The following is a 129,651-nucleotide window of genomic DNA, read 5'->3' on the forward strand; positions in this document are numbered from 1 at the left end:
AGGGAAGGAAATGAGTGCCTAGCATGTTGTTCAAGTTTTAGTTTTCTGAAAACTAACAATAGATATTCAGGCCCCACCTTATCTGATCCAAAGCTTGGCTGCTGGGAACAGGAAAGAGAATTCCCTCTCAAGTCCCTGTTTTCTGTAGAAGTATCTTCTCACTTGAGAAGTTTTGGATGCTCTGCTCACACTGAAGTAATAGAGTCTCTTACAGATTTCAAGTGTGTTAAATCCCCCTCAGCCAAGCAAAATAAGCCCTACTGCTTTGAAATAACAGTCACACAAATATTTTGATTACAGAGCTGTTGGTGTGTTAATCCAACCCTACATTTAGACCCCAGCATGTACATCCACAGAAGTAAGCTGTCTCAGACTGTAGAACCAGAGCTGTTAAAAACTGGATTCTAATGATCACATGTAGCATGTTTTAAATCCAAATTTTATTCTTGGAACAGTGAAAACTGTGTGATATTCAAGAAGTAGTACCTTTGTCCCTACAACCGCATATGCTCAACTAATAGAAATTCTGTCCCATAGTTGCATGTTTGAAAAATAACTGGCTGCTAATACATTAAGTTGGAGACAGTACAGTGTTAACAAAAGCATAAACTCTGATTGATTTTTCAGAATCACACTTAAAAATGGGAATAAAGTATGTGTGGATCCTGAGGTGCGTTGGGTAAAGAAAATACTGAAGGCACTTTTTGAAACGTAAGTTTCTTTCAATATGGTCCTATCTTGCAGTCTTGATTTTCATTAAGAATTCAGTGGCACCAGTTGCTTATCTAAGAACACCATATATGATTAAAGCTGGGGCTTTTTTCATTTAAACCATCACAGTTAAGAGAATTAATCTGATCTGGCTATGTGAAGCCCCACTATGTAAATTAGTGTTTACTCTTTCACGAGAACACAGGTTCTAGTTTGGGGTATATATCCCTTTTATTCTAACCCGCTATTTCACCATGTTCAGACTTTCCCAGAAGTCCAGTGGTCCATACCGCCTGGTTTCAGCCAGGAAAAGATTTTTCTAGAAAGTTTGAGCAAAATTCAGCTGCCCACTTTTGAATCATAGAAAATTCCCCACTTAACAGTAATGAAGTTGACTGTAGCCAACTGCTGGTGCTTCTCACACCGCTCAAGCAACTGAAATCCCAAAGGTCTGGTGTTCTGGTTGATTTCTCTTTAGGTATTTCCATGGTCCTCATCAACAAGGGATGTGTGGCACAAGAATATTAGCCAATTATCCTCACTAATCTCTGTAAGGCTATAAACAGACATTGTCCTTGGAGCAGGGTCATCTGTGCCAGGATGTGTCCTGACACAGCTGATCTGGTTCACTGAGTAACACCAATGTTATCTGTTGTGTTCCCGTGCCCAGATTCAGAACAATATGTGTACCCAGGAAACCCCCACCTAGGGGACTCCCCAGGCACACCTCTGTAAGCAGGGAAATCCAGGCAGTCACTCCCAAGCCTTCAGGGGCCAAATCTGGCAGGGAAATTCCCAGGACAAATGGGCAGGTGCTCCTAGTGCTTGAGGGGCCTAAGGCAGTTGGAGAGCTTGGGCAGCTCCTGACTACCTGCATTCTCCCACCATAAAGCAAACAGATGTCCACTTCAAAAAACGGTACATATTTTTATCACCTGCTATCATGGCCGCAATTTTGAGTATGCAACAAGGTGCACGGATGGCTGTTTGCTTGGGCTTTGTGCTTCCTTGAGAAAATTATGGCTGCAGAAAGGCAACATGTTTGGTGCCTCAATCTCACAAGTATATCCTTCTCTTACCAGATGGGTTAATAATATTCCCTTCCCTGAAGCTCCAAAGGAGGTACAGAGCACTCAGTTGTGCCACCTAGAGAATAAGACCCACCTACCCATTCCTGCTCCACATGTTTCCATCCACAAACCCCATTGAGGTGATGACGACACTCTTAGGTTGCCTCAAACTGCTGCTCTTGGGCACATGCCAGAAACCCAGGTCTTCAGCCTAGGTTTTGGGGCATACCTATGTTATCCTCAGCACTTTATTGGCACATTCAGAGTTGGAGTTGGTAGGTGGGGATTTGCTCCCTTGGCACCATGATCTCCATGCAGCAACTAAGACCATGTTTAACAAGGATGGATTCAGGCCCTAACCCGAAAAAACAACTTGAGCATGTTCTTTGTCAATTGACATAAGCAAGGAGGTAGCAGAACCAGGACCTGGGCCCAGATCTGTTGAATCCCAGATCATTGCATTAACCACAAAATCATTTTCTTTCTGCACAAAAGTCTGGGACTTCTTTACTTTATATGCTGAAAAGCTTGTTAACATGGGTGAAATCAGGACAGCTTGTCAAATGTGTACTAATTGTTCTTGGGTTGGTGATTTATATAAGCTTTTAAGCTCACTGATGTGGGATTTTTTGTCTTTCTAAAACCCTGGACTGTTTAGCTTTTTCCAGTAGCAGCAGTGTTATGCCAATCTGGGGGCTCCTGGAAACCCTGCTTTTTCAATGTAACTTTATATGAGGAGATTTTGCTTCCTGGCTTGCACCTTCAACCTGACACTGAATATCCTCTGCATATGTGGTTTCAAGAGCCATGACATGTAAAAAGATGCTGTGAGAACAGGGCTACAAACAGATATAACATTTCTCCTGGAATTAACTATTTTATCCTGGGGACTTCCATGTCTGTCATGCTGGGATACAGCCTAAAAAAGTTTCCTGGGTAAGAGAGAGTAACAGTTTGTCTTGGGATATTCCAAAGTGCATCTGATTGCATCATTAAACCAATGGCAGAAAAGTGCTACTGTATTCAGCCACTCACTAACTCCAGTTAGAAAGGTGGATGCCAATTGCAGGAAATTTTTGTTCTAGGACAAACACAGGCACAACTTACCCAAGGATAAAAGCAATATTTGTTCCTAGTCTAGGTCTCAATGTCTGACTCTTAAGCATTAAAAAAAGTACTATTCTGTTAATGTAATATACTATCACAGAGGCAAGCCACTAGAACTGTTTTTATAATTAAGATGGTCCTGTTTATTAGATAACATCCATCAAGCAAGATTCATGCTCTGTGGTAAATGTGAATATTAAACAAATTCCAGTCTGGACAGTTATATTCTCTGCTTATCATAGTTGCCAGGAGTCTATTTTCCAAAAATGTTACTCATTCCCACCTACCTGCCTTAGCTTTGTAGAAACATGTGGTTGAAACTTCAGGTTTGTCTCATTTCTTGCTTGTATAAAACTAGTGGATGTCTACAGACAAAGAGCACCATGTAATTAGTAATTACCGTTTATTTATATTACTTCTTGCATGTGCTTGAAGAAGAAGTGGGAATATCCTTATCCACTATTTTCCAGGTGGGGAAAAATGAAGTGCAAGGATTTAAATGAGTTTCACATGGTGAAGTAATGTAGTTGTACTTAGATACCCATTTTCTCTGCATTTACTTTTGCTTTTTTTTCCTCCTTTACAGGAAGGAAAAATGAAAGTCCTGTTAAATTAATAGAATAGCTAAAATCCTTTTTTGAAGAAAAGAGAAGAGATGTGGACAAGCCTGACAACCTGTTTTCAATTTTGCTTTTTTGCTTCTTCCTTGGTCGGGGGTACTGTATTTTTTCATATTTAACAGGTTCCCCAATCAAATAAAGACACATTTATAGGGATATAAATCTTAGGGTGCATATAGTTCATTAAGTGATATTTTAAATTCTTCTAAAAATGACCCATGTCTTCAATTTCAAATATGTGGTTTTTAAAAATGCATTTTGCCATCAAAGAAATAGTGAGCTGCAGTTCCTTGGCCTAGTCCACAGACTTAGGAGGTACTCCTTCCTTCTCACGTTTTTCAAAAAAGCTCTAGGTATATTTACATGAATCAAGTAGATTGAAGATCTAGCATTTTAACATGTTCCACATGCAGTATCAGTCATGAAAAAGTAATATATTTGATTTCCTTTGATAAAACTTGAACATTATTGAGAAACCATAGCCTCTAAGCATCTCCTGCAAGGAGAATATGTTGAAATAGGAACCATTATGCAACAATCATTCAGCTCAGTTTCTGCATGCCAGGCTGCCAACTCACAAGCCCCCAGGTCTCTGTACTACATATTTAGCCCTGAATAAGGAGCTGGATTTGGGTTGGGATTACAGGTAGAAATCCTTGTCAGATCACTCCAAAATACGCCTCCACCATTGGGAGACACTCCTGAAAAAGTCTGGGCATAGTCCTTCCCAACCTGAAGCCTGGTTTATGAGTGCCAGGCTGCCAACTGACCCACGAATTTATCCCCAAATAAGGAGCTGAGTTTGGGCAGGTATTACTAGGCAAAATGCTTTTTGGGTCACCCCAAAACACACATCTTCACCACTGGGGAACTCTACAGAAGATGTCTGGGCCAGGTGCTGGCTGATCTAAAGCTCATTTTTCATGTGCTAGACTAACAACTAACACCCCTCCACTCAGGCCAAGTACTCAAGATGCAGAAGAAATCAGACTTCGCATTGTGGTTGCATCAGAACTGACAGAGCCAGCTTTTCTGTATTCAGGGCTATACTGTGATCACAGGGAGGATTCCATACAGCAAGGGGAATCACCCACTTGTCTGTTTCAAAGGATTTCTCAAACTCTGTAAGTTTACAAGCATATTTATACTTAAGACAGAGAAAGAGGAAAAAAAATGACCTTGGACAGCAAATCACTGATCTAACACACACACAGACATACAGGCAGTTTACTTAAAGAAGAATGAAACATTGTGCTTATAGAAATAGTTATCAGCTTCTGGTTTCTCAGAGAGAAAAATAAACTTAACATCTGTACACAGGGTAATATATCAAGACAAAACAAGGCCTGCAGGATTCCTTATCTCAGAACATTTAACTGAAATAAGCAGTATCAGCACCTCTGGTCTCTCTCTGTTTTCCTAGTCAAGCAGGTCAGAAGCCCGACTAAATCCACTACCACAGGCCCAAATAAGCAGCTGAGTTTGGGTTGGGATTATCTGGCAAAATCCTTTTCAGATCACTCCAAAACAAATGTTTCCATCACCAGTGGACTGTCCTGAAGAAGTCTGGGCAGCATGTCACCCAACCCAAGGCATGGTTTACAAGTGCAAGCCTGCCAAACGATAGCCCCCCCAGCTTGTGTGCTAAATACATTGCCATGGATAAGGAACTGAGTTTGGGAAGGGTTTATTAGGCAAAACCCAGTTTGGATCACCCCCAAACCACATGTCTTCACCATCAGGGGACTCTCCTGGAGAAGTATGGGAAGAGCACTGCCTGATCTGAAACTCAGTTTTTGCGTACCAACCTGCCAACTAACACCTCTCCATCTAGGCCTATGTGCCATGTACATAGCCCTGAATAAGGAGCTGAGTTTGGGCCCAGGTTGTTGGGCAGAATCCTATTAAACTTGCACAAAAACACGGGTCTCCACCACTGGGGACCTGTCCTGAAGAAGTCTGAGCAGGCCACTCCCTGGGCAACCTGTGGATCAGCTTTCAAGTCCCAGTCTGCCAACTGACAGCACCCTAAACCCGTGTGCAAAACATTGGCCTGAATAAGGAACTGAGTTTGGGCTGGGATTATAAGGAAAAAAACATTTTAGGTCGCCCCAGGCCACACATCACTGGCACCAGAGGACTATCCTGAAGAAATATGAGCATTGTACTGCGTGACCTAAAGCTCGACTTTTGAGTGCCTACCTGCCAAGTGCCGGCCCCCAAGGCCTATGTGCTAAATATTGTCATGAATAAGGAGCTGCATTTAGGCTGGGATTATGTGGCAAAACCCACTTTAGATCACCACAAAACACATGTCTCTGCCCAGTCTTTTTAGGGAGAGTCTCCCAATGGCAGAGACCTGTCCAGTACATCGCCTTGAATAAGGATCTGGGTTTTGGATGGGATTATCAGGCAAAATCTTTTTGGGGTCACTCCAAAACATGTCACCACCTCCAGCAGACTCTTGTGAAGAAGCCTAGGCATGTGTTTCCTGACCCAAAACTTGTTTTTTACATGCCAGCCTGCCAAACGCCAGCCCTAAGACCTGTGTGCTATTTACATTGCTATAAATAAGCAGCTGCTTTTAGGCTGGGATTGAGACAAAAACTGAGCTTTGGGTCAGGCAGGGACTTGCCCAAACTTCTTCAGGAGAGTTCCTCAGCGTTGGTGATGTGCTTTGGGGTGATCCAAAGTAGGTTTTGAGTACCAGCCTACCAGTTGACACCCACCCTCTAAGGCCTGTACATAGCTGTTCTGCCAGGCACTGGATGGCAGGAAGAATGGCTGCATGCAAATATATAGGTTTTACATCAACTTTTCACATGTTCCAGAAATTTGGTAAAGTAAATTTGAACTGGGCGTTCTAATGTGGACAGACCTGCCCACTCGCAAGCAAATGTTAAGTTTAAACAGATTACAAAGCAAAAGGGGAGAAAGGGTATACCCTAAGCAAAACCTTAACTATTAATTTATAACCGTCACTCAAAATTGATCACAGTCGTAGTCGGTGGTAAACCACCTAGCCCAGTCACTTGGAAAGGGAGACTCACCCAGGGCTGCCATCCAGGTGCTGTGCCACTTTGCACCAGCTTAGCAGTAAGTGCTGGGTGGCCCACCCAGAGGCTCTGGTGCTTCCCTCTGCTGGGGATTGCTGCCTGTCTCCTGGATCTCTGCTACTTTGGCTGGCATCAGTGGTAAAGGCTGAAAAAGGAGGCCCACACAGGAGTTACCAGCACTCTGATGCTATAGAGTGGTGCTAGGGAGCACAGCTGTGGATGCTGTCGCCAGGGGTCTCTGCCACTCCTCCATGCTGTCAGAGGTTTCTACCACTTGCTCCACCATGCTGCTAGGAATATTTGTCACTCCTCCACACTGGGAGTCTTCATCACTCCTCCATCCTGCCAGTGGTATCTGCTGGTCCTCTCCAGGTTGCCATGGAGTCCCAGATCCTTCAGGTCCTGCTCTATATCAGTGCCAGGCTCTGGGATTTTTTCGGCTGTTTTTACTATAGTGAATCACCTGGATCCTCTATAGAGCACTGTGCTTAGAAGCACTGAATCTGGGGGTCAACTGAAAGATGCCCAGGGAGTGACTCCTGTCTAGAATCTCTCCCCTTTACCCACGCTTGTGTTTTGCACCAAAACTGAGGACCACACTACTGCAGACTATTGCATGGGTTACAGTGGAGCCAACCTTTTGGTCACCTTTGTATAACTTGGCATCAACAACAGACTTTGCAGATCTGAAAAGGAAGGCTAGGCAACAAAATCTCATCTGCCTTTTAACCTGCCTCTCACCTTACACTCTCTCACCTGCATTTTCCAGTTGTGCACTTTAACATCAAGCAGTATAACCCAAGACTACAAACAGGGGAAACAGGCTTGAGTAACCCTTCAAACCTGTGTACCTTCTGCATACTAATAAGGATACACTGATAAGGAATACACAAAGTCTTCTCTGTGGAACATAACCTTAGTCAAACATGCAGAACATAATCAGGGATACACTTGTATAGAAATATGATTTTTTAAAATATATGTCACTATGAGCATGGAATCTACTCAAATGTCCTGAGACATAATTGCATTATTTGACTTTTTGGTTCATGTTTAAACTTTATTATTAAACATGCAATAGTCTTCCCAAACAGAAATATAGGCCAATATGAGGATTTTTGGATAAGCCCCTGTCGTGTCTTTTCACTATGAATGCGTGAAATTATTCATTTGGAATTATTTTTTTCTATTTTGTCCTTGCTATTATTTTTTACTTACTTGTTATTTATTAAGGTAAAATAAAGCACATTTATTTAAATTGCTGCCTGACAGGAAATACCACATTATAAATTTTCTTTCTTTCATTTTTTCTCATGGCAACATGCAGTTTGTATATAAACCCACACTGATTTTTCCAAACTTAATTTAATTATTACTGTATTTACTTGAATCCAAGATGAGCTTTTTTCCCCCTTATTCAACATGGGGAAATACATGCCTCCTCTTGGTCCCAAGTACTGGCACTTGTCTCCAGCTAGTTCCCAATCAGACAGTAGTACAGGTCAGGGTTCAGGTAGGAAATGGGGCAGCAGCTTGCATGAGGATCAGGAAGCAGCACATGCTCATGACTGGGCAGGGGATCTGTAAGCAGCATGTGTTGGGTGACTGGACAATGACACAGATGGGGAGACTGGGAAGCAGCAGGGGTCACAGGTTGAAGGAGCAACATATGCAGGGAAGCTGGCTGGGGATCAAGCAGCAGGATACATTGGGATCCAAAGACGAAAGATGTTAAAGATTGGTCAGCAGCATGTGATGGGGATCAGGTAGCAGAGAGGGGTTAGGAATCGAGTAGGGGGGCAGGTGAATGGGGAACAGGGCTGTGGTGGGTTGTGGATCAGGGGACAGGTGGCAGGGGTGTAGGCAGGGGAGAAAGATGCAGGGGTCAGGCTGCCTGCCCCCCCCCCCCCACACCACACACACACACATACACACAGTTGAGGACAGATTTAAGAAAATCCTTCAATAATTAGATTCTACACACAGAAAATTATAACATATTATAATTCTATAATATGCTGTAATTTTCCATGCATGGAAAATTCGGCACGGTCATCTGACATTCAAAGCCATCTTGGATTCAGGTAAATATGGTATTAATTGTAAAAATAAATTATCTATATCGATGCACACTCTTCCACCCAATAACAGAACATAGAAGATAGACACTGGTACTACTCTGGTGCTAATACTATATCTTTCAAGTGAGGATTATGTTCAGTGAGCTGATGTCCTGGCGTGACAAATGAAAACAGGTGAGAACTGAAAATCAAAGTGAAGCTGGAGTGACCTCTCCAGGGTGCAAAAGCCTAGGCAATGTATATGGAAACATTGAGCTGCCCACACACCAGCATCCCCCTTTCAGCTTTGCTTTAATTTAAAGAAAAGGCAGGTGCCAGTATGTCTGAAACCGTCTTGGCCACAGGAACTGCTGGAACAAAGGTGACCCAAAAAGAATTTTGTCTAGAAATCCCAGCCCAACCTCAGCTCCTTATTTGGTGTTGATTACACAGCATATGAGCCTGAGGGGCTCTCAGTTAGCTGGCTGGCCTGTGAAAACCAAGCTTCAGGTTGATCACCATCCTGTCCAGACTTATTCAGGAGATCCCCTAGTCAGAGAGATATGTGGCTTGGCATGATTCAAAGGTGTTTTTCCCCCATAATCCCAGCCGCAAATAGGATCCTTATTTGGCACAATGTACTTGGCATCCAGGTAGGGCCATCCCTAGGGGGCGACAAATTGGGGCAACCGCCCTAGGCCCCATGCTTTGGGTGGCCCCGCAGAGCCAGGTAGGGCAGTGGCACCGCAGAGCTGGGCAGAACGGGGGCTGCGTGTCCAGCCACTTGCTACCAACGGCAGCTTCTTCAGGTCTGGGGCCCATGGGATCGGAGAGTGGGCAGGGCCCCACATGGGCTGATGTGCCCTGGACCCCGCACCCTGCTCAGGTCAGTTCTGCATCCGGGTATTAAGGGGTGGGTGACAGGTCGCAAACTGGCACTCAATAACCAGGCATCAGGTCAAGCAGGGACCTGTCCATACTTTTTCTAAAGAGTCCCTAGGTGATGGAGAGGTGTGTTTTGGGGTGATCCAAAAAGGATTTTGCCCCATTACCCCAACCCAAACTCAGCTCCTTATTCAGGACTAAGTACAGAGCACATAGACCTGGGGCCTGTCAGTTGTCAGGTTGGCATTCACAAACCATGTCAGGTTGAGCAGGACTCTGTCTAGGCTTCTTCAGGAGAGTCCTCCAGTGGCAGAGACATATATTTTAAGGTGATCTAAAAGAATTTCCAGCTGTAAAAATGAGTGCTGGGGACTAGGGAGCATCTGAACCCCAAGGGGCTTGTACGTAGGATGCCTGCCATGGATTTGGGGAGTATCCAAAGCCCAAGAGGGGTCTGGGAGGGTGGATACTTGTCTGGTGGTACAGCCACACACACAGACTTGAATGATTGAGCTTTGCTCAGTCAAAATTTGGAACCTGATTCTTGGGCTTTGCCCAACAGAATTCAGAACTGATTTGGCATTTGAAATGGAATTTAAAAAAAAAAAAAAGAGTGCTGGTGATGTACAAATCCCTTTAGCGGATCCAGTCTGAGCCTGTTACCTACCTTGTCCTAAGGGAGCTGAAATCCTTAGAGTGTTAGCAGGTGAGGTAGAAGCCTCTGTTTCCCAGATCTTGAAAGGCTGAGCCTAATCTAAGAAAACTGGGTTGCCTCTGCAAGTGGAAGGCAAGCAGTGCCCCCTCACCCAGCAACAGTGGGCAGCGCCGAGAAGTAGCACCCCAGAAGTGATGAGACAAGGGAAACCTTGGGCTAAGAGCTGCACTGACTGTTCTGACTACACTGTCCTTCTTGGGGGGATCTAAGCAGGAATACTGAACCTACTGTGCTGAGCTGTCAGTAATGGGATGGGGGGGCTCCTGATTGATTAAGAGGTTCTTAAATATATTTGTCAGCCCTTTCCCCCATGAATAAAACCCCATTAGAGTTGGATATTGCTTGTGAGTAGACAGGTTTGTTCACATTGGAACACCCAGGAAGAAATTATTTTCCCAGGTTTCTGGGTGGGGGCTCGAGGCACAGTAATGAATTTGTGTAAAACAGCTAGAGGTGAACTTGGCCTTCATTGCTGCCATCTGGTGCCTGGCTGAAGGGTTACATAAACATTACACCAATGGAGGCAAGCTCCAAATTAGGAGTTCTTAGGCCTCGAAATGCTGGAACCTATAAACGGAAAGGGGAAGAAGACAATTCACTGCATATATACAGGCCCTTCATCAGAGCAGTGAGGATCTGGAACAGCCTTCTAGTAGGAGTTGTGAGGGGAAAGACACCCAAGTAGCCTGATTAGTATATGAAAAGGGATTTGTCATGCAGTGCCTGGACTCTGATCCTGCAGGTCCCTTACCATACCATGTAGGATGACCACCTTTTTTTTAAATGTAAAGGCAGGACACATGCCGCTCCCACCACCAGCAGCATGGCCAGAGCAGAGTGCAGTGGAGTGGGGGTGGATACAGGCTGCCTGTTGTGGGCTTGGGGCTCCCTGCTCTGCTGCCCTTCCACCAGGAGCCCCGCACTGACCACATGCCCCCTGCCCACCCAGCAGCAATGGGGGGCACAACTTCACATTGCTGCTGCCCCCACTGCTGCCAGGAGGGCAGGGGGCACATTGCCATGGCAGCGTGGGGCTCCCAGGGGGACGGTAGCAGGGTGGGGAGTCCCAAGCCAGCAGTGGGCAGCCCACATCTGCCCCGCCCCACCCCACACACAAATCTGGGGGAGGGGGAACATGCCTCCCCCCAGGGGGTGTGCAGAGCAGTGGGGAGCTGCCAAGCTTTGTGGCTTACCAACTTGCTGTCTTCAACTGCACTTCTGTGGCTGTGTTGCCTCCACTTGGAAAAAAAAACCCTTGGAGGTGCTGCCTTCTCACTGAAACCTCAAGTGTAAGGGTGATACCTGGAGGACTGTGACAAGCAACAGCTGGATCCAGCCTAGCCCTTTTCTCTCCGTGGCCAGCAACATGTCTTTCCAGGTTGGTCAGAATGTATGGCCCTTCTCTAGTTATGACAGGCACGTTCTCTTTCCAATCTAAAAGCTCCTTTTGCAGGGCGATGAGTCGAGTAGTCAGTCTGTTACACTTACTCCCATCCATATACTGACAATCTTCACCAGCAGCCTCCCGCGCTTTGCCCTTCTTCATCCAGTTGTTAGCCTCCTTACCTGTAACAAATGAATCGCCCTCTGACAGGTATCCTCTGCACCTGGGCATGGACCCAGACAGCATACCATTTTAAGAGGCACAAGGTGTCTCAAGATTCAGAAAAAGACTCAGCTGTCACATCAGATTAATGGATAAAGCCAAATTAATCCCTTTTCCTCACAGGTCACTATATCCCTCCCTATGTTTCTCCTTAGCCTAACAGCTACCAGAGGTGTCTCTCTCTGCTTCCTTTCAGTTACTGACACGATCCACAAGATGGTGTTATGGGACAGACAGACTGCACTCAGAGCCTCTGGTACAGTGGTTCTTCTCAACCTTTTAGACCATTAAAAACAATAGAACAATTCATCTTCTGCAGAGAAGTCAGACAACAGGTCAGGATGTTTCTGACGCTATTTATTTACCACAATGTTCTCATTCATTTTCTGAGCAAAGCAGTCCAAATTGCTTAAATGTTATGAAACAACCTGGGATCTACCAACACAGGAGGAAATAATGGGCAGAATATTGTTACCCTGTTTCATAGATTTATAGATTTAATAGATTCTAGGGTCAGAAGTGACCTATTAGGAATCCATAGCTATGAATTGATGATCTATTTGAAATCTCTTGTGAATCGTGTACATGTTTGCATACCTACCAGTAGTAATATTCTGTGGCAGCCTTAAAAGGATTGTGTGACACCCAAGGGTGCCGCAGCACCTCAGCTGAGAATCTCCCCTCTCACATTACTGAGTCATTACCCGCAAGAATGTCTGTATAATTCTGGTTGTTCCTCCTATGACGGATGAGATCTGCCCCATCCTACCTATCACCTCTCATTTACTATTGCAGTGTCGGTTCTTACCTCCAGGCTGCCCAAGTGTCAGATTTCAAGCAAGTGCAGTTGTGTTTTCTTTCATGCTGCCTTTTACCCTTGGGAGTTTATTCACTGTTGCCTTTGCCTGCAGAAAACTTGGCAATGATTGATTAGACAAGTGGCATGCTTAAAACAGTGCCTGTCACGCTGAAAGATAGAGATTTCCCATCTGCCCATGTGTTCCAATCTGGTGTTTCCTGTTTAAGGTTTGAAGTCATTTTAGAGCAAGGACATTTTTCTTCTGCCTTTGCAGAGTGTCTTGCAAAATGGGGACATGATCTCCAACAGGCTCATAGGCACTACAGTAAAGCAAATGATAAATAAGATGGTCAACACTAATTTCTCAGGTGTGTGCTCTCCCTGGATGCTCTTGCTTGCTGAATTTGAATTTTGTTGGGTCTGATTAAACAATGAATTTTTATTTAATGCTGCAGACTAGTGAACTTCAGAATGGTAAGTATTACCTCTAGTGTTCTCAGGATGCACACAGTACTCAGTTTCCATTTTTCCTGAAAACCTGAAATCTAAGTACTTTACTTTATTCATCCAGTCAACTACTCTAATAATCATTCTTGAAACCTGAGCTCAACACCTCAAACAATACGCACAGTGAAGATCACACAAGTAATTACACTAAGCCTGTTTAGGTAAACCAGTGTTATCCCTTCAATCAAAATCTCTACAGTCATACATAGGAACATAAGACTAGAAGGGTCCCCCTGAGCTACCAAGTCCAGTCCTCTGTATTTACTGGTGACTGGTAAACAAATGAGCCTCCAAAATCATCATTTCAAACCCTCACCCACAACGGAAAGCCAACGCATCAAGAACAACTTATAAATATCCCACAAGTAAAAACAGGGGAGACAAGAACATCGCAAGTGACCTGTCACTGCAGTGACAGGGAAGATCCTAGGAAAAAAGACTATGCTCCATGGTACAGAGGAAGGCAAAATCCCTGAGTCTGTGACAGTCTGACCTGGAGAAACCTTCCTTCCTGATCTCAGATTTGGCAGTCGGTATAAGCCTAAGCAGGAGAGCGAGGCTCTACCCAGGGGTTCTAGTAAAGAACATCAATGCACCTCGCACAGCCTTGTTATGAATGAGTACTTTTCCAGGCCAGGATGGTTGATTGAAGGCAGTTGTACACTGGTACAGGTGCTTCACAACTGCCATTCAGCCCCCACCTAACCCCAGGTGTGCCTATGTTCCCAAGTCACCTGAATTCCCACCACTGGGTTCCTCTCAAGTGCCTAAATTTCTGCCACTGGGTACACATACAACCTCCCAGATCCTGACATAAACAACCAGCTTGGTACCCAAGTCCTGCCCATTCTTGCTTCTCCAAGACCCTTTATGGATCTATACTTCAGTGAATATTGGTGACCCTTTGGCATCTCCCAGGATCGCCCTTCCCCTTCCCCCTCCATGGTGCTTCTGTCCCATCTGCTTACTTTTGCTCCAGCCCTGGCAGGCTCTGCCCACGCTGCAATATGGGGCAGGGGGTGCAGAAGTGGCAGAGGGCAGGCACCAGCTGACTTCCCCCACCCCCACAACCTCATACTTGGTTCCAAGACACGAATCTGCCCCTTCCCTCATGTTAAGTGGGGGGAAAAAAACCTTGTCTTGGAATTAAGCAAATATCATACATTTCCCTTAGAGCTGTCTGTGGTTACCAAGGGGGAAATATAAAGGAACTCTTACACAGTAGAGAGGGGAATCGCCCAGAGGAAAGCCTGAAAGCTGGGGCTTCCTTATTTAAAGGTAATCTATTACTGAATTCTGAAAAGATGCAAATTCCACTCAGGTGTCCTGCAGTTACTTTCAACCTTTCCCTAGTGAAGCCTGGTGAGACTGTCAATGCCACAACATAGTGCTGTACCAAGGGGGAGGAGGGGTGAGCAACGTGACTGCCCTGGGCACCAAAGTGAAGGGGTGCCAACAAGTGCTGCCCAGCCAAGGCAAGGTGTGGGATGGAGCCAAGAGCGGCTCATTTTGGTGGGGGGGGGGGTAGAGATGGGGGGACAGCAGCTCCCTCTGTTGCATAGTCCCAAGCAAGCATGAGGGGGGCATGTGACCCCCGGATCTGTGCATGGGGTGAGGGTGGGCTGCTGCTGCAGGCTTTGCCCCAGGCATCAAACTTCCTTCCTATGGCACTGCTGCAGCAGGTTGGCCTGAGAGGAGAATCCTAGAGCAGTTTGACACATTCCTTCCCCTCTCTTCCTGGGCTGCTATGGTTATTTTTCAGAAGCAATGTCCATGGTCAGCCAGACAGGGGCTTAAGCACTTATTCCTTCTGCTTTACCTGTACAACCCTGCTCGTAGCAGAAGGCCGAGGACACTAATACGGTGATTCTCAGCCATGGTGTCCTGACGCCATGGGGGGCCTAGAGATCCTTTCAGGGTGCTGCAGGGTGCCACGCAATGTTCACACTGCAGGTATGAAAACATGGTTCCCAATATAAACTAAGAGATTTCAAATAGGAATCCAAAGTTTCAAAACCATTTTGACCTGTTGTGGGCTTTCTAAGTTCTCTGCAAGAGAAAAACTGCTTTTATTTTTTCTGTAGTTAAAAAAATGAGTGCTGGCATTCTCCAAGGGGTTCCTTGAATCTGTTGAGAAGCACTTTGAGTCTAAAAAGGTTGAGAATCACTGGATTAGTATTTCACTAGATAGCCATCAGGCATGTACTCTTTGCCACTTTGAGACGAAAGTGTGAACTGTCCCTCAGGCTAGCTCCTGGGCCTCATACGGAGGAACAGGTTAGTCCAGGATGGAACCGCTATGCCTTCATAACACCTTTCCTTTCTTTTTTCATATATTAGTGACACACTGAATTTGCAGATTTTGTTGGAACCAGACAGGTCTGTGCAGTGAGCACTTCTGCCACGGCCTCAAGCTTGCAGCCTCTCGGGCTGTCAACCATGATACTTGGTGCCACCCCAGCCCCTCCTCATACCATCAGTCCCTTCAAATTCTGTGTCTTTCACTCTGTACAGCTTCAGTACCCTCCCCCCCCACTCCAAAGTGACACGCTGTTGACAGATCTTTTAAGTCAGTACCTGGTTTACAGTACCTGAAAGAGTACCTGAAGAAGTAACTGTCTTTGCCAACACGGTGTTATCTACCAGCATTTCTCATAAGGCTTGGTATTTCAGGTGCCCTATCTTTCTGACCCTGCATTATCTTGGCTAAATTCTGTTTCCTGGAGTTTCCCATCTATCTGTCTTCTAACAGAGGTAGTTTTAATATAGCCATAGTATCATACCCCCTGTGCTGTGCCTGCTAAATTATATCATTCATCTTTTCTGCACTGGCCAGGCCTAACGTTTTGCCTTTGGGCCTCACTCTGTCACGCATTTCCCTGAAATCTTCCTTCCACCACTGACAGAAATATGTATTAGCTGTATGGGCTGCCCTGTGATAACATTGATGTTACACAAATGCTCTTTATAGCTTTGTTCAGCTGCTTCCTTCTTGGTTCTTTTTTTTTGCAATGAAATGGAAGGAGGAAGAACTGATTTCCTGACAAATATATATAAAAAGAGAAGTTTTATCCGCAGCGATGTTCATTGTTAAGCACAGCTGCTATTTTGTCTTTTATCCTCCTCCCCCTTCCCCACCCAGAGATTCCTGTTAGTAAAGCAGTAAAATGTACCTTATCAAAAGTGGTTTGTCTAGCTTCTCAGTGAAGGAGAGGAGTAGTCACATCACAGAATGCTGAGGGACAAATTCCCTTTCCATTACAAGGCCCAAAAACAGCCAGTGTGCTTTTGCTGCAACATCAGAAATAAGTTAGTAGGAAAGGAGCTAATCTGAGGTACAGGGAGGGAGGAGGTCATAGTATGTGTATTGTATGGCAAAATAAAAGCAGGCATCGAGCAGAGACCATGTCACGAATGCAACTGGGCACATTGTGTATCAAGAAAAACATAGATCCACAGATGTTGGGGTTGGAAGGGACCTCAGTAGGTCATGGAGTATGACCCCCTGCCCTGGGCAGGAAAGATCACTGGGGTCAGACAACCGCAGCTAGGTGCTTGTCCAGTCTCCTCTTGAAGACCCCCAAGGTAGGGGAGAGCACCACCTCCCTTGGAAGCCCATTCCAGATTCTGGCAACCCTTACTGTGAAGAAGTTCTTTCTAATGTCCAACCTAAATCTGCTCTCCATCAATATGTGGCCATTGTTTCTCCTTACTCCAGGGGGTACCCTAGTAAATAGAGCCTCTCCTACTCCCTGCTTTCCTATCCCTGTTGAATTTATAGGCAGCCACCTCTCAGCCTTCTCTTGCAAAGGCTGAAAAGATCTAGGTCCCTCAGTCTCTTCTCATGGGCCTTGCCTACAGGCCTCTGACCATACAGGGGGCCCTCCTCTGACCCTCTCAAGATTCTCCACATCCCTCTTGAAGTGCGACACCCATAACTGGATGCAGTACCCCAACTGAGGCCTGACCAGTGCCACATAGGGTGCATCCACACATGCAAGCACATGCACTTGCAGCAGCTCAAATAGAAGCGGTGCAAATTTGAGCCGGGGCTTTTTGCTTCAGCACACGTGCTCAGACATGCACTTGTTTTTGTTGAACTGCATCCTATTTCATTCTGCCCATTTTTCCAATTTGTCCAGATCCACCTGGATCTGTTCCCTACCTTCTGGTGAGTTCACTTTGCCCCATAATTTAGTATCATCTGTGTACTTAGACAGGGTGCTCTCCATGCCCTTTTTCAAGTCACTGATGAAGACATTTAATAGCACTGTCCAAGGACCAAACCATGCGGGACTCCACTGCCCACATCTTTCCGGGTTGATATCAACCTGTCCACCACCACTCTCTGCGTGCGGCACCTAAGCCAATTTGCCACCCACCTGACCCACGTAAATCATGTACATCACAGCCTGTCAGTTTGTTTATGAGAACAGAATGAAATACCATACTGAAGGCCTTCTTTCTTAAAGTCTAAGTAGATGACATCTACCTCAACTCCTGCGTCTAAGCATTTTGTGACCTGGTCATAAAAAGAAACAAAGTTAGTCAGCCAGGATCTACCTGCAATGAATCTGTGCTGATTTCCTTTCAGCATTATTTCCCTTTCTGGGCTCCCACAAATATGATCCTTAATGATTTTTTTCCAGAGTTTTCACAAGGATAGAGATGAGACTAACTGGCCTATAGTTTCCCAGTTCCTCCCTCCTCCCCTTCTTGAAAATAGGGACTACATTGGCCCTTTTCCAGTCCTCTGGGACCTGACTGGAACACCACAAGTGCTCAAACAACCACGCGAGTGGCTCTGCTGTAACACTGGCCAATTCCTTCAGCACCTTCAGATGAAGTTCATCCAGGCCTGCTGATCTGAACCCAGCCAACCCCTCCAAGTACCCCTTCACTAAGCCTGCACTAACAGTTGGTGGGCTGGTGTTCCTCCTCTGTCTATCTATGATCCAATTGGGAGATGTGTCTCAGTCTGTGTCTAGGAATACAAAGGCAAAGAAGTCATTGAAGAGCTCAGCTTTGTCCCCACTCTCTGTCACCAATTGCCCTAGTTTGTTTGTTCCCTGTATACCTGAACAAGGATATTTTGTTGTCCTTAATTTTTGGCGCCAGCCTAAGTTCTAATCCTACTTTGGCCTTCCTAACTGATTCCTGGCAAATGCGAGCCAGGGGAACTCCTCCTTGGTAGCTACCCCCTGTTTCCACAGCCTGTATACCTCTTTCTTTGCCCTTAGGCTTTTCTGGACTTCCCTGTTCAACCAAGAGGGCTTCTTGGCCCCTTTGCCCCTTTTATGCACAATGGGACTGTCTCCTTCTGTGCCCTCTTTGTACTTTTGCTTTACAGATTATAGCAAAAATATTCTCACCTATCTGGTTTTAATGAGCTCAGCATTTGCGTTCTGTTGCTTTCCACTGTATTATATAGCCTACGCAGTTTTATGCAGCCACATGCTTGCTTTGGTGATAGAGCTTCTATTAGTAAATTTAAGGAAAAGACTTTCCTGTTTATTCATTTCTAAGGGGAACAAAAAGAGTAAAAGAATGTCTACTGTCATTATCCTATTTAATAAGCTGTAGAAAATTCCACTTCATTGAAGGATCATGTAGATTCATAGGTAGACGTGTCTCTCCTGTTGAAGGATGGAAACAGCACATTTAATTGTGCCACAAGATTGCTGGCAGGGAATGAAATCCATTGCTACGGCAGGTATCACTGTAACCCACAATGTTGTAAGTGCATTTTCTTATCACAGGGGCAAATTTGGACTCTTGGGAAGACTTTCTACTCTTTCTGTTAGTTTTAGATTATGCAAAGTTTTAGGTACAACAGCTTCTGGAGTGAGGGAACTGCATGAACAGCTGGAGACAATACTGTTGATACTGAAGTTTGAGTAGGTAATTCTTAAAGTAGAATTTCTCCCTAAGAATGGAGCACTGAGGCTGAGTTGAGATGCTCAGAAGGCAACATTGTCCTGCATACTGTTTAACCATCTCACATCAGGACTTGGCTTAAGAAAGTGACTCCACTGGTAACTGACATGTAAGACCCAGGATATTTGCTGTAACTCAGAAGAAGGGAGACCGGTGTCACAAGCCCCTGGGACAGATACCCTTCAAACCAGAGCTTGTAGTAGTGAGTGTGGAATCAGGAGCTAAACTTTTGTTCCAAAATCAGAACAAAGACATACCATTTTTCACTGAAAGGAGCTTTGGTTTGACCTGCTTGTGCTTTCTGGCTTCAGTTGTGCTTAGAAGCAGAAGTAAACAAACACACTGAAATACTCCTTTCTTGTTACACAAGGGGCCTAGCAAAAGTCATACCTTCCTGGAAATCTACAAAGAAATCTTGACTTCAGACCAGGTGCCTGCAATAAGCCTCCAGGCTTGTAGGAGTTTATCCTACCAAAGATTCTCAATCAGGGCAACGCCAAATCTTTTGAAGGGTGTTGGCAATTGTCAGGACATAAGCAAAGTGTTAGGAGATGGGCAGATAAACTAAGTACATAAGCACAGGCTCAGGCTTGTCCCTGCCTGGATGATTTACCCCATTCCCACTGCCAGGCCCCTGTGTATATGCATGAGAATCACTGGGCTAAGCAGTTACTTGATCAATGGGCTTCTCTCAGCCCCACACATATCCTTAAACCATGTATTTGCAACTGTTATATGCAAGTCTTACTCTTTAAGATCAGTGGGGAAAATTTAAAAAGTTCCCTCTACTTACATTTAGCACCAAAATAGCAAAGGAAGAAAGCAAAGGGAAATACATTTTCCGTGTTCAAAATAGTCATTGCTTATTTGCATAAACTTGTGGGTTTAGTGTAAATGTATGGCTAATGATATGAAAAGTGTTTCCTAAATAATCTATTATATTATTGCAAAAAAGCTTCCTGTTACTCCTCCACCATATCATCTAACTGATACTCTCTAAACAAGTTAATCTCATCTACAAGATGTTACCATGGCCTGCCTTATTTGCTTAGAGTATGGAAACCGGAACTCCCCTATTGCAGCCCAAACAAACTACTTTCTGTAGTGCAATATTAAACGTGGAAAAACAGAGCTACCTTTTGCTTTAAAACAAAATGAGCAGATTTAACAAACCAGTGTGTTCCTTGCATATAGTTTGTATATTGCATCTTCCATTCATCAAGGATCTTTGCAAAAACACCTTAGAGTCCCTAACCTAGGTCCAGGGTAAGAGTTAACTCCATTGCACAGCGTAGGGGCCCATAGAGTAGAAAATTCATATTCTAACTCGCCCAGATCTAGTTAACTAGGGAGGAGGAAGCATCGGACTGCCAAACCAAGCATCATCCACAAGTACAGCCCAGCCTAGGCTGACGAGCAGAACATATACATAGGTAAGTGACAGGGGCCAGGTCAATGCTGAAAGTAGGGGGCCAGTGCACACATCCACAGGAGGCCTCAAATGCCTCTACACAATGCCTGTAGTATGGGAAACAAGCAAGAGGAACTTACCCTCCTGCTAGCTGACACCAACCCAGACATAGTGGGGATCACTGAAATGTGGTGGGACCCAACTCATGACTGGGTGGTGAATATCAAGGGCTATAGGCTGTACAGGAGGGATAGGACAGGGAGGAAAGTTGGGGGCATAGCATTCTACATTAAGGAAGAATACACATCCTTGTCAATTAGCAAAGAATCAGAGGATGGGCACTCTGAATTGCTCTGGGTTAGAATACAGGGTAGTCGAGGAGAAAGAGACTTAATGGTGGGGGTCTACTACAGACTACCCAACCAAGGAGAAGAGCTAGACCAGGAATTCTTAAGTCAGCTCACGGAGGTAGTTAGGTCAAAGGACGTGGTCAACATGGGTGACCTGAACTTTCCAGACATCTGCTGGGAAGAGCAGTCAGCCAGGTCTGACCGCTCATATAGGTTCCTAGCCAAAATGCAGGGCCTCCATCTAACCCAGGAGGTGCACAGCCCCACCAGGGGAGCCGCCTTGTTGGACCTGGTGCTGGCCACCGGTGACAACCTGGTGAGGGGGCTGAGGGTGCTCAACCACCTGGGTGACAGTGATCATCGCCTGCTGGAATTCACCATCCAGCGCAAGGTGGCAAAGGCCTGCAGCAAGGCAGCAGCCCTAGATTTCAGAAGGGAAAACTTCAGTGAGCTAAGGAGAATAGTCAGGGAAGCACTGAAGTCCCAAAGGGGAGGGGAGCCAGGTGTCCAAGAAGAGTGGTTGCTCCTTAAGGAGATGATCCTCCAAGCCCAAAAGGGAGGTAAGCCCAACACGGATGAAAGGGGGCAGGAGGGCACAAAAGCCCCCATGGCTTACCAAAAGCATCTGGGAATGTCTTCTAGCTAAAAGGGAGGCGCACACCCAATGGAAGGGAGGGGTCAGCACCAGGGAGGATTATACTGCGGTTGCTCAGGGATGCAGGGGGGCAGTCAGGAAGGCCAAGGCAGAGATGGAACTGGGACTAGCTTCCCAGATCAAGGACAACAAAAGGTCCTTTTTTAAATACATAGGGGGCAAAAAGAAGGTTCTGGGTAACGTGGGGCCCCTATAGGACACACTAGGAAATTTGGTCGTCACACCAGACGACAAAGCCAACATATTTAACAATTTCTTTGCCTCCATTTTCCTGAGCATGGACCGGAACAATCACCCCCTCTCTAGGCCCCCCTTAAACCCCAGGGGAGGCATACCTAGGCCAAGGGTTAGTGAGGAACTAGTTAGGGAACTTCTGGAGGGACTGGATGTATTCAAATCAACTGGTCCGGATGATCTCCACCCTAGAGTACTGAGGGAATTGGCTGAGGTCATTCTGGGACCCCTGGCACGGCTTTATGAGCACTTGTGGTGCTCTGGTGTGGTGCCAGAGGACTGGAAGAGGGCCAATGTGGTTCCCATCTTCAAGAAGGGGAGGAAGGAGGACCCGGGAAGCTATAGGCTGGGTCTTACCTCAACCCTGGGTAAGCTTTTTGAGAAATTTATTCTGGCGCATATCCACGAGGGGCCAGCAGGGGAGATTATACTTAGGGGCAATCAACATGGGTTCATTAGTGGCAGGTCCTGTCAGACCAACCTGGTGGCCTTCTATGACCAGATCACCCAATCCTTAGATGCAGGGGTAGCAGTGGACATAGTCTTCCTGGACTTTTGGAAGGCCTTTGACACTGTCTCTCACCCCATTCTCATTAAGAAACTGGGGGACTGTGGTGTCAATACCTACACAGTCAAATGGGTCGCCAACTGGCTGGAGGACCATACCCAGAGAGTGGTAGTGGATGGGTCATTTTTGACCTGGAGGGATATGGGCAGTGGGGTTCCTCAGGGCTCGGTCCTCGGGCCCACACTGTTCAACATCTTCATCAGTGATTTGGACGAGGGGGTAAAAAGCACCCTGTTCAAATTTGCTGATGACACTAAGACATGGGGGGATGTAGACATGCTAGAAGGCAGAAATAGGCTGCAATCAGACCTAGACAGGTTACAGGGGTGGGTGGATGAGAATAGGATGGGATTCAACACCGACAAGTGCAAATTGATGCACCTGGGGAGGAACAGCCAGCACCATACCTACAGGCTGGGGAACTGCCTTCTCATCAGTACAGAGGCAGAAAAGAATCTTGCAGTCATCATTGATGCCAAGATGAACATGGGCCAGCAGTGTGGGGATGCAGTCAGGAAGGCCAACCGTACCTTGTCATGCATCCACAGATGCATCTCAAGCAGGTCCAAGGAGGTCATCCTCCCCCTCTATGCAGCACTGGTCAGGCCGCAGCTGGAGTATTGCGTCCAGTTCTGGGCGCCACACTTCAAGGGGGATGTGGACAACATGGAGAGGGTCCAGAGGAAGGCGACTCACATGATCAGGGGGCAGCAGGGCAGACCCTACGAGGACCTGAACCTGTTCAGCCTTTACAAGAGAAAGCTGAGGGGGGATCTAGTGGCCTGTTACAAACTAGTCAGGGGGGACCAGCAGGCACTGGGGAAATCCCTGTTCCCCCAAGCACTACCAGGAGTGACCAGGAATAACGGTCACAAGCTGGCAGAGGGTAGATTTAGGCTAGATATCAGGAGATGCTACTTCATGGTCAAGGTGGCTAGGATCTGGAACCAACTTCCAAGAGAAGTGGTGCTGGCTCCTACTCTGGGGGTCTTTAAGAGCAGGCTGGAGGAACACCTTGTTGGGGTCATTTGACCCCAGTGGTCTTTCCTGCCATGGCAGGGGGTCGGACTTGATGACCTGCTCAGGTCCCTTCCGACCCTACCAACTCTGAAACTATGTCCTGTTTTCTAATTTCTAATTTCCTCTAATTATTTTTGTTGCTTTCATTTGGACGCTTTGCAATTTGTCCATGTCTTGCTTGGGTTCTTATAAACCTCACTTGCTTTGCTTTAGGGCAATGACCACTTGAATCATTTTAACACTCTCTAGTCTGGGTTCTTATCCATGAGTAAAATACTCTGTTATCCAGAGTAAGGAAGTTCCTTTGAGGCATTGGAAAATTAACTTGGAGCTACTCTCATGGCTAAGGCTCGATAGCAAAGATTAGATTGTGTGGAAACCTTCATTTCCTGTCTAATTTAGTGGAAATGTGTATTATAACTCCATTGATTAGGCTTGTCCACCTTTGGTTGAGTAACTGTTTCTGTAATTTAGAGTAGCGTACTTTTTTTCATACTGTGCTCCATGACACTTTTGATCTAGCCAATAGGGAGTTGCTGATATACTGAGTGATTTTTCCTTGTCCTGCCACAGAAGGTAAAATTCATTCTAATGGCCTGTTTTTGCAGCTTTCATTTAAAAAATGACACCTCTTCATAGTACTGTTAAGATCTGTTAGATAACGTAACACTGACACAGAGCTTTGCTATGTGTCAGCTGATCTAAGAGCTATGTGTTTGTGGGGCTTGCTCACCATTCACCATACATCTGGCCAAAGGAAATGTATAGTCCTTGAATGTGTACTGGTTGTGGTGAAGGAGTTGAAAATCTAGTGCTGTGAGCCTGAGCAAGGGGCAGAGTACTGTACTGTTCTGGGCAGGGGCTAGAAAGAATGAAGGGAATGGAAGGGGCATGTTGCAACTCTGGCCCATAAGCAGATTCACCTTTACTACAGTAAGAAAATCAGGGAGTGACTGCTGGATGGAAAAATAAAACTACCTGAGTCACTACTTGTTCCCCAAAGCTAAGAGTTTAATACAACAGAGACCTATAAAGTGAAAACAAGGGCTATTCTTCTATATGCCACTTCCAGTTGAATACTTGTATACTTAGTACATGATACAACCTTTGTACGTGAGTGGTGGGTTGGTGTTCCTGTAAGTGAGGCATGTTGACAGGCTGAGGGAGAAACAGGTGCTCTATGAGACCCCCCCTCCTCCATTGTCAGCCTGCAGCACTACTGGTCAACTCTGTATCTGTTTTTGCCATGGAGTGAAATTGGGGTCTGGGATTTGCTGCTTTACAACTTAAACAGATTCATTAAGGGCCAGAATATGCATAATAAACTCATCTTAATTTACAATCAATGCCAGGATTTGAATCCAAGGCCCTGGAAGTGAATGACTAGTGTTCTGGCTAGTTTCTTTATCTCCAGAGAGACAATATTTAGCAGTTTCATAGTTTCTAGGGTTGGAAGGGACCTGAGCAGATCGAGTCCGACCCCCTGCCATGGCAGAAAAGAGTACTGGGGTCAAATGACCCTGGCAAGGTGTTCATCCAGCCTCCTTTTAAAGACCCCCAGGATAGAAGCCAGCACCACTTCTCTTGGAAGTTGGTTCCAGATCCTAGCCACCTTGGCAGTGAAGTAGTGCCTCCTGATATCTAGTGTAATCTACTTTTTGCTAGCTGGTGACCACTATTTCTTGTCACTCCTGGTAGTGCTCAGGAGAACAGGGACTAGTTTATAAAAGGCCACTAGATCCTCCCTCAGCCTTCTCTTGTAAAGGCTGAACAGGTTCAGGTCCCTTAGCTTTTCCTCGTAGGGCCTGCCCTGCTGCCCGCTGATCATGCAAGTGGCCCTCCTCTGGACCCTCTCCATGCTGTCCACATCCCTCCTGAAGTGCGGCACCCAGAACTGGACACAGTACCCCAACTGCAGCCTGACCAACATCACATAGAGGGGGAGGATGACCTCCTTGGACCTGCTCAAGATGCATCTGTGGACACATGACAAGGTACGGTTGGCCTTCCTGTCCGCATCCCCACCTTGTTGGCCCATGTTCATTTTGGCATCAATAATGACTCCAAGATCCTTTTCTGCATCTGCACTGATGAGAGGGGAGTTCCCCAGCCTGTAGGTATGCTGTTGGTTCTTCCCCCCCCAAGGGGAAGCACCCTGCACTTGTCAGTGCTGAAACCCATCCTGTTCTCATCTGCCCACTGTCGGGGTAGGCCACTACCGCCTCCCCGTGTCAGGGCCGCGTACAGGTCGCCCAGGATCGGCTCACCTGGTGTTGGGTGTTTTACACGCGCTTGCATCGCCTGCCACGACTTTGATGTTAATAGAATTGTTCAGATGGTCCGGCACATGTCGTCCAAATATAAGACTCCTTGGCATCCCGCGGGTCCCGCGTTGATGAGGGCTCCGCCACCCCTACACCCTTGCCCGTTGCACCGGAAAGTGGCCACCTATCTGGTCAGGCCATGTGTCCATAGATCACCCAGAATGTCCATAAAAGAAAATCTACGGGTAAACACAAATGTTATGGCCAGGGGTCGCTGGATCGGGGCGGCTGCTTCAGCCTTCAGCAAACGACCTCTGATATTCCCCTGTACGCTGTGGGGTCAAAACCACTTCACTAGCTCTCCCCGAGCTCCTCTGTTTATAGTCAAGAGTCCCTGTGGGCTGCTCCGCCCCTTATTACAGGAGCTATGGTTCCCACAGCCACCAAGTGTCCTTATATTAGAGTCTATACGGTACCCAGCCCCTGCTGGGTCCCAGCCGCTCCCGGATGACAACGAACAGTCCACGGCCCTGCCAGGCCGACTGCCCGGGTTCAAAAGTCCCGCTAGGGCTTATCTCTCCTCCACAGGCTCCTACCACATTTGAGCGCTGCCTGCATCTGCTGCAACGTGCTCCGGTCGGCTTCAGTCTCTCCACTGCCTCTTCCAATTCCGTCTCGTCCCCGCCTGCCAGCCCCGGCCTCTCTTTCATGCTGGCCCCCGCAGTGCCGGCCCCTCCCTCCCCCACACACCTGGGAAAGGTGAGTTCCCACCCAGCATCTTGGGCCTGTGGGCGGGCACGTGATTAGTGGGTTTCCACTTGGGCGTGGAGCCCTGGAGCCTGCCGGCTCCTTCTTTCCCTCACACCCACCCCTGTAACCTGTCCAGGTCTGATTGCAGCCTATTCCTCCCTTCTAGCGTGCCCACTTCTCCCCACATCTTAGTGTCATCTGCAAATTTCAACAGGGTATCCCCCTGTCCAAGTGGTTGATGAGATGTTGAACAGTGCTGGCCTGAGGAACGAGCCCTGGGGACCCCCCTGCCCATATCCCTCCAGGTAAAATAAGACCCATCCACCTCCACTCTCTGGGTGCAGCCCTCCAGCCAACTAGTGACCCATCTGACTGTGTAGGTTTCAACACCACAGTCTCCTAATTTTTTTAATGAGAATGGGGTGAGAGACAGTGTCAAAGGCCTTCCTAAAGTCCAGAAAGACTACGTCTACTGCTACCCCTGTGTCTAAGGATTTGGTGACCTGGTCATAGAAGGCCACCAGGTTGGTCTGACAGGACCTGCCGCTAATGGACCCGTGTTGGTTGCCCGTAAGTATAACCTCCCCTGCTGGCCCCTCGTGGACATGCGCCAGGATAATTCTTTCAAAAAGCTTACCCAGGATTGAGGTAAGACTAACTGGCCTATAGTTTTTGGGGTCCTCCTTCCTCCCTTTTTTGAAAATGGGAACCACATTGGCCCTTTTCCAGTCCTCTGGCACCACACCAGAGCTCCATGTGTGCTTGTAAAGCCATGCCACGGGTCCTGCAATGACCTCTGCTAATTCCCTCAGCACTCTGGAATGGAGATCATCAGGATCTGCTGATTTATATACATCCAGTCCCTCCAGAAGTTTCCTGACTAGGTCCTCACTGACCATAGGCCTGGGTGCGCCTCCCCTGGGTCCTACGGGGGTCCCAGTGGGGGGTGTGACCCAATCCCTGCTCAGAAAAATGGAGGCAAAGAAATTGTTAAATAGGTTAGCTTGGCTGTCTGGTGCGACGACCAGATTTCCTAGCACGTCCTGCAGAGGCCCCAGGTTACCCGGTACATTCTTTTTTATCCCCTATGTTTTTAAAAAAGGACTTCTTGTTGTCCTTGATCTGGGCTGCTCGTCCCAGTTCCATCTCCGCCTTCACCTTCCTGACTGCCCTGAGCAACAGAGGTATAGTCCTTCCTGGTGATGACCCCTCCCTTCCACTGGGTGTATGCCTCCTTTTTAGCTAGGAGACGTGTCCTGGGACATGTGTCCCAAGGCGGAAAAAACCTAGGCTTATTTAGTATGGAAAGGTTAAGATTTGATAACAATCTTCAAATATGAAAAGCACTGTTATAAAAAGGGTAGTGATTGACAAGTTTCTGTGTTCATATTGATATGGGAAGGAGTAATACTTAAATTGCAACAAGATAAATTTAGATTGGATGGTAGAAACAACTTTCGAACTTTGAGGGTAGTTAAGCTCTGGAACAAACTTCCAAAGATGGACTACATTTCTAGGTAGTTTAAGTAGATAAATGTCTGTCTGGGATGATTTAGATAGGGATGATCCTGCTTTGAGCAGGGGCTGGGCTTTGAGATTAGTTGATCTCAATCTTTTTAAATTCTCAAGGCACCCCTGGATAGACTTGAGGCCACCTCCTGGGAAGTGACAGGTCTTGGAAAGTGACAGTGATAGTCAAAAAACAAGTTAAGACTATGGGAAAATAATAAAGCAATTTTTCCAATTCAAAGACCACAGCAAGTCCAGATGTTTTTAATATTATGGATTCCTGTTTTAAATCTCTGTGTTTATTTTGTGAATCCTGTTTGCACAACTAATTGTGTGGCACCCCCATGGCACCATTGAAAGGATCTCAAGGCATCCCATGATGTCAGAGTAGCCTGCTTGAGAATCACTGGGCTAAATGATTTCCTGAGGTTCATTCCAGCCCTATTTTTCCAATATCCATCATGCTCAGCAACAAGCTGGGCTTGCTTTCTTTAATCAGATGTCTAAAATCCTGGCATCTTCATGGAAACTTTCCATAGGATAAATATATACACCAATAAAGCCAGTATTGGAGCTCCAATATTATTTACTTCAAAAAGATGATAAGGAACAGTCAGCCTGGACTCCACAAGGGCAAGTCATGCCTATTCAACCTCATTGCCATCTATGATGCAATAACTGGCTTTATGGATGTGAGAAGACCAGTGAATGTGGTATACCTTGATTTTAGCAAGGCTTTTGATATAGTCTTCCACAACATTCTCACAGGCAAGCTCAAGAAGTACAGGTTGGATGAATGGACTGTAAGGTGGATAGAAAACTGGCTGGATCATCAGGCTCCGAGGGTAGTAGTCAATGGCTCAATGTCTAGTTGGCAGCTAGCAGCAAGTGGAGTGTCCCAGGGGTCAGGCCTGGGGCCAGTTCTGTTCAATGTCTTTATTAACAATCTGGAAGATGGTATGTTGTGCACTTTCAGCAAGTTTACAAATGACACTAACTGGGGGGAGTAATAAATACACTAGAGGGTAGGGCTATGATTCAAGGACACCTCAACGAACTAGAAGATTGCACTCATTCTTAGTGAACCTCATGAGATTTATTTTGGTCCAAAGTGCTGCAGTGGTACAGGCTGGGGACTGGCTGGCTAAACAGCAGCAGAAAAGGACCTGGGGGTTACAGTGGACAAGAAGCTGAATATGAGCCAACAGTGTGCCCTTGTTGCCAAGAAGTCTAATGGCATATTGGGCTGCATTAGTAGGAGGGTGACCAGCAGATCAAGACAAGTGATTATTCCCCATATTGGGGATTGGTAAGGTCACATCTGGAGTACTATGTCCAGGTTTGGGACCTGCACTACAGAAAAAATGTGGACAAGTTGGAGAGAGTCCAGTGGAGGGCAACAAAAATGGTTAGGGGGCTGGGGCACATGACTTGTGAGGAAAGACTGAAGGAACTGGGATTATTTAATCTATAGAAGAGGATACTGAGGGTAGATTTAATAGCAGCCTTCAACTACCTGAAGGGTGGTTACAGAGAGGATGGAGACAGAATGGCCTGGAGGGCTGAATCTGATCTGCAGGCTGTGTTTTGCCCACCCCTGGTCTGTCTGGCCTGCAGAGCCCCTCCATAAAACAATTATTACCGGACAATGAAAGCTGGCAGGAGGCAGGCTTCAGAGTTCATACACTATTGGACTGGACAGACTCTGTGCCTTCACCTCCATAGGACTTCTGGCACTCCAGCTGGAGCCCCATGTGGCGGCACCAAGTGTAAAGGTAAACAACTGGATAGTTAGTGAATGGGGAGAGAATTTCTTCCTGAAGGAGGTAGGAGTGTGGGCCCCCCTGCCACATGCCCCCCCCCCATGGCACACAACCTATCCCCTTGGTGGCAGCAGCAGCAGCAGCTGGTGGAAGGCCCTCCGGGGACTCATGGTCCACAGCAGGAAGACTCCCCCTGTGGTGCGTGGCTCTGCCCAAATCCTGGGAGCTGCATATGGTGGCACAGAGCCCACCCAGCCCAGCCCATGGGCATGTGTCTTCAAGCCAAACCTGGCTGGCTCTGTGCCATCACATGGTGCTCCCGCCATTGCAAGCAGTGGTTGTGTGCCATCAGGCTGGGCTGGGCTGGGCTGGGCAAGCTCAGTGCCTCTATATACAGTGCCCCACTGGAGTGCTGGAAACCCTATGTGCTGGCACAGAGCTAGCCCAGCCCAGGCTCCTGGCACGTGGCTCCTGCCTGCAGTGCTGGGAGCCCCACATGCTGGCACAGAGCCATCTTGATCCAGGTCCAAAGTGTGCGCCAGCTGGCCGGGCCAGTTCAGCTCCATGCTGCTATGTGCAGCTCCAGGAAAAAGCCCATACACATCCACACACACTCCCAAACCCCCCACAAACCCCCTACACCCTGTACAAGCCCCATACCCCTTCACAACTCTCCACACACAACCCCACACCTCCCACATACACACACACACCATCCACACATAATATACAGGAACAAGACTTTATTTTGAGCTATTATGCAATCATCTCTATATACCTTGTGCAAATGCATGTAAATCAGGACACAAATATTTTCTGAAATAAAATTAAAATGTTATAGTAGATGTTTGATTTTTAGTATTTTTTTTTTCTGGTTCCAAGATGGCAAACCTCACATCCCAAAAGGAGTACTTCCAGTAGCAAGGTGGGGGGCAGGGCTTCTGGTGGCAAAGGTCAGGGCTTAGGGGTGGGACTTTCAGTCCCAAGATGGTGACCAGGAGGCAAACCATCTGTTAAGGGGCAGGGCTACCCCTGAGGACCTTGACAGCTCACCAAAAATCAGTAAGCAGTCTTCCAGCCAAAATAATTGCCCACCCCTGAGCTGGACCAGTCTTTTTCATTTTTTTTTCATTTGTGGACCTCTAAAAATGTCAAATGGAGGTGTGGGCCCCTTCAAATTGTAAGTGTGGGTATTCACATACTTTTAATTGAGCATAGTCATATTTTGCAATCCCTAGACAGTCTGCAGACCCCCAGGGGGTCCATGGACCACAGCTTGAAAGCACTGAGTTAGACTGTTCTCAGTGGTGGCAGATGACCGAACAAGGAGTAATGGTCTGAAGTTGCAGCAAGGGAAGCTTAGGTTAGATATTAGGAAAAATAGTCTCACCAGGAAGGTGATTCAATGAACTAACAGCAGCTCCCATGGCTCTAAGCCAGCAAAAAACACCCCATGCAGCATTCCTGCACCTGCATGGAAGCTTACTGTATGGAGAAGGGTCCATCAATGTCCTTAGCTCTTTGTCTGGGCATCTAAAAGCAAAGCTGTTTGAGTATGAAAAATCCTATTGCTTGGGCTTGGATTTAGCACAGGCAGGCAGGCAAGTCTTGCTCTCCCTGCAATTGCTAATTTTGTATACACTCTTTTCAAAACCTCTTTCAACTAGAAGTGAAAATAAAGGAATAAGCTTAACAATCTTTTCTATTTTGCATTACATTACTTCCAAGTCACCTATGTAGAAAGAATCTGATTACACCAAATATCCAACTCCCTATCCTGGACATTTTAGTATAGGATGTGATGTGAAATGAACAACTTGGGTAGCTCCAAGAGGTAAGGAGGCCAAGGAAGTGATCCCAATCAGCACAATAAACATTGGCTGTCTAAACAATGCAGAGAGTTGGAAACAGGGCATTGAAAGGGAATGGCCTTCTTTTCCCTCCCACTTTCCCCACCCAGCTAATGCTCATAATTAAAGTCACATTTTGGTAGAACTGCAACTATGATTAGTTTTATCATGCGTCAAGTGATGCATGGACCTATTTGAAACTGTCTTGGTACTAGGAACAAGTAATAGGAAGGGAAACACACAGGACATTAGGCAAATACTTAAAATTAGTATTCAGGTGTTCACCCACATAGGTAACAGCAGCTAAGTAGCGGTATCCCTGTTTTGCAGATAGGGCTTAAACAGGTTAGAAATTGGTTTGCTGATACCGTATGTCTGGTCCCTATTTTTGCCATTAATTCTGACCCTCTTCTTCAGCTTTTGGGATGGAGAGGCCTCCTTCTCCAGATCCAGGCTGCATGGGCCTAGCATTAACACTAGCCCATCCTCTTCCCTTTGCATCTTGAGAGAGTCCAGAGGGGAGCCAGCCATGTGATCAAAGGCCAAGAGAGCAAGCCTTATGAAGAGAGACTGAGCAACATGGGACTCTTCAGTCTGGCAAAGAGAAGACTCAGGGGGGACATGGTAGCAGCCTATAAGTGTATAAGGATCTGGGAGAACAGTTATTCAGCAGGGCTCCCCAAGGGATAACTAGGTCTAACACCCACAAACTTCTAGAAAGCCGATTCAGACTCAATATAAGGACAAACTTCTTTACAATCCAAGCATCCAAGGTCTGAAACAGACTCCACCCAGAGGTGGTGTAAGCACCTACTCTGGACTCATTCAAAAGGCATTTGGGGCTGGGATCATCTGATATCTGGCTGGGATCATCTGATCCCTGAAGACTTCCTGCCTGTGGCAGGTGGGCTGGATTCAATGATCTCATGAGGTCCCTTCCAGCCCCTAAAGTCTATGAAATCTACAGCCACTTTGTACTCTCTAGGGTATCTTTAATCATCTTTCACCCACTGAAGACTTTTCTCATGGTATTTTCCACAGTGGACCCTCACGTTCCGCTTTGGTGCAGTATTACCAAGCAAAGGTGGAAGAACCAATATAGATCTTCCCCACCTCCCACCCCCATCTGCAACTTCTCTGTATCTGCACAAATCCAACAGATGGGCATGGGGAAATGTCTAAGGGGCCACCACCTGGGTGATCTGAGTTGAGAAAGCCCATTGTCCAGCTTCCTTTCCTCATGAACTGGCTGAAGCCCCTGTTCTGTCCAAACACATGTGACTAATCCCAGGATTGGGGCTTAATTGTAGTCTGAGCTGGTTCACTGCCCTTCATTCCCTAGTAGTGCAAATGAAGCGCCAAGCCAAGACACCAACTTAGTAGGCAGGCCAGAATTGCATCCCCACCCTGCAGTGTCTGCACCCTGGCTGCAGAAGTAGTCCCCTCACATGGCTCGTGGCAGCAGCAGCCAGATACAGACCCCATGGTACTGCTCTAGGGGCAACAGTTGGGGTGGGCAGACTGTTGTTGAACAGAGATGCAATGAAGCAGAATTTTGGATATGCTTACTGTCTAGCATTACTTCCTCTTGAGAAAAGAAACTGACTCTGTATAATAGAAAAGTTTGATTTCATCTTGTTCGGGATTTCCAAAACTCCAAGTTCAGTTCCCTTTTTGGAGAGAAATAAAAAGAGCCATTCAGACTGCAATTGCTTACAGCAGCTAAGAGAAGCCAAGATGAAGAGCCTAGCTACAGTGCTGGTAATAGCTCTGCTTGTCAAGAACCAGATTGTCCTGGAGGGTGAGTGACTTCTCATGTTTTTTCTGCACTTTGGAAATTGTTGAATGATTTGCTTTTGAAGGATTTTCTTCATTCTCCCCACCCCACTCCCTGCAAATCCAGAGATAAGCCCCAGCACTCTTTGACCCATATACTATAGACCTCCCCATGTTGTTTCAGCCCAAATTCTTCAAGCTGCCCAGGGCAGACCAGTTCTTATACCCATGGAGGGTTCTATCTATGTTCCAGCTTGTGGATGGCATCAAAGCAGTACCTGGATATAATGTCGGTCTATGTTTGCAGGATTAAAGTCTTTATTTATTACATTATATTTTTACGTTATGTCGTGTTAATGTACTCTGCAAAACAGCAAGTGTTATGTGTGCTCACATGGTAAAGTACATAATGGTCCAACCATTTACAATATTTCTCATTTTAATATTTTTTCCTTACCAGGTATGACACGGACTTCCTTTGAAACATTAAATGCCAATGAGGCATATGACACTAAATTGTTTTAATGACCTGACTTAAAATATTAGCTGCCTTGAAATTATAATCCAAACAGTATTCTAAAATGACTAAAATTCAAAAAATTTTGTAGTTCTTCATGTGGGGAGCCAGAATTGATATTTAATTCTCAGCCCCCTCATCATAATTTTCTTCTTTCATTAGGTAGCTCTAGTCAAGGAGTGACTATTGGACAATTTTGGCTTAGCTATACTGATCTGTCTTTTTCTCTGTACTGCATAAAACAGTATTAAACTTGTTTGCCTAAACCCTTATAAAATTTCCATCAATTCTGATTGAATTTGTTTCTTGTTAAAAAGAGTTGTATAAATTACTTGTTCTGAACAAGAAATTTAAAAGGCTAAGCCTTTACTCAGGTGAAGAAAATCTGGAAGATCACATAGGTCAAGAGGAAAAGTCATATCTTTTATTGGACTAACCACGTAGCTGGGAGAGATGTTGGACAAGGAGCACTCTTCTAATCTAGGAAACATGTCAAAGCTTCACTTCCACTTTTATTATCAACTGCGTAATAAAAGTGTGTGTTGTCATTACACCACCATAATACTTGTCCTCCATGTTTGATTGTTTGCCAAACAACACTAAACACAGAGTTCAAGATTGATCCTTACTACTGTCGAAGTCAACTGGATTTAATCAAGAAAACTTGAGTCTTTAGTAACACTAGGAAAAGTTACTTTGTTGAAAGACTGATAGTCTAAATAGCCTTTTTGGTTCCTGGCAGATGTTCTGATGAAGGCCACACTTTCAATTTAAGGCACAAATGGAACCAGCCACATAGTACACATATTTTGTGTAATAGCTTTGTGGCTTATTCCCACTGCACCATTAATTGAACATGCGACTGGGTTACTTCTTAACTAATTAACCATTAAATGTCTGGTTAAACATCTACCAGGGGTCTTATACACTTAAAGCAACATTGAGGCATCAGCAATATTGGTTCTGATCCTGCAAAAGAGAATTCCCTGTCTGTTTTTCTGCATTGCAAATAGTCCTATTGAGGTCAAAGGCACGACATACTCTTCATAAAGTTAAATGTGCTCATAGGTCCTTGTAGAATCAGAAGTGTGGAATCAGATTCCTTCTTTTTTCTTGGGATTACCTTTTATACTCTGTGACTACTACACTAAGGGCATGTCTACACATGCTTTTATGCGTGCTAAACTTAATGCGCAGTAAGGCGATTTAGGCATGTGTCTACATGTGCACGCACTAAGGCACATTAGTCCTAAGTCAGTCCACACACCACGTTAAAGTTAGTCCCGGGTCAGTTGACATACACAGCATAAATGTTCCTTAGCATATCTACACATGCGTTAAGACACATTAAGGGCGTACATGTGTAGACCCATGCCCTTAATACACTTTAAATCAACAAGTATAGATGCACCCAAGACTGAAAAACGATTTGCTGCTGTAAAATAATTACACTTAAACCAATAATAGCTTATTTTGTCATTCTGTATAACATAGAACTAATAGATAACACCAGGTAAAATTCTAAATACCTCCAGCTTCAAAAGTAACTTAAAACACCATGAAAAATAAGTGTAATAGGACGAAGGTGTTTAGGTACTTTAGCCACTAAAATGAAAATTTTTACTATTGAAAATAAGATAAGCTTAACCAAGATGTTACAACCTTCCGTGTAGTAAAGCTTTAAATAATTTAACATAGGAAATGTCTAATATAGCAGAAAGAAATATTATACAAGGAATTCAACTCAGAAGAACTGAAGTTAAAAAATGGAGCCAGTTTGTAGGAAAGAATTTTAAAAGCAGCTAAGGGATTTAGGAACTGCTGATTAACGATGTTGAAAGTACCCAAGCCCTGCTTTCAAATGCCCTTAAGCACTTCAGAGACTAATTCACATGGATTTAGGCTGTGCATTTGCATGGTCAACCCCAATTTTAACTCCCTTCCAAGCCTGCTTTCTCTGTCTCTAGATCTTCCTTTTGTTATTTACAGGAGCATCATATCTGGAGTGAAGGAAACCTTCACAGTTTCTTCTGCCTTTTAAAGTCTCTGCCCTCCAGTCCTTTAAATTATACCCTGCAGGTGGTTTTCTGCACCCCCATGGAGAGTGCAAGATCAAAGTGTTGACTAGCTTACATTTAAGCTAACTAGGTAAAAGTCCTAGTAGTATGACTGATAGCACCTGAGTCAGCTACTGCGCCTCTTTGGAATACCATGCATCCACCCAGCCCTGCATAAAATTACTTTCATTACTTACTTTTATAACGCTTTTCTCCCGCTCAACCTTCCGCCCCACACACACTTTTAGTGGTGGAGAACGGTGGGTTTTACTATGGTGCGTTTGGAGGGCTTGGTTTTGCTTTTTTTTTTTTTTTGAATAGGAGGGGAGTTCACACAGACAAAGTGAATGTTTTGTTCAATGCTTTTGGACACAGGTCTGCCTTTGGAAAGCCTTCTCACTTACCACAGATGCAAGTGCCTCAAAGAGACCTCAAATATCATCAGAGTTACAAGCATACTTTCCATCAATGTGATGCCTCCAGGGATTCATTGCAGAAGGAAGGAGATAATGTAAGTGGAAAGCCCAGAGACCAATTATATCAGCTTCTGCAAAGAAGTTCTCTTCCCACCATTTAGTTACATGAGGAGTTTAGACAACCTACTGTCTCCATTTATGCATACCTTGTCTTGACCAGAAGAGGAAGAACTTCCCCTTAGAGTAGTATGAACTGCTTCTTTTTGCCTTACAAAAAAACAGGGCAGGGTACTGTATTTTCTCACATGCAACACACCCCAGAATAAAATATGCACCTTGTTTTTGAAAGGCAGAATGGAGAAAGAGGTGTTTCCTTGTAGCAACAGAGTAGCAGCAGCTAGGGATTTTGGCCTGCTCATTATCCTGCTTCCTGTGAGGTCGTGTGCAGATTTTGCTTTAACTTTTGCTTGTAACCAGCAGACACAGCTTTTTGTTTGGGTTTTGTTTTGTTTTGTTTTTGGGGGGGGATGTGGTATGTGAGAAAATATGATAATATCTGTTACTGGACTAACTTGTCTTTGACCCGCACTCAGCTACATCTAGATTAAGGAAAGGTGCATTAAAATATGTTGGACCTTATCTATCAGGGGCTGATCCAGGGCCAGCCACACTTTCTTGCCTCAGCTAAAATTGCCAGATTCTGTCATCCTGGGCTGTAATAGATCTACATTCTTGGTGGATTCTGCACACAGGGAAATGAGTAACAGACAGCTGCCCTGTGGCTGACATCTACACTGGTTTAACTAAATTAAAGACTAATTCATTTAAAACCAAACCTAACTTCTCGGTGTATACCTGAGTATATTTGCAGAGCTGTACCCTTGAGCTAATTAATGGTCACTCACGTTGAAAGCAAGGTAGTTCAATGCCCTGTATGCTTTTGCCCACAATTTGGCTATGCCTTTGCTGAAAGTTACTGGGTCCCCCCTGCTGCTGCTATGGCAGGTGTTTCAAATCCTACAATAAGCTGAGGCACTCCATGGAAATCTCTCTCAAGAACCCATAAAAGAAACATCTGTCTTGGGGAAGGCACAGAAGAGCTCCAGATTCAAACCGCCTTCTCACTTCAAACCCTGTAGGTTGGCAGCAGGACTGAAAGCAGGACCTGGGCTCATTTATTCTCCCTTCCCCAACTAGCCTGAGTTAAGAGCACCACCTACCACAGATGAAAGGGTTGTGTGTGTTGATGGCAGGGAGGTTAGAGGCAACACCTGAATTAGAGAGTTAATCTTAAAATGAAGACAGCTTTTGGTGTCAACAACAGCGCATGACACTGCATGCTGAAATTGTGCTTGTTGCTAAAGTTGGGGGAAGCTTGCAGCTACATACAAGCCTGGAGCCCAGAAGACTATTGGAGGACTGCTCTTCTGGCTCAGTGACTTTCCTGGGAACAATATTATGCAATACTAAAAGGATCCCCTTACATTTCAGACTCGCATTGAAGGGGGACAAGAAAGTCTGTGTGAATCCTAGCGCCCCATGGATCCAGACATTGTTGCAACACCTGACCCAAAGGTACTGTATATCCAGCGGAGTCAGTTACTTTTGGTAAAGGAAGGGCACAGTCGGAAAGAACCAAAAGAATATGTATTGTGTTTGTGCTGGTGATCAACAAAAGGACTGCTAACTAAGAGACAGGAAGGGATCTCTCATTTACAATTTTAAAATTCTGAGAGAGAAGGAAAGTTTATTTTATGAAAGCTGCTTCCCCTCCCCCTTGTTGCTCAGCATTTAGAGAACCTAGCAATGCATCATATTTTGCCACCAACAATTCCATGTACAATGTTAAGCCACTCTTCACTTCCCCTGCAGAACTGCCTGCATGGTGCTACTGAGCATCATTAAACAAACACCTGGAGTGCAGTGGCAGCCTAGTGAAGACATCTTGCTGTGGCTCCAAAGGTGGAAGCCACATTTATGCTGAAGGTTGCCTCCCATCCACCCAGTCCTAGACTGGTTCTTGATCACTGAAGTTGGGGAGTTGGAGGTGGTCAGAAGCAACATAAGCCATATTACTCTGCTGCATGCTGTTGGCCATAGCAGCTGATGTGCTTTTATTATGCCAGTCTGAAGAGCTGTTTGCCTTGGGTTGGCCTTTGACTTTTTTGGCCATTCAACACACTAGAGCATTTTCATTTAGATACACTCTGCTATTTCTAGTTCCCAGCAAATGACTTGTATGTTTGTATAATTTTAAACAAAGAGTTTAAGGGATATTCTAAAATAATTTCTCTTTTTTTTTAACACAGGAAAGCCCTCCAAAACAATTCAAAACAAGTCATGTATTCATTCTGACCAGGAAACCTGATACAGAAGAAGCACTCTTGCTAAAAGGGACTGATGAGCCTCCTTTGGAGAGTAACATTTTTAACAGGGGCGGACAATTATTTCAGGTGGAGGGCTACTTACTGCATTTTGGCAAGCCATCAGGGGCCACATGACAGGCAGCCCAGAGCAGATTAATATTAATTTTCTAAATTTTTTTAGTGGCCCCGTGGGCCGGATAGAATGGCCTGGCAGGCCGCATCTGGCCCCCAGGCCTCATTTTGCCCACCCCTGATTTAAAAGTCTTCCCAGCTATTTCTGCTTCATCATGATGCTATTGTTTAACTTGAGTAAGCATGTTTAAAGGCTAGAGTTTGAAACTCTGTAATTATTAGTTGTTGCCCTTGTCAACATCAGAGGAAGGAGGAGGGGCTGACACCTCTTATTGCAGCAACAACAACGGGGAGTTCTGTCTTGTGAATTAGTCCTTTTGGAATAAGGATTGTGAAGAGCTTATCTTTCACATGTCACAAAGAGGAATCTCCCTATTCATGCATGCAGTAATTAGGAGGTATTCCACTGTACCTTACAATATAGGATAGAGCTTGTCTTCCTCATGTCTGCATGATTGGATCACCCTCCCTTTCTACTGTTCATACCCTTTAAAGCTCTATGTCACTGTGCTTGTCTCTACATCCACCCTTCAACTCTACCCAACATTTCCATCTGCTTGTAAGCATCTTAAACACGTGCTTGCATCCCTTCTTCCACATAGCTCCCTATGCAAGCACCATGTCCAACTGCAAGTTCTTAGTCTTGCAATTTTACATCCCTCTTAAAGAATGACTTCTGCTATGCTGCTGGTAATAGAGAAGAACCCCTTTCTGGTCTGTCTGAAGGCATGCTATAAGTTATGTGTGGGAGGGATGTGGGTATTAGCCTGAGGCACTGTCAATGCTACTGCATGCAAATACCATGGTGGCATGTCTTACTGAACCAAACATTCAAGTGTGAGGCTGTGTCTACGTTACAGGGCTGCTGCCGTTTTGATTACAGAGGCCACATTAAAGCGGCCAGGCCCCTAGGTGCAGATGCAGCTCTGCCCACAAAAGGAGCATTCTCTGCTCAGAATGACAGAAGCTTGGCTGAAAGAAACCTCCTTCTGCTGTCAGAACCTAATCCACATGGGGGTGAGAGGGTTGCCTGCATGATTATGCTGAAAACAGGATGTGATCTTTTCACACCCCCAACCCGGTTGACATGAATCTGCTGGAAGACCTTTGCAATGTAGGCAAGGGCCTAGAGAATTAAAGCTATCCATGAGAGCCCATTTTCAGGCCACATGATTTGTCCAGATAACACAAACCCCAACACACAGACACATCTGCAATCTACTGGGTGATCAATAGATTAATTATCTAAATCACTGGACAAAGCAGGGATAAAAGGAGAGGAATCCAGAACTAATTACCCTCAGATATCCTTATCTAAAGTCCAGGAATTTGTCTCACTTGTGGAATTAGAAAGGAAAAACATGTTACTTTAGACCAAAGAGCCTTCAGTCTTCCTATTCTTCAGACCACCTCACAAGACATAGTCCTTTATGGACAAATGGTTTTGCCCATCTCCTTACTTGAACCAAGCTTTGCATATCTGTGTGCATGGTAATGCCATTTGGTTCACAATCAGGTAGGAATCCACCAAGTATGAACATCCACACCTGTCAGCCCCCGTTATTAAGGAGTAGCTGTTTGACTTTGTGCTACTTCTTCCCCTGGTTCAAATATGCCAGGTGAAAGTAAGAGGCTCTAGCAGAAGACAGAATTATTTCTGGAACAAATTGCTGCTTTGTACTACAGAAGGTTAGTTCTGTCCTTTTTCTTTTTCCTCTTATTTTACAGCAGTATCTTCAAACTCCAGCCAGTGGCAGGGCCCATTGGCACTAAGTGTGGTACAAAGATCATTTTGAGCTCTGTGCTATCTAAATAGATGAAACAAAGGTGGTTAAGCAGGGAAGGGAAGATACACTGTAGGTCAGTGCTAGAATGGTTCTAGAACCAGGTGACCCTGAATCCAGCCCTAAGCAAGAACAAATCCAATTGAACGCATCTATTGTGCTACCTAAGCCTGAATAAACAGAAACCTGCTTAGGACTTTGTACCACTGTAGAGCTGGATTTGCTAAAATTTAGTTCACAAAGCATTGTATCATTATGATTATGCTATTGTTAATGCAAAGATAAGACTGGCTTCTTGTTTCCAGCAATAGAGTCACCATTGCTGTCCTGTATTTTGATTGTGTACATTACTCAATAAAGTGATTGATATGCTTCACGGTACCAGATTTTAGAGTGGTTTCCATTAGGAACTTAAATGAAATCTTTGTCTTCCTCAGAAAAAGGGGGATTTGTGATAAGGTAGCTTGCCCTCCTGTATAAGCCAGGGGACTTCTCTGTATTGATTCCTATTTGAACTAGAGTGCATGCTTTAGCAAAAGCTTCTGGTCTTAATTTAAAAGCTTCCAATGATGAAAACTCCACTGGAACCTTTCATGAGTTATCCTAAGCAACACCCACTTGCACCTTATTTCTAATTGGAATGCGTCTAATTTCAGCTTCCACCATCAGCTATTGCTATGTCTGCTCCACTGAAGGATCCTGTGTTATCAAATTTCTGTTCCTCATAGTGGTACATTTAGACTACAGTCAACTCAGAGTGACAGGTCTACCTTTTCTCAGTTAAGTTACTAGACTGATGCCCTTGAATCTAAGGCAGGCTTTCCAGTTCTTTAGGTATTGCCAAGGGCACTTCTCTGAACTCTCCAATTTACTAACCCCCTCTTGAGCTGTGAATGCCAGAAGTTGGCACACTATCCCAGCAGTGGTTGCACTAGAGGTAACAGAACCTCCGTTCTACCTGAGAATCACCTCTTCATATATCCAAGGCCAGCTTTAGCCTTTTTGGCCACAGCATTGCACTGGGCCCTCATGTTCAGCTGGTTGTCCTGGAAAGCAGCAGCAACTTTGAACAAGTCTTGGTGGTCATGGTAGAGGGAATCTCTCATACCCTTGTATGGCCTTCATTTATTGTTCTTGTACATGACCTGACATTTGGCCATTCTGATATGCATATTGTTTGCTGTGTATTGACCCAGGGAGTGGGGGAGTTTCTAGCATATTTCTGCGCTAAGGAAAAAGGAGTTAAAACTTGTCTTGGTTCAGCATCGCTCACCTGGCAATTTAGTATTCGAAAACTCAAAGCAGTGTTAATAGATGGGTTCCTCTACCCACAATGCAGTGCTGGCACAGGTCAATCTCAGAGACCTGTAGTAAACACAAAGAGAAAAAAGTTGATTCCAAAGCCACATAGACTCAGAAGAAATACATTTGGGGTAGAGCATCTTACTGTAAGAGCAGGAGAGAATGTGGTTGGGGTAGAGGGCTTGAATAAAGGTCAGAGCATTAAGGTTTTATGGTCAGAGAGGACACCTTCCTAAATCTTTTTAATTTGATAACATTATTACTGATTTTTAATATTAATTCTATATTAATTTGCACAGATTTCCTTATTGAAGCCTCTGCTCTACTCTTTGTTCTTTATAGTTTATTGCCTCAAAAATGTCTTTACATTTTAGAATATCCTGGAATTACACTGCACAAAGAACTGAGAACTCTTCCATCTTAGTACCATATGCACCAGCTGTCTCGCTCCCATATTCAGCCTGTTAACATTGCTGCTAGCTGACTTTCAAATTCCTTGAACATCAATAGCCTTCTTAGAGGAGCCAGCTGTCAGATTTAACCCTTTACACTCAGGAATCCCCCATCTCTCTCATATGCCAGGTATTTAGGCAACTGTATGACTCCTGTTATGTGTGCACATTCCTGATGTTTCTCATTGTTCAGCCAAAATGCACTGGCCATTCTAAGGACTGGACAAAAAGTTCGTGGATTATTGTCAGGCAAAAGATGCTACAGGAAAATTTATGTCTGTCCTTACCAGTTTTCAGTAGTCATGATTTTGTGTTCTTCACATTGAAACCAAAAAAGTGCTCAACCTGCTGTGAAGAATGATTAATCCTGATGACACCCATTTCAGGTAGGTACAGAAGGTATTATCTGTTACTTGTGCTTTCCCTAAAATTTTACTTACTAGGGTGAAATTCTGGTATTGCGAAAGTCAATGGCAAAACTCCCATTGAGCTCAATGGAGCTAAGATTTCACTTATCCATCTTTGGATATTTTAACCAAGGAAGGAAATGGAAGCAAGGCTGTAGGCAATAAAAATTGCTCTCCCTTCATCCAGAGAATAGTGCTGAATTTTGAGATTGCAGGAACAAGTGAACAAAGACAGCCAAGAGCTGCTGGATTACTGATGAAACCACCACTTCCCTTCATTACCGCACTCGGACAACCACCTACAGCAACATTTGCACCACTGCTTTATACAGTCCATTTATGAGGCAGCATTAGCTCAAACAAGTCCCAACATATCCCATGATTACTCAGGAAGACTGAAACATGAGGGGTGAGTTATTCAGTTGAGAGGGTTCTTCTAAAAGAGAGTTTAATATTGTTACAGGGCTTCTCCTAACCACAGAAAAGAGGCACTTAGTTGCGGCAAGGCTGTATCTCAACTCTTGAAGGGGGAAGAAAAGTGATAAAATATCTGCTGTTTTGTCTGTGTGAGAAAGCTCACTGGCTCCATAAATAAGCTACGTAGGTGCTTTTGAAAATTTTGATTTATGTGACTTTGAAACCTATCCACTTCGTCCCCACTCCACCCCACCATCTCTTAGTTGTAAGAAAGAAAATCTCATCAAGTCCTTTTTTCTTTTTCCAAAAACCCATATGAAACTTTCAGATGAGATGGAGGGGAAAAATCCTGTTGAAAATGGACTCTTAAAATCTAGAAGTTGATTATGGGGAGAGTTTTGTGAAGTGCTGAAGTCACTTTTGGCCCCATGAATCCTGTTTCCTAGACTCAAAGTGCTTCTCTTGCTTTTTCCTGACCTGGGCCAGGAGCTCAAAATTGACCTCTCTCAGAGAAGCAGCACTGGCATGTAGATTTCATGTCTCCTAGATCAACCCTCCACATCAGACCCTTACAAAGACTGGGAATCCTTCTCAGGGCAAATACCCCGATCCATATCCTTCTACTTGTCTTTCCATACACCCACCCATCCATCTGTGATGTCCAGTAGGAAGGAAACAGGTCCAGAGCTTCTGAGTCCTCTGGAGATAGGCAGGTCCTGAGGTTGCTCTTTCAAGCACTTGTTCCTTTGATGGACAAGGTATCAAGGCTGGAGATTTGAGCTGGACTAGGCCCAAGAAGGGGCTTTTTGCAGACCCACACTTTGATTGGAAATCCCAGGATGTGGCCTAGTTAGGCGAACCCTCATCAGAGAGGGGCTATGTCCTAACATTGAATGTTCAAAGGGACTCTTTACCCCACTTTTGTGTTGGGTTGATATTGCTGGCTGGTGTGACACTCTGCACAATTGAACAAAAGCTGGACTGCTGAAAAAGCTTCTCTTTCCCTTCTCTAAGTCCTTCTGTCTGTCTGCCCTTATGCTGGATCCCTGTCAGTAGCCACTACAGCAGCTGCAGTGAGAGACAAAGGAAATGCTTCAGTCAGCCAGGCTGCAAGCACAGGGTCCAATGGTTGTGTGGAAAACATCTTATATCGTACCTCAGCCTGCAATGCTTCCTAATAAAAATAGAGGTGTGGCACAGTCAACCCTTGTGCCAGGCCCAAAAGGACTTAGCTTCCAAGTTGCAGCCACTGATAGCTTCTTAATTATTCTCTGGTTTAGGAGATGGCACTTGCCATGGCCTCAGTGCTTGAAAGATAGGGCCTGGGTCTCTGCAGAATAGGCAAAGGTTTCCATGAATGCAGCCAATCCATATGGAGCCTAGGAAACAGGGACACGCTTCTTTCTCCTTTACCTTCTCTGTTAAGCTGCTGTCTAGGTAGATAAACAGATGGATAAACAGAGAGACTTAGGGGTAGAGAGAAAGAACAGGAGTCATCTTTGCCAACAAGGGAAAATCCTTAGGCCTTCTTAACAAGAAGACAAACTTAAAAGTTTTTAAACATAACCAATGCCTATAATTTATCAAGACATTTGCCAGAACATGCTTTCTTTTAACCTCCTCTGGTATCTGGTAAGCCACTGGGTACTTCATAGAGTGAAACCACATCAAAGGGAGACTCGAATTATTCCTCTCTCATTTCACTTCTGTTAAAAGCCAGCATTTTATTCATTCCCTGGAGTGCAGGATTTGATATATTCAGTCTTGAAATTTAAATCATAAAAACCACACACACACTAAAGTTTAACTGAGACAGTTGAGCTTATGCATTGCAGTTTGCTCTTACCACTCTTTCTAGTCAGTGCTTTAATAGTTAACATTCATCAAACAGACAGGATTTCCTGAAGCCTTTTTCTACACAGGAGAGGCTGCACTAAAATGCATGTTACATTTCCTGGAAGTTAAGCCCCTGTGTGGATATGATGTTGAAGTGTCTAGAATTAATTAACATAAATAGTTTAATATGAATGGTTTAGTTCAGGGGTGCCAAAGCAATGGTGCACAGGCTAGATCCAGCCCACAGTGGTGGGTCACTGGGCTCACAGGGCTTCTCATCATCCAGATGACCCACTACCAGAACAAGTCTACTGGGCTTCAGGTGGTAGGTACACAGTGCTGGGTGTGAAACTGGTGGGGAGGACAAAGCAGCAGCCATGGAATTTGCACCAAAGTGGTAGGGTTTGCTTCTAGGGAAGCTGCTGTCCCAGGGAGATGCATCAAGTTAACCGGGTTGCCTCATTTGCCACAGAATGTAGACTTTCAAATTGCCAGTCAGCACAGTCGGCCAGGGCAGCCGCAACAGAACTATGCCAACACCTTCCTTTCCCCATGGTGGCTTGCTCTGGGTGAAACTCAACCCCTGGGAGGTGGTCCCCAGAGGCATAATTGGTAAATGCCACCATACCAGGGACACAAACTGACAGCTGCAGAGATGACAGCAGCAGTGTTAACCCTGGGCGCTGGCTCTTATGAGAAATCCTGCAGTCCATATCCAGCCCACCAACTCAAATGAGTTTGAAACCTCTGGCTTAGTTGGTATGAATTAAATATCCCAAGTTCCTTCATACGAACTCCAGCAAAACCATTTCAGGCTGGACATAAGGAAGAATTTCTTCACTGTCTGAGCCCCCAAGGTCTGGAATAGCCTGCCGCCGGGGTGGTTCGTACACTTAAACATCCAAATTTCTCTTGTAGGCATTCAGTGTATCTTGCTGGGATCTTATGGCCCCAGCTGACTTCCTGCCCCTGGAGCAGGGGGCTGAACTTAATGATCTTCTGAGGACCCTTCCAGCCCTAATGTCTATGAAATCTATGAAATTTATAAAGACAGTCCCTGAGTAGATGACTCCTGGTTCAGAAATTAAGCAACATGTGCATGCGCATGCGCGTGCACACACACTCTCTCTGTCCCTCTTTCTCCAGCTACTGCATTTATAAAAGCTGTGCTATCCTGTGGCCAGAAGACTAGATTGGAGGAGGGCCAGGAAAATGAAACCACTCTCTAGACTCCCTATGACCACATCTGTGGCAAAATTTATTTACTGTACTCCTCAGCTCACTCAGCCGATTTAAAATAAGCAAAAACACAGCCCTACATGGCTTGCAGCTTAGAGACATACACCTGCAGCCCTACCTTGCAGTGTTGGACCCCTGATTAGAATTAGGTCCTTCAAATAAATAATAAAGAACACACCTGTGCTGGTGAGAAATCCCATTTCTAGCATTTGTGAAGTCTTCAAAGCCCCTGGATCTCAGTCAGCGATCTAAGTATTTTTACCATTGCCACACAATGTCTTTGTGAGCAATAAGCCACCTTGCCTTCTAGCACTGAATCAGTTCTGCATGGATATTAGCAAAAAGATATTTTCTCCTTCTAGCTTCTAATGTAGATGCGAGCTGGAACAAGACAGTTTTCTTCCCCTGTGAAGAGTACCAAACCAAGACACTAACACCCTTAACTTTAATAGCAACAGAGGACAATTTGATACTTGGAAGATGGAGCTTAGCATCCTTGGAAGTAAGCAACTGTAGCATAAGTGGAGTAGTGCTTTGAAAAGTGGATTATTTGCTTATCTGGTTTATGTACATCAAGCCATCTCTTTTGGTCACCTCTTAACACTCGGTAATTTGTACAAGGTTACCCTTTAAACTATGGTGTACTACCATGGCAGACCTAGGCTTTAACAGTTCTATAAAATAGAGGTGGAAGCCATACCAGGGTTTTTCAGAGCCCAGAATTTATCCTGTAAGATTTCATATCAAAAATGGATTAGGAAACCATGCAAATTAGTATAACTCCACCTATTTTTGCTAAGGCCCTGATTGAACACCCACTGATATAAAGACTGAATTCAGTGGGCTTCGGAGCAAACTTGTCATCTGAGCTTTCACTCCCTGCCATCCAGCATGTAGCTGATAGCAGCTACTTAATCATGAACACCAAGACTTATAAACTGGCTATTCCTGTTCTGCATCAAGTCCATGTGCTGCCACCCAGCTCCTCTATGCCCAAGGCCCATTAAGAGAAGTGACTTAAGAAAAGACAGCTCACGAAAGAGTGGTTGCAAAATGGCCATTTATTGCCTACAGAGGGAAATAAAAGTACACAGGTGCAAAGAAACAAGCAGATATTTAGCCCTATACATCATGTGTGAGCAGTACCCAATCTCCAGAATGGAAAAAAATACTGTCATCTGACAATAATAGTTCAGGATTTTCAGCACCTCCCTTTTGAGCTGCCACAAGGTTAAAAAAGGCAGGACTGCTTAGCACAGTTAGTCTTTATTCAGTACTGTCCACACTGTCTGTAAAAAATAAAACCTCTCCCTTTTGCACGCATGTGCTGTACAGTATATATTGCGCAAAATCTCAGCTGAGCTGTGCAATTAGGAGTTTCCACCTCATTGACTGGTAAATTGTAACAAAACAGCTGGTGATTTTTGTCTGACAGTCTCTTGCTAGAAAAGTAGAATTATGGATGACAAATTAATGGACTGGTTCAGTGAAGTCAGTGACACTACAACTGCGTGGCACTTTATTCAGTTAAATTTTTTTTTTTTTAAATGAGCATTTTTTAAATTCTGAAATTTGAAGAGAAAATTCAAATTGTTTGAGAAAGGTCAATAGTTTAAAAATTCCTTTTGTGGGATACGTTGTTTAGGCATTTTGCTCAGACCTAAAGTAAAGATGGCTTTGCTTTCTGACAACTAGATGAAGTTACTTACTTAAATAAAAGAGGATATGTATGGTCTCTGAACTGTACATGAAACTATGTCTTTCAAATTTAAAAGGTTAGAGTATTTTCTTATGAAAAATGTAAGAAGAAATTGGCTGGACCTACTGTCAAACAGTCCCTCCTGGAGAATTCCCTCAGTTGGCACTTATTTAATGTTACACAATTAAGCAGGTTATATGCAATGAAGGCCCAACCCTAACTGTGGCTCTGTGAGGATCAGAAACAGAAAAATGCAGCTGTGCATTTTTCAAAAGCTTTAACCTATATCCACAACTCTCTGGCAGTAGGGCAACTACACAGAAACTCAAAAAAAAAAAAAAAGATATATTTTTCCCCAAATGGCTAGTGTTTAAGAAATCTGCAGCTCAACACTGACCATAGGCCTGACCTGCTTCCCACTGTTGTCAAGGCAAAGTTGCCATAGCTTTCAGTGGAAGCAGAATTGGCACTTAATTCAAAGTTTGTGTGTGCAATACTCTAGCTGTCCAAACGCAGAGCTAAGTCTGGAGTCGGAATTTTTTCCAGAGCACAGGTAGAGTTTTCATAAAATGGAAACAAGGTACTTCAGCAGATTTGTAGAGAAAGGAAGACAGAGGAGGGGAGAGAGAGTTATATTACAGTTTTCAGATGACAGAGGCAGGGTCTCCTGTACCTAGGAGTGAGATATTGCCATTGTGAACAAAAGCAAAGCCTGAGCTTTTATCACCACTGATCCAGTCAAATGTATGGGTTTAGTGAATTACAGGCAAGTTTAGCTAACATGGTGCACACTACACTTTAATTGCTTGGAAAAACCACACTATGCATCAATTAAAAATTGAAGCCAAAGCCAAAATAAACAACACTTGTAAAGAGAGCCACCATGATTCTTTGATTAAGAACAAAGACAAATACAGACAAATGCAAACTTGGTAAATTGTCTATATCTTGGAAACTGTTTAACAAAAACATGAGACCAAGTACCAGAATAGCTATCCTTCCCCACTACAGCAGTGAAGGATTTTGCAAGCTTAGAAAAAGGAAAAAAAACCCATGCTGTACTATTTGCAAAACAAAAAAAGACAAGAGTCATATCACTTGGCATGTTTTGCCATCAGAATTGTTCAAATTTGAAGTACAAACATACATTCCCCAACTTCAAGCTTATTTCAGAACATACTCAAAGAATATGCATCCCTAAAGTGTGCCATCCTTAGACCAAATCAATCTTAAACTATAATTTAGATACCATGCTTTATTATCCATTAGAGTCAAATTATGCTGTAACTTGTTTTAAACAAGAGCTTGTTTTAAAAGGTCGTAATTTTATTGTCATTTTTCCAGTTGCTTTCAATACCTCACCCACAGCCTTTTCAGTTTCATCACTCTCTTTTCCTTACCCTGGTTCTCTGAAACAAAATCAAGTATTATCCATCTTGGTGCCAGATGTGGTCACTACTACACAGGATACAAATGCATTCAACATTTAGGGTTCAGCTTTTAAAAAAATGTTTGTCCCCAATCAGTTGTAGCATGTGCAAGTCCAATATTCATTTGTTTATAATTTGTAGAAGTTAATTCTAGGCTGACACCTAGCATAAAATGATTTGATAAATGGGTTTTTTATTTTATTTTATTGTTTTAGTAAGAGTTTTCTCTGTACTCTTTCAAAAGAGTGTTCAGGTCTTACCACATTATTAAACAGAAAAAGCCCCACCCCCAAATTCTGTCTTTTCCTAGCCTAGCATATTAAAGATTCCCTGTGCCATTCTGCCTCCATACTATTCTGGATAGACCACTTCAACAGGAAAGAAATTATTAGTTCATTCAGAAGCCCTATGTATTCAGCCACTGATCTTTTAAATCACTTTTAACATTCTCAGCAGTAGTGGTAGTTGTGTAGATACTAGGGATGAAACTATTGGTCTAAAGGTCAATGACAATGCTTTCATCGGCTTCAGTGGGACCAGAATCTTATTCAATGTTACTTCATTTTCTGTTGGGCAACTCATTTTATGAAGGTTGCTAAAAAGCAAATCAGACCTCAAAATATGTATTATAATACACATATGTATATGTTGTTATTAACTCCTTGACTTATGCTGTATGTTAAATACTCCAAAATTTCAGAATATTTAGGAAGACTTACACAGCATATTCTATTGAAATACTGGGAAAAAAAAATAACCAGGTCAAATAAAGAATATAACTACACAGAAGCAGATGACTTCTTTCTTTATAATGTTTAGCCATTATTGATGTCTCAATATGTTTCAGCTCAATTTTCCCAATACAGAAGGGAAAAGAGTCATTCTAAAAGGTAATCCTAAAATGTTATGACATCTATTTTTATGTAGGTATTCCTTGCTAATGAGAACTAACTTCAGAAAAACCTGGAAAGTTACTACCTGTAGGATTATATACACTACTCAGGCCATTTAAAACAATTCCTGTTTAAAGTTTAATATTGCTATAACAACTCCATTTGTTACAGGAGTTGCATAAAATTCAAAACTGCAAACTAATCCTTTCATGTTTATATTGCAGCCTATCATTTTTATGGACAATTAGTATTAAAAAATCCTTTCACTCAGATCTCATATGCCAAGTTTCATGCTGAAAGCCTAGATTTAGAATGGAAACAGTCAGTTCTGTTGTAGGGTTTAAATCTGACCTTTAAAAAAGAAACAAAGAAAGGAAAGGTGTTAATAACTGCCCACTACTACTTCTCAGTTTACTACTGGGAGAATATTAATAATGCACAAGTGATTTAGAAGTCTTAAAACTATTTAAATGGGCAAGTAAAAGAATGGTTTCCTCACGTAACTTATTATAGTTAAAATACGAAGTGACCTTTAATTTCTTTTTAAAAATTATAGTTTTTCTCCTCTCCATAGTCCACATCTGTAACCCCTCACCAACCAAAAATGTAGACCCCATGGAATCAAGTGATATGAGCCTTTTATATTGTAGTCTACTCCTTGGTAAATTAGACCAAAGCCTTCAGAACCAAGTGCTGAAAGTAGGGCTCCTAAAGTCATATACAACAAACACCAAAACTATAGATGGCCCGATTGTCAGAAATTCTTGAGTAAACCTAAGCCACAGGTGCTCAGCACCTTTGCACACCAGGCTAGTAGTAATTTAAATGTCTGAACTTCAGTTTAGGAATCAGACTTAAAAAGAAAGCAGGCTGGGAGATTTTCAGATTTTCTCAGCACTGGCTCAACATTGTCCCTAGTGAAGTCAATTGGGAAATTTTGGGAGTACTACCAGCATTGAGCCCTTTTGAAAAATGTGTAAGTTTGAAGATTGTGGCCATAGTCTATAAACATAGGAATCAAGGAGCTGGGACTAACAAGAAATACAGTTTAATGCTTCTCCAGATTAGAAACAAGAGTGGCTTCAAAACGCACAAAGTAAGCTTCTTGGTGAAATGAAGTAGTTGATGAATGCAAGAAACTGAAGAAAAGACATAGCTTTAAACAAGGCAAATGGGAAAAGCTGGTCTCAGAACCCATTGTGCCATACCTGACTTCAACATGTGGTATGCAAAATGTTCACTCTTTACATCAAAATAAATGAAACAAAAATATTCAGGTACATCGTACAAAAATTCTCATTTTTATATACACACACACACGCACACAAAACCCCGTATCTAACAGATTTACCATACCGAATTTTAAAAAGTTGCTTGTAGAATGGTGTTAGATTTTTTTTTCTCTGCTTTAGGCAGTGCTGTTGCTTTGAAGTCGACACCAGGCACAATATTTTGAAAACAAACTAAGCAAGGAGCACTATACGAATTTGAACTTTTTTCTAGTTATCAGTCCTGAGGATGCTGCAGTAGTCCCAATGTTTAAAGCTAGGAGACTAGGATCAGTGTCTGGTATATTTAGGTGCCCATCTATTTATTGTGAACAACTGTGGTACCTCAACTTTCCACAGTTTCCTTCCCTCCCCCTTCCATTACCCAAAAAAAGCTTAATTAAAGATTTGCACATTCAAAACTGCTCAAGTCCTTGACTTTGTAAGCCAGGAGGCTCCATCCATAACACACACTGACATGTGTGTTAACATGTGTATGATACATGTGCTTTTGTTTAAAAATGTTGCTCGCTTTTAGTCTGTTCAGTTTATTACTGATAATGTTCCAGATTATTTGTATGATAAAAACCACAAATGAAAACAAAATCATTAAAAGGAAGCAGCATTTCTGATCACCTGAAATAGAAGCTCAATAAAAGGTAGTGCTCCTTGTTTTTGGAAAAACAGCAGGGCAGTGGAGAGCAGAATGTATGAGAAAGAAGTGACAGGGGGAAGAACATGTAAAATTTGGGTAAACATGCCCCAAGTGTGTGCCAGCTGAAACACAAACACCCATTTTCACATAAGAGGCTTTGTGCAACATTTATCAAACAGAACAAGTTTTAAAAATTACACAGGATTATGGACGTTCTGAAGAGTGCATTTAGAAGCAGAGAAAACCCAATTAAACACCTTCCTGCAACAGATTACCTCACTTAATTATAAATCAAAAGAAAATTAAAAAAAATAAACCTAAGCTGTTTACAATGTTTCCCAATTTATTCCCTCCCGAACATTACAAAAGATTATTTTATTATTATTAATAAACGGGCTCCTCTGCAGATCATATACAATCATAGGTGAACTTTAAATTCCGTTTTATACAAACATCTCAAAAATATTGGGAGTGAAGTATGGTAGGAAATATTGCTCACATTGCTAGTTAACATGCATGTATGAAAGGAGGAAAATGGTTTGTTAGTGCATACCTCCAGAGCAGAGAACCCACCCCTCCAAAGAGATACAGTAGCTGATTACAAAAAGGTAATGTCCACAAAATTAAGTTTTTCATGCTATTCTACTTTCCAGTACTATACTCTAATTACTTTTTCAATTTATAAGCCTGGCAGGGTGTTGAACACTGAGGTATATAAAAAGATACCTGCACCTTGAGGAAAATCCATCTTTAAAAGATTTTTTTTGGTGTCGCACAAAAAGACATTATTTACATTAATTTCACTCAACTAAAGTAAATGTCCAATTTATATTAGACAATAGAGGATGCCTCCATTTTTAGGCACTTCTGAATGGGAGTTGTGGTTCTGCCAAACCAATCATTATATCCCCTGCCCTCCCGCCCTCCCAGCAAAACAAAAAATCAGGATAGATTTTCTACTCTAGCCCAATTGATTTTCTATGGATGACTTCCTGTATATAAAAATGACAAAAGGAATATTAATTAAAGAATGGTGGAACAGCCTAAAGTATCAGTTTTGCAAGACAGAAGATGGCTCCTTAGTATTTAAAACTAATTTAACAATTTAAATTTGATTTTTTAAATATATGAATGAGACAAATATAGGCTATCAATCTGTTTAAAAATTTCATTCACATAATGGAAAAAATTCTTATTTATTAAAAATATTACATTTTGAGACTAGAAACAGTAAAGTGCATGAAAAGTTTAAAATATAAATTCAAGAAAATCTTATAGCAGCAAAAAAGCAGAATAAAGAAAAACTTAAAAACACAGACACAACCTTTTCTTATTACTGTGCCATTTTTTAAACATTTAAAGCAGCCTACTAAATTCTTTCAGAAAATTGCATTATGTTTACTGCCTCTTGAGGCACAAAGTTTTTAACTGGCCACCTAGAGCATAAAAGAAAAGAGTCCAACACAACTTGAGAACATTAACAGTTGGGAATGAACCAGTAGCTTTTTAATTCAACCCTAACCAACAAAGAGAAACAACGATTATTAAAAGCATATGATGGCTATTTGGCAACTAGGGTCAGGAAAAATAATCCAAGGAATGATGATGGCTACCACTCTCTCCTCCCCCACACACATAAAAACACCTAGACAGTTATTTAACATGCCTATTGGAGACAGAAGTAAGATCATTTCCAGAGTTGTTTTTCCTGTACCCCTAGTTTGACCAGTTGCATCCAATCCATCTTTGCAACTTAACTTTCCAAAAGGAGACCCAAAGATAGGGTTGGAACAAATTTGCTCTTGCGGATCACAACTCAAAAAGTTCTTGCAATAATTTTTAAGTGCAATTTCTTAACTTTGTTCCTAAAGTCCTGTTCCAATGCTATGTTGCTGAACAGCTTCCTGTCTTGGTTTGTCTAAGATGACTGTTTAATAGAGTTTGGATTGATACATTTCTTAGTCAGAAAAATAAAAGATTTATGTTCTTCAGAGTTCCGAGTAAATTACCAATATGTCTGCCAAGCAAGAGAGTTTTATACAGCTTTAAATGCTCAGATCTAATTGTTCTGATGGCATATTTCCATTGTAGTGAATGGAGATACATCAGGAGATAATTTAGCCCTCAAATTTCAATAGATATATGCAACTGTCTTTGGTTTTTCAACATTAGCTAGATGAGGAGAAGGGGAGGGCTACACTGTTAATAATTTACAGTCAACGTTAAGTGCTTTGCTGATGTGCAAAATTTGTTTTGGGTGCAGCACACATATCTCTGAGTCCAGAAAAAGTTAGTATTTCTAATTATTTGCCCTACAAAACAAGTCCTTTTCATTCAGTTTTAAGTGTTACATATTTTCCTTTTAAAAATGGCTCTTTTTGCTACAATTTGGAATAAAGCACTACATTTTAGATAGATTAATATGCAAGTTTTCAATCTGATGCGTCTGTTTACAAATGCAGTTTCCAAATGAAACAAAACAAGCTTGCCAGCTTTAAAATTAAATTAAAAACCTGAAAAGGGAATAATACTTTGGTTCCAGCCCTAGTGCCAAATGATACCAATATGCACCAAAATGTGCAAAGTCTCATATCAAACACACAATGAAAGGAGCTTGAAGAAGCAGCTTAAGGTTGGCCATACTTCACTCCTACATACTTTGATTTACAACTGTACAGGTCCATAACAACAGGTCCTAGCCCTCTAAGGGGCAGGGCTCCACTACCTCCTGTTTGGTAAGTGAACACCGTTGACAAGAGGCAGGAGTGGAGGGTGGAGTTCGAGGTGTGTTAACAGTGAGAAGTGGTCTGAAGGGATGTGAGGGTGAGGACACCCAGTGATGTTGTTCTCAACCAGCCACTGAGGATCCAAAGGCCCGAGGACACCAAGCACGTTCATATGAGTGTTGGAATAGAAAATGTAGTCAATTACACCCTAGAGAAAAAGAGGAGAGAGAGGAGAAAAACAAAACAAAAATAAAAAGATTTTGTTAAAACAAGTCTCACATCCTAGTGTAGTTTCCAAACACAGATTTATTTTAGCACAAAAAAATCCAATACTCGTTAACTCCTCTCCACAGTTTGTAGGGAGACAAGCAGCAATTAAGGACCACATATTGCACGATACATAGTGGAGACTGCATAGCCCTAGCAGGGTGGAATTATGGAATGCAATGTCTGGTATACAAGATGGGGGAACCTGCTGCTGTATCATTTACATGTAGTCTATATGATGATAAAGCTTTTTGACTGATCAAGTGTAAAGCTATAAAGAATATAAAGTATGCGACTGTGACAACTATCTTTCAAACAGGAATTTCCAAGAAGTTAATAACCAGCTGGCTAAAAATCAGCACTAAGGAAGTCTTGAATACCAGACCCTTTGGGTGGTTACTAACTAGCAGGAAGTGTTAAACCTACAGGCCTACCACTGTTTGAATATTGTTGCAGTGATTCTAAAAATAAAATAATACTATTGGGCATAACTGTACAACATGTACAGCATATTCACAACAGGCTAATTGGTCACACAAAACCTGTCACCTTATTATTGACTCTGAAGAGTGCGTTTAAAACCAATTCACTGACACACAGCATTTACTAGTTCAGACCCATTGCTGTCACCTGGGATCACACAATGGAACTTGTGGTTCCTCAATCCTGCATAAGTTGTGCAACAATTTAGTGCCTAAACGGGGGTAAAAATTAGGGCTTTTTGAGAATAATGAGCTGCCAAGTAATAGCAATCCTACTGCACTTGAATGTGATGATCAAGGAGGGAAGACAGTATCAAAACAGTAACATTTAAGCTTAAAAAAGCAGGGAGTCAAGAGAAGCTAAGAGAAGCTGAAACACTAGTAGAGAATATATAATCCTGAGGATTTTCCTAATATCTCCTAAGGAATAGCAGGCTAAAAAAAGCTTGTGTACTGCTGAACAGGAGAAGAGGTATAATGTTAAACATTACAGCTCATCAGTAGGGTTCAAGTAATCATTCAAGACTTCAAATCTAAGCTCAGGGAAGACAAAAGCAGAACAGCCACAGTAGATAACATGATGGAAGTTAGATGGACTAAGATGAAATTCAAGGTATATCAAGAATTTCTGCAAGCACAGCAGAAGCAGGAAGTAACAAAAGGTGTTCACAGCATCACGAGAAAGTAGATAACAATGAACGTCAGAATAATGTAATTCAATACTAAAAGTGATTTAACTGCATGCAAGTTTGCCCCAGAAGGTATCAAGGGAGATCTGACCCAAATCTACTTTTTATCAGTAACGTATTAGCAGAAATTCAGGCCTCAGAGTTAATTTATTGATATTTATCAATTTGAAGGTACACACCATACTGAGTTTCTAGCAAAACTTTAAAAGGTGACATTAAAAACAGCTGCTAAATCAAGGATTAGAGAGCTTCCAGTATACCTTACTTAAGATTAAACTCTAAGGGTCATCCAAAGAAATACAGATGGAAGGCTTGCTGTCATGTATATCTGGCAAGTGGGTTGAGCCAGATCCTCTGAAAGATGCCACCAGGTGGGAGGACGTAGGTTAAGTATGAAGATATAAACAGCTAAGCACAGACTCAGGCTTATCCCTGGCCGGCCAACCTCCTACTGCCACTACCTAGCCCCTCTGCAAGGAGGTAAGCGCTGTAATACAGTGGTTTTCAACCTTTCTTCACTTGAGGACCCCTAAAAAGTTTCAAATAGAGGTGCAGACCTCTTTGAATGTTAAGTGAGGGTATTCATATATTTCTGATTGATCAGTCATCCTTCACAGACTCCTTAGACATAGGGGATTCCAGGTTGAAAACCACTGCTGTAATATATGAATTAGTTTTTAAAACTGAGTACCACTCAATTCAAAAGAGTTATGGAGAACTGCCTCAAGTCCAGACAAGCTGAGAACCACTGACCTAGTAGTGGGTGTCCTCACTAGCTCTACTTCTGTAAGAGGTGATTAAGCAGCTAAATTCTTGCCATGAAGAAATTAACAGTAGGGCACCACATGGTTCCAGACAAAGACTAGTTTTAATTCAGTTTAGAATACTCGAAAGTGTGAAAGAAGGCAAAACAGTAAGGTGACTTATCTACAAACAGTTTAGTTAGCTAGCTTGAGAAAGGAGTGAGAAGAACTTAAAAAAGTACTAACCGAGAGAACCATGTGGGCAAGACTGGCACATGAAAATCTAGATCTGCTACACAAATTGTAAGTACATATTGAGGCGGGAAAAGAATCTTAAATATTAACACACACTACTGATTTCCAAGTAACTTCACGACGTAAGAAAATGTTGTCAACAGCTTGAAAGGTTTTTTTCTGCCAAATGTATCTGTAGTCCTTAAGCAAATATAGTTAAGAATAGTTTGAAACAGAGTAATTTAGAAAAATATTATGCTATTAAGTTGGAAGGCAACAGGTTGCTTTTTTTTGGAACACTACACTCAATATTAACCACTACATCATATAAAAAAGTATTACAGAATTAGAGAATGCTTCAGACACAAGGAAAAAAGGAAACTGAAAAAGATGAAGAATACTTACCTTGCAAGGAAGTGAACATGACAGAACAATAAATGGAAAAGATGTGAATCATGTCTTCTTAAGTCTCAGAACATGAAAAGGAGGCAGGGAACTTTCAACACATTTAAAAAATGGCAAATTCAAAGCCTATACCAGGGTAGGCAATGTTTTTTGGCCGGAGTGCCAAAAAACCCACAATGTCTACTTTGGAAGGTGCCCAAGCACCAACATGCTGGAGCCTGGAGCAGCTGTTTGCAGCCAGGCCAAGGAGCCCTGTCTGCTTGCAGCAGGTCTTGCAGCCTCCCAGCTTCCTGCTGGGAGCAGCTCGGGCTCTGTGGCTGGCAGAAGCTGCTTAAAGCCTGGCTGGTGGTGGCACGCCGAGCAAAATGGCCTTGCATGCTATGCTCAGCATGCATGCTGGGAGTTGCTGACCCCTGGCTTATACAATGAAATAACTTAGTCACAACACAGAATGTTAAATTGACGTAGGATATCATTAAGATCCAAAACCTTGATTCAATTCAAAATGACTGAACATTTTTGAAGACTTTGGAAAAAAAATCTAAAGGAAATATGAACAAAACCTTTGCAACAGCAGATGTAGAAATAGCTGTCATTAAGTACAAGGCATGCTCTACTACACAGCTCATGCAACTTTGGCGAGCCACTGTACTGACCCACTTACTTTGAAATCAAAAGTGTAATTGGTGTAAGGCATCAAGTTGTTTTCGTAGGCGCTCTTGAGCTGGAAGCCATGTGTGATTCTTCCTTCAGAAGCTCCATTTTTTCCATTACCACTGAAGTTCATGAGACACTCATTGTAACGCAACTCTTTGAAGTCCTTATGGTTGTCAGCTACTATACCATTGCTTAAGTATTCCACAACACCTGTTTTCAAAATAAAGATTCAATTAGTTGCTTTAAATTACTATTGAACTGTACTACACCACACAAAGATCTTTCTTATCTTTGTAGTCTAAGTACAGATACATCTGACAGCCAGGGATTTTTTCCCCTCCTCCCTCCAGTCTCTCTGGGAAACGTAGGAACTTCTTATTAGCTGATCAAAAGGCTCTCCAACAGCTTTGGACAGGGGTATTAAAAAAAAGCTTAAGATGGGAAAAAAAAAAATCAATCAGTACAGTGGCAGCCAGCAAGTATTTTTGCACAACTAAGCATCAAAAAGACTATAGCATATCCATTCATTTCACTCATTTTATTTTCCCACCCCCCAAGTGCAACAAACCATAAATTTATTCTTAACTATTTCCATTTCTCAAGCATTCATTTTGACAAGTGTACCACAATTTTATACAAGATTACTACTATATCTAAACTTGTATTTAAATATATCAATGCTAGAGGTTTGATGCACTATACTCCAGAATTCTTACCATTTTTTTAAAAGCACAGCAAATACTACAGTAGTTCATATAATCACGAAAGATTATTCTAACGGAGTTATAGAACTTGATACAGACTTCCAAAACCAATAACAGCTTTTTGCCACTAAAAGATTTTATCAGTAAGTGATGAGGTACAAACACACCAAACATCTTGGGTGGAAAGATGACCCAAAAGCCACCTTCTAGTAAAAAGAGTAAAATCAACAAGAAGCCATTTCTAAATACCTGAATCAGGCAAGGAATTAAGATCCGCACACAGCACCAGAGGAATAGAATTAGGATCTGCTGTTGGGCTACCAGGCCTGCTAGAGGCTCTCTCAAGGATATTTTTCAGTTCTGAGACAAACATCATAGTCTGAATGAGTTTCACATCTGAGTATTCAGGGTCCCAGTGCATGTGGGCATTTGCCACAATAAGCAGCTGTCTGTCCACAACATGAAGAGCCTTTATACCTAGATAAACACAATTGGTACAAACATATTGATTACATGAATGTAATGAATTCCCTTTCCATATGCAACAGATACGTTAAACTTTGCACGGTTATTAGCTGGAAGTTGACAAATTAGTGAATGGAGAACCTCTTACTTCTACTGAAGAAGTTTCTCTCAGAGATGTGACACATTCTATTATTTGCTTACAGATCTCAAATATGAACTTTTCAAAAGGTAAAGGGGCAAATTTTAACTATCTCATCTGATATAATTACAAGTCCTTTCAAGGATATTAAAATTAAGTGTCAATTGCTAAGTCAAGCTACATCCTTCAAACACTGGTATCGTTATGTGACTTGGTAACAGTAACAGGTAAGAACACAAAACAACTACAGTGATAAAATGACAGCACTGCTTCTATAAAAGAAGATACCATCTCTGGAATACACCTTAGCGAAACCTTATTCTAAGGACATTGACCCCTACTGTTAAACTATTTTTAAAATACTCCACCTCTACTACCACATACTAGACAGTTTTAACTCACTGCAGTAGGTTTACTCCCTCCTAGGTGCTATAGGATCTGGATGAGTTTCAGGTTCTCTTAACAGGATACAATTTAAGGCAAAAAAAGCCACCTAAAAAAGTAAATGCCACTTGTTTAAAGTGTTAGATGGAGAATTTCTGCCTTTCTTTCTTGTAAAAAATTGTTTTCTAATCGGATTTGGGCCTTTCCCTAGTCATATAAAGTCCCATTGTAGCAACAGTGAAGCCAAGGCTACTATTTGTTCAAGAATGGGGAAACTGGTGACCAGCTAGTAGACAGTTTCATAAAGAAATTTACTCATTCCAGGGCTATATTAAAAATCCCAGAACACTGACGGTGACAAAGTCATAGATGTGAATGCTTTTTAAGCAATTTCACTCACTAGTCATCCTTCATGAAAGGCTGTTTGAATCTAGTTCCTTTCCAGTGAGTTATTCAGTACCACCCACTGGAGATGTTAGACAGAGAGAAGTAAGACACTAAATAGAAAGAAAGATGAGATCTCAGTATGAAAAGCTGAGCAACAGCACCTCCTTGGCAGAAGGAGGTTTTTTTTTACATGGACACACCTGCCTGAGGAAGTATGTTCAATAAGTAGGGGGGAAATGGAACTCAAAAACAGGTAGTAAGATGGACTTGAGAGGAGAATACCAATTGTAACCAACATTCAGGTTAAGAAGCTAACAGAAAACACCAATTTTCAAAAGCCAACTTGTGTCTTCCATCTCAGGGAAGAGGTTTCCCGTTTTGTAGGAATTATTATCAGAGTAGCTAACTCTATGGTGTCCCATTCCAAATATTTAAGGAGCAGTCATATGAAGGCATACCCTACACAATTTGATAAAATAGAAGTCATTCCCACCTCTAACAGGACCCTGTCCCTCTCAATCTGTAGGAAAGCAGTTCTCATACATACCTGTTGCAAATAATTCTTTGTGCACTTCTAGCACCACAGCAACTCCAATGTTGTCCTTTGTCATGACTCTATTTAGCATAGCTTCTGAACCTTCAGAGTTGGCCATTGCTACCTGGTTGAACTCCACAGTGTGCTTCTGCACCAATGTGAATCTGGGTAAACACACAAGCACGTGTAAGAATGTCCAACATGGTCATTTAGCACACAGCTGCATTATACACTTGCTGAAGTTTAAGACATTTTTTCACAGCCACATTCCTTAGGGCCCAATCTCATTTGGGGCTTCTTTGTGCAAGAGGTACAAGAGTTATCCTTACCTCCACCCATTCTCTCATTCTTATAAAAAAAATTCCCTTGCCTTTCTAAGAATTTAAGTGGGTGAACTTCTTAAGTCACACCAAATTGGTTGGCTGACTCAAATACAGCCACGGAGAAGACATTTGACCTTTTACATGCCACGGAAAAAGTCTATGTTAATGGTGACTAAGCTACTGTATTTACTTAAATATAAAGACAAGCCCCAATAGTTAGATTCTAAATATATTATAACAAATTTATAAATTTCATATTTCAGGTACAGAATTGGAGGGTTGTTTGGAATCCCACCCCGATGCTACAGCAGACAAAGCAGTGATGAGGGGAGGGGAGCAGCGCCCTGCCCTCTGCCCTGCCCCTTTCTTCCTCCTGCAGTCTGAAAATCAAGTGAAGCACTCTGCAGCAATCTCAGTATTTTGTTTAATAGCATACTAACTTGATTGCCACTCCTCTTGCAAAAAACACTTTCCTTCCCCAAATCCAACATCAATGTTTTGAGTGCCACTGTTTTATTCCCTATGTTTTGCTTGTGGATGAAGTTGCTTGGCTCCCTTACTTTTCTGTCTTGAAGAATATTGCACAGCCGTCCACATGCTTTTTCTCCTGCTCAGACATGATTTTGGCACGTGACTTTGGAGAGAAAAATCCATCATATCCACGCTCTTTTAATGCTGGCAGAAAGAGGGTGAAGTATTGCTCTGTTTCCACTTCCTGGAATTGAAAACAATTAACATTACAATGAAGAAAAATCAACAGATTATTAATATGAACCATCCCCTCAACCGTACCCCTCCCCCTGAGATGAAAATATATTGCCAATGAGTAATTTATGCCAAAACTAGATTTATATTGCCTACAGAGACCACATCATATCACATTATATTAGTTGTCAGATGGATGGAATGTATTTGGATTCATGCACATCAAAAGTAAAAGGAATTACAAAAGAAAGGAAAGTAACAGGTGTATTTTGGGTATAAATAGGAGATCGTCAGCTGTTTTTGACATCTGAAAGAGGATACTATCCTAGGTTTGTGTGTCAGATTTAGATATCCAGCAGCCATTAATGCTGAGCTTTTTGAACTCTTAGCAAATCTCCCCTGTTCAATAACAATGTTTGATCTCCACAGAAATACACCGCTTGGGTACTAGGCTTAGCTTGAGCTTTTACAGAACAAGCCAGTCATTCTCTTCTTGTGATTTTTTTTTCCTGCACAACTAACAGAGCTGGTTTCAAAGTGAAGCTGAGGACATTTTTAAAGCAGCAACAGCCAGCTAACCACACTGAACATTTAAGATGAACACCTATGACTGAGTTGGGAACACAGACACAAATCTGGCACAAATGCTTAACTTCAAGCATATCAATAGTTCCCTTGATTTCAGAAGAACACCTTCAGGCATGTGTTTAACATGAATAGTTACTGCACAGGACAAGCATTATAGCAGATTAATTTAACAACACACTTCTTCCAAACATAAAGCTGTTGCTGCTTCTCAGCCAAATCCATTACTGTGCAAATCATCAACAAGGAGTTAATTTGTTCTCTAATATAGAATTTCCAATGTAAAGTTATGATTAGATTTTCTAATTTTGCCTCAGTTGTTTAACATAGTTAATGAACAGGAACAAAATATGAATAAGCTATGTATATATTTTGTAATGGTAAATGTTTTGTTAAACAGATAGAGAACAATGCTGTGAATACAATATAGGTCCAAAATACACAAATGAATTGCTCCTCCATTTTAAAATGAAAGCCAAAAAAGTGGTTACATTTACCTGAAGACTAATGATATCTGCATCACAATGCACGATTTCTTCCATGATTCCCTTTTTCCTATACTCCCAATTTAATGCCCAGGATGGGCAGTAGCCATATAGCTGCCGGGTGGCATATTTATCACACAATACATTGTAACACATAACTGTGAATGAAGCTAGGAGGAAACATAAGGTGGGAATATTATTTATGAAGGTTGAGGGGAAAATAATAAAAACTTATTGAGAGACTAATCCTACCATATTTTTGCATGTTTCTTTACTTGAAGTTAAGAAAGCGTTTCAAGTAAGTCACTAGGTTTTTCTCCCAGAGTTTCACTAACCAGTGTCATAAGAATCCTTCAAAACTTTGTTACTGGCACACAAGGTTAAACTTTGAAAAAAGGATCTAGCTTGGATGTACAACATATACTTTTGCTCGCACAAAGAGTAACGGCTAGTAGAATTTGTGGTCAGTTTGCCGAGCAGTTACCAGTCTTGTACACACTAAAGCCTGAGAATAATTAAAATGAAACACAAAGACTGGATTAACTCAGTTGCAAGCACTTACAACCCCCCACCAACTTCAGCAGCTGTTACAGGTGCAACTGACAAAGACAACTGGGTCCCTATATAGCCATTTTGTTGCTCATCAATATCCAAAAAAATATGTGCTGGATTTCTGTTTGGGAAAAAGGAAATGCTAGAGCTGTAACGATTGCTAATTGAGCCAAAGACCTGATATTTATTGTTGCTGCTACACTAAAATGACAGCTTCAGGTTTAAACACATATAATTATATAGCATCATAAAAGCAATTTGTCAGAGTATATGCAAAATGTTTTGACAATATTCCTTAGTACCCAATGAAAGTATGTGTACTGATATATTATAAACACTGTATGCCAATTTCCAAAGCATTATTGCTCTGAATCTTATTGGTTCTCAGCAAGAAATTGGCTATAAAGATACCGAAGCAGATATTTTTATTCCTAATGAACCAGCAGATTTATTTTCCCTCTTTCTTATGGTATCATCAGCTCATTGGGACTAAAGAGGAAAAAAAATGAAATCAGATGTTTTAGACTTGAAGCAACGTTTGAGGCAACACTTTAAGCTTAAAAAAATAACAAGAAGATCTCTCATGCTTTCATGTTTAAATTTAGACATGGAACAAGAAGAAAAAATTTCACAAAAGTGGAGAAAGTGTTAATAGTGTTCATTGAAAACAAAGAGCACAAAGGGTAGAAAGAGACCAAAATGCCATTCTTAAGAATTACTTCTTAGTGCAACAATTGTTAAGCCTAAATGCAGGCAAATATGTGGGTTTCTTTTGCAGGCGCAGAAAAATCTCAGTAGCATATTCATTAAAGTTTCATAAAACAAGACCAAAAGCAGCAATCATCAAAAACAGCTCTATTTGTTGTATCTTAATAAATGAGGACTAGATAACATAAAGACTAGGAAGTTCATGTAGCCACACCCTACATAGCCTAAATAGAACAGATACTGCGAATATCTCTGTGGAGAAAATATGATTAATATTCTATATTGTGGAGAATTACAAGAGATGGGGGGGGGGGGGAGGAAGGACACCACAGTGTAAAACCTTACTGGAAACTAGAGACCTTAATGGAAACATTGCCAGACTTAAATTTTTAGATATTTTTGAGTCTCTGATTATTATGCATCTAAAACTACAGTATTCTTTGGAAATATAATACTGCATATTATTTGCAAAGTCATGTGTCAGTCTAAATGAAAGGGGTTTTTGTTTTAACACACAAAATTTACCCAACTAGAGAATCCTACCTACTAACATTATTCTAGACACCTACGTTAGGGACAGACATTACACATAAACCGGTCTAAGTGATCAGAAAAACCTGTAACCTGTTTAAGCCTGTAACAGAACAGATGTTCAATGCATACAAACCAGTTTGGAAACAGCTGAAACCGGTTTGAGATACATTAAATGTGGTTGAATGTAACATCAGACTTAACTGATTTGGGTCAAACCAGTTTATGCAATATCTGTCCAAGACCCCTTGCTGGCTTAAGATAAAGCAGACACCCCCAGCATCCCAGCATGCTCACTGTGCTGAGTGGGGCTCTCTGCTCCACAGAAAAGCTCGCCCCCGCCCCTCTGCTCCCTGGCCAGAGCTCCAGCAGAGACCTGCAGTCACAGAGCATTTGCCCGGTTTCTCTCTGCTTAAACAAGGATTATTCCCTCCGCCCCTCTGCCTTACACAGACACCTCAGCATTAACTAGCGGACCACATGCTGGCTACGGTCCATGCTGTGGGAGATGACAGGCAGACAGGCTTTTTGGACCTTATCACCAGGGAGCTTAATGTCCTTCCTTGGCAGAGCTGTTTAAGAAGAGCTCCATTAGTTAATGGAGAGAGGCTTTGTTTTCTTAATGGGTTGATAAACACTGAGTTAGGGGTGATAAATATTCCCTGCTCTGCTGCTTAGGAGAGGAAAGAATAATCAGTGTCCTGCTAGGGCCTGGCCACGCCTCCCTCAGCTCAGCCCTACTGAAGGGAAGGGAGAGCTGCTCTAGCACCCTTTGCCTCTAGCCTGAGCTACTGCAGGCATGTGCCTGCATTTCTGGGATGTATGTCTGGTTACAAAACTGGTTCAGCCTAGCCAAGTTAGACTATCCTGCAAAGACTGAATCAATTCAGGCTCAGGCTTTTTGAATGTCTGTCCCTAGCACTAAAAATTCTGACTGACCTTACTCCTATTTGTTTCCAGCTTTTGGGCTGATGCTACTTGCAAACAATATTAAAGACCATTATGTAGGAATGCAGTTAAAACACAGCAGAATGTGCAAAGTAACAGTATTCAGCAATTTAACAGGTCAAGTAAGCACAGTACAGAATAGATTTTTTTGTTTTGGTTTCCCTGATAGTTATTGAATTTTTGCTCTGATGGTCCATTCAATTTTTTCCTATACAGTTCCTCACACTGGTGCTTGCTCAGCCAAGAGTGCTAGATAAGGGCTCCTATATTTTGGCCACAAAGCAGCAGAAAGAACACAGCTTGATTTCTCAAATCAACATATTTGTAGCACCAGCTGATCCTCAGTGTCATCTGCTCACCCATAATCGGCACAAATTTGGCTTGGAAGATAACAAAAGGAAACACAAAACCCCATGATGGCATATGAATCTTTGGTTAAAAGCCACATACATGTACACACACACACACACACAGAAGCAATCCAGACTACAGCCAAAGGAAAGAAAGGTGAGCAGGGAAGACGAGAACAGAGAAAAAATGTTAGTGCAGTATTAAGTTTTGAAGACCTAGCACTTCACAGTGCTTTTAAAAATGTTTGCATAGCTTTGGGTATGACACTTGTCCAAAATTAATTTCACCTGCTATAGTAACAGATTGTTGTTCTACCTTGTACTTTGGAAGGCTTTCAGAAGAACACAGTAGGGACCAGGAAAAGGAAGCAGTGTAGCAAGGAATGTCCTCTGCCTAGAAACAGCATGCATGTGGGGTTTTTAAGGTGCTCCTTGCAGGTTAGCATGAGCAGCAGCAGATGGCACCAAGATTCAATTACAAAGCATGGCATGCATTACATTGTAGCTAAACTCCCCAGGGGATGAGAGGAATGAAAGGAAAGTGAAACCAACATAGAGGGTTCTTTACAACTGTATTTATCACCAGTCTAGAGATGTGTGTGGTATTCGTATGCAAGTAGGAGTGATTTGGAGGGGGGGAGGGGCTTCTCACTATTTTTGAAAAATAAGCCAAAGCACCTTTCCTTTGTCAATTTGAGTTGAATTGAGTAGATGCCTTATCTCAGGAGCATCAAACTCATCTGGCCCCAAGGGTCAGATGAGTGGAAAGGGACCAGTTCATGGGTGGGATGAACAATATGGGGCTGGTCCTGTGGGCCAGATAGAGCCCAGATTCTTCCCCTCCCCCAACATGCTGGATCCTGTCCCTGGTTCTGAGACCTGCACTGCACATGGCATGTCCCCAGAACAGCCAGAGCAGGTGCTAGGTCCAGCACGTGGGGTGCAGGAGGGGGAAGGTGTGGTCCCAAACCCTGTGCCAGTGCCATATACAACTTGTAGTCCTGGAGAGGGTGCTGCATGTAACGTGTCCCAGACAGGCTGGGGTGGGCACTGCATGCAGTTCATGTCCTGGGCCCTGTGTGTGTGCAGGGCTGGTCCAGTGCATGCCATGAATGTGTCAATTGGAGATGCAATGGCAGCACCAGGGGCTGTATATTGAGGCTCCACAGGTGCCATATCTGAACAGTCAACAGTCTGGTACTTTTAGAAGAAGCAAGTCCAACCTTGGAAAATAAATGTTTCAGTACCAAGTCAAAAGGTAGAGAAAAAGCTGCAATCTGTTTCTGAACTGATGCCACAAAATCAGACAAGAGGCATTTTCAGCAGAGGTGAAGAAGAGACTGTACCTACATGAATAATTTGCCATTTTTAATTCTCTGTATAGAGGGCTCCTATATACATGCAGGGAGCCTGCTCTGACATGGTGGAAATCCAGTGCATCAGAACATACTCAATCAATCGAGTTGGCTAAAGCATGAAAATTAACACTCCAGCAGCTTCACGTGTCACATGCATCAGTGTCGCCACGAGTCTCAATGCTGACAAAATGGCAGTGGCATGCTTTGAAATAAAAACACATCTGATGAGTTTTAGTTCAAAGTGCAGGGACACGTGGCAACACTGATACATGTGACAAACAGGCACTTTAATTAGAGAGTCATACTAATTAAAAGTGCCCGGCACACTGTGAACACATGTCAATTAACAGCAGACTGTTATGGCATTTTTACAACAAGAGCCTAAAATACTAAACCTAAACATGTCCGAGACGCATTTCAAAACATAAAGCAGGCACTGGCAGAAAGGAAAAAAAAGAATAGCCACAAAGTTACCTGAGGGCAGAATTTGGTCTCGTTCTTTTAAAGTAATCCATGGCCTTGCAGGCAACTGCTCTGGGTGAACTGAAACATTCAGAAGAGCAATTAATTTAGTACTTATCAATGTAAAAATTATAATTTTAATTTACAATCCAAACTGATGCCTCAACAAGTGTTTCAGACTGTGCTACACTAACCCAGAGACAAGATACACCCCAGTCACATGAAATCCATCAACCTATTTAAAGCTTAGGAAAAAAGACAAATGGGGGGCAGTAAAACCTCATTCAGAAGACACAAAAACATGAATTCAAGAAAACAGCAAGTTCAGCAATCAGACAGGTCCCCCATGATTTCTCCTAGAACTTCTTTACTAATCTTAATAGTTCATAAGACCATTACTGAAACTTTTCTACTGTTAGGTAAGACTGCTTCTCAGAAAATAAGCTTAATCAGTCATCTGGGGTGCTGGCAGACATAGGGGGGAGGGCACACAAGACAAAAAAACAACCCACACTACCAGAAACAGCAGTGCATTATTTCAGAATGGCTCCACAGGGTCTATATAGATTGGGTGCTTCAGCGGGGCTTTTTGGCACTTTTAGCTAACACAGATTCAATCAGCTATTAAATAAAAGTGCCAAAAAAGCCCTACTAAGGCACCCAATCTATACAGATGCTGGAAAAGCCAGATGCAACCAACATGCTGCGTCTTCTGGGCACGCACTGGGCTCGGTGCGAGAGTGTGCCAAATTTAAAGCAAGTGCCATGTTTGGATTTTTTTCCACATCTACAAGCAGCTAAGGTTTAGATACTAAAATTTATCTTCTAGGACCTTGTTCACAAGATAATCCATCTGCATACATGGTATGAATGACAAAAGGAGGTTATTTTGGGGTTCATTTGTTTAAGATTTATGATTCAATTCCTTGAAGTGCAAAACCCTAGCAAGTCATATCAAGGCACCAATATTTAAAGAACACATTAGCTGACAAAACTTAAATAAAATTTTATTTAGTGTTTCTTCCAGACAGGAAGTCGCTTGTGAACGTCAAATGCGTTTTTTAAGTAATCATCCAAAATTTCAATTTGTGCTTAAAATGTTTATGGGTTGGATTCCTTTTGACCTATACATTTCTTTGATGGTAAAGCAGTGACTAAACTATAAACTAGCAGTTCCAAAACTGTGGGTTGCAACCTCAAATGGGGTCATGCTGAAGAAAAGTTGGGGAAGCACTGCTATAAATCAACAGACAATTGAACACCAGTGTTTGGAGATCTTTTATTCAAGAGGGATTTCTAGACTGAAGCTGATGGGCAACTGAACCAAGCTGCTGGCAAAAATCACCCTCATACTTGTGAAAAAGTATCAAAAGAAAGCACTGAAAACTAGATGTCCTCTACTTTAAAAACAGGTTATAAATAGGGGTGCACTGAGAGATTTTGGAGGCCCATACTGATAGCCGATTTTTAAGGAGGCATATTGCTTAGATGCAGGAGTGAAGATAAACGTTATTTACTTGGTTTTTAAAAAAAGACACAGTGTTGCACCTAATTCTCACAAGCAAACTGAGTAGCTGTGATGTGGATTTTTTCACAGTAACATGGGTGAAAAATCAGCTTATGTGATGCACCCAGAGAGTGGTGGTGGATGGGTTTCCCCCTGGAGAGATGTGGGCAGTAGTGTCCCTCAAGACTCTGTCCTTGGACCAGTACTGTTCAATATCTTCATCAGTGATTTGAACAAGGGTGTTCAAAGCACTATGTCCAAATATGCAGATGACACCAAACTATAGCAAACACACTGGAAGGCAGGGAGCAAATTCAGGTGGATTTAGATAGACTGGGTAAGGGAGCAGATCAGAACAGGATGCAATTTAACAAGGATAAGTGCAAGGTGCTGCACCTGGGGAGAAAGAATCTCCAATACAACTATAGACTTGGAAGTACTGTTCTGAGTACCACGGCAGTGGAAAGGGATCTCGGAGTCATAGTCAACGCAAAAATGAACAAGTCACCAATGTGATGAGGTAAGTAAGGCTAACTGCACTCTTTCTTGCATTAGTAGGTGCATGGCAAGCAGGTCTAGGGAGGTGATATTTCCCTCTCTATGTAGCATTGGTGAGACCGCAGCTGGAGCACTGCGTCCAGTTTTGGGCGCTGCACTTCAAGAGGGATGTGGATAACCTTGAGAGGGTTCAGAGGAGGGCTACTTGTATGGTCGAGGGCCTGCACATAAGATCCTATGAAGACAGACTGAGGGACCTGGGATCTGCAAGAGAAGGCTGAGAGGTGATGTTGTGGCTGTCTATAAGCTCATCGGGGGGCAGGGGTGAGGGGGGTCAGCAGGGAATAGGAGATGCTCTGTTTACCAGGGCACCCCTCCAGGTTACTAGAAATAATGGCCACAGACTGAAGGAGACTAGATTTAGATTGAATATCAGGAAGAAATTCTTTATTGTGAGGGTTGCCAAAATACGGAATGGGCTTCCAAGGGAGGTCGTGCTCTCCCCTACCTTGGAGGTGCTCAAGAAGAGAGACTGGACAAGCACCTGGCTGAGGTTACTTAACCCCAGTGCTCTTTCCTGCCTGGGACAGGGGGTGAACTCAATGATCTACTAGGTCCCTTCTGACCTTAGAAATCTATATTGGGCAATACTGATCTGATTTCCAATACAGCTGCATGCAGCTGGTAAGTTCACTGTGGTGGAAGGGGAGGGAAAAGGTATGAGGGGGGCAGATCAGCACCCCCCATGGTGAGGGAGGGAGCAGGAGAAGATGCTGCCCAGCCAGGGCAGGGCACAGGATGGAGCTACAGTTCATGCCATTACATGGACCCCAGAGGGGCCCATGCCCTGGACCTGTGTGGGTCAGGGTGGCTGGGCTGCAACCACGGGCTGGAGCTGGGACTGCACCATGATCTTCTCAGTGGGGGCTGGGCTCAGGACAGGGGCTACAGAAAGGGCTGCAGCTACCCCAGATTTCACTGTAGCCCTGCTCCCAGCTGATGCCCACCCAGCGCAGCCCTGACTTCCTCAGTGTGTGGGTGGAGGTGGGGCATTGAGTCAGGGCTCTGCCAGGTGGGTGGCAACGGCAGTGCTGGGAGCAGAGATATGGCAAAATCTAGGGTGGCTGCATCCCCTTTGTAGCCCCTGCCTTAAGCCCAGCCCGGCACAGTCCCAGCTCCAGCCCACAGCTGCAGAACACTGCACCCTGCTCAGATCCAGGGGCACATGCTCCTCCCACAGCTCTGTCCCATGCCCTGCCCCAACCCAGCTGGGTAGCACCTAGCCCTAACCCCTCCCTCACTACAGGGAGCATTGAACTGCTGGCACCCCTTCCACCACAACAGATTTACCAACTGCATGCAGCTTTCTATGCTGCCAGCTGTGCTTTTCACTACCTGAGTGCTGCGCTGCAGCTGCACACATGCACAAGCATTTATCAGCCAAATTACTGGCCGCATCGGGCCGATTTCTGATACAGCCTATTTTCTTTATATTGGTACTGATCTGGTATCAGACGGTTTTACTGTGTACCTCTAGTTATAAAGTGACTCGGCAAGCTTTTCCCGGTGTCATCCAGGTTTGGTACAGGGACATCCGAGTGAAATGTTAGCTTCATTCCTCAATCAATTTAATCCTGAGCCATTTGGTGATGATCAACAACACTGCCAGTTTAGATTAGGATTTAGGAATCATATGTTGTTTCACCCACTTCTCTCAGACATGTGTGCTTGTGCATACATGCATACACACAAACTGCTTTGGAAAAGCTGTACCCTTTTGTCTCTATCACCACTGGATTAAAATACAAACCCACAAACAAAAAACTAGAAATCCAGGTGAAAAGGGCCACATATCCCAGAACAAAACCAGAGCTATCCTGATAAAGATATTTCTTTATCCTCTACCACTGGTTGATACAATGCTACAAGCCTGTATTTATTTCATGGCAGTACACAGACAGTAAAAAGCAGTCAGAAGGGAATCGATGCAGACCTTAAATTAATGGGATTAAATACAAGAACAGTGAAAGTGTTCTGGAGCTCATTAGGACTAGTAAACTTCTGGCTTTGTTACCTGCTAGATTGTCAAGCATGTAGTTCAGTAGCTTACGTGTTCCATCTGGGTCCTGGTACAGACTGAGAATATCCTGTGATAAAGGATTGCCTGCAAGGGATTCATAACAAAGAATGCAATAATTAAGCTCTCTGAAACAAAACTTGCAACTTAATTGAACTTTCCAACCTCAGAGCGGACGGGCCCAATGATTCTGTAGTACTTTTTCCTTTTAGTGTCTACCTTGTGAAGATGATTGTTAGAGAAATAGCTAGTATAAAATATTCTTCCTTCATATCAATTCAACCGGACCTGTACCAGAAACTACAATAGTTTGTTCTTGGCAAGGATGAAAAGAAAAAAGAAAGAAAGAAAGAAAAGCATGAAAAGGTTCTCTTTGGAAATGGAATTTGTGCACTTAAGTTTTGCACAAATACAGAGTTATAGAAAGGCATTTTTTTCTTTTTACTGAGAGGTAGGAAGATTGGGAAACCTCTCAAAGCAGACATACTTCTTGTAGCTAAATGAGCTCTTGCATACCTGCAATCTGAAAAACTGAGCCATTAAAAACACCTGGGCACTTGCATGGACACCACCCAGACAAAAGGGCAGCATTAAGTCTTACTAAGAGAACTGCTTGATATTGCCTTTCAGACCAGCTTCCCAAGGAAGGAACCCACCTTATTGCACATTTCAAGCTTCCCTATTCTATACGTTTTGTTTGCACGCCCCAAACCTTGAGAGATTTGAACAGAAGGTAATCATATTTCTGTGCATACTGAAGGTCACCATACTTCCAAAACAATTTTAGGATTAAATAAAAAGGTTTTCATAAAGGAAAGCCCCAGGATAAGTGAAACCCAAACCACAAGACTTCAAAAGCCTCTGCAGAAACTGTGTAAAATGTTAAAAGTTATGATTAGGAGATACCCAAAATCCTCAAGATGCTTTAAAAAATTACCAGAATTTGAAAAGCTCTCTCAAAACATTCAATACTAGCCTCATAAGAAATTTTTTTTCTCCCCCCTTTTGGATAGAAAGCCTCTCTCTACTTTTATATAAAAAATAAAATATGACACTCTGGCTTGAAATCTTACTCTATTCTCCCTTACCCACAAGGGAGGGGCGTGGGGTTCTAATCTTCCTACAGGTGTTTTTCCTTTCATTTTAGACTGAGTTGAAAGTCAAATATGTATTTCATAACTTTAACCTTTGAAGATTTTCCTCTTGAAAGATATGTATAAAGATCACACTAAGTGGTTGTTATGTGACTATATAACCCCTGGAGTACACCACAGTGGATTGAAGTATTCTCTTCTGGTAGGGCAGGGCTGCTAGGCCACATGTGCCCCCCCAGTTGTCAACTCACTCACAGGCACTGTTCCCCAATAGTTCTGTTGCTGGTGGTGTTTTTGGACTTCCCCTCCTTCCCCCACCTTCCACTTCCTGTCCCCAGCCCAAGGGGCAGAGTGCATGGCTCAGCAGGTCAGCATGGACGACCCATGGCCCATGCAGCATGTAGCCCTCAACCACTCAGAGGTTGGGCAGCTTTTTGCTAAAGGAGGGGACATTCCAGTGCTTTTTTGCTCTAATCTCCATTGCATTCATAGTCTCTTTGCTCTCAGAAAGCCCTGAAGTGTTTTTTTTTTTTCACATCATCTCCATGAAAGATGATGCATCTTTTAGAGTAAAGTGTGGTTTTCATAAGGAGACCAGATGACAGAAATCTGACCTCATTCCTAACAGGTCATCTTCCTCTGAAATAGTCTTCCACCTTTCCTTCTCAATCTGTAGGCAGTTTTCAGATGCATTCAAAAACCCTTTTGAATAATATTTTTATTTTTAATTATTCTGCAGTCTGTAAACTGGAATAAGATATTAAAACAATACAGCTCTTGGAAAGTTTTTAGTAGAGCAGATGTAGATAATGAATTCATAAAAGAAGGTTCAAGCACAACATACACTGTTCCACTGATTAAGTGTGACTTCCAGGAACTAAGCAAAGAGGTTTCTGGAACAAGAGTAGCTGAAATAGCCATTCGTGCCAGATGTTTAAGGTATGGCTTATTCTGGAATGGAGTCTTGGGGTGCTATGCAAAGTCATACAGCCCAACAATATCACTCCACACTTACAAAAAAAAAAAAAATGTCTCTTACCTTTCAAACCTAGGGTTTGTAGCTGGAAGAGCCGTCCAAGTTCATAAGGCAAAACCCGTAACAGATTGTTATTTAAAAGCAATTCCCTACAAAAAAGACAAGAGAGCAGTTATTAACATCATCTTAGCACACAACGCCAGAACAATTATTCTTATGCATCCTTATAACCTTTTCTAGTTCTTTGTAAGTAGCAGTATCACAACTCTTACATTTTATAGCTCTTTATCCTTGAATTTAAAAGTAAATATCAGAAGAGAAAGAGACACCACGTAGTCTGAAAAGCTCAATTTTGGGACCACATCAAAGCAAGAAACTATATTAGCACGCTAGTCCTTAACAATAAATGGGCAGTCAAATAGAATAAGGAGAGAAAGGGGTTGGGGTTTTTTTGTTTTAAGAACTTAGCATACATTTTGCTTGAAAGAGGAGAGGTATTATCTTGTGATAGAGAGAGCCGTAATTCCAATTTCACCATGATCCTTCACCGACCAAAACCACAGCAAGCTAGTCTATCCTTAAATGCAAAGTCAAATTGGGTACAGCTGCTATAGGCAGATTCAATTCAGGTTTTATATTTTGCTTATTAAAATTTGGAAAAATATATGAAAAAGCAATATATAGAGCATTCAGTTTAAAGTAACTACCTGTAAAATTATAAATTTTGGAGAGTTAGTTTGCATCCACACATGCATGGACGTTTGGTTCCCCAGGGACAACTAACAGTGGCGCACCTTGTGTTCCCTGGGGCACACCTGTGCCATGCACCCTCTGGCATGCAACAGGCTACCACAGATGGGGTAGGGTTAGGGTTAAGGTTAGGCTGACCCCAGCAGCTATTAGTTGCAAGATGGTTAAGAGTCAACATTGAAAAATGTTAAGAATCGACAGTAAGAAGGATTCTGGCTCAGCATAATCAGCAAATAGCCTCGACAAAACAGTGGCCAGCCATATCAAAAATATGGAATAAACAATTTAAGTTGAAAAATCCATGGGCACCATCATAGGCCAGATAGCTTCATGAATTGTTGCTTTTTTGACACCCATGCCTTAAAATAATGTTTGCCTTGTCCAGCTAACATTAATATAAGCACTGAATTTTTCAGGCTAGATTGTTCTGAAAAATTTGAGGAGGGAAAATCAGTATTCCTTTGGTCCCCAATCTCTAGTCGAGAGGTACTTGGGTTGTTATCCCAAATAATTCTTCTCACCTGAGAGATACCATATTTCCTAGTTCTGCTGGTAAACTTCTAAGTTTGTTGGATGACAAATCCAGGTAAACCAGATTATGGAGCTTGGCAATATCAGGTGGAATGCGAGTAAGATTATTGTCATTGAGGTGAAGAGCAGTCAAGTGCGTCAGTGACCAAAGTGATGTACTTAAACTCCGCACTCTACCTAAAAGAGGAAACAAAGAAACAAGTCTTCAGACAGCTTTATACTCTCAAGCAGAAATGGTGGGCACAAATAAGGGTTACATTTTCAAGGTGCTGTGTTTGAATTCAGATACACAAATCCTACACTTGGCCACAGAATGTGCAACTATTTGATTCCTTACCCTAAACCACGTGGAAATACTCCTCAAGACAGAAGAATTAACTTTGAATTGTTTGTTTTTGTTTTTTTACTAACCTGTTTTAAATAAGCATCTGGTGCTAGTTTAAGCAGGAAGGTGAAATGGAAAGAAAAGAAAGAATTTAAATTTAGAAACAAATCTGCTGGCAAGATAGTCATTAGGGCTGTGTGACGCTTTGGTCCCAACTCGATTCAGTGGAGATTTGGCCCAATTTGGTGGTCAAATCTCTAAATCTGCATCGAAATCAGGAGGACCCTTTAATCTGTTCCAGGCCCCCTGGAAGAACTTCCGGTTTACTTCTGAGTCCACTGGGGGGGCCCCCTTGCACCCCTCCCAGCTTGGCAACTGGTGCCTCCTGGCTCGGGGGGGGGCACCCAGGGTCCTCCTGCAGCCCATTGCTGAGCTGGGGGAGGTGTGGGAGGGCTCCCTGCACACTTGGCAGTGGACCTGGAAGTAGACTGGAAGCAATTCCAGTCCACTTCCAGGTTTGCCGCCGAGCACATGGGGGGGGCCGGGGCAGAATGTTCCTGTGGGATGCTCCATCCACCCCACCATCGCAGCATTCACGAGCTGTGCCTGGTACCTCCAGGTATGTAGAAGAAAGATTTAAAGCTGTATCTATGGCCGAACCACTGATTCTCTGAATCAGCATCGAATCTTCAGATTCGGCCAAATCGAATTGGGGACAGTGATCCGAATCAACTAATTGAATCGCTGTCCCCAATTTGACCCGAATCCGAATCGAATATAGCCCGTTTTGCACACCACAATAGTCATTTAATAGTTTACAGAAATTCAAAATGTAACTTTATTTTGAAAAAAAATGAACTAGAAATTCTAGCCACCCCCATCTATATAAAGAACCAACATCTTAATTTCAGGTTTTCAAGCAAGTAAAAGTTCAAATAAACATTGCAGTATGATAGTTGTATTCTAAATAATCTGGCATTTAGCCAAACCAAGATTTGAAAGAGACTTACCCGAGATTTCTAATTCTGCCCAGTGAGACTTCTTCCCATTGGCTAACTCCTCTGCTGACATGATGGTATAAATTCTGCGAGGATCTGGAGGATCATATTTTTCCTTTGGCATCCCTGTTAGTCTGAAAGAGTGCCAGAATTAGTACCACAGAGTTGAAACAACAAAACATTTCTTTGCGTCTAGCCACCCAACAGAATATTCTTCACAGCCTCATACTAGAAAAAGCATGTAACTTAATTTTGTTTTCTGAAAATAGTTCCATGTTAGTCAGTAGATGGATTTAAGCATGTTCTTACACATCTTTGTGGAATCATATTGGCAAGGGGATTTTCCATGACGTTTGGTTTCTGTGGAAGGCAGGATAGGATTAAACTATCCTGTTCAAGCAGCAGAATTCCTAAACTTTTCTGGTATTTTCCTCTCCATACCCTATATTTAATGACCCATGACACTGCACTGTTGGCTGCTTCAGGAAACAGTCAAAATGATTAAAACCGCACCAAGTCTCAGCTAGACACCACAGAATGGCTCCCTATTATTTACAAAGACCAAAACTACAAAGAAAAGTCTTAGATTAGCATACATTATTTCTGACAATTATATTTCTGGGTTAAACAAGTCCCTTTTTCACACTTCCACACAGATAGAAATTTTCAAGACTTGTGGCTCTGAACCTTTACCCCCATCTCTCATCCATAAATGCTTTAGCTCTTCCTGCATCATACCTGCCCATGCTTACAAATCACAAGTAGTAGAAGGCACTTGGTTGAAGTGCAAAATTCTGGAAAAAGGTGGAGGTATAAATACTGCTAACAATATTTATAATTACAGGGTTACTGGCAGCCCAATTTTGATTTTCTGATTACCCCACGCACTTTAGTCTTAAAATTGATGTTGTATACATACAAGGACAAATTATTTCATTTCTGGCAAAGTGTTGGCACAGGAAAGCACTAAAACCTTACTCTAAAAAAATCAGCCGTATTTCAGGGATTCCATGGTGAAAAGCATTTAATATATGCCTTTCAAGCAACTGTGTTGAGCAACAGGAGACCTATTGTTCAGTAAAACTATTATAAATCTGTGGACAAGACTTTTTAAAAAAAATACAACCTTGATCTTCTGCATGTGAGCAGGGTGGTTCACCAAATGCAAGTTTTCCACATTAACAACCCTCTATAATGGAAGCAGTTTCTATACTGTAGTGTTAAAAACGATTTCTACTTGTCAGGTCAGAAGACCAAAGCTATGAAGAATTTGGAGAAAGCTAGTTCAAACTGTTTTGATTGGATCTGCTGAAACAAATGTTGTGCAGCAGATCATCAGCTGATTGGTCATCCACAATTTAGAAATCCTGAAGTTTAAGACTATCTGTTTAATAAAAAGACAAAACTATAAAACTTTGGCATTTTAAACATGAAGGAGCTGAGTTACCAAAGCTTTCCTTTGAATGACATGATTCATTTACTACATGGGGTGGGAAAAGAAAGCCTTATGAATTCACAATGAAATTCCAATTTATGGTGAATTTGGAGAAATATTGCCCTTTCATTCAAAGGATATGACAGTATATAAACTGAAATTATAATTATAGTGAGCTTCCACTTACAGGTGGAATCATCTGATAATAAAAGCAAAGTGCCAAAGGATTCTGCACACTATCTGCTCCGCTGCAGTGCTTCACCTCGTAGGGTTAAATGAAACATTAAGAAAACAGTAATGCAAGATCTATGTTGTACCCATGATGGTCCCGAAATTATAAAAATGCAAGGATTTCTTAAGATTCTAATCTTTTATTGGTTATATTTTATTTTTATATTATATATTATTTATAATTTGTTATTTATTTTATTATAATCATGTATTATTCTTTATAATATATTATTAAATGTTATTGGTTATATAAGTATGTAGTTAGACAAGTATGTAGTTCGGTAAGTTAAACAAGCTTTTGAATGCAAGACATTCTTCCTCAGGTTAACACACAACATAAAATCACCAATAAATTAGATCCTTGTTTGCAAATCTGAATAGTTGAACCTGCAGTCACTAGCAAAATCCACATTACAGATTTCACTAAATTTGATCTATCTCCAGTGCTCTTCTCATTGCTTGTGTTTAAAAACTTGACCTTACCAATAATTCTTGTACCAAAGTGTGCTGCCCAGCTCCTATGAAGAGATACCTCTTAGTCCTTTCTGGGAGTCTGAAAGAAGTTTTATTTCCACTTTATTGACCAGATTCCTTGCTTTCAGACATGCATCAAGCTAACCTACATTCCAACGAGTCTGAACATAACTCCTTCTGGATTTCAGTAGCATCCCTCCAGCCAGCAAGATTCAGCAAAGCAATGAGTCATTGCTTACACAAAGGGTCCAAATCCCTAGCACATGGAGAACTCGCAGCCTCTGTCGACTTCAGCTGCAAGACTCAAATTCTATTCCCTGCACAGAAAAGGATACCACAATACAACCAACCCTAAAATTAGCATCTCTAATTAAAATATTATGTAGTTTCTGTAAGATACAGGATCTTACAGTTTCTGTAAGATATAGGATAAAGGTTTAGGTCAAGATCCACATCCCACTGTGACACATTGTATAAACAGTAAAAACCCCTCTAAAACACATAGGTTGAAACAACAACTAGTAAGTGCATATCATTTGATATTATTGGAAACAGATTCCTTAACTAAGATTTATTTTATACGCTTTGTTGCTGTTGTTGAATTGTCCCTATCTCTGAAGATTTTTAAAAGGGCAACAGCAGAGCCATTTGGGTGGTGCAAGTGAGATGAGTTATCAGGAAATAAACAGGGACTGTGGTCCACAGGAGCTATTTTGGATCCTTAACTAAGTTTTCAGTTATTTTCAATACATAGCTTTTTAAGCACAAATTTAAAAAAAATAAGTTAAAATCACAATATTGTTTAGGGATATTTACTGAATAATTTAGTGTTTCAGTTGAGCCCAGCAAGGAATTATCTTAAAATTATATTAACATCTGTTCCAGTTCAAATGCATATTAACGATCCCACAGCACTTTCTGCCACAGTAGAAGGCTGCCTTGCTGTCGACCCAGGATCCCCTTTTCCTTTCACTACTATACTCAACCAGTTGCTTATCTTCCTGGAAAAGTGCATTTTGATCCTGCTTCATAAGAGTTTAGAGTTTCTCAGATTTAAATGCTTATTGTACCATGTCTAAGTACTTTATGCAGGTTTTGTTCTTTTAATAAGAAAAACCTATGACAAATGTTTAACCAGGTATTATAAGCCAAGTATCAGCTGCATGACACAATGGAAGAGCAGCAGCTTGCACTCTAAACTGATTAGGATAAGTACCACCTTACCATGAACACTGTGCGCACATCTACATTTTCATTAATTAATTATAATTACAACACATTAAATAATTTAATGCACCATAAAAAAAAAGGTGATACTAAACAGTAGCGCTGGTGCATGCTTTTTTGTGGTGCTAATGCGCAGTAGACTAATTCTACTGCACATTAGCACAGTTTTTGCTTGCCCTGATAATGTGCAGTAGAATTAGCTTACTGCGCATTTAGTGTCTCATATAGATGCGACCTGTGGTAACCAGAGCTAAGTGCTTAATGAAATAAGCTGTCTTCAACAGGTCTCTTCCATCCCAAATGTCTTGAAAAAGGGTAATTGGGCATTAGGTTTAGACAGTTTTAGATTCAATTTCTGCTGCCTCTCAAAACTTAGATTTTCCAAATTTAAAAAATATATATTCATAATACAGGTCACTGCTTATACTATTGTGTTGTAAGACAGTCATAGATGGCTTGCAGCTTTTAAGCATTAAGTTAAAATACAGGACTTTTTTATCAAATGCATCACCAGGTAAGTCTCATAATAGCAAAACATAACCATTTAAGACCTTTCAGAGTTCTTGGTGGGTTCATATACATGTCCAATTAATGTAATGGGATAAAAACTCCAGAGCACATCACACAGGAGAAAACTGCTCCCAGGTGCAGCACCTACATGTATGCCTGGGACAGCAGCAGTTTGCACCAAGGCAGGGCAGCCCTGGGCTGGTAAGGGCCATTGAGGTGTGGGGAGGAGTCATCCCTGGGCTCCAGGTGGCAGTAGAGGGGCTGACTGGGGCACAAGGATCAGGCAGGTATTTGGTCCCTGGCTGGCTGGGCTGACCAGGTGCAATTTGGAACTGCGGTTACCATCTACACATGTGGTTGATCACATGCAATTACCCTGCTGTAAGACAGTAGTCTCCAACAGTACTATCCTATGGTGAAGTTAATTAGTTTACTGCACCCTAAGACACCACATGTGTAGACAGTGAGCTTTACTGCAGAGCTAATCTGTCTACTCTGCAGTAAAGCACATGTGTAGATGCACCCAGTGAGAACTAGATTGATGCTGCTCCTCCAAAAGAGCCATTATTGGATAAACATCCCTGGGCAATGGGGCCTTTGCAGAGCTTTGGGACTTCAGTTAAGCAGCATACACCATAGCAAACTTTAGCTCAACCTTTTAAAAAGTGCTTCACCATTCCCAGACACCATGGTGAACTGGTACTATTTACTGACACTTGCAAAGCAGCTCTTCAGTGGAAAGTGAAAGCAGTATAAACAAATTAACTAGAACAGTGGTTCTCAACCTTTTCAGTGCCACAGTACTGCATTTCTACTTTTTTTTAAATGTGCAGCACCTTAGCTGAGAACCACCGTTGGTGTTGCCTTGGCTTACCTCAGAGCCTCCCAACAAAGTTCTGCTGCCTCCAGATGAAAGCTCCCTGCTTCACAGCAAGCCTGAGAACGGCTGCTTCTCCCGCACTTGCTCCTCCTAGGTTAGGCAGGCACTGCCTTGTGCTGCGTAGCTCTCCCTGATCTGACCCTCCAGACACTTCTCGAAACAAGCACACTCAATTCCACTTGCGTCCATTTCCAGGAGCACAGAGGGTACCAGACCAGGAAACACTACACAGCATGAAGCTGCCTGCTTTAGGTTGTTTAGAGACGCGTTTCTCAACCCGTGGATTGAAGGGTCACAAACAAACTTAAAAAAATGTAGAAACTCAGGGAAGTGTGGCTTTTCCCTTGAAGGCTGGCAGAGTTCCAGCCTGCCAGGGGCTTCTGGGGCCCTCCATGCCACACACCCAGGTGGGGCTGGGGCCTGGGGCAGTGGGTCAGGACTAGACACTGATGTTTACAAAAAAGGTTGAGAACCACTGGTTTAGAGCAGTGTTTCTCAGCCCATGGTATGCATACCCCTGGGGGTACGCAAGACGGACAGGGGTACATGGGTGCTGCATTCTGGGTTGAGACCCAGCAGGTTGAAGTCATCTTTGCCTGTTCGGGCTTGAAGTTCCAGCTGCTGCCCGTCCCGTTACATCCAGCGCGCCAGGGCTTTCACTCCCTGACCTCAGTGTGCCGGGGAACAGGGAGGGGACGGGTCCCGTGCAGGCTGCTTTGCCCCAGGCTGTGGTCTGTGAGGAAAAAGTGGGATGGCTTGCAGTGGTGAAACTCAAAGTGCCATAATGAGACTTCCAGTTCTGATTTTGCCATGTCCATCAGCAGGTGGTACATAAGGTACCAAAGGTTGAGAACTGGTTTAAAGGACTCTAATGCAGGGGGAATGTGTAAGGCAGTTTTACCTGGCTGCTGCAGTACCCTAAGGATGCCAGATCACCCCATCTGAGAAACACTGTACTAGACCCTAGTGCAGTGGTTCTCAATCTATTTAGGCTCAAGGCTCCACTACTAAAACTTGAGGCACCCCTTGGTAAATGCCAGCTCTTAGTTTGCACTTGTTTTTGGGCTACAGAAAGTTACTAGAGCAATTCTTCTATTGCAGAGATCTCAGCAAAATCTCAACAGGTCAGAATGGTTTTAACACTATGAATTTTTATTTGAAATCTCTAGGTTTCTTGTGAATCATGTTTTCACACCTAACTGTGCTAATATGGTGTGGAATCTCAAAGATGCCCTAGCACCCTGGTAGAGAATCACTGCCCTACTACATTTCTCTAAGATCCAGCACCTTAAAAGATGAAACTGCTTTTATGTAAAGTGCATTTAATTTAACAGAGCAGCTGCCTATTAATAAAAATCAAGCAATAAAATATTTCAACAGATTTATAAAAAGCTTCTAGTCTAGAAATACCCCACTGATAATGCTGCATATTTGCAGGCCAAACTTTAACTTGGTTCCAGTGAACTGGAGAAAATACCAATCCAGCCAATTTTACACACTGTAGACACACAAATTAAACAATGCAGAAATCTTTTTAATGAGCTAAGCAATACCTGCCCACCTTTGGTACCATAAGGCAACAAAGAGACACTGTATTTGTCCTGAGAGAAACCATATTATCCGAAGACAAAAGTTCAGACTTGTGGCCAAACCCTAAAAAATGGCTCACTGGATAAGAAGTGCTAACAGTTCACCCTGAGATATCACAAAGTGTGTCTGAAGAATTGTCAGAAGACTGCAGCACTGAATCTGTGGCAGAAAAGCAGTAGTGCCTTCAGCTGCTCACTAAATCCTGACTGGAAGGATGATGTGCATACATGTAAATACTGTGACTTTTCTTTTCCAAGACAAGCACAGGCACAATTTGTCCCAGGATAAATGGAATATCTGTTCTTAGCTTAAGACAGAACCTTCTTCTCCCTGACTTCCCATTTTGTATAATTTTTTAAAACAGAAGTTAAAACTGAACATATATCAGCACTAATTTCTCTTTGTAGGTATTTGTAATCATACTTGCATGTTCAAAGTTATCCACTATCCCCAGTCAGAACTACAACATCCCTGCCAGCCTCGTTAACATCAGTTCATGCTGCAAGGGAAATGGATGCAACAATCCCACAGCATCTTTAGCTGTACTATGGTAAACACTCAAACTTTCCAGCCTCTTGCCATGAAAATTCATATAACGTTTATGTACAGCTATGTGGTTGGTGTACTCAAGAAAGGGACAGGGCTCAGAAATCCAGAACGGGGAAAACTGGAAGAGACTGTTCAAGTTAAGATTTTAAAGATGGAGGTAATTGGGGATGTTACATGGACATGGAAGTACAGAAGACCTATATAGAAGGTGCACCCTGCCTGGATGACAAATGCCACAAACTACAGGTGACCTCTTCTGTTAAAAGTGATGGCTTCCACTTTGGTACAACATACAGCTAAGATTCACCCGCATGGTAAAGGTTACCAAGCCAGACAGAGACTGGAAGACCTCAACTGCTACAAAGACCTTCAATGAAAACCTTTAAGTACAAGTCAAAAAACATGCTCATTTGCCAAAGTAGTATTTTGATAACTACATCACCAACACTCCAAAGTAGCATTAGAGATTCAAACAGCTGTTCAAGGTTCCATAATTTTGGAAGCCTGAAGACATACCCAAATTAGATATGCTTTTTCTTTTTCGCTATGGCAAGCCACCTCTTGCTAAAGACCACCTATGCACTCAACTCCTAAAAGTTCAAAAGTGGCCTTTGGATAACATCACTTTAGCCATGCCTTTCATACATTAATTTGCAGTATTTGTTTGTATTTAACCAGGACAAAAAGTAACCCTTAAAAATGTATGCTTTCAAAATCCTCCTGGAAAAAGAGAAAGTTATGAAAATTGTCATAATTCTAGTTCAAAATAAAGTAACCTTCTAAACCCAATTTTTATCAGCATATAGAAAATTCTCAAGGCACTATTTAAGCTCTGGATAAAATTTCTTAATAAGTAGTATATAGGTATTCTGGACCTCTGCTGCCATAGAACTATACTTACGCACTATACAAGTTGCAAAGAAAGTGTTCTAGGCTTTCTTTCGAAATAACTTAAAATATAGTGGTTAGAACAAGCTGCTGCAGAAAAAAAACTGCCCACTGACTGGCAGAAATCATTTAGACCAGGAATCTTAAATATGGTCCAAATCATACTAAAAAAGTTCTGGCTCAACATTAAAGCTACTAACACTCACCTTGAAGTATTGCAAGTACCCTGTGACCCACCTTTCAGTACTCATTTGCTGCAAAAGGCAGCATATCAACTACCAGCTACTGCAAACATGGAAGACTGGGAAGGTGAAATTTAAAATTGCAGATGAGCAAAATGTAACCTATCAAACCAAAGAGCATTAAGCCGTTTAAATTAGTCTGATGAACATGAATCTGCAAAGTCTTATTTTAAGCAACATAACCTGAGTCTCCACATGCAGAGTTTAAGAAAGCCAACAACAAGGCAATGATCTGTCTTGTAGGCTTATTTATTTTAGCTCTTTATAAAACTTACACTGCTGTACAGCAGTGTTTCCCAACCTTTTCCCAACACACACTTACTTTAATAAAAATTTCCTGCGGCACACCTGTTAAAGCATTCCCCATCCTCATACCTATTGTAGTTCATCACCATGGCAAATTCCACAGCACACCTGTTCATTTCTGATAGCTCACTTTTGTGCCGCAGCACACTGGTTGGGAAACACTGGTGTAGAAAATGAAACATTCATGATCTGGCAACTACATTGTAAATTATTATTGAAATGTTGCCATGGAGGAGCTGGATGCAGTCATAAAGATTATATCCACTGGGGCTGTGTGAGGCTTCCGACAGAGCTCTGGATCTGGAGGCACTTTGGACGCTTCAGAGTCCAAAGCAGCACATCCAGGTCGAAGCGCTGGCCTTGTTAGGCAATAAAATATCGGTGCTGGGTTTTGGGGGGAAATGCCCCTCAAGCTGCAGACAAGAAAAACTTGTGTCGGGGTGCTGTGGGACTGACTGTGTCTGTCTTGGGGTGGGGAGGGAAGACACTCTTGCAGGCCTGGCTGCAAAGCTACTGTGTTACCAGTTACCAATCAATCAATCATGAGTCACTCAGGGACCAGCTCAATGCACAGGACCTAGGTACTACATAATGACTTAATGATCATCAATTAGCACTTACAAAACCAGGCTAAGGAGAGGAAAGAATCAATACAGACAATCAACTGCCCCAAGACAGACACAGTCTTGGCACCAGTTTTGTCTGTCAGCAGCTAGGGGTGCAGGGCCCCAGAACCCCCCTGCACCAGGCTGCTTGACAGCTGGCAGGCGTTGCGGCCACAGCAGGGGCTACCATCCCTGCAGCTGTCACCCTGTTGCGCCTTAACACACACAGTGTCATCCATGGCGTGAGTTTTGCTTGTCCACAGTTTGAGGAGCAGTTCCCCCCAAACCCCAGCACTGATCTCCTTAAAACTTGGCAGGCTTTGTGGCCTCAGTAAGAGCTACCAGCCCTGCAGTTTTGACCCCGCTGTGTTGTAACACACAGCCGTGACAGGAGTTTGGCTTTCAAGAATTTGGGGGTACAGTTCCCCCCAAGTCCCTGCACCGATCTTCTTTAAGCTTGCCAGGTTTCATGCTCACAACAGAGGCTACCCTCCCTGCAAGTTTCATCCAAATCAGACAGAAAACAACAAAGTTATAGATATTTCATTGATTACCCATTATACCCTATGGCCAGATCTCTGAGGTGGCTCCAAAGCTTCGGAGCCACTTCGGCCGGATCAAAGCGGAAAACTGGTCCAGAGCTCCAGATCGGATCGTGGCCATCCAAAGCGGCTGGATCCGAAGCCAGATCGGATCGCTGCCGACTTGCACAGGCCTAATATCCATGTATTCAGGTAAAGAGATGAAACATTTCTTGTATCTCTGCCTTAAGCCATGATTTCATGCAGTGTCGCATTATTTAAAAAAAAAAATCCTATTGTTTATTGTTTTCAGCTGTCAATGTGGCATTAGCCCACTATCCCCAATATGGTTAGTGGGTCAGTTTCAAATGTGTGATGAGGAGACTAAAATAGTATCTTTGCACATGCACCCTTTTTAGAAAAGGCTAAAATACCAGCCCTCACCAGCTCAAAAAACTATAGCCTGTCTTTGGTGGAAAGATTTACCTTGATCCTCCCCCTGCAGTAGTACTCAGTGGCCAGATGGAATGATGACCTACTGAGTTGCACGCTGTCCATAAGGAATGTCAGTCCCTACCCCTAAAGAGCTTACAGACCAAAATGACTCAGTCTTTCAAATCATCATAGCATATGTTGTGCCATTATGGTTCCTTCTCACCTGCACAAACAAATATTTCTTTTTCAACAAGAAAACAGATAAAGCAGCAGAAAGCCACAGAGGAACAAAGCAATATGCATAACCTGCTGGTAACAATTTAAATCTCTTCTGGCCATCAAGAATATTGATATTCTCCCTGTACACGAGCATGTGCACGCGCACACACACGCACACACACCAAAACCTTTTGCGACTTTCTTCAGCAGACTGTCAGAATCTTCCCTCCATGCCTGGCATAATGACTGCGTAATGTTCCCCAAATAGGTTAAAATCACAGTGGCCAAAAGGGATGGGAGTGTCACTCCATACATGTGTTATTCATTCCAGGTGACATGGCCTACAAGTCTAATAAAAGATCCATTAAACATATTCTAACTAAGAGTAAATAATTTCAAGGAATACTGAAGTATTCCTCTACACACTGATGTGGCAAATAGTGCAGTTACGGGGCTGTCATTATTCTTACCGTTCTGTTTTTCCTTAAGGGGAAGGAACATTTCTTATCTACCTACACACATATGCTTAGCATATACTCAAAAATGAGACCAAGTGAATTTGGGATGTGCTTTATAGGAATAAAGTTCAAAGAAACAATGGCAGATGTCTGGATTTGCATGTTACAGTGTTTAAGAAAACCAGATTACCAGCTGCTCACAGATGCCAATTTTACTAACAGCACAACTGCAGTGTTAGCTAGTGGTACAAAGCAGAAGCAAAACAAAATGCCAACTTTTATTCCACATACAATAGAAGTTCTTGAATCCAGTTCAGAGGGCAAGTCCTTACCACAATCATGATAATTACATTTCATGTACTTATCAGTCTATCAGTACGCTGTTTCCCCCCCAGTGACTTGTTTGTAGGACAAAGGAATTAGCAATATTGTGATATCTAAAGGCTCCAACTAGTATTAGAAGCACATACACATAAAGTACCATCTCCACCCCAAGACAGTGCAGCCTAAATCAAGAACTGTCAACCTAGGTCTGTAGCCTAGATCTCTCAAGCAATTACATCTGACCCACAAAGCTAGATCCCAGCGGCAATTTAATGGCAGGTTGGCAGCAGTACAGCCAGGTCAGCATTTGAACAGAGAACCATTAATTTAGCCCACTGCTCCTAAAAGTTGCTTGCCCCTGACCTAAGCAAAGGGTGTGAGAAACAAGTCTTCTTCTGCATAAGAGAAACTGAAAATGCAGAGCACTCAAGATCACACAAATATCTGCTACCAGGAGTCATACCCAGATCTTTCAAGACCACCTTTATTCTTAATGGAAACATCACATACCAACTCTCCCCCCTTGAAAGGTGAAGAAGGTAGTTGGGGGAGGGAAAAAGAGTCATTGTTAGTTCTACCACTTGATCTAGCCCAAGACCATCCATTTCATTTTGTGACCCTATTTTGATTTTAATTTCAGTCCATGGAACAGAAATATACAACACTGGTCTAAAAACTACCTCTATCCCCAAGCACAGCAAATCCTCTACAGAATTGCAGAAAAACAATGTAGTACAGTCTGGATACTTTGCAGTTATGCTGCTTAGTCCCCCTGTGAAGATAAGGATTTACAAACAAAACAGGAGGATACAGAACAGCAACAAACAGCTACCTGGGACTGCTGAGCTGGGTCCAGCTGTTTGCTGCCCCTTTCTATTTTAAAGGGCCTGCTTCTCCGATTAGCAGGGCAGGACTGCTAATGAGCTCCAGATAAGTGGAAAAGCAGCACCCTTTGAAGTAAAAGCTGCACCAAAACAGCAGAATAGCTTCTCCTTAATCTGATAACTTGCTGCAAATTGAGTTACTCTAACCCTTGTGAAATACTTTCCACTTGTAGAACTCAAAGCTCTTTATACAACAGGGTCATTGCATTTACTGAGGCACACAGAGGTGAAGAGAACTGTCCATAGTCAGCCAGGTGATTTGTGGAAAGGACCAGGAACAGAACCAAAATCTTTCAAGTGCCAGACCATGTAGTATCTACTAGACTAGCAGCCTCCAACCCCAAGTAGACCATGGGCAATATTGAGCAAATGTCACAGACATGATCAGTTTGCTCTTTCTGTCACTACAAAAAAGCAAAAATATCCTGTGGTTGTGAGCACCGCAAGAATTGGATCTAGAGTCACCACAGCTAGAACTGAGTCTTTACAGCTTGAAATGAAGCACTGTACTTTGAAGGAAAGAGCTCTGTCTGAAGATGTGGTACAGAAGTGCATACATGGCTATTCACAATAAGGAAGATTTGCCCCTTACAAAATAAACCATATGTTAGCATCTGATTAAATAAGTTGTGGCCCACCAAAGTCCATACTTCTCTGAATTAGTCCAGGGGTGGGCAAAATATGGCCCATGGGTCAGATCTGGCCTGACAAGTGATTCTATGTAGCCCAAGGCAGGTCCCTCAGTCCCGCCCTGACTAGAAGGCAGCCCAGGCTATGGCTTGTGCAACCAATCCTGCCACCCCTCAGTGCAAAGACGGTGCATGGCACAGAGCACAACATACCCTATCCCCATGTGCAGCTCTCTGGCACACCAGGAGCTGTAGTCTATGAGACTGGGCAGCACAGCAACCAGACATGGCCAGTGGCTCAGCCAACACTGCAAGACCCTGCCCTGCTGCCTGGGCACCCCAGCCCACCCACTCTGCACAGACAGGTGGACAGGGTCTCTGTGGAGACTGACCCAGGACCCCTGTGAGCAAGGCGCAAATGGCCAGGCAGATGAGATGGAGCCACAGACAGGTGGGGAGAGGTGTCCAGAAGCAGGACAGCTGGGCAAGGGTAGAGCAAGGGCCAGGATTACAGGGCAGTGACAGCACAGGGTTGGGACCTGGGGCCGAGCCACAATTTGCTCCCCAGACATCTCCACAATGGGTGCCAGTTCCATGGGCAGATCTGTCACAGGAATGTGCAGGGAGCAGACTGCACCTCTGTCCTGGGTCCTAGGCCCATGCTGTCACCACTCTATGATCCTGACCCCAGCCCTGTCTGTCTGACTCACTCCTGGACATCGTGCCATCCCTGCTTAGCCAATCCACCTGGTGAAGTGCATCCTACCTAGTCCTGGGCTAGTCTCCATGGAGACCCTGCCTGCCACTCTGTCCAGTGCCCCAGACAGTGTGTGCAAGGCCTTATGACCTAAACAGACCTTATGATGAGAGGCTGAGAGCTATGGGACTCTTGAGCCTGGAAAAGCGCAGGCTCAGGGGCGATCTGATGGCCACCTATAAGTTCATAAGGGGTGTTTACCATGATCTGAGGGAGTGTTTGTTCACCAGAGCGCCCCAAGGGATGACGAGGTCGAATGGTTATAAACTCCTGCATGACTGTTTCAGGCTGGACATAAAGAGCTTCTTTACTGTCTGAGTCCCCAAGGTCTGGAATAGCCTGCCGCCAGAGGTGGTTCAAGCACCTACACTGAACACCTTCAAGAGAAACCTGGATGTTTTTTTTGCTGGGATCCTATGACCCCAGCTGAGTTCCTGCCCCTGGGGCAGGGGGCAGGACTCAATGGTCTTCCAAGGACCCTTCCAGCCCTAATGTCTATGAAATCTATAAAGGCAGATGGGCCCAGCTGGGACTGGATAGGATCAATTGGCATCTCCCCACCAGGTGATGTAAACAGCTATGATGGGGGCTTAGAGGATCAGCACCACTTCCCTTCCTCCCTCCGGCCCCAACAGCTCACCAAAACTCCTGAAGTGGCCCTCCACCCAAATAATTGCCCAGTGCCAAGTTAGTCTATAAAAGGGCACCACGTTGCCCTACCTTCTGCCTAATTTCACATTAACATGGATAACTACCTCTCTCTATACAAACCAGTGGGTTACAGTTGTGGAGGGAAGAACAGAGAAGGAAAGGAATCAGTCAAGCACTCCACTATTTAATGGTTGTATTCTTAATCATAAAATATGCCTCTTTATTCAGTTTCATAGTAGGATGGTCATGGCACAAGTCTGCCTGCTTTGTGTTTTTTTTCCTGTGAAACTGTCTTGTGTCATCTTCTCCAGGTAAATATTAAGTTTCCCACAAAATCCATAATATATATTTTAAATGATCAGCCATTTTACCAAAAAACTAAATTCACCTCCCTCACAGGTGAAAACTTAATTACATATGCCTCCAGTACTGGTAAGCTAACTTTAGGAAAAATACGATTTTTTTTTTGTATGCAAGGTCAATACACCTATACTCCAAAATGGCGTTGAAAATCCTTTCTGACACTTAAAAAATGCAGCAATTACAGTAACAGTTAACCAACTAAAGGCTTAACAAGTCCACATTCTGTTGCTTTCTTGCCTACTGCCAGGTTTTTCATTACATTGTTCTGTAATTTCTGAACACCAAGTTCTTGTTTTGTGTATTTCATCTTCAGTATAGCAATGATTACACTGTTTCTTCTTTCATAGGGTTAGAGTAGACAAACACTAAAGTAAAATATCATACCTGACTAGCAGATTATGAAAGTAAATGATTTGTTACTGGGATACACTAGTGGAAAAATTGGTGTGAAATTCAAAAGCCACAAGGAAAGCTGATTAAATAATCAAAGGCATAATTTTAATGTGTTTCCCTGTTAACCAGGGGTAGGACAAATATTTTAAGTCATCAGGAAAACAGAGAAAGAACAAAGACCAATTTTTAACATCTATCTTCAGAAAAAACTCTGCAATAAGTCTAAATATGTTGAACAACACACATACGCCTCAGAAAAATCTCCCTTACAAACTAACTAAGAAGAGGGCCTGTGGTTCTTTTAATTTCTCAATGAAAGAGTAAAGATGAACCAACCAAAACAACAGCTTTAGTGTGGAAATTTGAAGCAGAATTACATACCAAAAATAGCCCTGCAAGTATGCTGGAACACATGTAATACGAGAGTGGATTTTAAACACTTCAAATCACAAGGACCAGATCCAGATACTGGACATCTGAAAGTAAGTGCCTATCACAAATTAGCCTGTTTTTCTCATACAGCTAATCCGTATGCTTTTTTGGCTACTAATGATGAAATCAAAGCCATTATGTAAGTTTACATTATCTGCAACACAAGGAGAACTAGAACTGTTCTTGAGAATGTGCTTGTGAATAAATTCTCTCTGAAGCCATATCTACCTAGAGTCTTGCATGGACAATCCCATACAAAGAAAGTTCATCAGATCTTTGCTAGTTTCAAGAGCCAATATTTATAGCATCTTTATTTCTGCCACAGCAAAACTGTCCACCAATATATTTTTAAGATGCCAATGTAAATTAAGCCCCAAAACCTTCACATACCTTTGGATACAACAAAACAGACAGAAGGGTAGAGTTTTGTTCATTTATAGCTCAATATGAAGTTGCTAGGTATAGTCTCATTACCACTGATAGATATTAAAACCGCCCTTTTGTGGCATAGGCAACAAATTCATACTTCCAAATTATTTCTGCACACCTGAGTGTTAAATTATCCCAGAACCTTCATTTCAGTCTCAATTTATTCAGAATACAGAATAGATACCTAGATAAAATTTCTAGGACAAGAACAATTATCTATGGATTTTATAAGAAATAGAAGAATACTAGTTTGAGTTGCTATTATCAACTTTAAGATGAATGCTAAAAAAACCCAAAAACAAACAAACAAACAAACAACAAATACATGCAAAGACATTTATCTCTTGGGTCTGTCACATCCAAACGGTGTCATCTCAAAACTATAAGGTTTTTTTTTTTTCCCTTTTATATTAAGCCACTGCCCCAGATGTTGTTCAGATTACAAGAGGTTAGGAATCACGCTGTGGCTTTTAAAACAGTGGCACATTCTTGCACAGTTCCATCATCCGTTGCTTTATTCCAATTACTGTCTTGGAATAAGTATTTGTTGATGAGGGGAAACCACATGGATACACATGCCCCCTTCCCTTTCTGCCAACATGCATATTCTTTAGATGAAGAAACAGAAGATGACCTCTTTTTTTCCTCCAGTCTCCATTACTGTTATCTAATACAGTATCTACATTTTGAGAAACTTCCCTATCCTATAAGTTAAAGTTCAAATACAAAAGACTGTTTATTGCACCCAAGCAATATGATATTCACCTGTTAACAGGAAGTTTAAAAAAAGGTAATTGCAAAAGTCACAAGGCATGCTACTAGAGATCAGTTTTAAAATGAATTATTTATCTTTTAGGAACAGCAACTTAATCAGATGGCATGGATCTAGCAGCAAATGTCAGAAACTGTGGATGCCTTTGCAGAGGGCTATGTGAAGACCTTATCAAAAGCTTCCCTTAACACTATCCTTTGTCGTCTTCTCTCAATTTCTCAGTGCAACTTAAAACTGCAAGATTTCTCCTTAGCTGCTACAAAGCTTTTCCATGAACATGATAGGATTTTAATATGGATTACCTCCACGTCTTTTTCTCTGGCATAAAAAGGCAAACAAAGTTTAAGTTCTTCATGTTAAAGAGAACTTTGAAAGTTTAGTGCCATAAGGATTATTTATTTCCACCTCCTGTCAAGTCTTTAACAGGACCCTTACACTAAACCTCTAAGGTACCATTGCAGGTAGTCTCTGGATTTATTCCTTTTTCAAAAGAAGTCTTCCAAAGTGGGGAAGAGGTCTTGCTCCCATTCAATGTATGCAGAAGCATCAGCCCTACTATGTAGTGCTGTAGATTCTTTGCACCAGCATGCATCCCTCTAAAAACACTAAAGACAAGAGGTTTATCCAATTACAATTCAAATACTTGAAGACAATTATACTTCACCAAGCAATACTTTCCATAACTGAAAATGTTTCATTTTCCTTTTTTAAACCTGAGGAGTGCAGTGGATGTATTCATACCAATGGTCCATCTCTGTTGCACCAGAAAAAGTGCAATGGAGATCATGGGCCAGGCATGCATAATCTAATGATCATGCCAGAGTTCTGAGAAGCTCAACAGCTTAAAAGGTCAGCTTGTGAAAAATGATTATATACAGAGGAGGGGGAAAAAGAAGTAACATTTAACCTAATGTAAAATGTATTCTCCTCTACCCAGCAGTATACTTACAGTGTAGTCATGGTTATAGTAAGGTAGAAGGTCTTACTTTTCTGAACAAAACCAATTCACCTGCTTGGTAAGTTACACAAGAGGAGAACATATCAAGTTCAGTAAAAGTATTAAGAGAGCTCTGTTTATGCATAAGTCAAATTTCTATACCTGAAACTTTCCAGATGGATAACGGCCCTCAACTCTACAGATTGTTAATTTAAAAAAAAAAAGTTGTCTGAAATGGCACTCTATGATACTACATGCATGACCAAAATTATATTATGGTTAGTATCGGTATAAAAAAAGCTATCAACATAGGAATGGGCAAAGTATTTAAAAAAATACTAGTCTTATAAAAATTGAGCAGATTACAAGGCCTTCTGTTGCAAAACTGTAGTATAACTTTAGGTCAGATGAAATATTTGATGCTGTCTCTAGCTGCCTACTCAAAGACAAAAGAAATCACAAAATAAAGGTTCTTTGGAGAAGAGTGGGGAGACGCTCTGCCATCTGGAAGATGTGGCCGAGCCTGCCCACTCTGAGTAAACATAGACAGAGGTCCCCAACAAAACAGGGCAATAAGCTGAGCAGGAGGGTTTGGCTGTGCAGAACTCTGCCCCTAAGCAGGAGACACCAAAAGGCAAGAGAAGATCCCCTTCTGTGGGGAGAATGCACATCCCAGGAAACTAAGCTAAGTCAAATGTTAAAGGGAAAGATCACTTCATCATCTCATCTCTTTCTGAAGTAATTCCCCTGCCAGAAAATAGCCTGTAAAGTCTGTCTTGCAACTGAAGATGGATCATTAACTATCAGGGCCTCCAGATTTGCTCTCCTCCTAACCAATAAATTGTGAGCAGGCTGAAGAGAGCAGATAATCCAGAACAGGAAGAGTATCATTGTAAGAAATAAGACAAGAAGCTAGTGTTTAGGTTCTTATCATTAACATCAAGTTGGTCACTTGACAAATGCGTAGTCATTAAGCAGAGTTGTAAGCCTCTCTAGAAGAATAATATAGAAGTCAGATGATTTTTATTTAATGATCCTTTAACTTAATACAAGGCCATCCATTGGTGACTCATAGGCTGCATGCAGCCTGCAAGAAGTTAATACCCAGCCAACATCCCACCCCCCACAACCTAGTCACCAGTCCCTGCAGCCGGGGTCTCTAGACTCCCACTGCCTCCAGCAGCTTTCACTTCCTGCTCCTGGCCCAGGGAATAAGGGACTACAGCACACAGATGGGCAAAATACAGCCTGCAGAGGGATTGTTTGGCCCATGGCTGGTCCCTCTGCCCTGCCTGGCCAAGGCACCGTCCGGCCTGTGGTGTGTCCTGCTGCTCCCAGGTGCGCAGTGGGACTGGGGTGGCTCCGCAGTAAGGCACCATTTCCCACCATCCCCAGGGGTGGTGGCTCCTTCAAGCTCCTGCTACTGGCCTCAACCCCATGGAGGCTGCCCAGGACCCATGCAGGCATGGCTCAAACCCTAGGCTGAGTGCACAGCCCTGGCCCTGGCCCATGTCCCATGAGGGGTGAGGGCCCCTGCAGCACCTACTCCAGACCTGCCCACCCTGGCCATGATCAGCGGTGACAGCAGCCAGGCAAAAGCAGGACCTGGTGATGGGTGCAGTTGCCTCCCGCCCACTGCTGCTGGGCCTGCCTTGATGCAGATGCCCAAAGCCCACGCCAGGGCTCTCCTCTCTGTTGCCACCACTACCAACACCACCTCTGGACCACCCCAGGGCCAAGCCCAGCAGGGTGGTGGCAGTGGTGCAGGTTCCAGGCAGCCACAGCAAGGGCCTAGCAACAGCGAGGGGGAAGCAGCCATGCCAGGTCTCACCTTTTCCTGGTACCCAGCAGCAGCGTCTGTCCAACTGTCACTGTCACTGCTGTGCCCAAGCCACGGAAGCCAGGCAGCAGCTTTAGCCTCTCCTTGGGGTAGAAGGGCAGCAGAAGTGGCAGTGGCAGTAGAGGCCCTGGCTTCCTGCTAAAGCTGCCACCCACCTGCGCTAGCTCCCTGCCCAACCATGGCCCCATCCCACATAGGGAGGTTTGGTAAGCTGTGTTGGAGGGGTGGAAGGGGGAGCAGGGGGTGGTTACCTGGCTCACAACAGCTCCCCAGAACAACCCATATGGTCCACAAGCCCAAATTGCCCACCCCTGCCATAGAGAGTCAGGTGTAGTGAGAGCATAGAGGTGGAGACTTCCCACACACAAGGTGTAGGATGGAGGCTGTTGCACCCAAGTGGTGCAGCAGTGTGAGAAATCCACATAGGGAGCTGCCAGTCCATGTGCTGCAGTTGTTGGCCACTTAAATTATCAACTTATTTCTGGCAATTGTTTGAATAGCTTTCTGGCTACCCTCATCTTAAGGCAAAATGAGACTATAACCACTTTGGAATTTGCTAAAATACGCCCCCCCCTGCCACAAACTCAAACTGTTCCTCTTATTTTAAAGAAACATTTTATGTCTCTCCCTCACAACTATCTTCTCTGGGAAAATTCCCAACACTTAGTACTCATAAGACTAGCTCTGAATCACAGGCAGTAAGAAAGATTTGATTTGGGTAAATTTCTCCTCTTTACTTACTCCCAAAACCCCCATAACACTCTCCTTCCTCCTCAACTTGCTGGAAAAGTCAAAAAGATTTTTACCAAAGTGTTCACGGGTCTCTATCTTTTGCATCATCCTAGTCCACAGGGGTGTGGAGGGGGACACAAATTCCACAACTTGAAGCCCCCTCTGTTCTTGATTTCTTCCCAGTAAATACCTACAGGTTTTGTTTGCATTTTTACACATCTGAGCAGCAGTAACAGTAGAATTAAATTGATCCAATTCTTACCATCTTCATTTCTGGCTAAAGAGCAGGAAAGAGATTCTGGTTTCTTGTCACAAAGCTCTTAGCAGCAGCAGCAGAAATGCTGGGCTGTTTTCAGATCTAGACAGGGAGCATTACCCCATGTCACTCCTCCAAATGTGAACAGTGAATGAACCTCCTAGCCAAGATGGTACTGTTTCCAATTATCTGCTCCTATACCCAAGTTAATGAAGAAAAACTATGCCAGTCCAAGAGCTGTTTCGAATTGCACCTTTTTTATTTTCTTTTTTAATCAAAACCATCTTGTTCTGTGTGTGCAACATCTGGGCAGGTTTAGGCTGTTAGGTTCTTAGGAAAGTCTCATCAACTTCTTGCTTGCTTAACTTTGTTTATAGTCATTATTTCTTGTTAGTTTATATTTTACCTTTCCTGGGATGATCCTGGGACTTAGGATTTCCTAGGTGTAAGAAGAGAGCTCTTAGTTCCAGTACATCCTTTTCCAGGAAATGCTTCCAGATGACAGTGTTAACTTCACAAATTCTACCTGTATCGAACGTATCCTCATGCAATTCCATCTGGCAAGAGAGCAAGGAACCCACAGCACCTCTGAGCTTATGTAAGAACTACTGTTTACTGGGTCAGATGATAGGTCCATTTAGCCCAGTATCTTGACCCACATAGCAGTGGAGAGCAGATGCTGAGGAGGGTAAACAGGGATAACCATTACCCATCCCCTGCTCCTCTCCCATTGTAGCTTCCAGCATTCAGAGGTTAGGAAGTTCCAATTAACAGGCTGAACCCCTACCTATGACTGTCGAAGACTACCAAATTACTTTTCCCTCCATTAATTAGCTTAAGCCCCTTTAGAACCAAGTTAAATCATCAGCCTCTACAACATCTTGTTGTAATGAAGTTCCACCAATTAGTTGCATGTTGTGACAAAAGATTATTTTGATTTTAAACCTGGCAGTTTAATTTTATGTCCCCTAGTTATACTGTTTAGAGTAAATAAATCTCCATTTATTTTCTCTGCATCACTTAATATTTGTAAGCCTCTATCATGTCTGCTGCCCTCCTCCTCCCTCCAAAACTGCCTCTTTCCCAAGCTGAAGAGTCCTGGGCCCAGTGGTTTTCAACCTTTGTTCATTTGCTGATGCCTAAAAAAATTCAAATGGAGATGCAGAGTCCTGCAAATTGTAAGTGTGGGTATTCACATACTTTTGATTGATCATAGTCGTCTTTTGTGGACCCCACAGATCCCCACAGGTCCATGGACCACAGGCTGAAAACCACTGTCCTAGCTAATTTATAGTCTCTTCTCATATGGAAGCCCCTCTATACCCCAATCATCTTTGTTTCCCTTCTCTGTACCTTTTCTAGGTCTTGTATATCCTTTTCAGGGTGAAGGATCAACACTATGTAAGGTGTGGATGCACCACAAATTTATAGAGGGACATAATGATAGTTTGTTTTGTTTACAATTGCTTTCTTAATCATTCCTAACATTGTTTGCCTCATATTAAACACTGTGCTGATGGTTTTAGAAAACTGTCCACAAAGACTCCAAAATTTCCTTCTTCTGTGGTAACAGTTACTGTAGAGCCGATCATTATGCATGCATATTTTGAGTTAATTTCTGCACTGTGTGCATCACTTCGCACTTATCAATATTGAATTGCATCTCCTGCCCAAGAGCTTATTTCCCAATGCACAACTAGCCCCATCTCCAACAAATACCTCAAAAACACTTCAGCCAGGATCCTTACTAGAAAAGAGAAGCTAAGGAATAGTGGAAGACTGCCAAAAGAAACTATTCCTCACAAAAGGGACCTAGGAGGGGAGGGCAGGAAGAATTGGCCTTGTAGGCTTGAATCTAAGAAGCAAAAGCAAGACCAGATCTCTGCTTCCCTGGATTTCATCTGCTAAACCTTCCTCCAGAGGGAAAGGAGGGGAAAAAGAAAAGAGGAACTAATGTATGAAACGGAAGATGTCATTTGATTTTAAAATGGTGATGATACCCTCAGATATCCCAGTGTAAATAGAGGGCCCCTACATCTAAGCAACCTTCTATCTCCCCAAGCCCTACCCATTGATGGGAGCATCCCCCAGCTGGAAAGAAAACCTGTGCTACCAGGTGAAAACTTTCTACCTCCAGACATACCAGAGAAACAAATAGCAATAAACAAGTTTGAACATGAACTCTGTCATCAAGGCTCCACCTGCTGGAAGGCAGATGTAAACCCAATGCCTCAATGACTTTAGGAGTGAGTAAACTGATACTCACCAAGCACCAAAAGCTTAACTTAAAATGAACCACCATTGTGGACTGCAGAATAGTTACTCCTATTATTTTCTATTAGATGAAATCCCAGAGTTAAAAGAAGAGAGTATATGAAGGGAGAATACAGTTTCCTTAGGCAAAGCAGCCAGTGAAGAAACAAAGAGGTATGCAAGTCTCCTTTCCCACTTCAATCTTCTTTGAGAAATTAAATACAGATTTTTGGTATGACCTACTATCCACCTGTGCAAGGGGACTCCTGATCTCATTTGATCAGCTACAATATGTCAACTTCCAGTAACAATAGCAATAAAATGAAATATGAGCACATCTTGCTCAGATGAAGTACCCTGTAGAACAGTAAAATCAGCGCACATGGCATACAACTGCCCCTTCCTAGAGCAAATTCAAGAGAAAAATCCTGTTTGTCCACATATCAGATTAAGATGCTTTAAAATTTTGGGTGGCTACTTACAAATTTTACAAACACCATGTTAGTTTTCTAACTGGAAAAAGTATCTACTTAGGAAGTGAACAGCAAGGCGGCTTTAAGGCTTTATCATACAGTTTGCTTATTTTCCAAAACCAAGCTGATCAGATCTCACATTCAGGGGTTACAACACCAATTTTGACGTAATCTAACTTCCATAATGCAAGAGAAGCAAAAAGCATAACTGGATGGTGCAATATTCAACTGCCATATTCTGCATGGGTCTGTATTTCTTTCTTATTCCTAGCGTCATCTATCTTGACATATGGTACAGACCCAAGTGTAGTGATACCCTGGTGTGACTCCCTGGTGATCTGGGATTCTGCAGCTGACAGTAACTTCTATGGTTTTGGCATCTGAAAAGGCTTTATGCCATCACTCCAACAAAGCTCGCAAAAACTTGCCAGAGAACCTACCCTGAAAAGCTGCAGAAGCTCAGAGGTTCTACTAGTTTTAGAAACAAAGGACATTTAACTAGTAGAAATGAATTATTGCTCTAATTAGCACACCACAATTCTCTCTCTTTCGATGAATGGCAGTAAGGAGGCAATTGGGAGAAGGAAGGGGAATCAGGGTAGGTAGCACAATAACCAGTTTGCATTTTTTTTTTTTAATTTCCTCCTTCCCTTTTGTGCCCTCCTCTCCCCATCAGATGTTTTACAAAGATTCAGCTGTTTACTGGAAATGCCAGTTCCCATTGTAAAAGTTAATGTTCAGGTTTTTACATTTAGTTTCCTTGCATGAAGATTTTTAAGTAAAAGAGTTTGTTTTCGTACTCCCAAGTCCCTACTACATCCCATATAGAAGAAATCAGAGATAAATATGGATGTCAAAGCTGTAAATTTATGTTTTATATCTACTAGTTAAGTCAAACACTTACTAGGTTAAGGAGTTCGTATCTACTCAAATACCCTGGGTTTCATGCTAGAAATGCATGGGAGAGACACTGAAAAATAGATCTCTCTTTTGTGTCCGTTTCCTGAGTAGGGAAAAAAAAATGTTCTACCAGGCAGATTGTAAAAATCCAATAAGAAACACAAGAAGGGAGAGCCAGTGTAAGTAGTAGTGTTCTTTAAGTATCCTGGACTGCCCAATGGAGTGACTGGTTGGCTGGCACAGCCCACCACCCCAACCCATCTATCTTAGAGGCCTTCTGATAATATACAAAAAACATCAGACTAGCTTTAAGAATTTAGAACTGCAGTCATGAAGTACCTAGAGAAAGCAGACAATACTAACATGGAAGCAGCCAAAATAATCATGTGACAAGCAGTAATCACCACAAAAAGGGTTCTTCTGGCCCCTGAGGTTGAAAAGAGAGAGTGGCAGCCCATCGCTGTAATGTAAGTCAGCAAGTGCTGTCATTCTAGCTCCAGATTGAAAGTAGCAGGACCAAAGTACAGAGCTTTCCTCTGCAGAAAGGCTCTGGGTAGATTTCAAAGGAAGCCCTCTTCTCAAATACACTGCTGGGTCTCTACTATTGACCAACCTGCCAATGTATAATAGCTCATTAGGTTGTTAATCTAACTTGATCGATTCCTCCATTTCACTGTCCTGAATGACTCCCTCAATATACTTGAAAAGACCCCTCTACATTGGACAGCATGAGCATGCAGTGTTGAAATGAAGATCTATACAATGACAGTCATGACCAAAGGACTAGTTCACACATATGCACACCACTGCAGACATCTGTATAGAGCTTTTAATACCTTCAAAGAGGGAGAAATGTTTAACGCCAATCTAACGATCAATAAAACTGCTCCCTCAAGAAAGTCTGTATTTAGAGCAAGTGAAAGAAGAGAGTTTATTCCTTTGGCTATACCAATCTTACTCTTCATGATACAGTGCCAAGACTTTAATAAAATAAGCAAAGCCCAGAAGCATTGCAGCTTACATGCCCCATGGTCACCAGGCCAGAAGCCTCTGCTAGGCAGAAGCTTCCAGTTGGTGGGGCAGGGAGAGGCAGGCCTTGCTGCTGCCGCTGCTGGGTCCTGCCACCAGCACCTCACCAGCTGAGACAGGTAGCCATCAGCAAGTAGTAATTTTCTAAATTTTACAGGGGTCCCCTGGGCCAGATAAAATGGCCTGGCAGGCCATATTTGCCGGCCCCAGTTTAGAATCTGCTTGTTTGAAAACACGGCTAGTCTGGTAACCTGAGCTCTTTCTTTATATTGAAAGAGTTAGACCGTGCAGGTTAAGCTCACAGACATGTTCATCATCTGCTTAAAATACTTCCCCTATGAGAATGAAGGGAATGCAATACCCTACAACACCCATTTTTCAAATTAATTTTTTCCGTAAAAAACAAGTTTTAAAGACATCACCATTATCTACAGCTCCAAGAATTCATGCCAACTTAAGAAAAACAACACCAAAATGTGTTATGCCAAGTTACAAACTATCTTGACGAGAAGCAGGAATCACAGATCTAGAATATACAACACAGGAAAGGAAGAGCGGAGGAGGGAGGAAAACCTAAAAGAAAAGCATTTTTTTTGAGTTTCCCTGATAATTAAATCGCAGCCACTTGGACCACGTGTCAACTCAGTCACTCTGACAGTACATAAGAATGCTTTTCCAGTAAATCAGATCAGACTCCACTGCCTACAGCAGGTTTTCTGGTCTCCAAATCAGTCTTAACATAAGACTAGCAATTCGAGACCACAGAATGAGCTCTAATGTTCCTCTTGGTCTATCAAGACAATAAACAGATCAGGCAGCACAATTAAAATCTCAAATTATAAAAGTTAAAAACTACTTTTTTTGGCCAAGCTAAGCACAACTTAAAACTTACATCTCTACATTACTTGTTTAAAGGCTTTGTTCTAAATGTTCAACTAGTTATTAGCAAGTGTATTTGGATACTTATTTCTTTAGCAAGTTAACGATCTCTTAAAATTTTTCCACATGGTGCCCTCCACATTGGCTAAATTAAATTGTTTACTCCATCAATTCTTCATTTTAAATAACTTCACCAATTTTTTTTTTTTTTGCAGGCTGGATTTAGGCCACAGTTATTTGCTGTTGATCTAAAGTTACACAAGCCACCAGACATTAGAGAACTATAGCACCAACTCAAAACTATTATTTCTATTGCAGTAATGCTCCAATGCTGTAATCAGTATCACAGTCTACTTTGTGCAACACGCTGTATATAAACATCAAGTGATCTCTTTCCCAAAGTACTTACAATTGAAAGACCCAAACCTACAATGCACTACACACAGCAAATTTCACATATGCAGAGAGCAATACTGCCGAACCAGAATTTAAGGGATACATGAATGATGCAGGGGGGAAAAGGGTTGTTTTGTTTTTTTTAACATCTAGTTTAAACCCTAAATACTGATCAGCTACACTTGACTATCTCATAGCCAATTCATACCATAATTATACCCATAGCCTATCCATACCATAAATTAGTTTATTAGTGGCTAGCTACCTCCCTGACCACAGAAAAGCTGATCTATTCACTGGACAAACATAAAGAAGGAAAAAAAGAAAATCAGGTGCTCCTAACGCAAGACATTTCTATGAAAAAAACCCCTCTATTTCCTTTGGGGGCTACATCACTTAAGGTTCCTATATACACCTGGAAAGGCTGGGTAGCCAAGCAGATAAACACTGCTATATAATGTCTCCTTGTAATCCAAGATATTTCAGAAAGTTCTTAGGGCTAAAAGTTCAATTAGTTTAACAGCAGCTATTAAAATTATTAGCATTTAGTTGAGGGGAAAAAAAAGTCTCTTTTCAAAATTTTATTAAGTATTTCTCTGACAATCTCAGCTTCTTCAGTCTTCCCCTCAAGAGCTAGACAGAATGAAAAGGAAAGCAATAAAGGTGCAGGCATGAAACGGTGTCCAAAGACGTTAGTGAAAATGGCAGGACATGATATTTTTGGAGACAATACATAAGCCAAGGGCAGGCCCCATAACTGCTTTAAGTCAGAATACACTATCTGATGATCTGAACCTAGGTCTTCCTCGGCACTCTTGATGACTCTCTGGAATGCGAGTTGTCTGGCCCCATTTTCCCTCTGCTTTCTTAGCTTTTCAAAACAAAAAGGGATTAGAGGAAAGGCGTTCACAAGTGGAAATTTCTGTTGCATGGATAATTCATCCTGTGCTGACTCTCCCATTTCCAGGGCTAGTTGCAAACAAAGAAAAAAAATCATGTGTTAGGACAAAAAGAAATGAAGACCAAGGTATAAACATTTGAAATAGTAGACATCAGTTATTCCAGAATCACTTTAAACCACTTCTACTCTGAGCAAAATTTGCTTCTTTACTTGCCAGGTACCAACGTCCTAGATGAACACTTAACAAAAAATGGATGATATCTGAAAAGAACTGCTTCAGAGCAGCAGCTTATTTTTTCAGGTTCCTTGCCAGATATTATACTCTTTCATAAAACTTTCATATTTATCTGACCTGAACAAGATGTGCAATTTTTGATATGCCTCTTTCATTTGCATAAGAGCCAAGTTTAGTGCACATTCAAGGGGTCCTCCAAAAGATGGTGAATAGGGTTCCAGAAAAGCTGCATTTTCAGAGCACTAACTGTATTTCTTCTACACGGTTCTCCAGATTAACATGAGAAGGAAGTTGCCACCCTGCTTTGTCTTCACTGGGGAGTTATCTTTTTGCTTCAGTTCCCTTTCAACTATAGTATAAAGGCAAAAAAGGATTCCTGTTCTCCCTTCACCCATCCCAGAAGAAATATTAAAAACTAAATTATTAAATAAGGTAAGCCTCCCAGAATAATACCGTATTTACTTGAATCTAAGACAAAGTCCTCCCTCCCACTCAAAAAAAGACCCTGTCTTGATTTTGGATAGATGGTGGCAGAGAGCAGGCAGCTGCTCCAGTTCTGGCTCCCGTTCTGACCTGGGCTCAGAATCAGAGCTGCACCTGCTACCCTGTGCTCTGAGTGAAAACTCAGAGCTGGCATTTTCCAAGGGGTGCCTGAAGTCTAAAAAGGTTGAGGACCACTTTACTAGAACAACAAAATAAATACATTGGCTGGCTTGAGAAATCCTTAACCTACCAGGAAGGACCAGACTTATCTCAAGATGGCCACAGCAAGGCCTTTTCCATCAAAAAATATCCAATTTTCTTTAAGCAAGAGATTCAGGTACTAAGCCCAAAAGCAGAAGTTGCTCCAGTCACTTTCAAACCAAAAAATCTTGAGAAGCTACAGGAGTTCTCCTGTTCTTTACACATATGCCACCAGACTGCACTACTGAACAAAGAAAAAACATTGCTATCGCTGCTTACTTTCTAGACTAGATTATTTCCCTTGCAGCATGAAAAGCCAGTAAATAAGAACAAACTACACCCCCTGAAAAAGGCTATTACCAAACACATTTTCATAAAGAGCTTTCTGTTGGACATGAGTGCACCAGAGAAGGTAAAAACTAGCTTGCGATCAAAGCAATTACACAAACTAAAAGGCACAAAAATCTTTGTGATATATGGAGAACTCTTCCATCTGCTCTCTTAGCAGCAGTGACAAACAGTCTTGCATATATATTTATTTCCTATTTATTTCATTTATTTATGTAATTTATATGTTGCCTTCCCCAACAAAGGTTCAGGGTAGCTTACAGTAAGTTAAGCAACTTAAAAGGGCCACCAGAACAAACAAACAAAACACAAATCCACTGAACATCATGTCAGCCTACCTGGGATGCCAAATGCCTGCCCAAACAGAAAGGTCTTGCAGCATTTCTGAAAGATGTCCAGGCTCATCTGGTTGGCCTCAACAGAATGGTCCTATTTAACAAAATGCCCTAGGTTCAGAGAAAGGATGCAGCCCATACATCTTCAGAGAAGACCATGTTAAAACAAATACAAAATCAGGACACTCACAATAGTTGCCCAAGTTTAATGTTAAAGTTTCTTCACTGAAAGAATGTTTTTGTAATGCTTCTTTTTACTTGTAGACAAAGTTCTTTGAGTAAATCTGATATCTTTTATTAGACCAACTCAAATAGTTGGAAAAAAATTCTTCTTTGCAAGCTTTAGGTACAAACACCCTTTGGACTAAACCAGAGAGACAAACCTCCAAACTGAAGCTTATATAAACACCTACTGTATTATGCCACTTCCGTATTAGGGCGCCCACTCAAAAAAAAAAAAAATACAGAGCAGTCAAGTAAGCACAGGAAGGAATAAGAAACCAAAGCAGTTTTGGTTTCAAACTCATCCAAAAGACATTTCTCAACATCAAGAAGGGAGCAGGAAAAAACAAAAGGGGGTAAGCAAGCCCTGGGGGGACAAAAAACAAAACCCTCTTAGTTATTTTACAAATACTTAGGACGTACAAGTTTGCAGGATGCATCATCAATAATGGCAATTCCCCATCCCACCAAAAATTCATTAATTTAAAAAAAGTCAAGCTCACCATATCCAGGAACTGAAAATATTTCTCCAGTTCTCAGGTCTTTTAAAAGTGTTTGCTGCAAAAATCACAATAGTGAGATCAGTCTACATACTTAATGTATTTTGGAACCAAACAAACAGATTTAGTTTTCAGGCCTTCTTTATCACACAAGCCAAATGGAAAGCACAATGTCTCCCCTACACCCACCCCTTTGGTGAATACCCTTTAAAAATAGAAGGCACACATAGACAGAATCCAACACTACAAACCTTCATAAGCCCACTCATTCTGCAGCCTATATAGACAACTCAACCTGTGCAACTTGTTGCCTCTAAGCCTCATGTAGAAATATTGTGCATTTTTATATTTAAGGGTCTAGATATTTTCTAACTTCCAGTAGTATTTGAGGAATGATTGATGGCTTTATCATAAGAACAAAGGATTCTTAGTCAGCTGTGGGTTTTATTTCTATGTGTGTCATACATTTCCTGTATCTCCTTAATATAAATGCACAGCAAGATTATGGGCAGGGAGCCATAAACCAGAGCAAAGGTTATTGTCTGGCACAATACTACAGGGAGGAACCTGGCCATTGTACACTTCAACTTATTAGAACTACAGTACCATTTTACTCCCCCAGATAGTGAAAATCTTTACATTTCCAGCCAATATATCCTGGTTCCTTTTTTACATATACATTTCTCCTTTGTTTTGCAGGCAAGTGAACAACCCTAAGATTTAGTTATCCTAGTGTCACAGCTGGGGAAATCACAGGTGTGCTACAAAGGACATTTGTAAGCAACTACTACCCAAGAAGCACACACAAGGACTGCTGTATTGGGTCAGACCAAAATGTCTATATGATCCAGTACTGCGTCTCCGGTAGTGACAAGTATGCTCTTCCCTGAAAAATTTTGGTAAGAAATAGGGTGTGTATAGAGGGGCTTATTATCAGATGTACCTGCCTAGTTACCAGCTGTTCCAAGTCAGAGGTTACATCCCAGCATAATTGTGTTTAACAGCCCTTGATGGATTTATCCTCCATAAAATGCGTCCAAACCCTTTGTGGACCAGGTTATACTACTATTGCCACATAATTAATTTGTGGAACTTGGCCTCCACAAACACCTGGCATTGTGTTAAAAAAACCACTTCCTGTCACCTGTTTTAAACCTGCCACCTGATGATGTCATCAGAGACCACCTAGTTTCTTGTAATGAGACACAGTGAATAAGTTAAATTTTCACACTATCCCACAGTCCTCTCTCACGTTCTCCTTTCAGCTTGGAAGAGCAATGGCTGAAGTGACCTCATTTTTCATATACTCCTTGTCTGGGAGTTTTCCCATAACCCTGATTATATTTCCTTGCCCTCCTCTGTACGTCTTCCTAATTCTACTGTATCCTTTTTGAGATGGGGGACAGCAGGAATGCACACAATATTTAAGATGTGGGAACATCATAGATTTATATAATGGTATAATGATGCTTTCTGTTTGGTTTCAGTTCCATTTTAAAGATTCCAGAAATGGGTTATTTTCTTCTTTTTTTGGCCAGTACGGCATAAATAAGGCAATACTTTCAAGGGAATTGGCATCAACTATAATGCCTTCATGATCACTTTTCCAAGGGGGGTGGAAAAAGCCAATTCAGAGCCCATAACTGTGTATGTCTAGCAACAACTGTTTTTCTCCCCTTCACATGTTGTTTTACACATATTGATGTTGATTATCACCTACCCTTTTGTTGTGCACTCAGTTTTGCAAGATCCTTCTAAAACATTTCACCATCAGTGCTGGATTTGACTTTCCAGAATTACTTTGTATTCTCTGTGGACTTTGCCACCTCATCACTGTATGTTCCCTTTTCCACATCTCTTATAAAAAACATAGAACAAAGCAAGTCCTGGAACAGATCCTTAGAGTACCCTATGTTCAGTCACCTCCACCCAGAGCAAATAAATCAGACATCTAAAGAGTCATTTTCTCCCTAATCTTATTAGCTGTTCCCTGTGCACAAGCTAAAACTTTACTTTTTATTTATATGCCACCCTTCCCCATAAAGGCTCAGGGTGGTTCTTGTAGGGATTCAAAACGAATAATCTCCTACATATACTGTTCACAAATGCCACGTACACTACACTTCTTCCTGTATTCTTCCCAACACACACCTTCCCATTCAACCAACTGAAACTAGCCATTAGTGGCTGCAGCAAAGCTAATTAGATGAGACCAAAAGCAGCATAGTTTGAAGTGGGTCTATTAAATGAAGCTAGATGAAGAATTTTTCATAGTATCATAGTGCTTAGGGTCAGAAGGGACCTAAACAGATCATCAGGTCCGACCCCCTCCCCCAGGCAGGAATGGGTGCTGGGATCATAATCACCCCAGCCAAATATCGGTCCAGCCTCCCCTTGAAGACCCCCAAGGTAGGAGAGAGCACCACCTCCCTTGGGAGCCCATTCCAGAGCCTGGCAGCCCTAACCATAAAGTAAGGTCTCCTGATGTCCAGCCTGAACCTTCTCTCTAACAATTACTGGCTATTATTCCTAGTAACCCTGGGTGGTGCCCAGGGGAACAGTGCCTCTCCCAATTCTCGCTGGTCCTCCTTGGTGAATTTGTAAACAGCCACAACATCCCCTATCAGCCTTCTCTTATGGAGGCTGAATAGGTTCAGGCCCTTAGGCCTCTCTTCATAGGGCCTGCCCTGCTGCCCCTTGACCATGCAAGTGGCCCTCCTTTGGACCCTTTCAATACTAGCCACATGCCTCTTGAACTGCAGCGCTCAGAACCGGATGCAGTACTCCAACTGTAGCCTGACCAATGCCGCATAGAGGGAAAGGATCACCTCCCTAGACCTGCTTGTGATGCATCTGTAGATACATGACAAGGTACGGTTAGCCTTACTGACCGCTTCCTTGCATTGGTGGCTCATGTTCATCCTGGAGTCAACAATGACTCCAAGATCCCTTTCTGCCACCGTGTTGACAAGAAGGGTGTTCCAGAGCCTACAGGTATGTTGCTGGTTCCTTCTTCCTAGATGCAGCACCTTGCACTTGTTTGCACTGAATTCCATCCTATTCTCATCTGCCCACCTCTGTAACCTGTCTAGACCTAGCTGGATTGTGTCCCTCTCCTCCATCAGGCCCACCTCGCCCCACAGCTTGGTGTCATCAGTGAATCTGGACAGCATGCATTCCACCCCCGCAACCAGATCCCTGATAAAGATGTTGAACAGTACAGGCCCCAGGACCAAGCCCTGGGGACTCCACTACCGACATCCCTCCATGTCGAAAATGACCCATCCACTACCACTCTCTGGGTGCGACCATCTAGCCAATTTGCCACCCATCTGATTGTGCAGATATCAATGCTGCAGGCACTAAGTTTTTTTTAAGAGTTCTTTTTTTTTTTCTTTTTTTTTTAAGTGGTGGTGTTCCTGACTCAGTTAAAAAAAAACGGTAGCGTCAGAAACAACTATTAATGTCAAACAAAGATGCCTAATTTTTACAGCATTCAAGACACTGCAACAGCAATACCCTCTCCTCCCCTTTCTTCCTACCACTTTTTCTTGCTAAGGAAGGATATCCTTTCTCCAGTTTTTATTTGGAAGAGGGGAGAGAGAGGGAGGCAGGAGACATGGAATAGAATTCCTAGATTACACTTACTTCCCTCATCCAAGATTTTTTAAGTATCTTCATCAACTGACACCACAACACACCAGCATTTCTAAACTGGTGTTGTTTGTGTATATACTACACAAAAGTAGGCTAATGTATATTTAGACTGAGCTAAATTTGAACACACACAGTTCCCCAAGGAATCAAAAGATTGTTTACAGTCACTTATTGCAGCTTCCAGAGGACAGAGAAAATATGATGCAACTTCTCCAAAGCAAGCAAAATAGTGAAATGCCAACAGAAAGCCAAACACTAAGTTAAATATAAACAGCAACAATACTATGCAACCATAGAATATTATCTAGTAATCACACTTGAAAAAAATTTTAAAACCACACCAAACCCACAGGAAACACCAAAAGCAAAGCTAAACTTGCAACCTTATCTTTACCTTGTGCACGTACAAAAAATGCAATTTTTAGTTAGTTTATTTGTTTTCACAGTACCCACACAAGAGAGAGCCCTGAACCTTGACTGGAATCCCAAGGCGCTATTCTATGATAACACAGATTGTCTTGTACCGTTCATCAAATATACATGGGTAGCTTCTTGTAATTATTTTTTAAATGTCACAGTATTTTCATTGTTGGTGGTTCAGTATCTGCTCTGAGGTTCCCAAGTTCTCTCTTCTTATTTTGGGTATTGTTGGTTTTTCTATTTAGTTGTAAACATCCTTTAATTGGCTCTCTTAGAAACCCCAGTGGGAAATGCTTTCTGGTAGCATCTGAATACTCCTAGTCTCCTAGGGCAGTGATCCCCTTCCCCACCTGCAGAGGGGCTGCGCTCAGCCACATTGCAGAGAGCACGCAGGGGGAAACTAGGTAGTGGGGAAGAAGCCCCCCACACGTACACACCCAACCCAGCGACATACAAACCCAGGCCCCCTCACACACCTGATCCCCTACCATACCTAGACACCCAACACTGACCCACACACACACCACTTACATCCCCTGCACACATCCATGCATACACCTCTACCATACCCATTCCCCATCCCTCAACCATGCACACATCCCACACGCTATCCCCCACCTCAACCACACCCACAACACCCCCCCACACCCTCCTCCTATCCCTCCACACAATATACAAGCAACCCTCCCTCCCCAAAGGAGTACTTCATGGGCAAGAGGAAAGACTTCCAGTGGCAAAGGTCAGGGATTAGGGGCAGGACTTCCTGTCACAAGATGGTGACCGGGGCAGGGAAGGGGGGCCTGTCAAGGGGCAGGGCTACCCTTGTGGGGGGTAACCAAAACTCATTAAGCAGCCCTCCAGCCAAAATAACTGCCCACCCCGAGGTAATCCCTTCTGCTCATTTATAAAAGCTCCATCATCTTCAGACCAGTTGAGCTCCTTGCCCCACTGTTCCTTTCCCAAGGACATTCCAGAAACTCGCTCTTCTATTGGGAATCCTGCCTCTTCCCCTCCCCACACTCTCCTAAAAAGCAAAGCAAAGCAAAGGCAGTGGCAGGTTAAGATTTACTGGGGCCCTGAGTAAACAGAAAATTGGAGGCTCCCCACATCCCAGCAGGGAGAGTGGCCCCTTCCCCTCCTGGTGCCGTTGCAGTTGCTAAGGACAGGGTGGGCCTTCGTGCTCTGCAGCGGAGGCTAGGTTGACCCAACCAGGCTGAGGGTGGAATGGCACATGCCCACACCTCCGCCCTGCTTCACCCCTCCACCACAGTTGGAGCTGAGCTGGGTGAGGGCAGAAGCGGACTGCTAGCTGTGGGCTCGGGGCGCTCTACTCTGATGCTTTTGCCTCAGGACTCCGTGCCTGCCACACATCTTCTGCCTGCCCGGCAGCAGAAGGCACAACTCACTGTTCCCAATGCTGCCAGGCAGGCAAGAGGGGGCACACAGCCAGTGCGGGCAAAGGCAGCAGGGTGGAGAGAAAGGTGGGGAGGGTAACTAACACAGCGCGAATGCCTCACTTTAGGAAAGCCAACTTCAATGTGCTCAGGGCAGTAGTCAGGGAGGCACTCAGAGCCCAGGGTGTAGCTAGTATGGGGGTCCAGGAAAGGTGGTCCTTCCTCAAGGAGGCTATCCTTGGGGCGCAGCAGGACACAATTCCTCTGTGCAGGAAGGTGGCAAAAGGGTCCAAGAAACCTTCATGGCTAAGCACGGATATCCAGGCTGGCCTGAAGGCAAAGAAAAAAGCGTACTGGCGGTGGAAGCAGGGGGCAGGGACAAAGAAGCAGTACACCTCCCTGACCAGAGCTTGCAGGGATTTGGTAAGGAAGGCTAAAGCAGCACTGGAGCTTAGATTAGCTTCTGAGATTAAGGATAACAAAAAGTGCTTCTTCAAGTATACAGGTAGCAAGAAGTAGTCTCGGGGTAACATTGGACCCCTACAGGGCAGGGCAGATGGTGACGGACGTGCGAGAGAAGGCAGAACTCTTTAACAAGTTCTTTGCCTCTGTGTTCCTGTCTGCTGACAATGGGGTGCTCTCGGGTGACAGCGTAGAGAGGCCCGGGAAGGATGCAAGTCCCCCGATTGTTAGTTCAGACCTAGTTAAGGATTACCTGGAGGGCTCAGATGTATCCAAGTCGGTGGGCCTGGATGACCTTCATCTGCGGGTGCTCAGGGAATTGGCTGGTGTTATTGTGGAGCCATTGGCACGGCTGTTTGAGGACTTCCGGTGCTCGGGCCAAGTCCCTGAGGACTGGAAAAGGGCCAATGTGGTCCCTATTTTCAAGAAGGGGAGGAAGGAAGAGCCTGGCAACTACAGGGGAAGTGATGTTGAGGGGTAACCAGCATGGGTTCATGCAAGGCCGATCCTGCCAGACTAACCTGGTCTCTTTCTATGACCAGGTAACAAAGAGCTTAGATGGGAAGGAGGAAGTCGATGTCATCTTCTTGGACTTCCAGAAGGCCTTTGATACAGTGTCCCACCCAATTCTGGTGGGCAAGCTGAGGGACTGTGGCACTGATGAATGCACAGTCACATGGGTGGCACACTGGCTTCAGGGGCGCACCCAGAGGGTGATGGTGGACGGGTCAATGTCGACCTGGGAGGGTGCAGGCAGCAGAGTCCCCCAGGACTCAGTCCTAGGGCCAGTGCTGTTCAACATCTGCATTAGCGACCTGGACGAGGCTGTGGAGAGCACCCTGTTCAAGTTCGCTGATGACACCAAGCTGTGGGGTAAAGTGAATACACCGGGAGGGGCAGGGACCGCATCCAGGCAGACCTGGATAGGTTGGAGAAGTGGGCGGATCTGAACAGGATGCGGTTCAACAAGGACAAGTGTAGAGTGCTGCACCTGGGGAGAGGGAACCAGCATTATGGTTATAGGTTTAGGGGCTGACCCTCTCGGCAGCACAGAGGCAGAGAGGGATCTTGGAGTCAGGATTGACTCCAGGATGAATATGAGTCGCCAATGCGACAAAGCAATAGGCAGAGCCAACCGCACCCTGTCATGCATCGACAGGGGCATCACTAACAGGTCCAGAGAGGTCTTGCTCCCCCTCTATGCAGCGCTGGTCAGGCCACAGCTGGAGTACTGTGTCCAGTTCTGGGTGCTGCACTTCAAGAGGGATGTGGAGAACCTGGAGAGGGTCCAGAGGAGGGCCCCTCGTATGGTTGAGGGCCTCCGTGGGCAGCCCTATGAGAAGAGGCTGAGGGACCTGAATCTCTTCAGTCTCCGCAAGAGGAGACTGAGGGGGGATCTTGTGGCTGCCTACAACCTTATCAGGGGCCAGCAGCAGGGACTCGGGGAAAGTCTGTTCACCAGGGCCCCCCTTGGAGTCACCAGGAACAATGGCCACAAGCTGAGGGAGAATAGGTTTAAGTTGGATATTAGAAAGAACTACTTCACTGTAAGGGTGGCCAGAGCCTGGAATAGGCTTCCCAGAGAGGTGGTGCTCTCACCTTCCCCGGAAATCTTCAAGAGGAGACTGGATAGGCACCTGGCTGGGGTCTTATGACTCCTCCCACCCCCAGTGTCATTCCTGACCATGGCAGGGGGTCAGACTCGAAGAACTGTCTAGGTCCCTTCCGACTCACTGATTCTATAATAAGCCTACAGCAAGCAGCCCGCATCTGCCCCATGCACAAATCTGGAGGAACCCCTCCCCCCATGCCTCCCAGGAGCAGGGCCTGGGGCAAGCAGCATGCTCCAAAAAAAACACATTGCCCAATCTTGGATCCTGCAGTCTGCCATTGTCCTGTGTGCAGGCAGCTCAGGCCCAGAGCTAATGCCCCAGGGGCAAGAGGGAGGACCGAGGCAGCTGCTTGGCAGACCAGCCCCCTGGAGCCCGCAGCTCCTCCTATGTGGCACCAAGAGACAGGACTAGGAGGTGAGGGGAGGATAAAGTACCTGCCAGGCACCCACTGCTCCTCTGCCTACTGCAGCCAGAAGAAACAACGCGCACACGTGCGGCTGGAGCTGTTCACCCTGCACCTGCCCACAGAGCTCTGCCCTTCAACTTGATCCTCAGCCTCCTATGGGCAGTGGCCACCATACATCAGGAGGCCAGAGAAAGTCTGGGAAAGTCTGGGCTGGGGACAAAGTTTGGCTCTGCAAGCTAGGACGACCTGGGGGCAGAGGAAGTGCCCTTCCACACAGTACTGGCTGGCAGTGGAGCCAAATGCACTGAGCCAGGCCAGGCCAACCCACCTGGCCCCCACCACCACAACCACTGCCTTGAGGATGGTACCACCCTTGCACTACCTGTCCCGAGCAGGGCAACAGCAGGCAGTTCAGATGGGCCTGGCCTGCGGCAAAGAGCAGGGGCTAGGAAGTGCAAAGGAAATCCACCCTTTTCCAAGGGAACCCAGGCACCCAGGGGGGCCTGATTGGCAGGGGCCCCCGTGTTAATCCGTCTATGGGCAGAGAGGTCTTTATTTATACATACTTACTAGTTTCAATCACAGCAAGATGCAATTTACTAGAACTGTATTTCCTTAGAGCAGGCTTTCCCCAAACTTTTCATCACTAGGTCCCTCCATACCCAAATCCCCTTGAGAAAATATAACAACTGGTATAAGGCTCACTCGCATTCTCAGAATCCCTGCCAGCAAAGTAGGCCTTACGCTTTTCAAGATACCCTTTCCAAGACAGCATTGCTCCATAGAGACCAATTAGATTAAGCAGAACCTTGTATCTCAACTCCTTTCAGGATCTCTAACAAGGCATTTTTTGCAGATACTATAGGCTGTTCCAAAGGCAGACCCTTGGCCCACAAGGGGAAGATTCTAGGGGCTCTCATACCCCAAATTAGAATCACCTTGTTAATCCCATCTTCAACACTGGGAGTGCAGTGGGTAGAACTCAATTTAGAAAAAGGCTTAAGCCAGTGGTCCATTACAAGAAGTCTCCAGAAAATCCTGAAATGTAAAGAACACTTTTGGAGAAGGCAGCATAACTCCCAATTTTCTCCAAGGGAAAATGGAATATCAATTACTGTGGTGGTGCAAGGGTACAGGAACCATCAGACAGTTCATGCAAGGGAGCATAAGAAAAGGTACCATTTTGGCAGCAGTGCAGCCATATGAATAGGTAAGACATCTACAGTGCCTTCCCAGAGCCTAAGTGCTGCCTGCATGTATGGGCCCACTTCAAGATACACAAGAAATAAAATAGTAAAGCCAACTTGACTTCCCGTCCCTCCTCCCCACTTTCCCACCACTGCCTTTGAGCCCCAAGTCTCCAGCGTGCTTGAGAGCAGCAGTCAGAAAGGCCCCAAGGCCATTTCTAGGTTTGGCCCATGCAGAATAGGTAGGCAGGCTATATTTCTCAACAGCATTGTGGAAACAGTACAGACATACCACAAAAGCCACTCCTACTCCCACTTTGATTTCAGCCATCTTGGAAATCTAGTCCACAGGAACTTTTAAAGCAAGACAACGGCCCTTTTCACTTGTCGATGGCTACTCTTAGGAAGATCATCCAGGGCATTTCCATGGGCTACCACATACCCACATGACACAGCTTTCACCAGCTGTAGAAAAGAAACAAAAATCCCTTTCAATGCACTGTATGTGGCACACCCACTTGCAAGTGGACAACCTGTGCCTGTAGAAAAATTACGTTCAAACTGCACACAACAAGCAATATTTGGGGGCAAAATAATTAAACTACTTATAATCCAAAACTGAGCCAAAGAAAAATAATATTAGGATGGAGGAGAGGGGGAAGGAGAGGGGTCAGACTTCCCCATCCTATAGGAAGATCTGCTACCTACTTTGCTACTCTGGTTGGAGCAGGAATAGGCTGGCTCGTCAGTGTGAGTCTATAAATCAAGACATCAAGAGAAGTCAACAACTCAGATTGCATCACACTGGTTCGACTGACTCTCGCTTCAGGCTCTCCCATTGAGTAAACACTTCCTTACACTCAACGAATCAGATACTTTAATTAGGGACCCACCACGTGGCTGCGATTGTAATGGGGCAGAGAGAAAACTTACAGCTATTATTTCAGTGTGTAGAGCTTGTTTTGAGAGAGCAATCTTAACTTTACTGTACTATTAATTAAAACACGTACTACACTATAAAGTTTCATAACATGTAGGAATCTGCTTTCATGCAACTGCGGACTTGTCTCTTCATGAAAGAGCTCAGCCAGTACAAAACAAGTACCCTCCAGAGCTGAGGAATCAAGGGGCCAATATCCTAAAAGAAATAATAAAAAACAAAACAAAACAAAACAAACCTGCTCTAAGAAAAAAAAGGTAAGGTTGTGAAGGCAGTCATATTTGGAAAAACCAGATCCACGATTGCTTGTGTTCCCTTGCACACGTGCCTTATGACAGTCCAGTCGTTCTTTGTGCTCTCCCACACATACAGCCCTGCCTCTTTTAAAAAAAAAAAAAAAAAAAAAGAAGTACCTCCAGACTGTCAACTCTGAATCAACTATTTCTGTGGCAAAACAAGCAAGTATTGGCTGCCCCAAAATTCCTCAGACTGGCCTTGAGCCTTCCCAGGAGACACCCACCTGTTTGGAATTGAAATGGCTCCTAAGTCTCCTTGCCATTTCCATTTTCAGCCTACTCCAAGTGCACAAGTTGCCAACCCATGCCAAATACAACCAAGAACTACCATTAGACAAAACAAAAGGCCAATGAAGAGCCAACTTACGGCTATTTGCAGCGACTACCACCCAAAATTAAGCGTGCAACTTTTCACAGACATGTCTCCATACCATGGCCTATTTCAAACCCGCAGCCAATCAAGTTTTCAGTGAAAGGAATCCACAAGGGTAAAATCTCTACATTAGTTAGCCCACACTAAGTATTTGTTCAAAAATACAAGAAGACTCCAAAAACTGTGAAACTTCTAATTTTAAACTAGCAAAAGATTACACATGTACAGTTAGCCTCACTTAAAATGAAAGTGAGTACTCCCCCAAGAAAGTTTTCTTTAAGCATGCACATACAAATACATACACGTCTACTATTCTCCTTCTCTCAAATGTGAGAAGTCTTCTTCCAAAGCCCTATTTTTGATTAAACAAAAAATAAACCCCAAGACAGACATTCTTTTCACAGTGCAAATGAGACTTGGAAGAAACTGAAGGATTAACATGGGGAGAAAAAAAAGAATCCACCCCCCCAAGGAACTACTTCTGCCTCACTTCTTGGAATTGTACAGAGAAAATTCTGGTTTATTTCTGACCCCTCTCCCCCAACTCATATCTGTTACTGAATTAGGAAAGTTTTTATTGGGGGCAGGGGGGATGGAACAAATTTGAAAAACAGCATAGAAGAAAACCTAAAAATGAAAGTGCTACAAACAGTCATACTTTAAAGAAGGAAAATAAGTAGAAACTAAAACTGTCGCCTACTTCACTTGTTAGCAACGAACAAAAATTCGGAAAATCTAAAGAGTCTGTCTACATCGCTGATCTGCTGCTGCAATAGTTCTATACAGTGCAGGAGACACTGTCTAACAGCAGGAGTTTTTCCATTGGCAGTTACCTAATATTTGGGGGAGGTGGTGTAAGCCAGAAAAAGCCCTTTTCTGTCAACACAGCTGTGTCCAGACAAAATAACTACATTTACTGGGGGAGCAAGTACTGTCTTTTTATACACATACCCAATCCAGCTATGCTGGTAAAATGTAGTAATCTTAGCTCTGGTCAACTCCACAAAGTTTTCCTTTGTAGTGGAAGGGGGTCAGGATAAGGACAGCCACATATGCAGTGCAATCAAAACACTTATTTCAAAGAAGTCAGATTGGTTTTGCACACGCTAGTCTGTGCCTGCTATAGTAGTGCTTTACTCTCCCAGAAAAGCATTCCTTGTGTGAATGAGCTATATTGGGAAGTTGCACTTTGTTAGCCTTCCCATTTCCCCCCTTCCTGCCTCCCACCCAATAATAATAATAATAATAATAATATCACACACACACACACAGAGAAAAAAACCCAGTAGTTTTAAAAATAATGACATCTTAGTGGGGATTTCTGGTGGCACAGCTTTGTCAGTTGGGCGCCAAGCTGTTTCACAACTGACTGATAGAGCCATGCCAGGAAAAATCTGTATCGCAGGCCTGGCCTAGGTCTCAATAGGAGTCAAGCAAAAGTTGTACTGTTTCACACTCCCACAACTGCATTCACTGAACCACTACACTTTTTTCTCATCTAGCTGAGAGAGTATTTGTACTTCAACTTTCACATGTTAAGGCCATAGCCTTCAAGGACAGAGACAGCATAAGCAGAGATACAATCTAGATACACCTATATACATGGGTTTTTCATAGTTCTATTAAATTCTGACGAGAGAGAGAATTACAAATTCCTCAAGCCTAGAGAGTAGATTACTCAAGGGGGAAACATTAGTCACTTAAGTGTGGGGAGGCTATAGTTATATTCATTTACTTGATTATGAACAAAAACAGAAAGCATAGTCAGTACAACCTGGCAAAATTCTACCCACACAGTTGCCTTCAACAGGCAAATAAATTACCATTAGGGGTTTTTTTGTTTGTTTGGTTTGGTTTTAAATCATAAGTCAGCCCAAAAGAAAATTGGGCGGCAGATTTCATGCCTGAGCTGATAACTGGGCTTAACAGTTTTGCTCAGAAAAATCAAGACTCAACATGAGATTACAGGTCATGCAGCTGTTGGATGTGAGCAGCCAGCTCCAATAAAGCAGAGAACAGCAACATAACAGAAGTAGAAGCACCCGCTGTTGATCTATTCTGAGCAATGCTACACAATACAGAAGTAAATAAAACTCTTGTTGTCCCAAAGGAAAATAAGAAAAAGATTTAAAACGTCCATGTACAGTACTAGGTTTCCTATTGATCTATTTTCCCTGAATAATTATTAGAACAAAGCAGTCTGAAGAGTAAATACACTGCTCAAATGAAAAACACTTGAGCACAGGAAGTCAGACCAAAATACTGCACTTGTATGCACCACAGAGTAGGCCACAAGTAAATGAACCCTTACTTCTCAGCATTTATAGTACTCTTTGTAAAACATTCCTGGCCCATGAATTTACAACTAAAATTACTGAACCAATGTAATTTTCAGTTGAATATTAAGACCCACATTTACAGTGGGTTCAGAAATTTCCCGTGAACATGTGTTTTGAATGAGAGAATGAAAGAGTGAAATCACTATTGCATAAGTACATCTATATTTCATATTTTGTCAAATCATCCACTTTTCTTAGCTCTCCAAATTATGATCTGTAATTTTTTGAAGAATTACTTACTTAGTCTACTAGTTAAAAAGAATTTTTTGCCAACAATCCTATCTTTTTTTGCCCCATTTTTCAACAGCAGTTGCAGAGGCTGAAGCCAGGCAGTTCATTAATCTCTTATTCCAGCTTTGAGTACACAGGAAAGTTTTTAGCAATTATACAATTACGATTCTCTGGACAGGTACATTTATTCTGGTGTGACTTTTTCAGATTAGCTTTATGATATCCCCCAATAAACCTCCCCCCCAACCCACAGAGCATTATTGAGAGGTTATATGGGTATAAATCTTATTTTTAAGCTATACCAAAACTTCATGCACAGAAAACACTGGGACCTATAAAATTGTACATCCCAAATCCCAATCCTATAACACTGATGCACATGGCTAATCTCATGCACATGTACAGCCTCAATTAAATCAATGGGATTACTCACTCATTTACAAGTAAAGCACTTAAATAAGCATTTAAAGAATAAGGGCTCAAGTATAGATGTCACCACTACGAACAACCTACATACACACAAATGTGCTCTCTCCAAGCTGCTTAAGATTACCTCTCATCTAGGTCTCTGTATCACATCTCAATTCCTGCAATCTTTCCCTGGCCTACTGTAAACTTACCATCCTCAGTTCAAAGCCCTGCTGCCAAGACCATCTTCACAGCTGACAGTTCATATGTTCAATACACATTTGAGCAAGTCCACCAGATTCCTCTTTCTCTATAGTATGAATAAAACTTCCTGACCTTCAGGGCCTTTGAAAGTGTCCTCCTGCCCTTACACAGTAGAGTTGCAACCTTGATGCACTGACCACACACCCATAAGCATTGCCAGTCTTTACCATGTTAGGCCATACTTCTCAGAGCCTCCTACATACTTTCTTTCATGCCACTACTGTTCCTGGAAGATGTTTCCCCTAAAAATCTGAAAAGGAGCTGCCTGATCTTCCTGCAAATCTAACCACAATGTTTGTAGAACAATGCCTATGACAACTGTAACAAGCTACGTTAGAAACACAGCAAGTCCAGGTACAAAACATTCTTCTATTACTTTACTTCACCCTCTTCCCTAGATCAGGCTAGAAATGTGCTTCTATTACTTTTCCACCCCTCCATCTCGTTTCCCTTCCAGAGTGCCAGTGACTGCCAATGCAAAGTTTTGGTCTATGTGTTTATAGCAAGGCCCAGCCTCTAGGCCAGTGGTTCTCAACCCCTGGCCCACTCAGCACACAGCTGTGGCCCAACGTTTTAAAAAACAAAACATTTTTTAAATGGCTATACAGGAAGTCAGTTGTGTGGGCACCCACACAACACCTTGAGGCTACAAAGTAAATTGAGAACCACCACTATTGTAACACTTCATAAAAGAGCGCCTTCTCACTACATTAAAACGAAATTAGTTCATTTCCCGATTCTGAGGATCTCTGTAATCACTAACACCGGTTACATTTTGGATGGCAGCTCAGAGGATTAGCATGAAACAAACCACCACGGCTAGGAAAGAGCCTCCGAAGGAAGCTGCACCATCTCCACTGCCAAGGTACGGTCTTTTTCTCAAAACACCCAGGCCCTTGGCTGACGTGAGGCTTTTAAGACATAGATGAACCAGTTCATCACAAGAAGCACAAGGCTGTGACTGCCACGAATGTGATCTACACTGGGTCACACCTTGCACAGAAGTGGCAGCTAACCTCAGTCCCAAGACCCCTGTGCAAAGTCGCAGTGACCAGGCTGCCCACTCGTGGCACAGCAAAATGGGGGACAAGCCACAAAGCACCTCCACAAGTGACGTGCCAGAGTGTTTGACCACGATCGAAGGCCACAACACCTCTCCCTGCTTTTCACCTCTTCCAGGCTCCCCAAGCTCCGGTGGTGCCAAAACCACGCCAGGGCATCCCAGGGACTCAACTGATCAGGACAAACTCACTTTGAGCTCAGCCACAAGCCCAGCTAGCCCGCCCCTGCCCCGTGGGTGAGGACCCACAGGGGTTCAGCCACTAGCTGCCAGCCCTTCCTTCCCCTGGGCCACGGGCCGCAGCTGCCTCCCACCCGGGGGCGACCCTGAGACGAGGCAGCAGGGCCTGCCCCCGGCCCGGGCAGAGGCAGCAGCAGGCCGGAGCCTGGAGCCCGCCCCCCGGGGCTCACCTGCATGCGGGGCGTCGGGGCCGGGCCGGGCTGGGGGCGGCGGGGCTGGCGCGGCGGGGCGGGGGGCAGCACAGACATGCAGGCGGCGGCCGCCGGCGGGCGGGAGCGGGGCTGCCTGGCAGGCCGCGGCGCGGGGCTCGGGCGGGCGGCGGGGCCGGGCCGCGGGCGCCTGCGGGGCGGTACGGGGAGGGAGCGAGCGAGGCGGGAGCGGGGCGGGGCCGGACGGGCCGAGGCGGGGCCGAGTGACACGGGCCGCGGGGGCAGGACGCGCGGCTGCTCTGCCCGCCCCCCGCCGGGCCCGGGCCGGCGCCCGCGCCTGCACCCGCAGTGGACCTAGGCTGTCGGTCGGTCGGGCAGGATCCCCGTGCCCGGGCTGCGCGCTGCCACACGGCACGGACACACCCCCATGCACATACACCCGTCAGTAATACACCCCTCACACACATACACAGACCCCTCACACGTGCAGCCCCCCAACACACACCGATCCTTCACACGTGTACACCCAAACACACAAGCACCCCCCAGCAACGCACACTGACCCCTCCCAACAATACACACCACACAGACCTCTCACACTCATCACACCCCGGAACACACCCCCAGAGGCACCTCACCCCCCACACAGACTCTTCACTTGCATACATCCCCTTCCCCCAACAAGCCCCTCACTCTCAAACACCCCCACACATACATCACAGGCCCCTCACTCACATATTCCTCACACACAGGCACCCCAATATGCACCCCTCCACACACACACACAGCCACTGCCTGTAGTGGGCAAGACTGTCCACATAGCCTGCCTGCCTCCAGCCCCTCCTCTGTGCCCATGAAGTTTTGGCTATTTCCCATTTGTAGAGTATAACAGCTATGGCAATTAGGAAGATTTTAGGCAAGTCCTCACTGAGGAGAAATGACTCAGATCATGGGGTGAGCCATTTCCTTCCCTCACACCCAAGGCATTGCTACAACATCATCAGGATGAAATTGCAGAGTTCATTCACTCCCGCATAACTCGTTCCCGCCTGTTACCCTATCACAACTTGGAAATGCAGTGCCCCCACAGCTCAGACCTTGATCCAGCAGACAGCAAGCCTGCTGACCTTCACAGCATATCTGTTTTCCTGGCTTTTAAAGGAAAGACTGAAAGCATGCGGGCCTGGTTGATGGGTGACAAGACACCATTTTAATTCTAGACCTTTGCAAGGCAAACAGTTCTGCTTTAATCACATTCCTCTACCTCAGTAAACTGTTCCTTCCTAGTACATACTTGGGGGAGATAGATTTCCATGTATCCAGAGCAGGGGCTGAGCACCAGAGGTGTGATGGTGGAATACTACTGGCCTGATACAGCCAGCTTATTTGGGTTTTTTGTGTGCCAACAGTTCCAAAGTTTCCAAAGGCTGGTGAGGGAGGCCTCGGAGCTAGGAGCACAGAGAGAAGGCAGGAGAATCGGAGCACTAAGGACAGATCACTAGGATTAGAGCTCCAGGGAAACGTTCAGGGACAGGTAGAACTGCTGTAGAGGAAAAGAAGGTGCTGCAAAACAATAAGAGTGCAAAAATGTTAGCAAAAAGCTGTGATGTGGGGCAGGAGTTAATTTGGGGAGAAAGACTGGGACTGTGACATTCTGGAGGACTTTTGGAGTGAAGTGTGGGACAAACAGATGGATACCTGGAACTCAGAAGCTCTATCAAGCTCAACATTTACTGAGATTATTTGGATTCATCTTATGTGCCTGAAGAGCTGGGTATCCAGGAGAAGACTGCAGACTGTGATGGAATGGAGCAGAAAGAGAACATAAGGTTCCCTGGGAGGAAACAGGGGTGTCTGACTGAATGGACACTAAGGGAGCAGATGCATATGAGAGAGGGTATGAAGTTAGGGAAGACAATGTTTGAGCAGCCATGGGAAGAAGAAAACTGCCTTAATTATGCACACATACCACCCACTGGAGTGCATTTTTTCCATGACAAATCACACATACAATTTCAGTGCAGTTCCTTTAATTTAGGTGCTGGCATCCCCTAACAAGATCATCTTTAATACAAATCACAAAAGTTACTTTTCTTTCATTTCAAAAACCTCTAATTGGTCTAAAAAGGATGTTGTGCTGACATGCGTTAATAATTCTAAACACTTCTCAGCCCTTATTACAGAGCAAGGCCTCATAAGCGTACCTGAGGAGGTAGTCAGGTATCATTTCCCCTCTCTCTCAAAAACAGAAGGTAATTGAGAAACCAAACTCCAAGAGGTTACACAAGGTCAATTCTGGCAGAGCTAGAGTCTTCCCAGGCCTCTTACAAAGCAGACCACAATCTTATTCACTTAGCCATACTGCCTCTCACAATGAATATACCGAATCCAAGGTTTTGGTGATGCTCTGTGCCAGCGGAAATTAGAGTATTCCTAAATATCCACCTTTAAGTTTTGTTGACACCCACAGATGAATGAGTGCAATAAATGTAAAGACATCCTTAACAAGTTAACTAGCAGACCTTGTTTCTGTCCGAGAGCCAGGAGTCATTATTCCCAACACTGTGTTGCAGTATAACAAATGCTTTTGTAATCCACTTGAAAGAAACATGGGTCACCTTCCAGGGGACAATAGCATGCTATTGTCACTCTTGATTATTTCTTTATCTTAAGTGGAAATTGGAATGAGATAGATTTTTTTTTAATTTTTTTTTTTTGTAGAAGGCCTGGAAGGGAGCAAGGAGGTTCCTCCAGTATCAAAGGGAGCTCAACACCACTGGAAATTTCAGTTTAAATTTATTATAGAATTTTATAGTTTTAAAGGAGTGCCAGAATTAAGGTTATCATTGCAATTTAAAAAGTAGAATGCATGGATTATTTCAGTGTGCAACATCCACTCCCCCACCCTATCAACAGTAGTGGGTTTAGCAATTCAGTGCAACCCGTGTATGGCACCTATCAGGACAGCAGAGTAAGACCCCAGTGGAGTGGCAGAGTGGGTCCTTACAACCTGCTAGACACCAATTATCTGTGATCAAACAGAGCTGAAATGTAGAAAGATTCACCTGAGTTAGGAAACAGCTGAAATGTAGAAAGATTCACCTGAGTTAGGAAACAGCTGAAAATGTAGAAAGATTCACCTGAGTTAGGAAACAGCTGAAAATGTAGAAAGATTCACCTGAGTTAGGAAACAGCTGAAAATGTAGAAAGATTCACCTGAGTTAGGAAACAGCTGAAATGTAGAAAGATTCACCTGAGTTAGGAAACAATCTGGTGTAGTCACAGGAACAGGTTAAAAAGAAGTCAATTCAATAACACCACTAGATTTAAAATAAAAAAATAAATCCAGCAGTAACTGCTGTCTTAGAATTTTAAATACTGGCAGATTTTATATCTGAAGCCTTTAGACCTTCTCAAATACAACACCACAGACCAGTGGTTTTTGATGTAACAATAGGATGCAGTTTTTGTCATCTTTCACAAGTAGGTTCCAGCTGTCTGACTAACTGAAAAATACTATCTAAAGGCAATTAAGTTCCTGACTCATCAGCAAAGAGATGCATTCAGGCTCACCAACTTGGATTTGGGCTTTGCTCCTTAACAGTAATGGAATACAGAAGCTGGATGTTTACCCAAACAGAAAACAGATTGAGTCTGGCTGGAAGAGCAACTGCAGGGGAGACAGGAAGGCTTTAACAGCCATGTCATCACTGAATTGTGCTTCACTGTTGAAATAGTGAAAAAGGAGGTTATTCTTTCCTATACCATCTTGAAAATCATCTCCCCTCACCTTATTTTTTTCATTTTAATTACAATTAAAGTAAATTCTTCTCAGATATTTAATTAAGTACAGAATTCTCTTTCTGGTTTGTTCATGTATCTGAAGTAGCATCAGGCCAGAAACAACTTTCTGGTTTTCCACTAGCTGAGTTTTCAGCAGTTTTTATTTTAACCATTTAACTTCACAAAGGGCTGGTTGCATCAAGACTTGTGTAGCCATTTCATCCATACAGATTGTCTAAGTGTACAGAATCATATAGAGGTCAGTTTAAATCTACTCACATGGATCCAGTATGTAACAGTTAGCATTTGGTTTCACAGCCCACCCTCACTTAGGCATGTTTATAACTTTGCTCACAGGCTGCATGCTCTTGAATTAAGTGCTTCCAGGATCCAACCCCTCGAACTTTTAATTGCTGAGGGCTTCAACATTGCCCTAGAGCTGCCAGAATAGATTTGCAAGACTATGCTTTTTATTTCCTCTAATATACATTTCTAAAGGGGGTTAGGAAAGGGAAAGATGCTCTTGTAAAATAGCTTTCAACATGCAAAGCAATCACTACATTAGAATGTTTCCTTTAAAAAGAGAAGATACCATAGGTTATGATTTATTATTGTAAAGTGGGGGGCAGATATATCATTGACAACTTTGTCTTCCACCACTGCTTCAAGCACTTCTTGCTCTCATGCACCATTTTCATCATCAGTCTAGTCTTCATCTCATACTCACTACTGAAATGCATTCTGTACTTCAGCTATTCCCACAGCAGTGCTAACGTGAGCAGTTGACAATAGCTCTTTGTTTCTTGCTTCTCCTTACTATTGCATAAGGAAATGAAGTCCCTGTAATTAAGTGTAAGAGTGCTGGGTTGAGGAAAGGAAAAAAGTCTTCAAGAAGAACTCTTGGGTGTGAAGTACTACAAGGAAACATACCCCCTTGTGCTAACCAAAAATGCAGGGGTAAGAAGCCCAGGGCTAAGAACTGATATTGAGAAAACTAACGTGGCTGCAGAGGTAGAGCTGAAAGCATTATTTGGCCTGCAGAATTTAATGACTGGTGAGGAGGTGTAAGAAAAAAACCAAACAAACCTCTTTTATCCATTAGAGAGGTTAGTAGTGCAAGAAATTACTCACCTTTTTATTTATGAATTGAGCAAACTTTAAACAGGAATCAGCAAGACACAAATGTTAAACATCTCAATGTCACTTTTATAGGGTCATTTTTTTCAGAACAGAACTGTTCTTTATGGTAGCTGGATAACATGAGAAGGAAACTTGGAGACTGTTCACTATGATCAGAGCCCATACTTGTAGGGGGATACTTACTAGAGTCTCATGGTCATGTTATATAGGTAGAAGGCAGAGATAATATTTTGCATGTTAGTTCACTTGAGAAGCAACATGTGAAGAATGCTTGTGAGTGATGTTTTGGCTGGGGCTATAAGATAAAGAACACATACTCCTTGTTCTCCATTTCCTTTTTACTGTGTTCACATGCAAAATATTGTATTGTTTGTTTGGGTTGACAAGCAGGACCTGCCTTAGTTTTCAGTTGAAGTCCAACCTGTACAGCACTGAGTTTGGGGTCACAGCTGCTGTTCCAAAGTGTTCTGTACAACTCAACTTCCTTTTGTAGAGAGTGACTCAGCTTTCAGCATTTATTTGCAAAGGTCCAGCTATACCATCTGGCTTTGTACCTATACCATTCTAAGTACAGAGAGCAGGCTTCAGATAAGGCTGCTGAAATTAAAGCTTTTACGTAATGTATGATATATCAAAATTGTCTTCTTTCCTTGTCATTGTACAACTTCAGGTTGTGCAATTCAGCCTAGAACGTCTTCATTTGCCTATGCTACCTTATTCATTGAAAGGGAACACCATTCCCACAAAATACTTTTCTGTGCTGGTTTTATTTGCTCATTGAGTTCCTTCTATTACAATGAACAGTAGCACAGGTTTTTCCTGTTGTCATAACATCTTTTATTTAATTAAAATGTTACCCCAAAATATCAACTATATGTTTTTTACAAGACTGCTAGCAAAGGTTTGCTCCCTGCTCATTACTGTGACTGAAGTCACTGAGTGCTACAAATCCTGGATGCTTTTGAAAGATGAGATGCAGGGAGTATTCAGTCATTGCCCCAAACCTGACAGAAATGCAATTGCTGAATGCTAGAGACAGTAGGGTATTATCTGTTAAAATAATTTCTTGAAGGAAATGTCTTTTCTGCAACATTCTTTTATTTCATGGGAAAATTTAAATGTTTCCAAAATATTTCAATTGCCTGCATGAAAAATTGAGATACCATCTGCTTGCCTCACTGACTGTTTGGCTATTTTCTTTTTGTTCCAAGAAACTGATTAAAGCTTTCCCTGCCAAGGGCTAACAAGCTAAAAATTTGTTTCTGTTCTCCCAAGATGCTTTTTCCCTCCTCAAAATGTACTTTGGTGGGAAAAAAAATCGTGACCTTGATCTTTCATACCAGTTTGGGGTGGAAAGATTTAGAAATGGCTTCCCTGTTCCTGTCTAGCCCTGGCTGATACTCCCTAAATATATTAGCCTCGACTGTTATCTCCCTCATTTTCCAAATATGTCAAATAGGGGCTAATCATACAACTCTCCTTCCTGAAAGAGCTAAGGGTTAATTTAACATTTGTAAAAGTTCTTTGAACACTCGAAAGGATATTCCTCAACTTGTCCAGGTCTATATATTATATGCAGCATGTGTCAAAGACCCAAAATGAGAGATACGCAAAACTTGTTCCTCTCAGAAAGTTAAAGTGTTGTTGAATTTTTTCTAGTGGTGCAAATACTTTTTTCCTATAACTTCAGTTTAACTCTCTTTTAATCTCCATCAATTAAAGTGAGAGCTCATACCTCACAAAAGACGTACGGTATGAACTATGGATAGAAAACAACGTATGGTCAAAGATGTTTTGTTACTTTTGAAACTTCTTAAGTAGTTTAGTCTTTTTGACCACTGTGATTGTGTAGAAAGCAGTGCAAACTGTATATATATTTTTTCAGAGCAAAAATTGTATGGAAAAGTAGATAACAGCTTTTGTAATATTCAGCTATACCTCATTCTTTATGGATTTTATCAACCTTAACCAGAAAGGATTAAAGCAAACCAGAAAGGATTAAAGGATTCTGGCTACTTTTGTGTTTGACTCCATGTATAAACAAACAGAATGCATAAGAAAGAGATAAATGGCATCAGGAAGAATCAGTTGTTTTGCATTTTAAAAATCACACTGTCCTTTTATCTCTCTCACATAGCATAAAACATTTACATGTCCCAACAAATCACATCTAATACGCAACTAAAATGTATAGAAGCATAAAGAACTGAAATAAAGAGATACTTTTCTGATGTTTTTACTCCACTGAAAGAGCTTTTACTTAGAAAATAAGTTAACTATATTCCTGGATATAAATTATAATAAAGTGATTGTTACCTCTCCATTGAGAAAATAATTAAACAGTTATACATGCTAAAATAAGTGAAGTATAAGGAAAACAAACCAGGATAATATTTAAAAGACTGACTCACACTGCTAATTTGTTAGAATTAATGGAAAGTACCACAGAAAAATGAGCTGATCTGATGTATTTATTTAGATTTTCAAACCAATTTCTTGTTGAAGCTATACAGGGAGTTTGATAATCACAGGTAAATGGCAATATCTTTCATAAGATATTTTTTATAGTGGGAAAAATGTGTCATCTTTACATTTGTTGTCAATATTGTGAGAAATTTTGTCTAGGTCTAATAGGACTTGATCGAGGTTGGGACAGTGGATGTATTTCCACTATTGAAAGATTAGTGGGATGCCTCAGTCCTAGATGTTCTGTTGCGCAATTTATTTGTGCTGCTCAAGTCCATCCTACGCGCTGTTTCTAAAATTATCTTCCTTGCCTGTTGATCTCACTGTGTTTCTCCCCAATTGGTTATTTAAATCTTAGTATGTTAGTAGCAAATGCTCTGTGGTATTTTAAATTGAAAGCAGATGTGAAAACCAGTGTGGCTGGAAGGGATCTTGAGAGATCATCCAAGTCTGTCCCTTTGCTCCAAGGCAAGTTCAACCCAAACTGTTCCTGACAGATGCTGCCTAACTTGTTTTAAAAAAAACCTACCACGGACAGAGCTTCCACAGTCTCCCTGGATAACCTAGTCCATTGCTTAATTATCTTTACAGCTACCAGGCCTGAGAGGCATGTCCACCCCCTCCCTGATCTTGTCTCGGAAGGCATGGCCCAGAGGGAGTTGAAGGGCTAGGGCTGAAGCTGGAGGCAGCTTTCTTTCCATCCCCAGCCAGACTTGTTTGTTTAATATGAGCCAGTAAGGAAGAATCTGCTGACCAAGGGCAGGGTGTTAACAAGTTCTAGCCTAAAGAGTTTCATTAGGTAGCCCACAAATATCAAACTCACCTTGTGCCCTGCGCCATGACTGGACTGTGGGACTGTGCGGGCTGGATTCCAGCCCAGGGCATGAGGAAATTGTGGTAGCTCCACTTCCCCCCCAGAGCAGCCAAGGGCCCAGTAGGACTCAATCTGCCCACCAACTGCTCCAACCTGGGGCATGCAGCACATCTAGCCCCTACCTTGTGTACCATGTGAGAGCCAGAGTTGCT

At 43.0% G+C, this 129,651-nt stretch overlaps 3 protein-coding genes across 5 annotated transcripts in view; 2 read left to right on the forward strand and 1 right to left on the reverse strand.

Moving 5' to 3' along the window:
- The window catches only part of LOC149870819 (interleukin-8-like), an 8,648-nt gene extending 4,991 nt beyond the window's left edge, over positions 1 to 3,657 (forward strand). The window contains exons 4-5 of the mRNA XM_090034756.1: positions 628 to 711; positions 3,475 to 3,657. Coding sequence (XP_089890882.1) covers positions 628 to 711; positions 3,475 to 3,487 — 97 coding nt within the window. The 3' untranslated portion in view covers positions 3,488 to 3,657. The remainder of the gene's footprint in view (positions 1 to 627; positions 712 to 3,474) is intronic.
- A 29,520-nt stretch (positions 3,658 to 33,177) lies between these two features.
- LOC149870820 (permeability factor 2-like) lies at positions 33,178 to 40,876 on the forward strand. Its single transcript, XM_090034758.1, has 4 exons — positions 33,178 to 33,248; positions 36,173 to 36,308; positions 37,705 to 37,788; positions 38,523 to 40,876. The coding sequence occupies exons 1-4, from the start codon at positions 33,185 to 33,187 to the stop codon at positions 38,566 to 38,568; spliced, it is 330 nt and encodes a 109-aa protein (XP_089890884.1). The 5' UTR covers positions 33,178 to 33,184; the 3' UTR covers positions 38,569 to 40,876.
- Positions 40,877 to 47,191: 6,315 nt separating this feature from the next.
- Positions 47,192 to 121,440, reverse strand: CNOT6L (CCR4-NOT transcription complex subunit 6 like). 3 transcript variants are annotated; one of them, XM_090036901.1, is made up of 14 exons: positions 121,258 to 121,332; positions 105,801 to 105,855; positions 105,079 to 105,169; positions 76,686 to 76,807; positions 75,341 to 75,527; positions 74,133 to 74,218; positions 71,997 to 72,086; positions 67,930 to 67,998; positions 63,021 to 63,178; positions 61,794 to 61,948; positions 60,923 to 61,074; positions 59,250 to 59,477; positions 58,304 to 58,506; positions 47,192 to 55,027 (listed from the first exon to the last, which is right to left on the reverse strand). In XM_090036901.1, exons 3-14 carry the CDS (start codon positions 105,120 to 105,122, stop codon positions 54,815 to 54,817), a joined length of 1,707 nt encoding a protein of 568 aa, XP_089893027.1. In that variant the 5' UTR covers positions 105,123 to 105,169; positions 105,801 to 105,855; positions 121,258 to 121,332; the 3' UTR covers positions 47,192 to 54,814. The 3 variants fall into 3 exon arrangements, with proteins under 3 accessions (XP_089893027.1, XP_089893029.1, XP_089893028.1); XM_090036903.1 differs by lacking the exons at positions 105,079 to 105,169; positions 105,801 to 105,855 and having other exon boundaries at positions 121,258 to 121,440; XM_090036902.1 differs by lacking the exons at positions 105,079 to 105,169; positions 121,258 to 121,332.
- Positions 121,441 to 129,651: the final 8,211 nt, after the last annotated feature.

Source organism: Crocodylus siamensis, chromosome 2 (genome assembly GCF_052110815.1).
Source record: "Crocodylus siamensis isolate JL-2025a chromosome 2, ASM5211081v1, whole genome shotgun sequence".
Taxonomy (NCBI): Eukaryota; Metazoa; Chordata; order Crocodylia; family Crocodylidae; genus Crocodylus; species Crocodylus siamensis.

Coding starts and splice junctions, on each gene's coding strand:
- LOC149870820 (XM_090034758.1), top strand. CDS start 33,185: ATGAAGAGCCTAGCTACAGTGCTGGTAATAGCTCTGCTTGTCAAGAAC. Junction 33,249..36,172: donor GAACCAGATTGTCCTGGAGG/GTGAGTGACTTC, acceptor TTTTGGACACAG/GTCTGCCTTTGGAAAGCCTT. Junction 36,309..37,704: donor TGCAGAAGGAAGGAGATAAT/GTAAGTGGAAAG, acceptor CTTACATTTCAG/ACTCGCATTGAAGGGGGACA.
- CNOT6L (XM_090036901.1), bottom strand. CDS start 105,122: ATGCTGCAAGACCTTTCTGTTTGGGCAGGCATTTGGCATCCCAG. Junction 63,179..67,929: donor AGACCAAATTCTGCCCTCAG/GTAACTTTGTGG, acceptor GTTTCCTCCTAG/CTTCATTCACAGTTATGTGT. Junction 59,478..60,922: donor CAAAGAATTATTTGCAACAG/GTATGTATGAGA, acceptor GTGTTTATCTAG/GTATAAAGGCTCTTCATGTT.